A 144179-nucleotide genomic window follows, 5' to 3' on the forward strand; every position below is an offset into this window, starting at 1 on the left:
TGCATTGTGGAACCCACTGAGCTGTACTGAAATCCATTTTGTAAGAATCTGGAGAGTGTTTTTTTGGAGGATCAATGTATCAGTAGGCTCTATGGGCACAGTGTTAAGATCATTAAAAATGTTCAGACTTGAAAAGGTTATTGGCTCCAACATATGCAAACTTTTGTATAGTTATACATAAACCATATTTTATGTGGGATCTGTGTACATTTCGATAGTTAATATGAAATAGGATGGAGTGTCTAAAAGTAAAAATGAACAAGGTCTAGGAAGCTCCTGAAAAGCCCTGGTTTCTAAGACATAAAGTTTAAAATTAGAGATCTGTTGAATATTAGATGGGATAGACACCTCAGAAATCATCGAGTTCCACTCCATCCTTTCTAGTTTCAGAGTTTTGCTTGCTTATTGGCTCCCAGATGAGGACATAGAGTCCAAAGAGGGTGAATCTCCCAAATCTGCTCAGCCAGTTAAGGACACAGCCTGAGTGAGTGCACACGTGTATCTCCTGGCCCATCACACAACAGTTCATAGCTATATCTTGAAAAGGCCAACTATACTCCGAGTTGGAGCTAAGAATGCAATTTCGGCATTTAACCAAAGATCTCAAATGAAACGAGAAAATAAATTTTAATCTTTTAATTCCCATAAAATTAAGACCAACATTGCAAAATGAGGACTATTCTGGATCCTTCCTAACTGGCATATGTTAGACACTACGCTTAAGGGTGTACCTAACTGCAAAGAGCATCATTATAGAACTGAAGTACAGAAGTACAGAGAGCAGCAGTTAAAAGGCCAATAAATTACACCCAATGTTTAAGGATGTTGCTTTTTGGAGCAGTCAAAATAACTTCTGTGAAAGAGGCTGAGCACTTACGAATATTCATGAACTCCCTACATTTCCCAGTCTTGCATGTGATAAGTTCTGATCAATAAAATGCACGTGAAAATTTGGGTCCTCGCTTCTAGGTCCAGGCTCAAGGTGCTCTGTGTCTTCTCCAGGATCCCTCCTTACCGTCCTCCTCCATTGACGTGTTAGGAAGAAAATAATTTCAAGATGGTGAGTAAAAGTACTAGAAGGTGGGCACAGTGGCTCACGCCTGTAATCCCAGCACTCTGGGAGGCCAAGGCAGGAGGATTGTTTGAGCTTGGGAGTTCGAGACCAGCCTGGGTAACACAGGGAAAACTGTCTCTACAAAAAATTAAAAATTAGCCAGGTGTGGTGGCACACACCTGTAGTCCCAGCTATTTGGGGGCTGAGGTGGGAGGGCTGCTTGAGCCCTGGATGTCGAGGCGACAGTGAGCCATGATCATGACACTGCACTCCAGCCTGGGTAACAAAGTGAGATCCTGTTTTAAAAACAAAATAACTAGAAGGAGTCCAGATAGTGGAGTTACAGGTTAGAGAAGAGCCTTCCAAGAAACCTGCCCAGTTGCATAGGACTTTGTGTGAGGGAGAACAAAACTTTTATTTTGTTTTTAAATTTTGGGAGTATGTGTTTTAGTAGCCAGTATTAATCACTCCCAACAAATTCAACTACTTTAAAAATTTAACTCATTCATTCATTTTACTATGATTGGCTGGGAGGTCATATGAGAGAAGTGGCTACAGAGGACATGATTAGAAAATGTCTTTAACGTAATTATCTTTTGTCTTTAAATCCTGAATGGGATAGATTTCCAGACTGCCATGCAGCTTTTAATGGCTAACATCTAAAGTTTCAGCCTGCAGTTTTTCCTCCAAACAGACATTATTTCCATGTTGACTACACAGTCCCTGGAGTTCTATCAGGCATTTCTCTGGTCATTCATGTACACAAATTTAAACGTTTGTTTCTTTCTTCCAGAGACTGATAGCTTCTTGTATTTGTCAGCACACACATTAAGTTGCTGTAACGAAGAGACAGTCCTCTTCCACCAAAAATTAAATAAACCAAAACAAAAAACAAAAAAACCCAAAGTTAACAAGTCAAACTCATACAAGATGGGAGTTTATTTCTCTTTCAACAATCCAGAATAGGTCCACAGTGAGGGTGACCAGTGACCCAGGTTTTTTCTGTCTTGTTACTTTATCATCCCAGCTTGAGGCTGGCTTATTAGCACCACATTTGTCAAGCCCAGGCTGCACCTTGGAGTGCAAGCAACCTCATTCCTAAATGATGTGACCCAGATGGTATATATAGCTTCATCTCACATTCTATTCTAATTACATGTCCACTCTTGGCTGGAAAATGTAGTCTCTAGCCAGGTTGGCTATGTGCTCAGATAAAATTCAGGAATTCTGTGACCCCAAAAAAAAAAAAAAAAAAAAAAAGATGAGAGTGGATGCTGAGACACAATTAGTAGTTTTTACCTGACAAACCACTTCCAACTTCAGTATCAAAAGGAATCAGTTTTGTCATATTCTGAACTATACTGCAGTGTATTTATCTGTAAGTGACCAGCACTGACATCTCTTCAAATAACAGTCAATACCTTTAATATGATGTAGCAAACTTATATTTTCCCCACTATTAAGAAATGTAGGCATGGAAAACACTTTCCTTTGATATTTTTTAAAGTAGCATTCTGTAAGCCTCCACTGTGTTTACCCTAGGGTTGAGGGAGACATGGAGATTGGGGACTAGACAGAATATTTAACACCAATCAATCAGAATGGGTGCCAGCTGTGGATGGATGGCACACCTACCTAGGCACATACCAGCTGAGTATCAGCCCTGTCTAGGGGATGAGGCATCTCAATAGGAATTTCAGAATGAAGTGAGGAGCCTCATTGGAGATAATTCAACCTAAGGGAAGTGAGTTGAAATTCAAAAGTTTGGTTTGGGAAGGAAAAGATTCTAAACTCACTGCATTGTCTGTCACTTGGGATGTCACCATAAGTTCAAATTTGAGTCCTATGTGAAAAAATCAGCAAAAAGTCAAATAAATATGATAGGCAGAGATATGTTCCCCTCCCCCCATAAAAATCTGTCAGATGTAGGAACATGAGATTTCAATAATCTCATAGTTGATGCAATGGAAAGATTCTATGCTGGAATCATTGGCAGTAACAAGAGATTGTGTCCTTGGGTCAGATGACAATGCCATCAATGTCTGTCATCAGCATGCTCAGAGATATATTACTAGGGACAGGTAGCTGTGGCTGTCCCTTTGGTGTGGATTGGCAGCAGTAGCTGCCCTTGTGGTCACTGGAGCATAGCTGCTGCATCAGGAATTGGCATCAACAGAGGAAATCTTTGCAGAAGACTGGAGTTGGAGAGAAAGGAGTTTAGTGGTCAAGGATCCTAAACTTGGTTTGATATGGGACTTATGTGTGGACCATGTAGGACTCTCAGAAATATTTGAGAGGAGCTTAAGAGGGCCTGGAATTTGTCTCTACATGATGATGTAAGACAGATTGTTTGACATTTACTGTGACACTTTCTCTGCCATCTCTCTCTGTTGATTATTTTATAAATAGAGACATCACAGTTTGTGCTCTTGATCTGTTTCATCTAGTGCTCGGGTCCTCATCAGGTAGAGATTCAAGCCAGTTATCCTTGCTGCCCCACCACACTTGTCCTCTCATTGATTTGCCAGGATTCCCAGAAGAGGGAAGGGCGCCAGTGAGTGAGCACCCTTTCTATTCAGGGACACTCAATCTTGAGGCTGAAATAAAATGGGCCTCTTCACTAAAACATCTCATTTCATTCAACTTCTGTTTCTTTTCTGCCTTGGTCTCATTTTGAGTACCATTTTCTGCTTCTGATTCACAGCTTTGTGACAGAATGAGAACCACACTATTAAGCAAGTTTCTCATGTTCTAGCCTTTTGTCAACAATTTTTCTAATTATGTTCTTCTCATCAATTTTGTTTCTTAGCCTTTTAATCTGGCAAGATGTTTTACCAGAGGAAAGGATACAAAAATTGTTTTATAAAATGACTCAAGAGATGGTTGAGGCATCGGCTTAGTTGTGTGTGCTGAAGATATTTCAACAGGCGTGTTTTGTGGTAGCATAATTAAGGACAATGGCATAAACTCAGCTTCTAGTTCCCAAACAGAAAAGCAAATGTGTGCTAAAATGTGCTTGGTGCTGTAACAAGCCCTGAAGTTCAATGGTGAAAAAAACAGACATGAACTCTGCTCTTGTGTTGTCTACCAGGTCTCTATTTTCATGTGAGCACAATCCTCTTTTTGGCAGAAAATATGGCTTTAAAATTTCAAACGCACTTCCAAAACTAAAACTTCTTAGTTTGAAATTCTAGATGCCCCCCATTTGGCTCTGAATTACCTTGAAAAAAATTTTTTTTGTCTGGTTAGTTTGAGGTAACTCAACTGACTTGAAGAACTGTCCCAATTACAAATGTTGATTCAGGTTGTATTCTTCTCTTGGAATTCCCATCCTACCATTTACTCTTGGGAAAAAAAATCTGTCCATCTTTAAAACCTACCTCAATGACATATTTCACTAAAGCCTTTGCAAATATTCACAGGTAAATGTAATTTCTTCATTTGATTCTTCCATCACTTCCATCATTATTAAATCCTGTATCATATTCTAGTTATTCTGATAATCTTAAGTCAGTACAGTCTACTACTACAGAAAATTATAGATTAAGTGGCATAGAAATAACATAAATTTTTTACAGTTCTGGAGGCTGGAAAGTCCAAGATCACAGCACCAGTAGATTCAGTGTCTGGTGAGGGCCTTCATCTTGATTCATGGATGGCTGTCTTTTCACTGTTTCTTCACATGGCAGAAAGAGCCAGGGATCTCTCTCGGGTCGTTTTTATAAGGGCACTAATCTCAAACATGGAGGTTCCACTCTCTTGATCTAATCACCCCCAAAGGTGCCACCTTATAATATTGCCTCATTAGGAATTAGGTTTCACATCAATATAGGGGACATAAACATTCAGTCTCTAACACTGACTTAGGTTAACCCCTCAGGTTAGCATTAGCCCACATATGGCCATTGTGTGTAGAAAAAGGCACCTCTTCCTCAAGATACTTGACTTTCATCTGTTGGAAAATATTTTCAGCATATCAATTCTGTAAGAATAAGAAAATTATAGCCATCTGTCACAAATATGCACGTCTACTCTGAGATAAGAAGTATGCTAGATTGTACATGCATTAGATGATGACCCTGGTTTCATTTCCTGGACTGTAAATTGTAAAATGCTGAACAGCTGATTCTCTGGGAAAAATAAGCCAACTGAGCCTGACTTATAGTGTTGGCTGATTTCAAGCTACTGGTACAACATCAACTAGCTCACAGGATTCCTGAAAAATCTAACAAATCGGCTCTCATGAACTGTTGAGGCTGGCTCCAGCACACCGTGGGCTGGGCTTTATACGTTTATTTTTGCTATCTACAGAACTCAAATGTTGAGGAAGCCCTGAGCAATGTAAATAAAGAACTTATAGATGCTGTACACTTAAAAACCAGCAACATTCTTTTTGTTGTTACCAAGGACAGCACACACTTGCCAGTATGACCATCCTTCTTTATTCATAATGTTTAAGCATTTGGAATATATCTTTTTAATGACATTCTCTTTAAAGCTGAAGTGCTGAAGTTCCCTAGAACAGAGAAGTTCATTATTAGCTTGCCTAAGGTAAAAATAATACACATAAATAACTTTCAGGAAAATGCAGTGTGCCAAGTGCAGTAAAATCTGAAGGGTGCCTTATGATTAGTATTTCTATGGTCCTGGGTTTCTATTTTCTCAAAGCTTTGCCTAAACAATTTATATTTTATGTACTTTAGTGGATAAAGCCATAAATATTTTCTTGACATATTAGTGCTTATACAGGGAAGGTCCTCCCAGTGGTTAATTAGTTTGCATGCTGGGATGAAAGGTAGGTGACAGGCAAGGCTTGTTAACTGCCAAATACCTAACCTCTGTATGACGAATTATGTTTATTGTATAAAGGCCAATGTTTTAGTCTTTACATGAGTGAATCAATTATGACTACTAATTTTAGCTTAAAATAATACCAACTCATCTCTAGTTATCTCAAATTAATGTTGTATCTCTATAGTCACCATTTAAAAACAGGTAAGTGAAGAACAGTAAGTAGTTTGAGATGAAATTTTTATAGTTGCGTGTACTTCACCATTAGAAGATCATATCTGAGATTAGAATTCTTTTCAAAAGGTTTAAATAATTCTGAAGTATTATTTGCTGAAAGATATACTATGTGTTTTCTGTAGCTGCTATATGAGTGGACCCCAAACCACGCAAACTTATCTTACAGTTCCACAGGTCAGAAATCTGTCATGGTCTTACTGACCCAAAACAACGGTACCAGAAGGACTGTGGTCCTTTCTGTGGGCTCCAGAAGAGAATCTATTTCATTGCCTTTTCCAGCCTCTAGAAGCTGCCTTTATTCCTTGACCTATGGCCGGCCCTTCTTCTCTATCCTCAAAGTCAGAAAGAGCAAGTCAAGCCCTCTTCACATCACATCACTCTGACTTTCTCTTCTGCCTACCTCTTCCACTTTTAAGAACCCTTATTGCATTGGGTTATTATCCACCTGCATAATCCAGGCTACTCTCATTTTCTTAATGCCAACTGATTAGCAACCTTTATTCCACCTGCATCCTTTAGTGCCACATGCAGTATACTCTGACATATATACTCTGACATATTCATAGGTTTTGGGAGTTAGCACATGAACATCTTTGGAGGACTGTTATTCTGCCTACTACATGCCTAAACGGCAAAAATGTGTTTAACATTTTCATAGTTCCTTTCTGAGCAAACTAAGTTTCAAAGGAGTTATATAGCTTTCCCAAGATCTCTGGGCCAATGACATTTTTTGAGCAAAGTGAAGATATCTCATAATGCTATAAACAGTTTTCTCCCAGATTGTCATCTTGCTCAAAACTTCATTTTTGGGCTGGGCACTTGACTTACACCTGTAATCCCAGCACTTTGAGAGGCCAAGGTGAGCAGATCACTTGAGGTCAGGAGTTTGAGAACAGCCTGGCCAACATGGTGAAACCCTGTCTCTACTAAAAATGCAAAAATTAGCCTGGCATGATGGTGCACACCTGTAATCCCAGCTGAGGGTGAGGCAGAAGAATTGCTTGAACCTGGGAGGTGTAGGTTGCGGTGGGCCCAGATTGCAACACTGTACTCCAGCCTGGGTGACAGAGCAAGACTCCATCTCAAAAACAAAAACAAACCAAAACAAACAAACAAACAAACTTCAATTTTGTTTTGAGTATGTTCCTGCTTTTGCTCTTACTATTTAAAGGATTGAACTTTTTGTGCCTTTTCTGTTTCAAGAGTGTCTAGTGAGAAAAATGATTCAAAAGGGATCACGCAAGTGATTCACTGTGAGCAATTTGAAAGATAGCAAGGTAAAAAGACAAAAAATAAAATTCTGGTCTTTTAGCCAAAAGCCCTGATTTTTAAAGATCCATAGGGCTTAATTAATGCCAGGGAAAAGTCATAGGTAAGAGTTAAGGTCTTAAATTTTAATGCAGTTCCAAATATTATTTGTTGGCAACAGGTACAGTATCCTTCCAAGAGAGGTGAAGGTAATTATGGCCATTTTGCAGAGGAGGAAATTGAGGCTTAGAGGAGCCAAATGCTTATAGACATTTGGAGGTTCTTTGCTTTGACCATCTGTGTCCTTAAGTCTATCTGACTCTCTCTGGATTCAGATTGTTTCACAACACTAGTTCCTGTGCACTCTGATATCTCTCGCCACTCTCAAGGAGTGTGATTTGCAAAATTCTACCTGCCTGCCTTCTGATTTTTGACAAGGCTTTGATCCTAACTATGATTTTAATTCTGAGGCAATAGAAATGCCGAAAGGTTTGTTATTTGCTCCGTGCAACGAATTGGCAACAGGGCTAAAATAAAAGCAGAGCTCTACATTCTCAGGAAACGAATGAAATGTTATCGTATCACACTTCTAGCAAAATGCTAAGAATTCCTCAATACATCTTTCGCAGTAGAATGATCATGAATAAACTTTGAGAGCAGCATATGATGTTCAAATACATAAGGAAGGCTTTTCTTGGTACAGGCATCAAAAAGGCAACTGTAAATAATGAATAACTGTGTCAACAGAGTTTATACTTCCTATACTTCCCTTTGCTATGTTCCTCTAGAGTTAGCATTGCTACAGAGTACTTGTGGGGTTCTTACTATTTTGTTGTCTAATTTTGCATGTGAGATAGACTTAGACCAAAATATTTCCTTACCTCCTGCTTTAATTGCCAAAATCCCAGCCATACTGTCAAATGCAAGTTACGTTCTATCCCATCCAGGATGTCTTCGCCATGGTAGGAAAGAAAATTCTCCTCCATTTAAAAATTTTGTTTTCTCTATCTCTTGGCATATTATATATTTAGTTATGTAATATGTTCGTGTACATTTTTAGTGTCTCTACTATATTAAAAGGACAGCTGCTTTCATTTATCTTCTAATGACTATGGTATAGTGAACCACACATAAATAGTGTTCAATGTTTCATCAATGAATAAGTAAACACATGTAGTAGAGAAGCACAGTGCTGGCTAAACAATATTGCTTTATCTTCCTTTTCTTTTCTACTTTTATTTGTGTTTCCAATATAGTAACATGAACATACAGATGTTTAATAAATGTTTATTGGTAGAATTATTTAAAATACTTAATAATACATATTTCTTTTAAAATAGGAAAATATAAGTAATAAAGAAATTTAAAAGTATACTACTTTTTGGCTGGGAGCAGTGGCTCACACCTGTAATTGCAGCACTTTGGGAGGCCAAGGTGGGCGGATCATGAAGTCAAGAGATTGAGACCATCCTGGCCAACATCGTGAAACCCATCTCTATGGAAAATACAAAAATTAGCGTGGTGTGGTGGTACACATCTGTAGTTTTAGCTACTCAGGAGGCTGAGGCAGGAAAATTGCTTGAACCTGGGAGGTGGAGGTGGCAGTGAGCCAAGATCGTGCCACTGCACTCCAGCCTGGTGACAGAGCAAGGCTCTGTCTCAAAAAAAGAAAAAAACAAAAACAAAACAAAACTACTTTTCATTCATTTTTCTTAAGAAAGATATGCCTTTTGGGAATTATTAGCTATAAATAATGAATTGATTTGGTGAGACTAAGTGCATTTTACAGTGAGGTACAGATTCGATAGTAAATTTACTTAGACTTTGCACTTCAATAACTTGGTTTAGTCCCTGGTCTTCTCATTTACTGTGTGAATCTGGATAAATCAGTTAAACTTTCTCAAACTTAAATTTACCATTCATGAAACAGAGGTTTTAACATTAACCTTACGGGTTAGCTATATTAAATAAACACTTTATACAAACAACCTAAATTGTGTGCCCAGCTCACAATAAAATGTCACTGCTCTTCCTTCCCACCCTATTAATGACTTCATTTTCTTAAATATTAAATCTAACTAAACTGTAAAATGTCTTATTTTTGATCAAACAAAATGAAATTTAATACAACATTTACTCTAAGTGTAACATGCACAATATAATCCAACTTGAAATGTTTTGTGAAGCTTTCGAGAATTATCTGGTTATTACTGGTGTTTTGAATGTCTTTTTCTTTTCCTTCTTCTTCTAGGAATGGTGTTTTTCTTCTTTTGAGAAATCGTCCTTCTTTGACTCCACAGCAGTTGAAAGATCATTATTTCTACAACCTCCCCAATTCCCCATGCATTATCCACAGGGGTAGGCATGTTTCCAAAATAAGCCAATCGGTTTTTCTCTAGGATTCGTCAAATGTGTACTGTGATAAGAAATCTGTCCTTCTCTTGGAGAGGAGATAGAGAATCTCTGAGCCTGAGTGTGGTTGACCACCATGGCTGAACTTTAGAGAGAGCAAGTCTGCAACAATAAACCAGACACAGGGAAAGAAGGCCCAGGTACTCACACTTACCCCATAATTTGGTAAGGCGGGTCAACAAAATCTCCTGTTTTGCCTTACATAGCCTGAGTTTGGCTTTCACATTTGCAACTAAAGTCTTAACAAATTTAAACATATAAGCAGTGAGGCTGTATTCTACTGTTTTCTTCCTATTCAATCCCTAAATTTTAGCATCTGACCACCACGTAAATTGTGGTGCCTACCAGGTGAAGCATTTAGATCAAATTACTGCATAATCTACTAGCTTGTGTTTCACAGCCATAGACTCTATCCTCAACCTGGCTCAGGGTTTGGCAAACGCCGGGGTTTTGTGGGTGGGTGGGGGAGGTGCGGAGGACTAAGTGGAGGTGGGACAGTGTGGCTGGATCAGTCAACCTTTTAGCATTTTCAGGAAAAAGCCCAAAACCTCCTCTAGATTACATGCTTTGTTCTCACAGAAGCACTTTAAGTATCAGAAGAAGGTCCAGCAACTTCCTCCATTCTGTGTTATGCCGTGTGTGTCAAAGTCGCTCTATAAACAGATCTGGCCTGTCCTGGGCAGGGGCAAGCTCTTGACCAAAAGCTACTTCCTTCAATCTAAGTTGCCTGAGAAAAGAATTAACAACCCTTTTATTCAGGGAAATTATACTTTCTCTTTTTGGGTCAATTTCCCCTCACTCCCCTCCTCATATTCCTTTTCTTTTTCCTTCCAAATAACATTTTAAAAGTGACTTTTTAAGAGGAATATTTTCCTATTGCAGAAAACCTTAAAATGTAGAAAACCAAAAAAGGAAAATAAGAGCCACTTATAACACCTGAGAGAGCCCAGGTTAATTTTTGGCACATATTCTTCCAACTCTTTTTTTTAATGGGACAATATTTTAACATAGTTGGTAGGATATTGCATATTGAACGTTGTGTCCTTTTTGTATTTTCATTAAGTAAATCTAAATATTTTCTGCTGGTTAGGTTTTCTGTTTTTTGAGACCATATTGCTCTCTTGCCTAGGCTGGAGGGCAGTGGGGTAATCACAGCTCGTTGCGGCTTTGACCTCCCCGGCTTAAGCGATCCTCTCACCTCAGCCTCTTGAGTAGCTGGGGCTACAGGCATGTGCCACTAAGCCTGGCTAATTTTGTATTTTACTTTTTGTAGAGATGGGGTCTCTTTGTGTTGCCCAGGCTGGTTTTGAACTCCTGGGCTCAAGCAATCTTCCTGCACCAGACTCCCAAAGTGCTAGGATTACAGGCATGAGCCATTGTATCCAGTGTTAGTAAGTGTGTTAGTTCCTATTTATTTGGCATTGTAAAGCTGCCATACATCTTAGCATTACATCTTTGATGCTGTATGTCAGAGGACATAGAGCATTCATGGCATATATGAAGGACTTACACCAAGGTAAAATGATAACCCAGATACTTGACTCCATTTGTGTCTTCCTGGATATAGAATAGATGTCAGATTGGAGATTCTATCAAGTGTATTTATAAGAGTGAAATGAGATGTTAATATGCCTAATACTTGGAAAATTGATAGTTTCACGGTGATCTTTGATAAGGGGTAGGAAAAACAAAGACATATTAGATACAAAGTTTATATTATTCATTTTTTAAAAATTCAATTTGAAGCTAGTGGGAAGTGCAAGATTACAGAGATAAAAGCTCCATTTGGTCTTCACATTTTTCAAGAAGTAAGTGGATAGAGATTTACATAGGAGCTGGCAGTTTGGAACAGAGTTGACTAGGCATAAAAGTAACAGTATCAAAAATGTTGTTTTTATTTTGTATTTTTGAGACTGGAAACTAATAAAAATTTCGATTAGCAAAATTTGAGAATAGAGTCTTTCTTCTTTCCAAAATAACAAATATCTTCTATGTTGAGAGCTCCATCTGTGGCAACAGGAATGATAAATGCTTTTGAGAAAGTTAGCAAGATTTTGCCCCACTTAAATGCTTAATAGTAACATCAGCACAGACCCAAACTTGATAAAACTTTGGTACTTGTTATTTGGATTAAAATATTTTAAAATTTGACTCAGACAATTAATGGGAGTTTTCAGATTATCCTGCCCACTGATTTGTAACTAGGAGACAGAATAACGGTAAGGCAGCACTGGACACATACTCCTTCTCTTGCTGAGAACCATGGATATAATCGAATTCTCTTTTATTTAGGTGAGAGAAGCAGACACCCAAAAGAATATAGCAAATACTCAAGGTTACCCTGGCAAGAGTGGCAGAAAAGGACTAGAACAAGAACTGTTCTCCCTGGACAGCATCCTTTCCACTCTGCATCTGGCATCCACTCAAACACTGTAGCATGGAGGCTCCTTGCCAACAGGTATTGCCAAGAGCTTCTTCCTACCTCATTCCTGAGTTTCATCAGCCCCCAACCCTTTGTGTCTCAGCTTCTAGACTTTCTTTAACCAGAACTCAGCCATGAGAGAATGGTATTTATGTGTGGGATTACAGATAATGTCTTATCTGATGTGACAACTCCAAAGAATTGGTAGTGTTTTAGCGATATCCAAAGGCTCTATATAACTCAGAAAGAGTACCATGTAAAATTCATGACATCTGGATGTGTGAGGGATAGGGAGGAATTGTTATTTTGTCTTATCTATCATTTAGGCCCAGAAAATCTTATATTTATAGACAGAAGGGATCCAGGCACCAGAGACTTGTTCCAACATAGGGATGGGAGCCTAATGTTTCAAAAAGCTAGCAGTGAGGAGTCTAGTGGCTTTTTATAATTTGTACTAGTCACTCATCACTTCTAGGTCTTTACCTGCTCTGACATGATGGAAATAAAATAAGCTAGAGAGAGCTGTTTTATTAGAGTTGGAAGTTCCTACTACTCCAGCTACAAATATCACTTAGGTAGGTTTTAAATTTATTTTGGAAATATAGATATAAGTATACTTGAAATTGCCTATTATGTTGTGATAAAGGAGGAAAGGGTAAGGCTATCCATAGTTGGCCTGAAACTATAATTTCAACGCTTATGATAGTTTTTGGAAGGACTTGAGGAAATATGTACATTAAAGACTCAGTAAGATGAAAACATGCAGTACGTTCATAGTTGCACTATTTGCAATAGTGCCACACCGGAAAGTTCTCCAGTGCCCATGAACAATAGGATGAACTAATTGTAGTAAGTCCCACAAGAGAACAATATTCTGCAGTGAAAATAAAAGATCCACAATCAGCACAACAATATAGAGGAATCTCACAAATGTAAGGCTGAGAGAAAGAAGCCAGACACAAAAGAATACATACTGATTGATTCTATCTATATAAAAGACAAGACCAGGCAAAGCTAGTGAATGATATTAGGAGTCAGGATAGTCGTTGTCTTGGGAGAAATCAAGTGACAAGAGAGGTGCTTCTAGAGTGCTAGTACTGCTTTGCTTCTCACAGGTGCTGGCCACAGGGCCATTCAGAGTAAGTTGATTGAACTGTATACTTATGCTTTATGCAATTTATGTACATATGTTATGATATTTCTGTAACTATTTTTAAAAAGGCAAATGGGCATTTTCAAGAGACAAGAAATTAATACTCATTATTTAAATAGAAATTCCCTTGCTTTCATCTTCTTTAGGAAAAATAAGAATTTTGGAAGTGCACCTCTTTTGTAAACTCTTAATCAGGCAATGAACTAAAATAGTCAATAAACAGGAAAAGAGAAAATAGAAGCCTCTAAAGATGAATTCCTATCAAGTGCTTTTCCAGAACTCATCATGATTTAGAATTCTAGGAGGTCCATCAGAGGCCTCCCATTTCTATTCAGAAATCTACTTTCTAAAGTTAGACAGCTGTCACAAAGCCTTAGGGAGTAATGAGTTCACAATTTCAGTTTATTATCAAAATATTTCCATCTGATGATAAACCTGAAAAGACGGGAGACGCAGAGCTACATAGATGCAGATTTGTCCTTTTATCAGAGACACTCTCAGGGACAGATTTAACTTTCAAAGTCCAATTAGAAAACCACAAGTATATGTATCTGTAGACAATTGTTCAATGGCAATTTTTCCTCTAAAGTTGGTGCTTAAAGTTTTTCATCAATATGATTTATAAGTTTAAAAAGTCTCAAATTTTCATCTGTATATCACTTTACAGATCTTGGTTCACAACTGCTTATTTTGGGCTGAAACTTCAATATTCATTGGTTACCTATAATAATAGTTACTCATAAATGTAGTTAATAATTAAATATAAAAATTATTTTTACATTTATATAAATCTCTTAAAAAGACCAAGTTTTGAGAGATAGCGCAAGAAATTGCTTAGAAAATTGCAGGAAGCCTTAAGAATCTCAGTATCAGTCAAAGCAGGTACAACAAAAAATGATTTTAGACATTCATTTTTTGCTCTAAGAATGCTTAAAATAAATGATCACAGAATGAATGACTGATGTATGGCAAAATGAGTTTAAAACTATATAAGCTCCAAGGCCCCAATGTGTGTAAGAGTTCTTTGGAAGGGTTTTGAAGGACTGTAAATGTTGCAAATAAAAGTAAAAACTGGTAGTTAGGCAATGTGTTTTAAACTATAGTGTCACCACTGTTCTTCTGGTGCCTAACTGTATTCTTCAACATCTTCTTTTCCCTTTTAATTAGAAATCCTAGTCTACCTCAAAGGTTTAGCATTGCTTTCTAGGGACATCAGCAACTGGTAGGCCATATGAGAAACAAAATAAACAGTAATATTATCTTTAGAAATTAAGCATTATTTACACAGTGAGAAGTGATTGACTTGATAGACCTTAGACCCCCTTCCTCCCTCCACACCCTTTCTAGAACAACCTAATGTTATTTGTATTGTGATGCTCTCCTCTCTGTTAGTTACCCCCAAGTCATTACAGTGACCCCTAGGGCCCATTTTCTCTCAATAGGAGAGTTCCCCATTTCTGTGGTGTTGGCAAGTCTAGCCAAGGACAGCACTGCTTCTTTTGTAGATCACCAAACCCGGCATTTCTTTTCTGGATTCATGTATGAATTCTTGCGGCAGTTAAAGGCTTCTGAAAACTCTGCAGAGTTCTGCAAAGTCCCAATAATCCTTTGAAGCAAACAAAAAAGTCACCATCATTATTTGATACTCATGTCCATACCACACTGGAGCCCTGTAGCATTTCCCACTGCAGGTCAAGTGAATGAATTTGGAATTTAAAGCTAAACTTAAAATAACCTGGTACAATGAGTCAGTTCCTTCTCATGAACAGAATTTTTAAAATGGAGAGGTAACCAAGTACAGGAGTTAACAGCACGGATGTGGGAGATAGACCACATGGCTTGAATCCTGCTTATGAAGCCTTTTTGTGCCTCGGTTTCTGCACAATAGAACATGCATCTTAAGGTTGTCGTGGAGAGTTAATAATTTGTAAGCATTATATGTGTTTGTAAAACAAATGAATAATTCACATTTGAAAATGCAGTTATTTGGAGTTGTATTATTATAACACTTTGGTCAAAAAATATAATCATGATTTCTTACAATGTCATGAAAGGGCTCACATAACAACTTACATATAATAGGCTTTAAATAGATATTCTTTGTTGATTTGACAGAGGATTATTTTCCATTTTTCAAAAAGGACTCCTTAAATATCAGAAACTGGATTCAGCCCAAATAACTGGAAAGGGCTGGCAAAATGCCACTTTCCTCTTATCTCTGACCCCAGTGGGCAAAAACAACACAGTCCAGCTCACTATCTGCACCTAGCAGCATTTGAGGGGAGACATGGGTCAGTGCGCTGATGCAGAGGTGATGTTTTCACACCCACCCTGTACCCTGAACCAGCTCCTTTCCTTCTCTTGCTGTTAAGGCCAGCCCATCACGCTTGCTTAGGTTGGGAGGAGGGGCCCAGTGACAAGGGGAGACTGAAGTGGTGGAAATATGAGGCGCAAGTGACAGGTGAGTCCATTTTGATTTACAGAACTCTCCCTACATGGCAGGTGTCCTACCGTGTGTACATCTTAGCCTTTCTCTCCTCTCCAACCATGCTCCACACCATGATCTCTAAAATTTAAACCAGGTGCCATAATCTCTTATTTAAAACCTTCCATGGACTTGAAAGAAATGTGAACTCCTGCCCATGGCCTGCAGTGTCCTCCTGAAGGCCCCAGTCTACCTCTCTATCTTCCTCATGGTGCATTTCTCTTCCTGTTCTTCCTTAGGCTCAAACTATGCTGACCTACCTTCAGTTTCTCAAACTAGCCAAACCCTGTCCCTCTTCAGGGCCTGCTGCTACCTGCAGACCCCAATCCCTGAAAGTACTCACCAGTCAGTGCATGGCTAACTCATGCCTTTGCTTAAATATCCCCTTCTTGGCCGTCTTAGAATACCATCTAAACTAACTCCTCTCACTGGGACTATCCCTATCAAAGCACTTACCACATTTACAATGATTTGTTCTCCCTTTTCACTTCCAGATACACCCACTAGACTAATGTCTATAAGGGCAAAATACAGCCTTTGTATCCTTTCGTTCCACATCTGTGGATTCAACCAAATGCAGCTGAACATATGTGGGGGAAATATTGTGTCTGTACCGAACATGTAAAGGACTTATTTTCCTTATCATTAATCTCTAAACAATATAGTATAACAACTATTTACATAGTATGTACATTGTATTAGGTATTATAAGTAATCTAGAGGTGACAAAGTACAGGAGGGAGAAGGTGTATAGGTTATATGCAAATACTACACCATTTATATCAAGGACTTGAGAATCCACAAATTTTGGTATCTGCAGGGAGCCTGAAACCAATCCCCCACAGATGCTGAGAGAAGACTGTACTGTGTAAGTCTTGCTCCCTGCTGCACCCCCAAAGCCCAGCACAGGACTCGGTACATACTGAATGAATGAACCTGTGACCTGGGTGGTCACAGTGATTACCTGTAGAGAAGCAATAGGGCATTATGAAGAAAACACTACTTAGTGTTTCTGTTGTTTGTTTGATACTATGGATCAACTAGAAGGAAAGAAAAGCATTTCCTTCCCTTTCTTCATTCCAGAAAAGAGAGATTCATATGGATTTTTTGTAAGTCTGACTTTCTAATATGTTACCCATCAACTAACTTTTCTATCCCTCTCCACCACAACTCCCCTATCTTTCATGGAGGATGTAACCTTTTTTAGTTGTTGGTTTTTAAGGACTCCTAGAGGAGTCTTAGAGATGAAAATAATCTCCTGGTGTGAGAGGGTTAAAGTGAAGTGAAGCCAGGAGCTGGGGAATTTATATGTTAGTCCACTTGACAGGGAGATGACTGGCCTTCCCAAGAATGGGGTAGGTTCCAGTAATGGCAGGTTGTGTGAATGACAAGGAGATGCTTCCCACTCTGAGCAAGGCCATGAGAAGTTCTCTGTTAGCATGGCGCATGGTTGCTGGGAGAACCTGGACATGAAGAGTAGAGGCTCTGAAACTCATGAGCATTGGAAGGAAATGGAACCACTGACTCCAGCTGGAGCATTTGGAATGTACGGATCTCAGCAGTGACCATGGTGGACTGAAGATGGAGGCTATAGTCTAATTTCTGTGCCTGTGTGATGATTTTGGATTCCTGAATAACCCTGAAAGAGTACGTTGAAAAACCACTGAAAGTAAATGGCTCATCTCCTATCTTAGTCTATGAGCTTAGAGTTTGGCTTAATTTGATTAAAACAAATTCACTCTTTGGACCATATGAGAGTACAAGGAGAAGTCTGTAGTCTGCAAATCAGAAAACAGCGCTTACCAGAACCTGACTATGCTGGCACCCTGATCTTAGACTTCCAGTCTCCAGAACTGTGAGAAATAAATTTCCATTGTTCATAAGCCAAAACAAAAAACAAAAAAAACCCCACTTCTATAATGTAGTCAAAAGTGACTGTTTATGCAGGAATCAAAAGATCTTAGAAATTAGAAATTTGCTTGGTCTTTAGTCTTTCAGATTGTGGGGCTCAAGTATTCTTTATGTTAGAGAGGAGCTTTGATTCATTAATGTAACCTTCTTCCCAATTCAGGTACTAAATGGGGAAGGTACCAGGTACTGGCTAAAACTAGGTACTGAAATGCCTAGGTACTCGTTAAAGACAGTTATCCTGTCATCCTGAGCATTCCTCACACTAGGGAGCAAGCTCCCTGGTTGACAGGGTAGCTATGAGAGTCACTGACTGGAAGAGCTGCATGTTTTTGTTTTTATTTTATTAATTTTTTTTCTCCAAAGGATTGTGTCAGATTTAATCAGATAGGGACAAGTACTTCAGTAAAAATGTCCAAACCCAGGACTTAATTCTATATTTCTCTTAAAAAGCATTTTTAAGATTTATATTTATAAATCTCAAAATTAAAACAAACAAAAAACACCTCAAAGAAAGAAAAGTCTTCAGATAACACTGTGGAAAGTAAGCACTGCAGAAACACTCAGCCTGGTATGCACTCAGCTCTCCACGTACACTCCACCCGTCTTCTTTCCATTCAAGGAATCTACTTAATTTGATCCTGAATAGTTTAACAACACACCAGGGCTTCACTTACTTTCCTAGTTAACCTTTGATGTTTATGACATCAAATCTTTGAATAGATCATCTATTTTTTTCTGAGACAGGGTCTCGTTCTGTCACCCAGGCTGGAGTGTAGTGGCGTGATCACGACTCACTGCAGCCGTGACCTGGGTTCAAGTGATCCTATTGCCCTAGCCTCCCAAGTAGCTGGGCTGACAGGCCTGCGCCACCATGCCTGGCCAATTTTTTTGTTTTTAATAGAGATGAGGTCCCACTATGTCACCCAGGCTGGTTTTCAATTCCTGAGCTCCAGTGATCCTCCCTCCCTGGCCTCCCAAAGTGCAGGGATTAATAGGCGTGAGTGACTGTGCCTGGCTTAGATAATCTATTTTGAAAAGCGAAACATTATTAATAAAATACATCTTTTTTCTAAGAGTGAGATCATATTACATGAATTATCTTCTGTTATTAGAAGATATGTACCTGAATTTCATGCCACATAGAATGATTTGCCTGTGTCTGTGTTTCTAATAACAGAAGATAATAAAGCTTTTATTGATGATTGCTTAAGGTGATTTACTTGAAATTTTTAATTTGTTATATAAAATAACTTATTGTACTGCATATGTTTATTCCCTGGGCAAACAGTTACTTGTGTTAAAAACATCTAAGAGATTTGGCATTGTGACCAAGAATGGACTTTATATCCTATCTGACTATTCTTGCGTTCAACAACTGAACTTCTGAATTACTCTTTGCAATTAATGGGTCCTCGGACAACCTTTTGTTAATTCTTGTAAATGAATGACTTGGCTACAAAGTTAATTGGCTTCATTCAGGAATACACTATCCAATCTTTAACTAATTTATACTATTCTTTCAAAGCAAAGACATATTAATGAGTGTATGTTCTGCTATACATTCATGAAGAAATAAATGCCACAATAGATTTCTGGTTATCAGCTAAAGATTAGAGATGCTGATAGAAATTCTACAAAGCTCACCAAAATCTATACTGATATCTATAAAATATCAGGAACCAACGCTAATATTGAAAGTAAATGGAGGAAACAGAAGAATTTCAGAGAGGGCTTATTAGCATGCTAAGTTACAGAGTTATGAAGGAACAAAATAGCCATACTAGTTGAACATAACTACATAATACACTAGAAAAAATATTCCTTCAAAAATATTAGAAATTAAGCTTTGAAAAACATTTCTTGCTTTGCTAGTGGTGTCAGTTCTATAAAGTGCCCTTTCTTCCTGACTGGAAGACAATGTTGAATAATCTAAGCACCTAAATCATTTTGTCTATTTGGACTTGCCTTACAAAATTATCAGACCCTTATATATTATATGGAAATATTATATCTAAATAATTAAAAAGCATATTTATAGATTACATATAAATATTATAACCATTCCCTGAAATGACTATAGATGGCTAACAAAAAACTGAATTTCCAAAATGAAGTCAATATTTAAATTGTAGATTCAATTTCTAGACTATTAAAAGAAAAATTTTTTTGGCTTAAATACCATTTAACAACATGTTTTCTGAGCTAATAATAGTTGAGGAACTAGGGAACTAAAGGCAGGCAATACAATAATAGGAAAGAAAACTAGGAAAGGAACAAACACACAGAAAAACTCTAATAAAAAGCCAAAATAAGTCAAATAGCATCACAATTAGTATAAGAATGTGGCTTCACACACTAAATTAATAAACAGTAGAACCATAACTAATGATCATAAAGTAGTCTGTGTCATTAAAATTTTAAAAAAGTTTAGGTTGTTCTTTTCAGGATATTGTTTTAAGGCAGGAAGGTAGAAATGTATTTTTAACAGAGAAATTTTAATCCAGTGGTTAAAATAAAACTGTTAATACTTAAAAGAGACAAATTTTACCTATTAAAATTTAATTTGCAGCCTCTCATTCTCTGAGGATGGTAGACACACTAGGTATTACAATAATATTACTGAAATTCACCTAGGTTTTTATAGACATATGTTTTAGTTCATGGAGATATGCAGGGCAAACCCTTGACAAATTAGGTTGTATGGTGATTTTTTAATAAGCTTATAAATGCTAGCTGCTATCCTCAGAATTAAATTCTTATACCTTAACTTCTAAAGTTTATTTTAAGTACATAAATAAGGCTTTAGTTAGGAAGAATAAAACGACGATAGGTTGGACATAGCAAATATGGTTTTGTGGATTCAGCTTTGTGTAAGTATCTTGCCTTTTGTTATAATACTATGGCTATGTAAGCATAAGGTTACAAATCTCTCTCTAATTCAGAAAAATTTCTATATAATCACCAAGCACAGTTCTTAAATAGCAACTTGATATCTACTAGTTTTTAAAGTTCTTTAAAAATATGTTTTACTTTGTACAGCCAGGAAGTGGCCTGTTTCCAAAACTAAATGTAAGCTCAATTTTTTGCCAAGAAAATCTCCTTACCGCCAGAGAAAATAATAATTTCCTTGATAAAAGGTTGCCATTCCCTTTACCCTTAAAACACACACACACAAACACACACACTCTCTCTCTCTCTCTCTCTCTCTGTCTCTGTCTCTGTCTCTGTCTCTGTCTCTGTCTCTCTGTCTCTCTCTCTCCCTTCTCTTATTATGAATGAAAAATAGTCAGTGAGGGATCTTTGGAGCCGAAATAACAACAAAAACTTAAAGATACAAATAATTTAACTTGTTTATAGCAAAATATTGTTTGCAGTTTAAAATTGAAGCTACAAAAGTTATATACTTATCCACATTTTACTTAATCGCCGATCAGTTACTAACATTCTGAACTGTGCAGAAAATAAGAAAAAGGCCTTGACTGATAGGGGACTATTGCAAAATATATAAGAACTCTTATTCTGTTCATACCTCTTATCTACACACGGCTCTTCATTTATATTAACATTAATCCTCTAGCAACTCTCATGATAATTTAATCCTCATTTTACATATCAAGAAACTGAGGCACAGAGGTTACAGTAACAGCCAGTAAGTGGTAAAGCCATGGTTGCAACTCAAGTGTTTCTTACTTCAAAGTTTAAGTTCACTTTAGTAAGGAAAAAGACCATGTGTAAAAAATTAAAAATAAAAGTTTCTTGAATAAACCACAATGGGAATTAATCCAGTGACTTTTGTTGCTCATTATCTGTCAAGTAGTTAATTTGAATAACTTAGCAGAACTAAATTTAGCTTGGATTACAGAGATAATAGGCATACCATAAGCAGTTATTGAGTGAGTGAATATTGAAAGAAATGTTCAGGCAAATACTAGATGATGATGATGATGATGACGATGATGACACTAGAACAAGCTGAGTAAATTCTTTCATTTTAAATGTGCTACTTTATTGCTTCATAATTGGATGTGTTTTGCTCTATAATTGAATGTGTTTTTTCCCCAGGATTAAATGATCTGGGAAGTATGTTCACATTCATTTTACGTACAGCTTTTGAAATTTAGCCTATTAGTTCTCTTTTGTTCTCAAATTTCATTTTCCAACCACCCTATAAAATTTTTAGGTTTTTTTTTTTTCAAACTTTCTGGCCTGAGAGGTGTTGTTGATCAACAAATGAGTGACTGAGTGTCCTAGTACATGGGAAAGGAGGAGCATTAGGAATTCTGTTCTAAAACAAATACATAGGATCTACGATTAACATTCAAATGTTGGTTAGAATGACTCTCTTAGATTTTCTAATTTGGGAGGGACTTTAACTTCTTCTACCTCAATTTTCCACTCCATAGAGCATTTTTCTCTAGCATCCTTAATGGGCTGTTCTCTGACCTCTGCTTCAATGTACTTTTTCCTGAAGCTTTGGGAATGATGTTATTCCATATTGAAGAACCTCTAATTAGTAGAAAGTTTCCTTTATGTTGGAATTGTTCTTTGCAATTTGGAGCTCCTTTGTCTGTACCTAAACCATTCACAGCCTCTTAGAAATGTCTTTGTGCTAGCTTTAAATTGAACCACTGTTCTGAGGTGACATATTTATTGGAATTGATCAAGCCTTGAGACTCGGACATGTAGATTCTAAGGAAAAGAGTGGCCAAGGGTATGTTTATGTAAAATGCTCTGATGTGTTCTGCTGATCCTATCGGAGTTAGAAAAGGCTAAATTCCAACTGAGGAAGCAATGGACCCAATATTGCTGTTCATACCCACGCACCTGAAATTGCCTGGACTGTGCACATCTGTTTTAATGGAGTTGACCGCATACTCTGGTCTATAAGTTCCACACCACACCTAGAGATAGGAATAGAAAAAGCAAAGAATGTACTCAGGTTCAATCCAGGATTATTTGTTTGAGCAAGTTGAGGGGAGGGAGAAAAATTAAACTGGAATTCTGTATGCCTCAACCATTAGCTCTTAAATAATGTTCAATGAAAGGCAACCAGGAACATAGTTATTTATTATTAATATGATCCAACAGTCTATTATAAACAATGAAAGTGAATCAAGTCAAATGCTCTGCCACAAATGATTAAAACAAGAGAACTCAGCATGTGATATCTAACTTACAGTGAAATTATAACTCAAAATGGCTTTCATATCTATCAATCAAGAAAGATACAATACCTGTGCAAAATTCAAGAAGAACAGTTGTTTGTGATTTAGGTCAAGTCCAGGAAGTAATTTTTCTTCACCATTCTTTTTAACATAATTCTGATAGGCCTAGGCAGTTGATAAAATAGAAAAACAATAATTATAATTTCTAAGGTTATATATAAATCTATGTAAAAGATTATGTTACCAAGTAATTTTTTACATTAAAATCACCCTAATAGTACATTTAGATATGGTTACTTACAACTATTTCATGAATTAGAAAGACAAATCAAATTTATTTACAAATGCTCTGAAAAGAACAAGATATAATTAGCAGATGACAAGAGGCTGGCACATGTCAGATGATCAATAAATGTCAATGGAATGAATGGATGACTTAAGTAATGAAAAGCTTATCTAAATGTTGTTTTATAAATTGACAAGGCTAGTCAGGACAAATGAATTGCCAAGGAATATTACAATTAGCTTAGTTACTACTCTCTTACCAAAATACTCACCAGGCTTAGAGTGATTCTTGCCAAGTCAAAGGATTCTCTTGAGATCCCTTAGAGGCCTAGTCTCCTATGAGTCTGAGGATAATAAAATGCAACTATTCTGGTCTTTTGAAGACAGGACAAAATGGACTGAGCCTCAGTTACATTCAAGGAAAATATTTAGGTAATCTGAATGTCAGAAAGTACTCTTAGTTCTTAAGGATTTATGTGCACTACTGAAAAAATTGAGTTTTCCTCTACTAAATATACTTTCAAAAGGAATTGATAATAAACTTTCTGAGATGTGCCATTTCCAATTTAATACACCTTTAGAAGGTGACCAACTAGATGAATAGAAGATATGTTTCATTTCTTCCTACTTATCATCAACATATGTTTATTGAACCTCTTACTATGGTTTTTCTTTTTGGTGTTTTTTTTTGTTTGTTTGTTTTTGAGATGGAGTCTTGCTCTTGTTGCCCAGGTTGGAGTGCAATGGCACAATCTTGGCTCACTGTGACCTCCTCCTCCTGAATTAAAGTGATTTTGCTGTCTCAGCCTTCTGAGTAGCTGGGATTACAGGCGCTTACCACCACGCCCAGCTAATTTTTCTATTTTTAGTAGAGACGGAGTTTCACCATGTTGGCCAGGCTGGTCTCGAACTCCTTCCCACAGGTGAACCGCCTGCCTCGGCCTCCCAAAGTGCTGGGATTACAGGCATGAGCCACCACGCACTACCTGAACCTCTACTATGTAAAGATGCTGGGGATATGGGAAAGGCTTGCACCCACTCTCCTCTAGAGAGCTCGCAATCTAGTGGGGTGGTGGGGCGGGGTGCAGGCATTACATGTTAAGAATTTACATATTTTTAAAGTGTAATAAAATATTTGCACAATTGTAATTGGCATCATCGTTACAATTCTGTACTTGGTCTAGGTGAGGATCTCCATGGTAGTACTATCAATCCCAACTTTGGCTGGATTTTATAGCAGTGATTCTCAATCATTCCCATGTTAGAATCAACATGGGAATATTGAGTGCCAATGCCCTCTATTTCCAGCCAAGATGGAGTGATAGGGACTAGATTTAACTTCTTGCTGAAATAACCAAATGATGAGCAAAATATTTTAAACAATGGTTTGCATAACATTGAACATCAGACAAAAAGGAGAATGACCCCGGGAGATGGTAAAAAAATAAAGTGAGTCCTATGACTGCTGAGCTTTTCGTCCTGAGAGTTTTCAGGCTACATCATAGGAGAAAACCAGTCAGAGCCGGGGGGACTCCTTCAGTTGAGCAGAAGGAGCTGAGAGTTCAGGGACACCAAGAACAGGGTACTAAAGAGGAGAAAGCTATACAAAAAGGGAACCTCGGAGATTACAGATGGTCATCCTCAAGCATTTAGCTTAGTCTTGATCTGAAGATGTGTGTGAGCAAAACACCCAAAAGGATTAGACAGAACAATGTCTGGTACTTACACAAAACATGAAATGGAAACCCCCAAGATTCTCAGAGTAGATTCTTATCACAGCAGTCAGGAATAATGTCCCTAGACTGAACCCTGACTGCCTCCCAACTAACAAAGTTACAAAAGAAAGACCCAAAAGAATCAAACCATTTTCAAGGAATTTAACTGTATCCTAGAATGAAGTTCAAGAATATTTATAGGAACAAAGAACATCCAGCACCCAAAGAGGTAAATGCAGCCGGGTTCAGTGGCTCATGCCTGTATTCCCAGCACTTTAGGAAGCCAAGGCAGGCTGATTGCTTGATGTCATGAGTTCAAGACCAGCCTGGCAAAATCCCATCTCTACTAAAAATACAAAAATTAGCCAGGTGTGGTGGTGTGTGCCTATAATTCCAATTTCTTGGGAGGCTGAGGCTGGAGAATCACTTGAACCTGGGAGGTGGAGGTTGCAGTGAGCCAAGATCATGCCACTGTAATCCAGCCTGGGCAACAGACTGAGACTCAATCTCAAAAAAGAAAAAAAGAAAAGGTAAAAAATCACTAAGCATTCAAAGAGTCCCAATCAGTTCCAAACCCTGGAACTGGCTGGGATTCATTCTTTTGGAAATCTTGCAACAGACTTCATCTCCCAAGCTTCACACTCTGATCATCCTTGGTCACTGACAAATTGCAGGCCCCATCAGTCACCTCTTCCTACACTTCTCTGATGCTTCCTCTTCCCTGACCCAACCATCGATGTTCTCCTTCTCCGCTCTACACCAAACATTTCTATAATGAACAAATGATTCTACATCCTCATTCACTCCACTGATCATTCTATACATCCTTGTCTTAGCGAAGCCTAATTCTAGCCTAGGGACAACTTGTCCCTTGTGACATCTCAAGTAAACTCTGCTTGTTCTCCTACATATGGGCTACTTCATAGTTGAGAGAAACACTCAAAATCATCCTTACTCCTCTTTGTGGCTTCCTAGACCATCAATCCTCCACCCTTTTATGAAATTCCCTGCTTTTCTTATGTACATGGCATCCATTAGATTATTTTTTAACCATTGCTCAGATTCTCAAATAATGACCTTTTATAAAGCATTCATTGATTTATCTCTAGTTCTTAGAATAATGCCAAACCTATTAAGTCTCAATGAATGTGTGTTGAATGCAAGAATAAATGGAGGGCTAAATGGGATTCTAAGGGATGCCCCAATGATAATACTCCTCTGTGTATAATAGTGTGGTTGACTACAAGGCCATGTACTGGAATCGTATCACTTTAGTCCCTTAATGTGTTATATACGATCTATGGTTTAATAGTCCCATGTTTTACACTGATTTTTGTTCCCAAATGCTACTTCACCTGCTACAAAACTGAAGGTCTGTTTCCTCTATTGGTCAATGACCCTGAAATAATCCTTCTTATGGGACATCTTTTCCAAAAAGAAATTATTTCAGAGATTATGTCTTAGAAAAACGTTGCCTCCTTTGTGAACTTGCATATCTTCTCACTTTGGCTGATATAATATTCCATGTTTTCTCTTCTTTTTAGCTCTTTGCAAACTTAAGTGTTCAGCTCTGTCACATCAATGTATTGGCCCTTATGGCTGGCATATTCACAACTCTTTCTCCTCACATTTTTTCCATTTTCTATTCATCATTTACTACTTACATTATATGAGCTTCTTTTTTTGCAAAAGGTTTTAAATGAATTATTAAATATGAGAAATGCTCCAAATCACTAATATGGAAAGAAAATCTTTTAACTTACTCTGTATGCTTGACCAATACCTCCATTATCGGCAATATTTTCTCCCAGTGTATTAATTCCATTGAGCTGTTTAAAAAGACACTTTATTGAGATTGTTTTTAAAAAACACCAATAATACATTTAAGATTGAACATGTTTAAAACTTTTCAAGAGAATGTTAATGACATACGTGCTGTCCACCTGCCAGGTCCCAGGAAAAGTTTCCATACTGATACACCATGCACTGGGATTGCTCTTTAAAGTTACTTGCAGACTGTTGAGTCCACCAGTCAACGAGGTCTCCATCTTTGTTGAAGTTTCTGCCTGTAATATATTTATTTAAGTAACATGGGGACTCATTGCAACAAGAATTATCATAAGATATCTTTAATTCAAAGTGCAAGGACTGAAATACTGCTGTGTGACAGAACAATAAATTAAGACAGATGATGAGAGAAACTGTCATCCTTCCTCATCACAGAGCTGGCAAAGCCTGGACTGCCAGAGCTCTCTTTGCAGATGTGCCTCAGTATTGACACAGACATTTCACTCATTTGGCTCTTGATACCTTAGGTGAGGCCACCAGCCAAAATATTCCTGAAATTATGCCTTGTTCTGTTGAATGGTTTTTACCTGAGCCAAGTATGGTTAGTTTGATATTTCGAGATTTTAAACAGTCAACATTTTTATTCTGGCATGAATTTCATATTCCTGAATCCTTCATTGGACACTGTGGGCTCACAGTTTCCCTCAACTTCAAGCACACACACAAAAAGTCTTTCTCTCCTGTAGCTTCCCTGCCAACCATAAACTACATGGATCTTTCCCCCTTTTAAACTCCAGTTGTATTTATCATGTGTTTTGACACCTAATATTACCATTGTTTTCAGGTTTATCTATGATGTAGTGATTAAGAAAAGGGCTATGTAGCCATCCTACTTGAACTCACCTCCTGGTTTCACCAGTTCCTAGCTTTGTATCTTTGGGCAAATCTTTCATGAGCTTTGATCTTTTTCCACTTGAAAAACAGAAACAGCATTAGCACCTACCTGTTAAGACTGTTGCATAGTTTGAGTTAATAGATACTTAGTAAGTCTTTTCAAGAATTCTAACATTCCTGTTTCCTTTTCTTTCTCTGGCTCTCTAAAATGGGGATTGATTATTCTCTATTTTCACTTTCTACTTTCTTTCCATTTGTGAACAAACCTTGTCATAAATTTAACTATCACCTCTTTACATATTTCATGTCTTTATTCCTCTCAGGAATTCAGCTTTGATTGAAACTCTAAATTGATTTTGCCATTTAGGGTAGCATTTAAGTGCCTAACTGTTCGCAAACACTTGAACTGGATAGTAGGTACAAGATGGGAAAAAAAAAAAAAAAAAATCCTGGTCCTTAACCAAAAAAAAAATAAGAGTCTTATGAGTACTTGGAGAGGCAATATTTTCTAATTTTACATCTGATTTTAAGACATAGTCATGCAGCCTGTCCTTTAAGAGTATGACAAGATAAGTCATACATAATCAGGAAAATAAGACCAACCATTTTTGCTGCTGCTGACAAATACCATAGTATTTTCTCAGTAAGAATATTTGCTTCATTCTGTCAGAGTGTAAAGCACACATTGCTTCACTCACTATAAGAAATTTTTTATCTTCTTAAGCAACAACTTGAAGGAAAAATTGAAAGTGTGGTGAAAAATAGAGAAATGATACCTGTTTGAATAAATGTGGTTTTGTATTCATAAATTATAATAACTATTAATGCAATTTATGAGCGTATGCCTCAGCCAAAGGAAAATGTCAACTGCACCTACCATTGTCATCGAAGCCATGGGTGATTTCGTGTCCTATGACCATGCCGATGCCCCCATAGTTCAATGAGTTGGACTGCTGGGCACTGAAGAAGGGGGGCTGCAAAATGCCAGCTGGGAAAACTTACAAGGAGAGAAGATAGGGATTATTTGTGGCCTATTTTTTTTTTTAATTTTTATTTTTTTAGAGACAATCCTCCCTCCTCAGCCTCCTCAGTAGCCGGGACTACAGGCGCATGCCACCATGACATTATTCAGTGACAGCAGGCATGGGGTTGGCTTTGTGCTTGCTAATCTGCTGTTCACTATGTCAGTTTCACTTAGTTATATACAAAAACCTTCTGTAATAGAAACCAATGCAGACATTTTCTTATGGATGACAACAGAGTTCATCCTGGAGTGGTGCAATAATCTAGGATTTATTATTACCATTCACTTTACAATGGCTTTTAAGACTGTTTTGTGCTGTTAGGAGTCTGGAGCAAAGGGAAGTTATAACCTTCATTCGGAAGGTCTTTTCTCTCATAAATATTTGGAAGAAATAGTTACTTAATAGTACAAGTATTATTTTTAATGTTATTGTAGAAATTGAATCCATCTACAATAATATCTTAAATAAACATTGCCACTCAATTGAAGGTATAGCTCAATCACATAACCTTACCTTATTTTCATCAAGGCACTTATGACTACCTCATATTCTATGTATTTCTTTTTTTATGACCAGAGTCCTTCCTTTTCCTGTCTGCCCCAATCCCCTCCACCTCCTCAAATATTAGCCCTTTGAGAGCAGATTTGTGTGTCTGTGTACACATGCGTTTATTTTTTATTTCATACTTTTTTCTAGTTTATTATCTAAATGCCTAAAATTGAACAATACGTAAAACTAGAACAGCACCTGGAACAAAATCAGTGCTCGGAAAATGTATTGCATCCATGAATAATCAATGATAAATAAATGAATGATCACTGTAACTTACTAATGTGTCCTAAAGTGTTTAGTAAATAAATAAGTGAATTGTAGTTTTCAATATGTCTTCCCTGACATCTGCATTAACTTGCTAACTTCCTTCATTCAGATGTCTCACAAACATGTTACATTTAATGCATCAAACACCAAATTCATTTTCCCCTCTAGACGCTCGGTCTTTGTATTATGTCTGCTAATGGCACTTGAAAGGTCTCTATCAGCAGAAATAAATGTGTCTATTTATCTTAGATGCCTCCTTTCTTTTACAGTCTTTTACAAGTCTGCTTAGGCAGAGGCCAGGTGAGGTAGCTTGCAGAAGCATCTTTGGTTTATCGCCTCCTGTCACTGTTCTGTTCACACATTCTCTCATTCCTTGTCTCAAGAATGACTTAATTTCCTAATCAGTCTCCTACTTCCTGTCTCACCCAACTATAATCTATTCTAAATCTCATCTACTCTCTGAATCTATCCTGCAGCCAGATTAAAGACAACTCCGGGCATCATCACTCTCCTGCTAAAAATCTTTGGAAGACTTACTTACCATTGCTCTCTAGCTAAACACATCTTTCTGGCCTGTGGCTCCAGGGTCCTCAACCCACCTCTCCATCTCCGTCATACCTCCCCTCCCCGCCCCATTCCAGTATTCTCCTGTAATATATACTCTGACCAAGTATATTTCATTATTTCTGAAATACGCTAATAATGTGTCTCATATATAAATATATTCCAAGGAAAGATAATCTATATCTTTTGTATTTATCTCCCTTGTTTAATAAAATTTTCAGTCATGTTATTTAGAGATCATTAATCTTTGATTTTAGAAAGAAATTAAAATTAATTAAATGTTCATTGTTTAGTAATTCTATCATTAATGGCTTAAAACTCTAGTATCCACTGAATAACTGAAACATTATTTTCTGTAATTTAAAAAAAAACCTTCAGTATCAACACATATTAAGTGCAAAGCCCCTATGCAGGACATTAAGAATACAAAAGAAGGGCTCTGACCTTCAGAAATTTAAGATTTAGGCAACACAGAGTAGCAAATGTTATTTCTTTGTCTTTCAGTTGGGCTGAATACAATATAACCTAGCATGGGCTTCAGTGATAAATATTAGATATTTACAGAGAAGATTTTAAAAATTAGCTGAGCAATTTAATTGCTCTCCAGACCTCTCCAAAAATTTGGAAAGTTGCCATAACATTCAAATGACACAACAAAAAAGTACTTTTGTTCTTAGGGAATTTTGATGAAAATTATACCTCACATGTAGCAGCCTGAGCTAAATGGAGCCAGGAAATTATTTTTAGCTTAAAGTATAAAAATTATGTGCAGCACTTTATTAACTTAAAGTGAATACTATCTCCCACACTATGTACTTTGACTAAAATCCACCCATTATATAAAATGCTGTTATGAAACGTGCTATCAAGACTAAATATTAACTATAAAGATCCTGCTGCTTTAATTATACCCTGATATGCCATTCTTTAGGCAAGTGATAAGACTTTTATGGTTCTTATTAAATATTAGTCTTCAAGTTCAGCTTTGTTAATTATGACCTCCCCTTTTCCTTTGTCAGCTAAATCTCTGTAAGGAGGATTTTCCCCATTAGCCTTATTGCTGTTACTACTAGGTGTCACACTGTTGTTTATAACCAACTGCTTAGTTGTGCATTTTTTATGTTCATGACTGTCAACAAGTTAGTTAATTAAGTAAGTCACTGGTCTATGAAGCAACAGATTGTGTCTCCTCTTCTCCCTTTTTCCCCTCCCCATCACAACTTCTGTGGTTTGTTTTTTGAAGGCTACTAGCAATTCAATATTAGAATATTTCATATAAAGCCTAAGGCAGCAATTAAGCAATTTTTTTTAGTGGAAAATAATTAAACATCCTTTTTTGGCGGGGGGGGGGGAACAGGATCTTACTCTGTCACCCAGGCTGGAGTGCAGTGGCGTGGGCTCAGCTCACTGCAACCTCTACCTTCCAGGCTCAAGAAATCCTCCCACCTCAGCCTCTCAAGTAGCTGGGACCACAGGTGCACACCAACAGGCCCAGTTAATTTTTTGTAGTTTTTGGTAGAGATGGGGTTTTACCATGTTGCCCAGGCTGGTATCAACTCCTGAGCTCAAGTAATCAGCCCCCTCAGCTTTCCAAAGTACTGGGATCACAGGCATGAGCCACCATGCACAGCCTAAACATTCTTTTTATATTAAATGGAGTAACAATGTGTTTGGAAATAGTCTTAATTTTCAAGTCTGAAAATAAAACTCCTAAGAATGAATAAGACAATTTAGAAAATTTATCTCACGGTATTTATATTCCACACAGGCTGAACACACTAAAGAACTTATACATTTGAGAAACTGAAAAAAATTATTTAAAAAATTCTTTCTGCAATTTTAATGAAAAAGGAGAATACATTCAATTATTTCCTTGACTGAGATTTTAAGGTTTAATATGATGACAGAAGAGTGCCTAGAACTTACAGAGAACCATGTGACAGAACAGTCAAGTGCAGCTTTCCTAATGTTATGGCATGGAGGCCTTCTAGAGCGCCATGAAATAAACATGCAAGGAAGATTAAGCACTTTTAGTTTGCCCTCTTTCTTGGAAATTGACTTTTTTATTGCTATGAAGAGGTAGGAATGCATACAAATTGGAATGTCGCCTACATATGTGAGTTCTAACGAAATGGCGAAAACTGAATTGAGAAGCAGAAATTATTGATATGTCTCTATATGACAAAACAATTTTTTTTAACATAACATAAAATGACCAGTCCCAAGAGAAAGTATATGCAATCAAATCTGGAGTATTTATATGTCTATGTGTGTGCGTAGGGGGGAGAGAGGGTCATTTATGTGGCACATGCTATTCTATACCAACCCTAATTTTGTAATGGACATTATCCCAAATTCGTTAAGACAGTGTTGCAGAAGACACGTATATAGGTATGTCTGTGTGTATTCATATACACATACACATTTTTTTTGAGACAGAGTCTCACTCTGTCACTCAGACTGGAGTGTAGTGGCATGATCTCAGCTCATTAAAACCCCTGCCTCATGGATTCAAGCAATTCTCCTGCCTCAGCTTCCCGAGTAGCTGGGACTACAGGCACCACCACCATGCCAGGCTAATTTTTGTATTTTTAGTAGAGATGGGGTTTCACCAAGTTGGGTCAGGCTGGTCTCGAACTCCTGACTTCAGTTGATCCACCCACCTTAGCCTCCCAAAATGCTGGGATTACAGAATGAGCCACCGAGCCCAACCCACATACACATTTCTATCAAGAAAAAAGATGGAGATTTGACTCTTCAACTATTTTTAGTTAAGACAATCCTCACTTTGAAGATTTAAATTTTCAAAGAGAAAAAGTGTACATTTCCAGGATTTCCCCTCTTTACTGTTCAAGAAGCCGACAATCATATAAAAAGAGGTTAACAATTTTTCTTATTTTATATTTCCATTGGATCTTTAAGGATCTTTGAAAACATCTTTTTTTTTTTTTTTTTTGAGACGGAGTTTTGCTCTTGTTACCCAGGCTGGAGTGCAATGGCGCGATCTCGGCTCACCGCAACCTCCGTCTCCTGGGTTCAGGCAATTCTCCTGCCTCAGCCTCCTGAGTAGCTGGGATTACAGGCACGCGCCACCATGCCCAGCTAATTTTTTGTATTTTTAGTAGAGACGGGGTTTCACCATGTTGACCAGGATGGTCTCGATCTCTTGACCTTGTGATCCACCCACCTCGGCCTCCCAAAGTGCTGGGATTGCAGGCTTGAGCCACCGCGCCCGGCTGAAAACATCTTTTTTAAATAGTCAGAATTGTTATTATAGCTAATTCTTGATTTGCCAGAGGATTCTGTTTATTTTGTGAAATGTTGGGCCACTTTTACCTTCTTTTTCCTTTTTCTGTGTGCTTCTTTGGTTTCAGGACATTAAACTCAAAATGAAAATATTTTCATCTCTTCTCTGATTGGGGAATCTCTGAATTGGGCCCATTTTGAGCCACCTCCAGGGACTTGGGGTAATTCAGAATCAAACAAGGTCCTGTCTTGGCATAAATGCCTAAGCCTGCTCTAAAGAAGGGCTGAAGGACTGAACATGCCAGAGTGGTCCTACTGAGGATGCATCAGCACCAGGTCTGATAGGATCCAGGGTCCTCCCTGGGCTGGACTGAAATGAAGCTGCATCCCTTAGTCTGCCCTAATGCAGGGCTAAGGGGTCTAAGTTACCTCACTTTGACTTGAAATTCCATTGAAAGTTAATTATTCCATTTGTCTCAGTATCAAATGAACTAGATCTTACACTGACAGAACTACCAAATATTAAAAAGAGGGCTTCAAAGTGAAGACCCTCTAGAGATAAAGGCATTTTAAAACAAGACCTGAATGGTTTCAAAGACTATATTATAAAGGACTGACTGCACAGGTTCTGAAGAGTTGATCATTAAGCAGGTTCTGGTCTGGCTTTTAGCAATCATTTCCCTAGCAGAAAACATTAGCTTAGACTTTGAGCTAAGTAATTTTAACCTGAGTAAACATATCTTACGTATTATTTATATGTTATATAAAACAATCTTTTCTGGGTACTTTATATAATTCATTTTCAGGTCATATACCAAAGTAAATTCCAAATGGATTAAGGTTTTACTCCAAAAATAGAAATAATAAAAATACTAGAGAAAAATGTAGATAACTTCTTAACCTAACTCTTGACTTGAAAGCAATAGGGAGAGGTATAATCAAACTTTAACATAAAAATATATAATTTATTTAAGGGTTAGTTTTTTTTAACCAATGATAAATATCTTGTAAGATTTTTTTTATAATTTCTAATCTAATTGGTAATAGAATTAAATAAAAATGAGGCTTACAACAGACTCTGAGATATAAGAAGAATGGTTTAGAATAATGCTGAGGTTATTATCTCTCTTAATTCTAGTGCACCCGAAGAACTGAGTGCACTGGTAGAAGTCTGCTCTACTATTTGTTTAGATTATTTCTGGCAGTACTGAATTAGCTGAGTACTTTCTAATGCTAAAATCCCCTTGGAAAAAAAAATGGCCAATGTATGTGATAAGTGATATGAAGTTCAAAGATGTCCAGGCCTTCCAAGGAAGAGAAAACTATTTTTGTCATATTATGTCATTCAGTTATTCATCATATATGATAATTTATTCATGTATTAATTTATGCATATATATTTAATAATACTATTAGTGAACATATGAATTTTTTTCTTTTCTATTCAATGTGGTTAGGTAAATACAATTTCAAATAGCTCAATCTAATCTAATTGAGCTTCCGACTTTCTAAACCCGTTGGAACCTTCCTGAAGGAAGATGACATAGAATAGGACCATCTCTCACAGAGCCAGCATACAGAATTGCCAAAATTGGATCTGTGAAGAGCTGGCTCCTGAAACCTTAAACCACTTTAAGAAGCTAATGCTTAATGAGTCTTAAAGTAAATATAACTTTATATAGCTATATTTAAGGGACTTAAAAATACTTAAAAATAAAACTATTCAGAAACACAATAAATTATTTTAGATATAAGTAGAAATATTGAAAAAGAAACAAAACTACTTAATGTGATTTGTACTAATTTGAATTTTCCTATTATAGTGAAAAAAGTTAATGGATTCATTTATTTTCAAGAAATGTATTCAATAGATCAATAACTAAGCCTCAGCAGTGCTTGTTTAGAGGTATTATAATTGGTCATACAATGTGCTGCAGGTTGGGAACAATAGAGAAATATTAAATAATTATTTAAGAATACATCTTACCTATCTGATTTCTTCCTGAAGAGTAAAATGCATTGACTACAGCTGCTCCGCTTATCCACCTGCAGAAAGCATAAGAACTCATTGAACTCATTACAAATGATACTGCATTATCTGATTCAATCCACTCATACAATTAAAGCTTTATTACTATTCCGAGATTAATCTTACCTATCTGTTTGAAATATGATCAACAAATAAAAATTGGTGAGAGCTCTTTTGAAAGTATTTCTATTTCTTGAAAAACATCAGCATGTATTCAAGTCCGTAATCTTTTATTTGCATGAATTTTTATGGAGGCATCTGATGTTGCAAAACCTATTAAAATGTATCACTTCAGAAATTGCAATGGGTTAAGATTGCATTAAAATTTATTTAGCTTTATGTTCCTGATACTAGGTAACTATGACAACGATTGTGGAGCAGTTGACAGAATACTGAAGTGTGGATCATTAAAACTTCAGATTCAAGTATATTAAAAATAATTAATTCCCGGTTTACAGAGAACCTTTTTGGGAACTAAGATATCTCAAGTAGTTGTCTCAGAGTAATATGTCTCTGATTATTGCCACTTACAAGTATTTTCAAAAAACACAACATTCCAGCTAATTGAGCAAAGAAATCTTTTTGTACGCCTTTAAAACACAACCCAGGTCATTTTTAAGTAGAGTTGTCTGTCTGTCTGTCTATACCATATCTTAGGCTCTGTATAGAATCTAGAGATGTTATAAAATACAGCTCCTAACTTCAGGAAACGATAGTTCAGTTGAGGAGATGGGTAAAATGCATAAATAACTATGGGATGAATGAGAAAATGGAAAAAAATGGCTCCTGCATGATAATTTGAGGGATGAGGCTAGGAATCAAAGTTCCCATGGCTTTCTGCTCAGATGTTATGAAGACTGCATATTAATAATCATGTGTTAAAAAATTTTGTGCAACAGAATTAAAGTTCTCATCTTATAAGACTATTACATATATCATTATTTACTCACTGGAAAAATGGACACTGCTTGACGTCAAATAACCTTTTAAATGTCAGTTCTCATGCATGCACTTAAGATAATCATATATCATCCACTAATGGCTTCACTGCAGTTGTTCTACTTTCATGGCAACAGTTAGTAAGACTATTATTATCCTACTCACAGAAAAAATGTACAGTAATTAGTACAATGAGGTTATATCAGAACTCTTTCTAGACCCTGCTTTGCAGAGGAGCTGTACAAAGTCAGCTGCCCAAATCAGCACTTTAGTTACAATGTCATTAACTATTGTGGGGTGTTAGAGGTAAATTTTATTTTGATCTCTTAAAAATAACTAGCAGAGGGCAATAAATAGCAACTGACTGATAAATTCTAAGAATGGGTTTTCTCTCCAACAACTCAATAAGACATTTTATATAAAGGATGTGGGACTTTTAAAAAACAATCTAGTTAACATTTCTGTCAAGTTTTCTTAGGGAAGAAAATAAGCTTGGAGATGGGGAGGAATGATTGATCAATGTGTTTCTTCCTTAGTTTGTGACTGCTGTTGTTTTAAATTGAGAAAGCATTTTTAAACAGGATGGGGGGACTGATATATCAGTCCTCCTTAATTTCCTCACAGCTGAGTAATCAGCAGTATTTTAATATTTCTTGCAGGTTGATGATTACAACAATATAATTGTATTTATTTTAATTAAACTCTATTTGCTTCCCACATAATTTGTGGTAACTCACAAGAAAAACATGTAAACCCAGGGATATTAGACTAGAACTGAGAGATCAGAAACTATGTAGAACAAGTAGATTTCATTTATGTGACTAAGAAATATAAAAGAAAATATTTATATAAACAAAAATCATGATTAGAAAATATATTATGACTATGTTTATATATATTCAACCAGTTACTATAATTCAGGTTCAGATATGATATGAAGCTGCCTGGCAAGAAAGTCAAAATGGAAAATATGCTCTTAGTACTCCTAGGGGGAAACATTGTTCCTCGCATAATTTGAAAAAGGTAATTCTGATGTGTCCTCAACATTTTCATAGCAAACATGGCAGCAAATTTTACATGTAAATAGCTTATAGTTTTTAATTGCTGTAAAAGTTAATTTAAAAGATACCTAGATCCCAGTGGTTTTAGGGTTCAGTTTCTCAGTTGTGAACTTCTGGTTTAGTGACAGTAAATTCTACATGGGCTTTTACAGGTCCTTACAAATAATGGTTGCAGATTGAGTCTGGACTAGTCAAAAATCTGAATATTGAAATAGAAAAGATGCCAATCCAAATTGTTTAAATTGTTATTACAGAGGGGAGGAACTAGATATATGAAACTAATGTTTCAGGTAACAGTAGATCAGAAAAATAGGACACAAATGAATGAGGTTTATATATTATCCATCTTGTGTCTATTGCTTTTGTAAAAACATTTGTTTTTACAAAAAAAATGTAAAAAAAAATGTAAAAAAAAAAAACAACTTTTTTTTTTTAGTGTTTTTCTGCTCTTCTGTTACATTACTGTGAGGGCTTTAAGACTGCATTTTGATTTATGTTTTTAACTTTCCAGCAGGGAGAGTTTTGCATATTAAAATGTCCTCTGTGAATTATACCTTCAAGAAAATAGATAGCTATTTATGACCATCAAACATTCAAATAAAATTAGAATTATGGCAGTTGGGCTTACACAGCATGAATGTATAGGTATTTGCCTTTTCTTCTTTGAGATCTTTCTTGATGTGTCCTCAAACCACTCTGGGGAATTACCAAAAGCACAGGACATTTCGTCCCTGCTAATGATCAGAACTAGAATTATCGTGATTAGACCATCACATCTTAAATAGGGTAATGATAACAGCTATAGACTGAATGTCTAATATTTGTGGTCAACCACGAAATATCTCACAATGTTGATGTAAAAGCTAAATTAACAAGGCCAACTAAACAGTGATGTAACAAAAACTGTAAGTTCTTTTGATTTGAATGCGGTCCAAAGTTGACCCTGACTGGCAACAGAGAGAGGATAAAATTCACACAGAAGAGAAAGTGAAATGGTGGTGATTCTTGCCGTAAAATAATAGATAGTGTAGGCTACCTGAAGGTGTCTTTGAAGTGTAGAGGCCAAATGCTAACAGCCTCCACAGAGCACTATCAGACTTGAGAGATGAAGCACTGTGTTCTTCCATTTCTCAACCTTTCTCCAGTGGTCTGTATGTATATGAACGTGGGGTATATGTGGTATGAAGTGAAGAGTTGGGAAGCAGGAAGAAAGAAACTGTATTTTTAATTCTGAGATGTAATTTTGTCAGGTAAGCTTATTTTTGTTTGGGAGCATTCGGCAGTAAAGCAAAGAGGGGCCACTAGAAGCAGCATGGCTCCTCAAAGCTGAGCTAACAATGTGGGTGGGGAATAGAACTGAAATATACTTGACAGAGGAGCCAGGTGTTCCTTTTCTAACTCTTATTACCCCGAAGAAGCTTAGTGCTGATGAATTTCACACACACATAGTAGTGTGCAGAAATCATTTTAATAGCTGGGAAGAAAAGCAGAAGACAACAGACTGATCCTATAGCCTTTTGGATATAATAAACGCACTAGATTGCAAAAGCACCTAGAATAATTTTTTTTTCACCTACTCTTGTGTAACTTAAAAATTTAAAACAACAAAATTGTTAATGCGCCTTTACTGCAAGTGTTCAATTTCTCAGCATTTAGTAGTCTCAAAGCAACTCATTTGAAATCAGCAGTGCAATATGATAGTTTTTCTCTGTCTTCCTCCAGTCCCCTGGGTGGAAAGAATTCTTATCTTAAAATCACAACATCACTGCAATCCTTTACATTTATCAGTATTCTCTCATCAAGACTTCAAAGTTTTCCATATACTTTCATTCATCTTTGAAACCATCCATATAATATGTTTGCAGGTACAGAAATTGAGGCACAATATGGTTATTAAACTCTTTCCTAATATATATACAAACTAAGTTATATAATTGGGAAAATAATGTTTAAACTAAGAAAAACAGGCACCTGCTCACCTTCCAATCAAATCTACTCCTAAGCTGTGGATCTGCATCATACACAAAATTTCATTACAGGGATTAATGCCATTTTCTTGCCATCCTCTTCAAAAATGAAGGTGATCATTTCTTGCTACTATGTCACACTGGGTTACTATTTAACAAGCACCTAAGTTATGTGCCAGGTGTGTGACACAACATACAACACAACCATGCAAGACAAAAGTGAAGTGATTATCACCAGATTATAAAGAAAATATCTAGGTTCAGAGGTAGGAGGCAAAGCAGGAATTCTGACTCAGGTCTACTCCCCTCATTCCCTGACTCCACAGTACAGGCCCTTCCCAGTGATCTGTAAGTGTAACTTTTTACACAAAGGCAAAAGCACAGTAGGATCAAAGAACTTCTAGTGTTGTGTAATGGTTGTTAACACAACTGAAATACTCCCAGTGACTTGCCTGAATCTGTCTGAGGCTAAGACTCTCATTCTGACACTAACCTGGGAGAAGCCACTTCTCTTTCAACAAAAGGTAATGGAAAATTACCACTTCTTTCTTAGATGTTACCAGTTGTTTGCGTATAGTTCTGCTTGGCAATAAGGCATAATATTTTTAGTCTTTGCTAGCCTTATATGTGTACATGCACATATGTGTGCACACACTCTTGGTATGCTAAATTCAGAGAAATTCCCAATTTCAGAGACACATGAATAGATGGATTGTTTCTGTCAGAATTTTCTCGGGTGACCTTTCTCCTGAGTTAAAGTAATTCTGAGAACTTCCAGGAACTGACCGATTCCATACTATATAACACTCAGTACTTATGTAACTTGACATAAGACTATTGTCTACCTAGCTCATGAGAAGGTAACTCCATGAAGGCAGGAATATTCCATGTTTTGTTCTTAATTGAATCCCTAGGGCTAAGACCCAGTGGTGGGAGCATAGTGGGCACTCAGCTCTTTGGGCCTTGGTATATCATTTGGTCCTCCAAGCTCCCGGAGGGCTGACCCATTTTATGCGGTGACTCTAAGAAGGCAGAGGGCACCGTTGCAATGCACATTGTAGCAGAAGCTGTGCACCACTGAATGTTGTCCTTTCAAGAGATTATACTGAAATAAACGTATCAGAATTCTTTTGGAAAGTTCGTTCGGTTTAAATGGAAGTTTAGGACCTTTTAATTGTGTTGTTTGAAGATATACTTTTTGTTTTGTTTTGTTTTTAAAAAGAACTACCTGAAACTTCAACCTTTAAATTATTCAGCTTCCTTTTCTAATTCCCCTTCCCCCTCTGGAAAACAAAGCTAAACTAAAATAAACAGAATCCCTCATCAAATGCTAACTAAAAATCAGAAATCTTTTTGCCAATAAAACATATTTTGCTTACAACCCTAAAACACATGGAAAATCTGCAGACTTTGTCGGCTTAATGGAAGCATAAATGGCAAAAATCTAAAATTTTCATCTGTTACAACATGTGCAGAACACGAAGATGCCATGGCAGATACTGCCTTGGGAAATTAAAGTGATTTGTTCACGTTTAGTCTATCCCTTCTTTCTGGCTAATACTTGCTGAGTCAAATAATCTTTTTTACAAATCATCTCCATCTACATTTATGGAGATTCATTTGTCTCAAGTGTCCGATCTCTGCCTGTGCACCCTGCATAGACTCAACTTTCCACTGCTGGGCCATCATATTCACCCATATAGTTCTGCATAATTATTTTTCCTTTGATACCCAAGTTGAACTACAAAGAACTTAACTAGAAAGGAGATTCGTTCTAGAAACATCAGTGAAGTGGAAAAATCAGAAAAGATATTTTAGAAAGAAGCGAGGTACTTCTTTGTCACTCAAGAAGGTGTTTTTTTTTTTTTCTCTTGGGTCATTTGATATGGAGAAGCCAAAGAGGAAAACTTCTCGGCTTCTATCAAAGCTTCACAGTAAGGTCCACAGAACTTTAATGCCAGAAAGAACCTTAAACATACTCTACAGTCTAGCACAGCCTACTCGTTGTATAAATAAGGAAACCGCAGGGCTTTTAAAAGGCCACAGGTTGTGAATGGCAGAACTGGGACACTAAAAGAGTATTGGGCACTCATCTCAGTGGCAAAACTAGTGCCACTTCCCAGGGTGCCAACTGCTCTGCCATTTTTGCGAGTGCTGGCCTTTCAGGAAATTTCTATATGCACCATGGAATCACAGATGTTGAGCTGCCAGTCTTAGGGGTTCCACTTATTTCAGGGATGTGCCACCATCCAACTGGACAAGATTAGAAAAAAAACATCATGTTTGAAGCAACCAAGGGGAAGACAGATATGAGCTCATTTTTGTTTTGTCTTTAGTGAATCCTCTGTTCGCCTCAATATTAATTTAAATGCTGACATATTGATTCCAGAGGATATTTTATTAATAAGTAAAGTTTGAATTGTGGTTTGAAAAAAGTGTTGTTCTAGCACTTTGTTTCCTGGTAACAGCACCAACCAAACCCTGCCTTTCATCAGATTTGATTTTTAATCACCTGCTCCTTAAGATCATAGCCTCGAGTAAAGGGCAACATCTTATTCACCTCTTTTATCTTCTATTGTGTTTAGCACTGTGCTCTACACAGAGCAGTTGCTCAATAAATGTTTATTGACCTGGCTCCTGTCAATGTTAGTGTGCTTTCATTTTGATGCAGAACAGCCAGAGAGACGCAGAAATGAAATTCCTTTTTGTATTTTATAAAAAGTTAACTCCAGGGCTCAACAGTCATGATTCACAAACACTAGCAACAATTACATCACAGAAAGTTCTGTCCTGAGAAACTAACAAAATAACATCGTCTAAAAACACTTTGTTTTGTTTCGTTCTTGTACTTCTTTTTCTTTAGAGATTTATGTTTGCTCTATGAACTTTAAATGAAGATTCATGTTACTAAAAGTAAATATTTTAGAAATATTACTAAGTAACCAATGGATATTATATTCCTGACCCAGCACTACTTCTATGTTATAATGATATGTTTAAAATTCTTTACAAACTGGCGCCAAATCCTTAAAAGACATAATGTTTGAGATGGTTTTGGAAACACATATCAAGCAACAGAAACCACACGAACTAATATCTTTTGAAATTTAAACCCCTGTCCTTTGCAGCTGCCAGCCACTCATAAGAGCAGAGGGAGGCCATTTTAGCCAAATGATTAACTTGGGTGTCTCACGTGCAACTTCCTGACTTTTTCCTTGAATTTGTTAAAGATGATGTGCATCTTCACCAGCCATGATGGTGAAATGTTTAGATGTGACCATTCTTATTTTAGCAGCTGAGTTAGTTTTATCATCATTATCACAAATTGGCAATTTTATCATTTATTCTCCCGATAAACATTTATGAAGAGCTACATTATATTCACCAGTGTTTAAGCTCAGGTGACACAAATATCTGGTTTCTGCTTTCAACAGGGGCTACTCCAACTAAATGTAGTAAAATGTACTGGAACTTTGACCAAAATGTGCAAAGTGTAGTGCAGCCCAAGGTGAAGAGAAATATGCAGTGGGGTGCTATGAGGAAGGAGGTGATACTTAACATTTAATCGAACCATGTGTAGGTTTCTGTTAGGTGAACCAGGGCATAAAGCATGGTCCAGGGAAAGAGAGCAAGACGCGGGAAAGACAGAGAACAGATATGGAAATAATTCATATGGCTGGAACTTCGGGAAATGGTGAGATGTAGGATGAATGTGAAGGAGGTATGGAGAGCTAGTGTGGGGTATGAAGAGCCTTGGTTCTCCTTTATGATGTCACACACATAAGACAGGCAACAGGGACACACTGAAGTGTTTTCATGAGGAAATAACATGCCAATTTGTGACTTCAAAAAAAAAATATCTAAGGTAGCAATGTGGAGGATAAACTGAAGGTATATAAGATGATTAGTAATAAAAATTAGGATAATAGCTTAGATGAGTCGATGAACAATGAGAAATGTCTGAATTACAGAAGTGACCATGGGAATGGTGAGCTGGAGATCCCCTCTCCCCATTCCTACATCATATTTAATTAACAGCTGATGGATGCAGACTTTTTAAAATGGAGATTTGAATTAACTATCACTGTATATGTCAGGAATAACAGAAAGATATCAGTCTAGGATGATTAAAATGAGTCCCTGGTTTCTCTCTTGGTAGCAGTAAAATGGAGGTTGTTAGAAAATTGGCAGATATGAATTTTTGCCTAAATGACAAATGCTGTGTTTGTAGATTCAGTAAGACATCTACATGGAGATGTTTCATAAGCATCTAGACATTTGGATTTGAACCTCAGCAAATGGATCGGAGTCAGATACAAATATTCAGCTAACATGATGATGATAGAAGATATTAAGAAGTATATGAGTTTGCCCAGTGAGGGCATGTGAACTGGGGAAAAAAGTGTCTAGAGGTTTACTGTTTGGCGAATTGAACTCATATTAGTTGCTGCCTTGAAAATTTAATGCATCATCATTTCTCTAAAGTACCCTACAATATAACCCTACAAAAGTCTAAACTCTGTACCCTCAATTTTGGGTATGCACACATATTTCTCTTTCGAGACTTTGGGAGTGAGGATCTTGAGCATCTGAAAATGTAATTCTCTGAGCTGTAACTACAGGCTATGTGAACAAGTAGAAGCAATAGGAATTATCTCTCTAAACATACATAGCAAGGACTTGAACTTGGTGCCCCATAAAAAAGAAAAGAAAAAGGAGTAATGACTTTATTGCTATTTAAGCAGGTTCAAAATAAATCAGTAATTTTTCCTGCAAGAAACCTTAATAAAATAAGAGGAGCTTTGATCATGTTGTATCCTAGAAGGCTCAGTCTTAATGGTTTGATGCAATTACTATCAGAGGGTTTCTGATTATTTTGGAAGATAAAAATAAATTTTAAACCTAAACTGCCAAGTGAAAGGCATCATCTTGTGAAAATTCCATAAATTGAATATGAATAGGAATGATGTCATACAAAAAGGAACTAACACTAACTCAGGGTTTCTCACTTGGTGGGTGGTACTTAAAAAGAATACCAGTAACTGGGTTCCAGCTACAGAGCAATTACATCACAATCTAGGGTGCTTGAGTTGGGGAATCAGTATTTTTTTAAATGTTCCCCAGGTGATTATAATATGGAGCTAGAGTTTTGAAGCTTTGTATCTGGTAAACAGGCAGAATATAGTAAAGGAAGAAAAACTGGCTCTGTATAGCAAAGAAGACCTTAGAATTCATATTGCATTTGTGATCATCAGAAGCCCAAGGGGAGGACCCAAAAAGTACTACTGAAGTATGCATGCTATTGACCAAATGTTCATTAAAATATTGTATACACTTTTGGCTTCTGATTATCTATCTTAAAAAGAGAAGAATGCAGAGAAAATCAGCCCATATGATAGAAGGAAATGAACAGTGTAAATTATATGAAAAAATGATTATGAAACTGGTACTACTTAACTTCAAAAGAAAACATCAAGCAATAATTCGGCAACTATTTTTAGAATTATGAAGAAATTTCCTGATGTCCTATGGGTACTTATTAATTTGGCCATTTCAGAAATACTATTTGACAGTATTTGTAGATATTTTATAGTGCTAACAATTATTAAATCTTAGTATGTGTATTTTCAAGGAAATACAAATATACAGACTTCTAAGAAATTTCTCAGATTATAAATTCACCCAGATAATTATTTTGCATAACTTTTTGTGTGTTCTGAGTGATAGGATATGGTAACTTGATTATAATGCCAAGCATGTGTATCCACACACCTTCTTTCCCAGATGGGACACTAAACATCGTATAATATTTGCAATCCCATTTTTAGCATCAGACAACACACTATTTGTTCCAACATAAACTTAGAAGTCAGCAAAAGAGTTGCTCTCTCTTTCAGGACACCTCAGTGTTGCAAGAGTTCAACATGTTGAGTAAGGATTGAAATGTACTGGCATTTCCATTAGCAGCTTTGTCCAACCTGTACTTGGTTTACTGAGAACAGAACAGTCTTATCATCAAATGAGCCCACAGCACTTTGTACTTTTCTTGGCATGACATTTCCCTCCTGGTGGTGCAGTTTATTACATCATGTCCTGTCTACCTTCTGCTCTTGTCATGTAATCAAAGTTCACCTTTGATTCTCCCAGTACCCAATGACACCTGGACTTCGTGTTTCAAAATATTAAATAAACAAACACATGAATGAATAAATGAATGCATGAATGAACCAAGCACCTCTTTGGCATATTATTGTGTTAGTTACCACACAAATTAAGTTAGTATATTTATTTTTCACTTGCTCACTCACTCATTAATTTAGTTTTAACTGATATTTTTCAGTGTGCTAGATGCTGAGGCTTTATGGTCAAAAGGAATAGCCCCTGTTCTCTAGGGGCTAAGAGCCTAAGGAGAAAAAGTCAATATAAGTGGTTCTAGAAATTTAAGTGCATAAACACATATGCTGATAAATATGTTAGATATATCTATTCAATAGAAAAAATAAACTCTAAACTAATAGTTATTTATGAAGTACTGATGTCACTAATAAGCAGAGATTTAGAGTATATGAAGACTATGAATAGGAATAGTTCTTGGTATCTCCTATTTAACTACCACTGGGCTTAGAAAAGTCTTACATTAACTATCTCTGAAGGGGATGGAGTTGTGGAATTGACTGATAGAAAAAAGGTGGGGCTGTCAGCAGAAGAAAATCCTGGATACAGAGTAAGGCTAAGAGGAGGCTTAAAGGAGCCATGGATTGGCTTACTTAAGCTAAGGTGTTTTTGAGAATGTTGTTTACAAATAAATTGAGCTGATAGACAATAATGTAAGAAGAAACTAAAGAAATGAGATAAATTTTAGGATACCTTAATGAAAAAGATATTTTAATTTGGTTAAATTCTTGATCTATATCTTTAGTATACCATAATTAGATGCTTTTAGAAGTTCTTAATAAAAAGAGGATGTTGTACTTTTTAATATTTTTCTAACTGAGGCTCTTTCACTTAATCTAACAAAAAAGAGAGGGAACGAATGCTTCTAAATGAGCACATTAGAAACAAGAATATACGCACTCGTCTTTGTCCACCTTTTCTCGGAGCTTCTTTAGTTGTTTACTTTGGCTGAATTTCAAATTTTGAATTATGTTCTCGAAGTATTCATCTTCTTTGTAGTTCAGCTAGATTACATAAAAGATTTCGGGGAAAATATTAAAACCAATTATCTTCTAAATTTTTACTTTAAACATAGGGGATATTTTCTTAAATTAGTCAATAAAGTTAACAGAGAGCATTAAAAAACTTACCAATAAAGGATGTAGTTCCAATTAACCTAGTTCTGTTAGTATATCACAGGTCAGTACTCTAACCAAATCATGAATTCGGTCTATTATTTTATAATAATCAAAGGAAACCAAGTGTCAAACAAACCTCACATTAATCCTCACATAACACAGGCAGATAATAGTACATTCTTATTTAGTACTTACCATGTGCCAAGTACTGTTTTAAGTACTTGAAATTATATATTATACTCATTTAATTCTGTTATACTAATAGAATCTAACATTATGCTCATTTAGTACAGATGAACTAAGGGCTCCTATCCCCATTTTAAAGTCAAGGAACCTGAGAAACAATTTAATCACTTTCCCAAGTTTAAATAAGTGGTGGAACTGAGATCTGGAACAAAGGAGCTTGGCTTTGAATTGTTCCTAGCCACTACACTCCTGCTATAAGGACCCCTGGGGCTTACAAGCTGTAACCAGCTCATTTAAAAGAGAAAGTCGTTTCTTCTGCAAATGGAAAGAGAAGAAGGCAGTATGGTTTGCAAATCCCCAACCTAAACTAGTAATCAATGAATGAGAAATCACTGTCATCCCAGGACCTGGGAAAGGATCACCTCGCTGTCACCAGGGTATCATGTAGTGTGGTGACCACAAAGTTAGCAACAGGACTTTCAGTTTAGTCTGAAATCAGCACCGTAGTGACTTTAAGCAACTCTCTGCTTTTTAACTGTTATATTACCAGGGCAGAACAAAATAGTTTTTCGTTCTCAAAATCAGAGTTTGTTGTGTTTAGTGTGCTTTTAAAATAGAGTAAGCATGAACTGGTTTATCCAGTACAGGAAAACTTAGAAGGTGGAGGGAAACTTGAAGCCTGTGTAAAACGTGATAAGGAGCCTGAGAGTCTGCCTCTTGTTCACCACCTTGATGTCTATCCCTTGATACTCTTTAAAGGACACCAGATTTTACTTACTGTTCTTAAAATGGAATATATGGAAACCAAATGAACAATAACCAAATATAATCCTGGCTAAGGAAAACAAAAAGGCTAAAATAAATATCATTCTGGCACTAGCGTTGAAGGTTTTATATAATAAGACCTGGGGTTTTAGGCTACTTCACATAATTTCAGGCACCTCATAGCTAAAAATGACACTACCACCAGTCTCAGGTATCAGTGGCCCAGGCTCTTTATAGAGACTTACCTCCAGGTACTCGTTATTCAGTTTGTTGTCATCTGAAATAATGTCATCAGGATAGCCGATTCTTTCTTTAATTGCTAAGGCCTATGGAAATTAAAATATTGAATGTGAAGATTATTATATAACTTTCAGATACAAACTTGTAATCTGCCCATAACTAGCAACTGAATAACTTGATCCATACTGTTCATAAAATGAGTGTCTGACATACTTAAACAGATATCATAGCAATGGCTTTTTTTGGGGAGGTTCAAGAATAAATGAAAAACGGGTCTGAAATTTAGTTTCTAATGCCTTATCCTTATAGGCTGCAGCTTTCTCAAGAAAACCAACATGAAAACTGACAAAACTCATTATTCCACATATTTTGTACTTTTATAAACTTTTTCTCTCAAAGGCTTTTTTTGTTTTTCTTTCAATTTCTCAGAAGGAGTAATATAGTAAAATAGCTTCCATTCTAGCAGGTTAAAATTATCTTTCCACTTCATTGATTTGGCTGAGAAAACAGATATGGGCTTACAGGTTTGCTGCTAATATTATTCCTAAATATTGGTTCCTAGGGTTTTTATGTTCTCCTTTATTCTCTAAAGTCAGTGTACCTATCTTCTCAAGTTCAATAAATGACATTAGAAAAGTGGAAAACAGAATTTTCCTTGTTATTCCAGCTCATATTTATCATGTATTTACTACTATCTTTTTTCTTTTTTTTTTTCTTTTGAGACAAGGTGTTGCTCTGCTGCCCAGGCTGAAGTGCAGTAGAGCAATCAGGGCTCACTGCAACCTCCGCCTCCCAGGCTCAAGTGATCTTCCCATCTCAGCCTCCCAAACAGCTGGGACTACAGGCATGCACCACCACACCCAGATAATTTTTGTATTTTTTATAGAGACAGCATTTTGCCATGTTGCCCAGGCTAGTCTCGAACTCTTGGGCTCAAGCAATCTGTCTGCCTCAGCCTCCCAAAATGCTGGGATTACACCAGTGAGTCATTGCACCTGGCCTATTAACCACTATTTCTAATATTCGTTTTTAATTATTTTAAAAGTTACAACTATTTCTAATGTTCGTTTTTAATTATTTTAAAAGTTTATTTTACTTATTTTATTATTTCACTATCACTTGTTTACTACTTCCTATTTCTATTTTTATTTTATTTCTCTCTTGATTTTATCAATGACATCTGACTTTTGATTCTACCACTTCATATCACTCTTAAATAATTTAATTAATTTAAATTTTTCATGGGGAGTTTAGCCTCTATCTCTGAGTTGCATGGTTTGCCATCAAATGGATGTGGTTTTATTACAAATCTTTTACATGAGCCCAGGGTTTCTCCAGTCAGTGGATCAGGCCTCATATGTATCACTGAAGTCACTAAGGCCAAGCCCATTTCCTTGTAAGTTTCCACACCATCAGTCATTACAAACCAGCCCCCGCTCAATGAAACTTTATTTCCTGTAAGACATTTCCCTAGAGAGTGTCCTAAAGGACACAAATTCTACAGTAAGTATAAGGTAGTACATACAAAAAAAATTATTGTCAATTGCTTTGGGTAAAAACACTGTAGCAAAAACATTAAGCAAGTTTCTTTATTGCAGGACTTCTTACAATTAAAAATAGGTTAGATTCTAAGGTTAGAAATGTAGGTTATTATAAATGTCCAAGATGGGAAATTAATTTATCAATTTATTCATTTGACATATTTCAGTGGTCTACCAAGAGCCAGGTATGTCTTAAAGGGCTGAGGATATAATGCTAAGCGGTATTTTCTGCCCTCCCCTGCCAATAAATAGCTTATTGTAAACAGCAATGATAAGCAGTGAAATAAACATTAACTCCAAAGTATGATGATAAAATCGCACCCTAGGAGCATGTAACCTAGCCTAGGGTGAGATGAGGGAAGACATCCTACAGGAAGTGTTCACCAAACTCTTTTGACCATGAGCCTCTTGTGGAACAACTTGCATGTCCAGTATTTTGTGACACAACTCTGGAAATGCTGATCTAGAAAAATCCAACTGGCTTTACCAAGCAGAACCATGTCGTGCACAGCTGCAACATGAAAGGAGCAAATCCAACCTGAGTATCTGAAGAGCTGGCCAGAGTGTTGAAAAGATAGCAATACTGGGGGCCTAGGTTTTAGGCCTAACCCACTCAGGGCTCTTTGAGAGCTGAAAAAAGATTGTTCTTCCATGTGATTTAATTCTAAAATAAAACTAGACCAGAGGCTGATTACCTTATTAAAATAAATTTATTATGGTCTCCTCTATCAATCCAAATAGTCTGCTTTTTCTGCCATCCTAACTACAGAGATTAGTCAGGATGCATGTGAATGCTGCTCATAAAGCACGTTCAGAGTTCTCACAGGACATGTTCTAAAGACAAATGATCATGGTAAATTTAAGCCTAAGATTTCCTGAGATATCTTAGACTTATTCTTAAGCAAGACAGTAAAAGTCTCAATAATAGCTGTACATTATGGGTAGGCAGGAAGAGTTATAAAAAAGCTTATTCAACATCTCCTTAATTATTGATCTTATGATGCACCAATAATGCACATTTGCTTGAACAGAAACCTAATATTTTCACCTTGCTAGAGTATTGGTTGCAGAGATAAAAGATTAAAATCATAGAAATACATCTTTATTCAAAAAAACTCTTCCTGGAAACACTGCATCTTGAAGGAGCTTAAAAGATTTTATGCAATCTTTGATTATATTTTTTTCTAAATGTTTTAAAAGTTAATCTTTTCTAGTTAGCTGCCTGCTCTTTACCTTTTCTTCAGCTCTCTTTTTTGTCTCAGCATCCATCCAAGTGAGGTCATCTAAAGTCTGAATAAAAACTTCTCGGATCTGTGCAATCAGGTCCTCAACCTCAAATCAGAACAAAAGACAAATATAGGCCATTAATTCATTCTTTGTAACACAGATTTTTAAAAATAGAGCAACATGCTGTCTTCGTATGACTTAATAATATGTTAATAAGTGTAAATTTATAGATAAACTGTGACCTAACTAACAGATATAAGGGATCATTATATTTTTAAAGAAACATTGCTGCTATCAACACTCTTGATTAAATAGGTCTTAATATATGGATTAATGTAAAAATCATTTTCAGAATGTAATGGTTTCACTATCATACTGGAAGAACTAACAAAAAATATTAGTGCTGTCATTTCTATTAGTGGTTTAGCTAAGGATAAATTGACATTTCAATAAATTCTTTCATTAAATTCCATACTATTAAATTCCATTGTCTTCATTTCTATAACAACAAAAAATAAGGCACATTTCTTATACTCCAAATAAATCCTGTGTTCCTTTCTATGTTTTTAAGAAAATGCTAATAATTTGGGGGAAATTTTGATAATAGAAGAGTTTGTAAATGACTATATAATCCAAACATGTGGCTGGGCACTCTGAATATACTGCTTCTGGAAAATGGTGAGTTGGTTTTGGACTATTAGGAGCAGAAACATAACTAGACTCTTGAGGAAGGCAAGGGAAGATTTATCGGGAAACAATGGCATATTATGATTCAGAAGTCCTCTGCCTAAATTAATAAAATTTTAGCCAAATGATGGAGAACTGTAATTACCCATCAGCATGAACAAACTGATAGTGTCATGTATAACAAACTGACAGTGTATTATTCTGAAAACATTACCACGTGTTTACTCTCTCCAGCAAATGCTGCTTCCACATAAAGCCTCCCCACGGCATTTTCCATATTCCCATTGACATAGTTTGCACAACGTCTCCAAGTTGCTGTTTCTGAGGTTGTACCATAAAGGGCCTACAGAAGAGAAAAAAGGAAATGGCGTTTGACCAGAAGTACATGTCTGGAGCATATTAACAGTACACATTTCAAAAATGTCTCATCTAAGTTCTTAAAATATTCATCACTTTTCCTTACAAGGCACATGTCCCTAGCCTGTAATGAAATGTGATCCAAATGGACTGTTTACTTATATATGATCTGAAAACAGGCATATTTTCAGTAGATGCCCCAGTAGAACTTTTGGCTATTACAAGTTAATATTGTTGTAGAAAGCATTAGAAAAAAAAATACAACATTGTAACCACTACACAAACCTAAACGTGAAGTCATATTCAATAAATGCAATGGGGGAAATATGGTATACAAGAAAACACATTCCTGCTTTTCAAGGTTTTAGCTGAACTCTGAGTACTTAGAAAACCTGTATGTGTATAAATCTAAGAATAATGGGATAACCTAAGTAAGGGAGCTTTAACACAGTACCATTTTTGCATTCTTCAGTTTTAAAAATATGTCTACAGTTTCTTTTCAAGGATAAAACCTGGAAATTTCAATAAATCAAAGTTATTTTCTTTCCAAGACACCAATTAATATGTTTGCTAGAGTCTCTCCTTCCTCAATCCCTACTGTCTACTCCCCTCACCATAGTACCAAAACGATGACTGTTTACATAACACAGTATAGGCTAAGAAAAGGTCTTAAATTTAACTCCAGGTAGGTGTACTTTGAATAGACTGTCTGCATCAATATAGTCCATCTCTGTATAAGTCCAGGGTGCAATGAGCACCTGAAAATCAGGTTAATTGAGATAGATAACCCTGAAATTATTTTTATTTAAAAAATCAAGACAGTATTCTTTCATGAACTGCTTAGATAACCAAATGCAACTCCTTACAGGACAATGCAATCATGGTGCCATGTAGACTATCATAAGATGGCAAAGCCCAAGAAGACTTATCTTTCTTGGCAACATATCCCAAATATGTGAAAGATAACCAATTTTGGCATTTTGTCCCTTCGCAAAGTTCACCACACCCTAGCAGTGTACATGGCAAGCCTTCATTACCATGTATCACTTTATGCTTAAGTCTTAAGAAAATAGAGATTTTTTCTTCACCTTGCGGAAAGCATTTCTGGACTCCTTGTAGGTTCGGCTGAGGCTGCTTACAAGATCCATTATGAATCTCCAGGACATTAAATTTTGAAGATCTCTGTGTAAAAAAAACCACCACCCAGCAACAGAAAAGATGAGGCTGCAAAGTTTCTGAAGAGTGATATGAAATGCAAACTTTGAGGACATGGGCACTATGACATACCTACCTGGCAGAATATTTGGTAAGAATGGGCTTAAGTTTGGTTAAATATTCTGGAGCATAAACAACCACATCTTCTTCATTTGGAATATTAATATTCACACTTGACATGATTTCATTTGTGAAATTTGACCAGCTGAATGGCTGGAAAAAAGCAGGCATGAAAGATTCAGAAACTAGGGATTTCTCTTCCTGGTACCAAGATTCAGTTACAGTTACAGGGTTGGACATTAAAGGGTGTCAGTTGCATCACATAATTATCACAATGATCAGTTTGATATTCACTTAGGATTCTTCCTCAATTGTTTCAATCAGTTTTAAAATAAAACCTAGCTCTGCAACGTGATTATTTACATAGCTTAATTAAGCCAACCATTTGAGGGCAAAAACAAAGCCTCTAAGCTTAGCGAACATGTAACTAGACATTAGGCTTACTGTCATCTTCTTGCTCTAACCAATATAGAAAATAAAAATAGAAACATTTCAAAATAAAGCTTTTTCAGTTTATGCAAAAGTGGAAATGTGTATAAAGTGTTTATCTTTTTGTGTGTGTGTGTGTGAGATGAAGTCTCATTCTGTCACCCAGGCTGCAGTGCAGTGGTACGATCTTGGCTCACTGCAATCTTCACCTCCTTGATTCAAGCAATTCCTCTGCCTCAGCCTCCTGAGTAGCTGGGATTACAGGTGCATGCCACCATGGCCAGCTAATTTTTTTTTTTGTATTTTTAGTAAAGTGAGGTTTCATCAAAAATATTTATCTTTTAAAAGTGGATATTAATAAACAATTCATTCAAACACAGTAACACCTATCAATGGAAATCCTACTATAGATGAAAACATACTGTTATAGTGGTGGTACAGTGATGTTATGAAGTCAAAGAACACAGCATCTTTTCAATTATCAACATTGGGTCTACAGGCATGCCATTTTTATAGTTCAGAAGCTAAGTTTGGAGTTACCAAAAGATGAAATCTTATCTTTCTAAATGGGAATTGAGAATGTTTAAGACTATCACTATCTTAGGTTGTATTTTACACACACAAATACACACACAAACAAACACAATTACACATCATTTATTGAGTATGGGGTGCCATGCTATACACCTTTCCTCATTTCTTTTGATGGTTTAAAAACATATTTATTAAAACATATTTATGAAACACTTACTATATTAAAAAGTTCTGTGTAAGATGCCTAATCCAATAATTAACGCCTTTGGAAAAATCCTTGTTAACTAGAATTAGTGTTAAAGATAATGCCATCGCTGAATGTGGTAGTTTGTATATTTTCCCATGGATGTTGCTTCATTTCCTGGCTGTATGCATCAAGCAATATACAAGAATAAATGCATAGCCACAAAAAGAGATTATTGGATACTAGGTAAGAAAAAAGAAGTCAGTTTCTGTTTATAAATGGAATCTATGAGATAGATTTTCTTTTTATTTGTGTTCTATTTCTGAATTATTGTTCTGAACACCTCTATAGATGGCCTTGATGAGAACATGGGAAGTTTTATGAATAAGTTATCCTTTTTAGGAGTTAAAAGGAAATCTAGTGCTTTTTGTGTGTGACTGTCCACGTTTAATGACTATATAATGGCCTCTCAGAAAGATTTTCAGTTTTAGTATTTTCCAAACCCTTTTCTATGGGAGTTTCTAGTATTATTCTATAGCTGCCTTAAAAGGAATTTTACCAGCTGGGAACAGTGGCTCACACCTATAATCTTAACACTGGGAGGCTGAGGTGGGCAGATCACTTGAGCACAGGAGTTCGAGACCCGACTGGACAAACTTCATCTCTACTAAAAATACAAATATTAGCCAGTTGTGGTGGTGCATGTCTGTAGCCCCAGCTACTTGGGAGGTGGAGGCAGGAGAATTGCTTGAGCCTGTGAGGCAGAAGTTGAAGTAAGCTGAGATTGCGTCACTGTACTCCAGCCTGGGTAACAGAGTGAGACTCTGTCAAAAAGAAAGGAGAGGGGAGCAGAGGGGAGGAGAGGGGAGAGGAGAAAGAAAAGAAATTTTACCATTGAAATTTACTCTGATGTACATGTAATAATTTCAAATAGTTTTTTTAGGGCTTGTCATGAAGTCAAATGGTTGGTGTCTTCTAAATTCTTATTGAAGTTCCATTTATTTCAATAAATAAAAACTTGATGAATTTTAGAAACAGTGTTTCAATGTTATAATTTAGAACATGGCACAGTAAGACAGCACATAAAACTTACCACTTACCTTCCCATTGATCTCTAGTGAAAAGTTGCTTTGGAGCTGGGCCAATGTCATCTTGTTATAAAGCAGCATTGGATCATTGCGATCTTCAGGTTTAGCTGTAGCCTATGGATTTAATTTTTGATCAGAATTTTAGAATTAAGAATTCTTTAGAAAAACAGAACTATATATGGGGACAAAAATATAGAATAGGTATAACATGATTTAAGTCCTAGTCTGTACTTGTTTTTGTAATTTCTTTTGTCATTTCAAAAAAAAAGGGGAAATGTAAGAGATTTTTGGAGTAAATCTATTAAGTAACAATTATTGAGATTTGGCTGTGGTGTCAAGTTAAAAATTTTTCAAAAATCTTTTTATATTTTGACAACTGCCAAGCCATATAGTCAATATTTATGGGCTTTGGCTAATGGCCAGTTCAGTTGTGTCTGTGGCTGTTTCATATTCTAACTTTCTTTGATATAGTCATCTCCAATTTCTCTCTTAAATATTCTCTCTCCCACCTTCACCATTACCATTCAGTGTCCTAGTTAAAATTCAGCCAGGAAAAAAAAGTGTAACAGTTTCCACAAGAATTTATGACAAGTAACACAGAAAATTCCTAGTACAGAGCACAATTGGGTTGCAAGTTATCTGAGAATGGGAACATAATGGACCTTCGTGACTGTTTTCCCATCTTGCCTGACCAGCTCAGTGCTCTACATGCAGCAGCATCCAATTTTATTTCTTTCACTGAATTAAAAGAAAATTACAATAAAAACTCCCCAACTAGTGGCTGAAACGAGTTTAAACCAATTTTAAGTGAGAAGAGACAAAAGGTAAAGGCTTAAAATTGGAATTATTTCTCAGTGACAATAGCTCCAGTTTCCCCTATAGGTCACTTACCTATTTATTTACTGAAAATGATTATTTATTGAGCATGTCCTGTTTGAAATATTATGCTGGATTTTGTTAGAGATGCATAAATGATTAAAAAATAACTAAGACTTCATGCCAATCTAATACAAGGGTCTAATACAAGACTGTAAATATAGACACGTAATGCTGAGGTAAGACACAACTACTCCAGAGACAGCGCTGGTCAAAGGAAAGCATGGTCTGGGAAGGTGCAAGTGGCAAAACCCAGAGCAGAAAACAGTTCTCTAGCAAGTCTGTTTCCAAAACAGAACCACATGTAACTCATCCAAATGCCATTCATCCAGCGGCAGCTCCAAAAACAGCCTGACTCTGATAGGAGATTTTTGGTTTCCGGTAGCCCCAGGAAAGCTAAAATTGCCCTTCAAGATATTGACTCTTCAAGATTCTGATGAGATTAGATGGCAGAGCCAAGCACACAAGGAGTCTGGGTTGCATGTTGTTGCTTGCAATGACAAAGAGAGTTCTGTGGGTCCTAGACTGACTCTGACTGTGGGTTTAATCAATAACCTGGATGCTGCTTAGACTCAGAGTTCACTCGCTTGAGACTGCAATGCTGTATCAAAGAAAAATGAGGGAAGAAAGTGCCAACTCAGACTCCAAGTGTTCATCTAGAGCCAGAAGAAATTCAGGCATACACATCTTGGGCTTTGTTGCGAAATTATTGTTTTATCCTCTGTCAGCTCAGCAGCCTGACAGTTTGAACTCAGTGGTTTCACAGTGCCACATGGTTATGTTCAGGGGTTAATACTTCTTAGCAAAGAAATAGAGACAATCTCTGTGACTTAAACTTTAAAATAAAGTAACTATATATCTATATATCTATGTATATATATAGATACACACACACACACACACACACACACAGACACACACACACACACACAAACACTAAAACAGCTTTGCATTTGCCCTTAGTCTGAAGGGCATGCAACAATAGTTGGACTGTAAATAGTAGAATTCTGATGGAATCCACTTATAATAGGCAATTAAGTGTTCCTAGTTTAATACTTGTCCAATTTAGTGTGTCTTTTAAATGTCAGGAAACCAGTTTACTATAAAATTCTTTAGTTTCAAACGTCCTTTTAGTTTCAAAGTTCCTTTTCAATGATCTATTACCAAGCCATGTATTTTTATTACTTGGTTAAAGTGCTATACCTTTTACTCTTAAAATATGATAGGGGAAAAAAAAGCAGTTGACATTATTCAGTGTATCAGAAAAAAAAATATGTTTTACATTGGCAATTTCTTTTTCCAATTCCATAACTTTATTCATTTCCAAAGCAAGCTGGTTTTCATCGATGGGCAATTTTTCTTCCTGACGAATCAACCTGGCCACAGAAATCATAAAATCCACATACGCTGTACAAGCCTAGAAGAAATAAATAGCATAAACTGTTGAAGAACCTTCTAAACATTCATCATAGTATTTAAAATTTATTTTCAATTCAATATTAATTTTTGGTAATAGTTAACCCTTAATAAAAGAAAAATCCTTTTCTAAATACTTAAAGAAATGACCTGTACAGATTCTTAGACAGTCAATATATCTTTGAATTACAGCTTAAAGGAGAGCAATAAAGTATCACTGTGAAAGTACTAAGTAATGTATAAACACTTGGTTATGGCGGCTTCCTAATTTTCAATTTTCAATCGAGTTATTTTGCCGTAATTAGAATGGAGTAGCAAAACACTTGATAAGCAATAACATACTAATTTTTTTCCATAAATAATAATGCATTTCTTTACCATATCTCTTTTTCTCAGATTTTCTGTGCTCATATATAATTATTTTCTCAACTATTCATGGAAAAGTGACCACAAACTCATATAATATAATTAGACTCCTTTTTATCTGTCTCCTCGAGTCAAGCAGTTTCTTTTCTATGAGGCTGTGTTGTCAGGAGCTCCACCAACACACACCTGTAGGTTTTAGTTAATTCCACAAATGGCTCCTGTTACTGTAAGATTTCACTATAAGATACCATAGATTTAGATATTAGCTTTCTTCTAGAAACTCAAATTCTTTATATTTTATCCTCACATACATTTTAATTTGCAAAAGTAAACTATAGAATAGTTGTATTACTAACATTTTACAGAATATATAAATGGTTTATTCAAGTTCAGAATGGTAAGAACTCTAGGAAATAGAGTACCACTTTTGTTAGGTCTGAACCAATTGCTATTAATTAGCCATTATTACTTATTGGCAATTAAAATACATTACAATTCCACCTCACATTAAATTTTAGTAAAGCAGTCAATTGTGATTAGGAATAGGTGAGATTTCCATGCTTCAAAGACTTGTTTGCAGGGTAAATACAAAGAATGGCCATAAAGTGTGCTATAATGTGCTTTAACATTTTCTAAGAGTATTTTACATCAGTTATAAGAGTTATAACAGTTCTAAGAGTATTTTACATCCTTAATGATCAATTAGAAGTGAAAGAGACATCCATATTATATTCACTTTGAGAGCAAAGGTACATCTGAATTTACAATGACCCATTAATCAAATCTAAAACTAATAGGAAAATAGAAATATGCAATCAAGCAAGAACTTAAGGGAAATGTATAAAATTATTATCAATTTGTAAGTCCAGAGGTTTATATGCTGATATTCCATGACTTTCACTAAATGCTAAGTAAACAGTTTTTTCGTGGATATTCTACCAATGCTGTGACTATCTGTCTAGGATCTCTATCCATGAATTTCCTACTCAGTAGAACAAACAATTTTCCATCTGTGAATCTGCATTAAGAACCTAATTGATTTCACCACATCAACAAGAATTAAAAACAGAAACCACAAGATTATCTCAATAGATGTGGGAAATGCCTTCAATAAAATCTAATTTCCTCTCATGATAAAAGCCCTTAAGAACCTAGGTATTGCATAAACATATCTCAAAATTATAATAATCATCTCTAAAAAAACCCATAGCCAACATCATACTGAATAGGCAAAATCTGGAACCATTCCCCTTGAGAACTGAAACAAGACAAAGATGTTCATTCTCTCCACTCCTATTCAACACATACTGGAAGTCCTAGCCAGAACAGTTGGGCAAAAGAAAGAAATAGAAATCATGCAAATAGAAAAAGGAGTCAAACTATCTCTTTTCACTGATGATATGATTCAATACCTAGAAAAACCTAAAAACTCTGCCAAAGGGCTCCTGGAACTCATAAACAACTTCAGAAAAATTTCAGGATACAAAATCAATGCACAAAAATCGGTAGCATATCTATTTACCAATAATGTTCAAGCTGAGAGCCAAATCAAGAACATAATCTCATTTGCAATAGGCGCATACATACACATTACAAAAATAATTAAGAGTATATGTGACTAATGAGATGAAATATTTCTACAAGGAGGACTACAAAACAGTGCTGAAAGAAATCATAGAGGAAGCAAACAAATAGCAAAATATTTCATGCTCATGGATTGGAAGAATCAATATCATCAAAATAGCTATACTGCCCAAAGTAATACACAGATTCAACACACTTTTTTTTTTTTTTACAGATTCAACACTCTTTTTATCAAACTACCAATGTCATTTTTCCCAGAGTTAGAAAAAACAATTCTAAAATTCATATGAAACCAAAAAGAACCCAAATAGCCAAAGTAATCCTAAGCAACAAGAACAGGACTGGAGGTATCACATTACCTGATGTCAAAAACTATACTATAATGCTACAGTAGTCAAAACAGCATTGTCTACACAAATAGACACATAGACCGATGGAATGGGATAGAGAACAAACACAGAAGTAAAGCAGCACACCTACAGCCATCTAATCTTTGGCAAAGTTGACAAAAATAAGCAACAGGGAAAGGACTCCTTATTCAGAAATGGTGCTAGGGTAGCTGACTAGTCATAGACAGAAGGATAAAACTGGACCCCTATCTTTCACCCTATACAAAAATTACCCCAAGATGGATTAAAGATTTAAATGTAAGACTTCAAACTCTAAGCGTCCAAGAACAAAAGAGGAAATACCTTTCTGGATGCCAGCCTTGGGAAAGAATTTATCACTAAGTCCTCAAAAGCAACTGCAACAAAAACAAATATTGACAAGTGGGACCTAATTAAACTATACAGCTTCTGCCACAGCAAAAGAAACTATGAACATAGTCAACAGACAACCTACAGAATGGGAGAAAACATTTTCAAACTAGGCATCCAAGAGAAGTCTAATATTCAGAATCTATAAGAAACTTAAACAATTCAACAAGCAAAAAACAAATAGCCCCATTAATAAGCAGGAAAAGACATGAACAGACACTTAAAGGAAGACATACATATGGCCAAGAAACATATGAGAAAATGTTAAACAAAGCTAATCATCAGAGAAATACAAACCTAAACCACAATGAGGTACCATCTCACACTGGCCAGAATGGCCATTATCAAAAGTCAAAAAGAACAGATGCTGGCAAGGCTTCAGAGAAAAGGGAACACTTATATACTATTGGTAAGAATACAAACTAGTTCAGCCACTACAGAAAGCAGTTTTGGAGATTGCTCAAAGAACTTAAAGTAGAACTACCATTTGATCCAGAAATCTCATTATTAGATATATACCCAAAAGAAAATAAATCATTCTACCAAAGACATATGCACTGATATGTTAATCACAGTACTACTCACAATAGCAACAACATAGAATCAACCTAGATAACTATCAATGGTAGACTGGATAAAGAAAATGTGGTACATATACACCCTGGAATACTATGTAGCAATAAAAAACAATGAAATCATGTCCTTTGCAGCAATATGGATGCAGCTAGAGGTCATTATCCTAAGTGAATTAATGCAGGAAGAGAAAACCAAATACCACATGTTGTAATTTATAAGTAGGACCTAAATGTTGGGTAAGTATGCACATAGAGATGGCAATAAGAGATGCTGAGGATTACCAGAGGGTGGAGGGAAAGAGTGGAGTAAGGGCTGAAAAACTAACTATTGGGTACTATGCTCATTATCTCAGTGATAGGGTCATTCATGTAATATATCCATGTAACAAACCTAAAAATGTACCCTCTGAATCTAAAATAAAACTTGAAATTATATTTTTATAAAACCCTAATCACTAAGATAACAGAAATGAAAAGATAAATTTTACATATATTCTCAGTAACCCAATTTTTTTCTTTTTAAAGGTAATCAGAATTTTGTTTCACTTTGAAGTAAATAAATGGTCTGAGTTCATACCTCATGGGACCAACTATTTCAAAGTATAAGCATACAGTGTTTTGAATTAACTATATTCCCAAAGAGTATAAATCAATTGACCTTCAGCAGGGAATTACTACTGACTATAAACAAAATGGTAGTTTTAATTTTCCAATATCAATCTACTGAGATTTTTCTGTATATGGGATGCTTTTCTGTTGAGGAGGTGAGAAAACAGTAACAGTAATCATCTTGGGCACTTTGCTGATTCAACCAACTGATTCTGCTCCAGTCTCTTTATCCTTACCAATGTATTTAAAGACTATATAACTTTGGTGTAAGGCAAGCACAGAACTTTGGATGATGCTTCTAGTCTGCTAAACTGGTCAAATTTCTTAGGAAACTAGAAGCATACAGTATCACTAGCTTCTGGGATGCTCAAATATTTAATAATATAGCTACATGGAATATACTATTTCCTTTAATGAATTTCGTTACCTGGTAGCTACTCCAATATAATGGATTAAAACATATGTCTTAGTATCATGATTATATTACCTGACTTCCAGATTTATCTAGTGTCAGACTCTAAGGTTACTGCCATGCTAAATCCCTTGTACGAGATGTGATTCTACCCTAAGATTTTAATTTTCTTTCTTATGATACTTCCAGATATGAAAAATGCCAAATGATTATAATTGTCATGATTTGGGAAGAAATTAATCAACATATATAGATTGGCCAAGATACTTTTTAAATTGAAATTCAATTTTGTGTGTGTGGGACTGAAAGAGGAATTAGTTATTACAACAGAGGTCAGAGTCAGCTCTCATTTTTGACAGTCATAAGGTAGCTTTCTTGAAGCTTTGATATAGCAAATCAATGATTCCTTATGTGAAAAAGAATCCACTAAAACATTTCTGTAGCCTTTTTCTTTAAAAAACAAAAATTGTAAATCCTAGTACTTATAACAGTAGTTTCAAAGATGATGATCGATTTTAAACAGTTAGGTAAAATCCATTTAATAGCAGTTTTGTGGATTTTAAAATCACACACTACCAATGAGACGATATTTACTAACACCCAACATCATGGATACTCTAATAAGGACTACCTTCATTTTGTTGAATCAGGTAATGATATGTATAATTACCTCTTTAGATATGAGGCTCTTCCTGCCTGGAAAAAACCTGATGTTTGTCAGATTTGTCAAAGAAGAAGAGAGCAATGAATGCCATTTGACTACTGTCCTTCAAACTTTAATATCATTCCTAATGAATGACAATCAAGACCCAAGGAGGAACAGAAAGTTCTCCTGTCAGATTGATAGCTGGGTAACACAGCAAGCCAACTATCTATGGATCAGGGATTTTATTTCAAAAGATTCCGAGATACCCAGCTCTTACCAATGTTCTATCTTCCTACATAATGTGGAGCAGGAAGTGACTGAGTAATCACAGAACTGTGGCACTCTTGGCCACTCATGTTGGGGAATATTTAATAGTGCTACACAAGAAGTTAGGGGAAAACACAGGGAGAATAAGCAGGAAAGACATATTTCCTATCAAAAAAGCTTAGAAACATTTCTCAATTTAAGCAGCATGTCAGCTGGTGTGCAGTTGCCAGCAGAGAGATACCTGCTTCCCTCCAACAGACTGCAAACATACAGTCACACAGCCATTCCTGGGCACTGGAAATAAAAAATAGCTTCCAGCTGAATAGGACGCTAAAGCAGGAGAAACATGGGACCCAAGAGGACCCAAACTTGGACTAGCATAGGGACTGCTTGGGGCTTTCATCAGGTTATCAATAAGAACCTGAAGATTTGTACAACTTCTTTTATAAATTATAAGGTTTATTCCATGCTTGCGGGACTGCATCTAGTTCTTTTTACAAACCAAGTTCAGTTGATATCAAAAATTCTCATTATATTCACTAAGTCTCATATTTGAAAGAGCCCTTTTGTTTTCTTAAGCACAGATCACTGGACTGAGGGAAACCTTCTGCCTATTAGTCACCTGGTGTCCAAAAAGGACAAAGCAAGGTCAGCAGTTTCCCTTGCAGAGTCTGTCTTATCATGTCATAGCTGTGTTATGCAGTGAGACTAGCTCTGCCACATATCGCCCTAGTACATATTGGCCGAGCAGTTTAAAGTACACAAACTGTTTCCCTATAATGATAGAGCCACCTACACAAGATTATCTTAGGTCTGCTCAAATTTCTCTATCTGACTTGCTATCATTATCTTTCACATGAATCACCACATAGCCTTCTCTGATCTCTCTGGTTCCATTACAACGCATTCTACAAACAGCAGCCAGAGATGCTTTAAACAAGCCAAACTGAATCACCCATGCCTTACCCCAGTCACTTGTTATTCTATCACCTTGATTTATTTTCTTTATAACACTCACAATTTGTCTTATTTCCTTATTCACCTGGTTATTTATTGTCTATCTCTTCCTATTAGAACATGAATTTCATGAGAACAAGCACCTTGTTTCCTTGGAATCTTTATTGCCTAGAAAAGTATCCATCACATAGCATAAGCTCAATGAAGATCTGTTGAATTTTTTTTTAATGAAGTTAAATTTTAAATATATTAAGTTTCTCTCACATTATATTTCCTCGGAACTTCTATCTGTAGCTCAAGTTCTGAACAGATTCTCTCAGCTTGTACACTGTGTAAGTGGACAAAGAATATCCCCTCTTTTTAAATTTCATTTCTGGCTTGCACCTGCTCATCTACAGGATGGCAAATCTCAGCTTATGCTCTTTCCCAGGTACAGACAGTGTAGAGACTTCTCCTGGTTTTTCTGATCTGATCAAGGCACACAGACTCTGGGTCATCGCTTTCTGGCTTCAGTCCATTGTGCCCATATTCCAAGTCCTCTATCCTCATCCCTAAAATGTCTCCATTTTTATGATCACCCAGATTTTGTGAAGGCTCTAAACTTCTTCATAACTCTGGCCTCCTCTTGTGCCATGCCCTGCAGCAGTATACCCTGTAGCTTCTACTCTCCAATTCCTTCCCCACCTCCTTATGCTCTCCAACTCTAGCCCCAGCGGTTTTCTCTCTTTTCTTTTAGCACTAAAATGTTCTACTCAAAGAAATATTTTGTTGATATATAAACATACAAGTAAAATAAATCACAATGGTTTTTGAAGTGTGTGTATATGTGAGGTGTTTCTGCACAGAACCCTGTAATTGGCACAAAATAAAGTAATCCTCAGGGTTGGAAACCACTAGCCTAGCTTATTCCTTCTTTTCAGACAAACATCAGTGCAGAGCATAAACATATCTATTATCTAATTATGCTCAATTATTTTGGATTCCTAACCTTCAGACTTCCCTATAAAGGAGATCAAAGTAAGATAACAATTACCCTTGAGAAGCTAAGAAGGTAGAGAAAGGGAAGCTCTGAGATCAATTCCAACTCACTCCCAACAGAGAGCTCAGACTCTTCTGATGATGGGTGATTTCTTAAGAAAATTAAGGTCCTCAGTGCTCTCAGTGAATCAACATATAAAAACTTTCTCACATAAAATGGCTGGATGGTTTCATTTAAACATTTTGTGAATGGGAATGGTTATGTTTTTGGGCCATGCATATCTTTCGTATTGTTTTCCTAGCATAGAAATTTGTATCCCTGTAAGGAATAGAATTGTTTTGAATCTCACTACTTCTGTACTTTGAGTTAGCAGTGTGTCATTAAGTAATCTCTTCAGATAATCAGAATACCTCAGAACTCAGGTTCCATTTCTTTAACAAAAGATACAGCACAGAGGCTCCTTGACGAGAACAGTTTGAGAACAGCTTGTTAGGAAGAGCAGACATGGTGAATGTGGGCCCCTTAGTGACATGACGGAGCAGTTCTGTATCACTTTTCCTTTCTAGATTGTAATAATAATAAAATATTACAACACAAAAATTCCATTATGAGGGTATCAAAATAAAAAAAGGACTTCTGTAAAGCGAAATGATCTTTCTTAGTAATTGTAGGGTCTATTTTCATAGTTGATAAGAAGTTTGGTTGTAAGATTATGGAATATGATTCCTCTGGATGACCTGGGTATCCCAGAAGGAAGGATCAAAGACCTGGGGAAATGGGCTGAGTTAATAATTTGATCAAGGAGGTCCACGATTAGGGTACTTCTGACTGAAGAGGAGGTGTGACCCTCTCTCATACTCAGCCTCTGAGGCATATCTGCAGAAGCCGACCCCACAATAAAGTTTAAAAATTATAGGCTAACACCAAAGCTTGGCAAGGAAGCCTGCCTTCTATGGTCTAAGGACACTTTTCTTTGGCAAAAACGTTGGTGACCCTATGCCAATTCTCAAAACTTCTCTTGGTTATTTTCCATGAAATAATATAAATTGCAAATGTATGATACCAATTGAATGTATAAATATACCTTGGGCAAACTGAGTTTAGCAAAGAAATAACTGGGGATTGAAAAGAAACAAGAGGACACATAGTTCGTAAAATGCTCAAGAAATGCATGCTATTAGCTGTTGATGCTCTAGAGCCCATATTTCCCAATATCAAGGGAAGGAAACAGGTAGGGCTTCCAAAGATTGAGTCCTTTCTTTTCTCCCCTCTTGTCCCTACCATCTTCCCCATCAATCATTCATTCACTGATTCTGTAGCATTTAAGGGCCAGAAACTGAGGTAAGTATCAGAAAAAAAGCAAAGGACAATTAGTAATTGTAGGGGTTATTTTCATAGTTGATAAGAAGTGGAAGCATTGCTTCCACTTAATTTATAGTTTTGTAGAAAAAAATGACATTAAATACAAAGTATATAGAAATCTGGATACTAGGCAAACCATAATAGAGAAAAGAGTGTGGGCAGGTGGTGTGTGTGGGGGGCAAGTTTTAGGCAAAGGGAGAAACAGATAAAAGCCTATAAGAGAGAAAATCACTGAAGGCCAATGATACACTGATACTAAGATTTCTTCCGGATTCGTTACTCCTCTACTGAAGGTTATCTTTTTATTCCACACTTCTCATCATTTTTTGTTCATGAAGCATTAAGACACAAAACAGAAATACTTAAGGTGGCTGACATTTTTCAAAGATGGCAGAGTAGTGGAAAAACTAGAATTAATTTTTATTTGATAGCTTGCCAGAGATGCAGGGGAAACCAAAGGATTGCAAGTGGTAGTGATTAGGAGAGAATAGCAAATATCATAGGAAGAATAAGGATAACATTGGAATTCTTACTGTACCTACACACACTCTCACCCCCATGCCCAAAAGAATGCATTCAAAAAGAGGGAGAGGGTGAAGAAATATTCAGATAATTACCCATTTCTAGGATGACACATAGACTTTATTTTATATGCAGCTCCCTTCCACTGAAAGGAGGTTGTTTACAGCTTGGAGCACTGCCTTAATAAGGATTCTGAGATCTCAGGCTAGCAGGAAAGAAGGATGTCACCCAAAGTACATAGTTATGGAAGGGGGAGGAAAGCAGGAAGCATGCTGTGTTTGCTAGTCTGATTCAGATCGCTGAAGGGCACCTAATTTAAGCTGAGAATAACTTCCAGGCTGTAAGTGCCAGTACAAGTGAGTTTTCTCTATCATTTGCTCATTTAAAGGACTCTACTAAGTACCAACTCTTAAGAAGTTGTAGCTGGGTGAGGTGGCTCACGCCTGTAATCCTAGCACTTTGGAAGTCCAAGGTGGGCAAATCATGAGATTAGGGGTTCAAGACTAGCCCAAGCAACATGATGAAACCCCATCTCTACTAAAAATACAAAAATTACCCTGCTACTCAGGAGGCCAAGGCAGGAGACTCGCTTGAACCCAAAAGGTGGAGGCTGCAGTGAGCCGAGATCATGCCACTGCACTCCAGCCGCCTGGGTGACAAAGCAAGACTCCACTTCAAAAAAAAAAAAAAAAAAAGGAAAAGAAGAAGAAGAAGAAGTTGTAATAATGTAATAGAATGGAAAAGAGAGAAGGACCAAAGTTTGCCACTATACTACTGTTCTGCTGAATGTTGAGGGCAAACTTCTGAGCCTCAGATTTCTCACTCATAACTCTATAAACACATTACTAATTCTAGATTTGATCACCACTGTGTTACTTGATCACAAATACAGTATTCCCTAGATCAGGGAATGTAAACTGCGGCAGAGCCTGCTAAATGACATCAGTATATGTGCTCCTCTTTTAAAAGATACAACCTTCCTCTCTGCCAATCAAGTTTTAACAAGGCACAGACATGGCCACTCTGCTCAAGGCTACATTTTCCTGCCTCCTTTATATTTAGTTGTGACCACATGACAACAGTTTGATCAATGGAATGTAAGCAAGTTCTGCACCATTTACACAAAAGTTAACCATCAGTCTACCACTTTTCCTCTTTTATTTTTCCTGTGGCCTGGCATGTGAACAGGGCAGCGGTGAAACAACTTTGACCAAACAGACTAAGAGAAACACTAGAAGAGGTTGACATTAGACCAATGGCATAAAAGGAAGCTGGCTGCCAGACATTCCCCTGGAGCAGAGCTTCCTGCCTCACCTGGACAGCTTCCCTACTTCCAGACTGACATGAGAGACAGAAGTGAACTTCTCTCTTGTTTGAGCTCCTATATTTGTGAGTGTTTTTATTGCTGTGGCTTAGCTAAGACCAGACTAATATGCAAAATCAAGTGCCTACAGGAGCCAAGAAGTCAATATAAATCAATGAATCATATTGAAGAGGACTGTTCAAAGTTGGAGAACAAATGCCCTTTCTAAAAGGAGCAACCACAACACCACTCTGCTCAATTGCTGCCATATAAGAATGCAAGCTAGGGGCTCAAATTCTACTGATTTACTAAGAAATCTGGATTCTCGAGTGAAATCTTTCAATTTTGTAAAATATTGGCAACTAATTCAAAATTTTAAAAAAACCTACAGGTTAAACAAAAATGCTTCTATATCAGATTCGAGCCAAAGACTGCCAGTTTGTGACCTGTCCTAGATTATGGGACAGCACTGAGTATAAAATGCACAAATACAACATCTTAACAACTTAAAAAAAAAAAAAAAAAAAAAAACCTTTTACTGCCTTAAATATCTACATTGACTGCCAGGCAAACCTTGATATCAGAAACATTAAAATGTAACAAAATTATGTATCCTAAGATTTGAAAAATACAATGTAATAACACAATCCTAAATATGAAAAGCATCCCAGTTGATGGTGATAAAAATGTATAGTAGTGAACCACATACCTCAATTATTTTCAAATCTGTAACAAAATGCAGCTGCATAGCTCTTAAAGCCAGTAACTGGACCCCACACAGTAACTAGATTGCACTGAATTCAAATATCCCACACCAATGTAATTATCTGTGCTATTAACTGTGGCCTTTGATAATATATCTTTTTCTTCATTTTGGTGTTATGCAGTCACTCAAAAAGATACCTTACAGTGAATTCATTCCATGTTATTTGAACTTCATAATTACGTAAAATAAATGCCAATCATAAACATATTTATATACTAATTTTACTTATGTCACTACACTGTGAGCCATTAGGATCATCAAAGATAACTTACTTTTCAGCTACAAAATAATTATAAGAAAAACCTTTGTAGAACCAACACCTTTCCCCAATATCTAACGATGTGTAAGATTACTAGTTTTGTCTCCTGTTGTTCCTTAGTTCTGTAAGAAGAGCACGAGAACGTCAGCTCAAGAAAGGCAAGGTTGTGAGACGATAAGAACACATTCCAGAACATCCAAACGTCCACTATGGGGTATGATGCCCACTGGCTACCTGGCCAATGTTAGAGTCACAAGGTAACTGCAAAGATTTGTCTGAGTCCGCTATCTCTACCTGCATTGTTCTCTGAAAGTCAAATCAGAAGTTTCCATAAGGATGCTGCAGACTATATCTCTCACTGACCCACTCTGGTTCTCACTGGCACCACCCTAGTCCATGATAAATCTGTTCATTTTTTAAATAATCCAGTTTACAGGTGGATTAAAATATTTTAAATTAATTTTTCCAAAATAGGTCATATGTTTTAAATACTAAAAACCAAGATACAAATAAGGAATTTCAAGTTTCCTAGTTTTGTAAAATTCCTTAATTCATTCTACTGAGAATGCTCATTCTATCAAAGACCGCTCACTATTATGTGTGATTTTAAGGGCCTATCCTGAATGAAGAACATAAGAGGGCTAAATTTAAATTTGGCTTCATCTTTTTCATTACATATAAGTTTATACCAGATGGGTCTGTGGTTTGGTTTTGGTTATTGTCTTTTTTTTTTTTACCTCTTTATAGATTCCAGTGCATTCATAGTAATCTCTAGAAGGGAGGCCAAGTCGAGGCTGGTCAACCTATAAAAAATATACATAAAATAAATCGTTCAGCAAATATAGAAAAGTTAGAAAAATACAAGCATGGCTATTTATGTATGTGAAAGATCCTAGTCTGCTGTTTATAGGGGTAACTATCAGACACTGAGTTAATACAAAATTAGGAAATGGTTTCTACACTACTTACAAGTGTTATACTAATGGGCAGTTAGATAATCTGGAGGACTATGCTGCAGATATTTAAGGAAAACCAAAGAAAATGAACAAACGATTTACTGGGAGAGATTTTTAATGCAGAGCAGAAGGTGCAAGTGAACAAAAACATGTTAGATTCTAGGACGTGGGAATTTCTAAATTACATATTCACAGGACTTCCCAGCTTCCTGAGATTCTAATGTGCTCCCCTGGGAACATTCTCATCTGCTTTCACCCTGAGCTGGGATCCACTCTCATTGGTGGGAGCAGGTCAATATTCTTCAAGTTGATGTGGGTGGATGGGGAGAAGGGGAGGAGGAGTGGAAAACCTCTATGGTAACTCCAGAACCTTTTCACTAATGCAACTCTTGCCAGAAAATGTTTAAGATTCTCTACCTTAAGGGAATGGAGGCACCTTCTCCTTGGTTCTCCCCAAAGCTGCTCTGCTCAGAAGAACTTCAGCAGACCCAGATAGCAGTTAAGTATGTAAAAGATGAAACTCAGTTCTGCACTAATGTGTCTGGTCCATCTTTAATACCCAAGTGAGAGCTGCCTGGGCATACTTGCAGCTTTGTGAGATTGTTTCCTACTCACTGCATGGCAACATGAGTGTGGAGGCCAAACCGAGCATTTCTGGGTTAAAGACAGAATCCTAGCAGCAGTGGAGAGCCTAGGCCAATACAAAAGAAACATAACCCAAAGAACTGGGATGGTAAGAGCCAGAAGATATCTCCATATGAAGAGCCCTGATCCTTCCCTACCCCCTGACCCTCAAGGTGATCCTGCAAGGAGAAAGTTTCAGAAGAGAGAGAGTCCACTGCAGGAGATTTTGGTTCAATTCCTTTCAAAATTTTATATAAAAATGACCATAAAGATTTACGCAATAGGGGCACAGATATAATTTGGTAACCTGCAACTTTTGGTATAATTCCTTTTACAGGAAAGAAGAAAGAAATAAAAAGAGAGAGAAAGAAAGAGAGAGAGAGAGAGAGAGAGAGAGAGAAAGAGAGAGAGGTAAAGGGAGAAAGAGAGAAAGAAAGAGAAACAAAAAGAAAGGAAGGAAGGAAGGAAGGAAGGAAGGAAGGAAGGAAGGAAGGAAGGAAGGAAGGAAAGAAAAGAAAAGAAAGAAAAAGAAAGAAAGGCTCATTAAAATTTTCAGTACATTCCAAACATATTCATTAATCTAGTCTTAGGTGACATCTAAATCAAATTGTTTGCATTTTTAAAAATAAAATAAATCCATTTTAAAAGAAAGGCATTTTGTTTCTTTTAATTGAGGAGAAAAGTACAGATATTCTTTAGTGAGAAAAAAAATTATGTTTAAAATCCCTTTTCTATGTTATTTTCAAAAGCAATTATTGTTTTTTGGTTTCCAGGCCTGCATTACTTCTATAAACCAAAGTATACTCCTTTCAAGTAATATACAAAGAAATCAGAGACTTTTTCTGAATAGGAGGGGCCTGGAGCCCTTCTTAACATTTGTTTTGTGAAGGGAGAGGTATCTAAAATAGAGGTAGCAGAAGCAAGAGGAGAATGTCTAAAACACAGCATTAAGAAAATACTTTCAAAATTGAGACTCTAGGTATTAGGGACAGAGCATGAATATACCACCTCCTTGCTTAATTCAATTGAAAACAGCATTATTTCTAAGTATCAATAACAACAATGTGTGTGGAAGTTTTATTACAATTTAAAGATAACTTTAGTTATTTGCCACACAAACTTACATGAATTACATGATTCACAGAATTCTTATCATCGGTGCCAACAAACAAATTAAAAAGGACTTTTTTCCCATATTTAGAATTCAGTTGTGCAATAGCTTTTTCAGCTGTCCAAGAAGCACCTAAAGCAATAAAAGATAAAATATATCTTTAGAAGCTTTAATTCATTAATGATATTATAATAACATAAATTTTACATGGATTTTTTAAGTAGGAAAATTGCCTTACCATATTTTTGCTCCCAGTTTTCTGTTGCTACTGGCCACCCATATATGTCTGGTAACAGTTTGAGTAGAGGTTCTCCACCTCTGCTATCAATAGCAGCTTTTGAAAACAATAAACATAAATTCAATTAGAAGTCTAGACATAGTTTGGCACCAATATATGCGTACTCCTAATGAAATCAAATGAAGAGCACTTACATTCATTTATACAAGACCTGTACAATGTTTTTGCTTTCTGCACTGCTACTATATCTTCAGTTTTGGGTTCTTGAAGCACATCTGAAATATGACATTTAATAAAATACATGAACATAATTGCTCATTTGCACTATGCACACATAATTGCTCATTTGCAGTAATTAACATTTGCAAGGTGGGTTCAGTTAAAGTACTTTGCTTTTCTGGAGGTACATTCATTCCCTCCCCCCAGTTCCAAAACCTTATAGGAAAAACCAAACCCCTTACCAGATTAGCATTCCTAGCACAGAACTGGGAGTCAGTTTAATCAGCCAACTTAGATGAAAGTCCTTTTGAATAGATTATCTTTTTTTTTTTTTTTTTTTAATGAACAGTGATGCATACTGCTCTACCATAGGTAACAGTTACTTTTCTTGAAATTGAGATTAAAAAAATAAACAATAATACAGGGAATTTGGAATTTAATATGAATAGTCTTTTTGATAGCTGGAAAATAATTATCTGTGTGATTGTACTTTTAATGCTCCAAATGAATGAATTGAATTGTCTTACTTGTTTGGATGTTAAAAAGTAGTAAAAATTGGTTTTCTACAAAACAAATTCTAGGAGAGTTGTTTTGTTTCTACAAAACAACTTCTAGGAGAACAGGGAACAGAGGATAGGAGCGACTTGTCTAGACTTTGCTAACTTCCCAGGGAGAGCGTCTTAGCCAGGTTAGAATATGCCTACGCTGGGAAGGTAAATCTTTGTAACATCTTACAGTGACTTTAACACAGGGCTTGGGTAGGGAGACTACAGAAGTAGTTTTTTGTGGCAATCATTTAAACTTTTTTCTTCTGTAAAATGGCATAAAACTATCATCTTTGTTGGGCATGGTGGCTCACGTCTGTAACTCCACACTTTGACAGGCTGAGGCAGGTGGATCACCTGAGATCAGGAGTTCGAGACTAGCCTGGCCAACATGGCGAAACACCATCTCTACTAAAAATACAAAAATTAGCTGGGCATGGTAGTGGGTGCTATAATCCCAGCTACTTGAGAGGCTGAGGCAGGAGAATCACTTGAACCTGGGAGGCGGAGGTTGCAGTGAGCCAGGATAGCACCATTGCACCTTAGCCTGGGTGACAAGAGTGAAACTCCATCTCAAAACAAAATAAAACAAAGCAAAACAAAAACAAAAACCTGCCATTTCTAGGGATGATACAGCTTTATCATTTGCATACCTACAAATGAAAGCAGGAATGCTAAGAGATGTCAACATATTAATTTTGGTGTCTGCCATTATCAGGGTGACTTGGTAGTGGTATACAAATCCTGGAAGGATTATTAATGTTTTAATCTTTTGTGACATTCCTTGTAATGGCTAACAATTGCATATTAAAAAATGAATATATGAAGAGAGAAATCTTTGATGCACAGATACAATCTCTACTAACCTTTCAAAATGACTTCTAGTTCATCTCTTAAAATGTCAAAGTTGCCGTAACGGGAGCTGGTCTCGGGAATGACATTGCGTTTCAACCAGCCTCCGCATGCATATTTGAAAAAGTCTGTACAAGGCTCAGCGGTGGCATCCATGTTTTGGATCAGTCGAGCAGCTGCAAGAACAGAGAAAAGACTAGATAAAATGATGGGTGTGTTTCTTATGTAGCTTAAAAGGAGAAAAAGGCATGTTGCTCCCTTTTGATTGTTATCAATTTGTCAGAAGCTCCATTTTCTTTTTTATGTAAGTCAATTCAGATGGATGACGAATGCTATCTGTGTATAGTTCTTTTTCCTTTACTATAGTTGGTTCATTTTATTTTGGACTGTGTGAATCCCTCCACCCTGGGTCCACAGCCTTCCCACCCCACCACCGAATAATTTTCTGGCTAGTTCCTATTTCAGAAGAACAAAGAATAGAGGTCTACTTTGAGTTGGCCATCTTGGGCCTGAGGTTAGCATGTCATTCTTCACTCTGATAACATTAGTTGCCAACTCTCTCTTCAAAGTGCTGTGACTTTTGAATGTCTCTGAGACTCTAAGCCATGGAAGATTGTTAATTAATTTTTATCATTTTAGAAAGGATCTGAAGCCACAGTTATTACTTCCTGGACCTTGCTCAAATAAATTTTATAATTCAAATTTGACATCCAATTTGCATTTGTTTATATAGAGTCTGTCATTATAAAACTGGCTGTAAGCTTATTAGTTTTTCTCAGGTCCACTTTTCTCTTTGAGGACTATGATGAAAATGCAAATCAACAAAGACTGAGTATTTATAATCAGTACGCTGACTCTGCTAAAAGCTGCAATTGATAGAAAGATGTGTAAAATAGGAACTATTTCCAGTGAAGAGGAGAATATGGCCCAATGCCCATAACGTCTATACCTGGAACCAAAAAAATTCTGCTACTGCCCTCCCCACTTTCCATCTCATACAAGCTGAACTGTTTTGCAATAAAAACAAAAGAGCAATTGAGAATTCATCTGTATCAAGAGAATATAAGTTCTCAGATGAGCTTCTGAAAACACCTCATTTTCTGAATTAATTAATTAAAAACTTCAAACAATTGCTGAGCTGTATGGGTTTTTTTTCCCCATTTATTTATTTTATTGCATTTTAGGTTTTGGGGTACATGTGAAGAACATGCAAAATTGTTGCATAGGAACACACATGGCAGTGTGATTTGCTGCCTTCCTCCCCATCACCTACATCTGACATTTCTCCCCTTGCTATCTCTCCCCAGCTTCCCACCCCCCACCATCCCTCCCCTATTTCCCCTCAACTGACCCCAGTGTGTAGTGCTCCCCTCCCTGTGTCCATGTGTTCTCATTGTTCAACACCCGCCTACGAGTGAGAACATGCTGTGTTTGATTTTCTGCTCTTCTATCAGTTTGCTGAGAATGATGGTTTCCAGGTTCATCCATGTCCCTACAAAGGACCCAAACTCATCGTTTTTGATGGCTGCATAATATTCCATGTTTGGTACGATAAATATGTTTTCCAGCTAAGCCTCAAGCCCCCACTCTGAACCACCTTTTGGGCATGTTTGCTTGTCTGCCACCTCAGGGCCCAGCTCTTTAATACAAAACTCTCAGCATTGTTTCCAGAGCAGTCTTCTCATGATTTTTATGCTTTTGTATACAGCACAATTGTTATCATAGCCTCCTGGGTTTGAAACCTTGGACAAAACTGTATTTCTCTTTCCCTTTGGTTTACTGGTAATTCCTTTGCCTCTTTTCCATACCTCTTATTCTGATTGGTACCTGGTTTACATCTTCATTCATTTTTGACTAGAAGTTATCCAGTTCTTCATCTTGATATATTCTACACATCTTTCACAGACCAAACTTTGCAAAAGACTCTTTGACACTGGCCACAACCTTGCCAAAAAATATCAGTGGCTTGACATTTCCCAGGTTAAATTACAAACTCTTGGCCAGGCACAGTGGCTCACGCCTGCAATTCCAGCACTTTGGGAGTCCGAGACCATCCCGGCCAACATGTGGTGAAACCTCAACTCTACTAAAAATACAAAAATTAGCTGGCCATAGTGGCAGGCACCTGTTGTCCCAGCTACTTGAGAGGCTGAAGCAGGAGAATCACTTGAACTCAAGAGGCGAAGGTTGCAGTGAGCCAAGATCGCACCACTGCACTCCATCGTGGGTGACAGAGAGAGAAACTGTCTCAAAAATAAAAATAAAAACAAAATCTTTAACTTGGCTGCTAAACCATTACCAGATTAAATGTGTGTCTCTACCTTTCCCTTTTCCCCTTTTGGTGTTTTATGCAAACTCTATTCCAACCATGGGCCTCTTCAATATGTCACAAACATTCCTTGTGTTTTCTTAGTCCTGTGCCTTCACTTTAATCCTCCTCATCCCACAGCTTTGATTACTCCTGCTATTCTTTACAAATTCTACCTATCATTCAATGTTCAGCTCATGTTCCATCTCTTCCCTGATGCTTCTGTGACTCCAAACTTCAAGGAATATTTCATTCTCCCAACTCCTGAGAGCTCATTGCCTCACTATGTTCAATGTTTAGATGAGATTACTTTGAGTTTTTCATTGTGAATACCTACCCTGTCTATCTAGCTATTTTGTTGATGTGATTAATCTCTTTGTATTCCCATCACCTAGCACCTGGGTAGTAGGGGTGCAATTATGTTTATGTGTGACTGAATCATCTATGAGTCTTCTTACCACCTTCTCTTACAGCCCATCACTCTGCTCCCCTCCCCTCACTACAGAAGTCAAATCAGTTCTCAGTTCATTGCCTCCAGAATCCATTCTATCCTTCCCATTGTTTCCATTCTGTCTCAAGCTCTCTTTCTCTCAGACTCTATTTGTGCCCTTTTGACCAAGCTGTGGCTCCAGGCCTCTTTTTACCGGGTCCATTCTGCACTCCACAGGCACATTAATGTTCTCAAAATACTTCAGAATATCATTTTCCACTCCAAAGTGTTCAATACCATCCTTTTGCATTCATAATAAAATGCAGATTCCATAGCACATTTGAACACTAATAGAACTAATGAAGCTTCTCCTTTGCTACTTTCTCACATGAGCCATCTGCCACAGTTAAGTGAGTATACTCAGTTTCTATGAGACACCTTATGGTTTTCTGCCTCTGCAACTTTGACTGTGTTACCTGGCCCCAACACGTACTCATAAATATTCCTTCATATTATTGCACGTTTTGAAATTTCAGGCATTTTCAAAGCCCAATCCAAATACTCCTTCTTTATAAAAGACTGGCCTGACAAAAGTCTGTATCAGCTTGCAACATATTCGGTTTTTGCATGCAAACTCGTTATCTTCTCACCTGGACTGTGGCTCCATGAAAATAGAAAATGCATTTTCTCTCTCACAGAGCCTAACACTGTGCTCACTCAAGACTTGCCAGTAAAAACTCCAACTTTAACACCTCAGTTAAAGACTAGAAAACTGATCTAAAAAAGGTAGAGGGAAAAAGAAATTCCCTTGAACTTTTTTTTCGTTTATTTTTTTGTTTTTGAGACAGAGTCTTGCTCTGTTGCCCAGGCTGGAGTGCGGCAGCACAATCTCGGCTCAATGCAGCCTCTACCTGCTGGGTTCAAGCGATTCTCATGCCTTAGCCTCCTGAGTAGCTGAGGCTACAAGCCCACACCACCATGCCCAGCTAATTTTTTGTATTTTTAGTAGATATGGGGTTTCTCCCATATGGTAATGGGGAAGGTGAAAACAAAGATCCTAAATACATAGGATTATTACTTAAAGTAAAAAACCAGAAAACTAGAGGCTGAAAGAAGTGCTAACTACAGACATTCTAAGAACACACTCAGCAGCACATAACTCTTCTCTTTTAAGACACTTAAAAACATTTAAACTGAATATTGTAAAGGCTGTGCCATTTGGAGGGGGACTTCTGTTTTCTTCCCCTTTCTGGGGAGATGAATGGCTTCTGTCACAACATCACAGAGCTATAAACTCGACTCATAAAAGTAATGAACAAGTATGAACAAGCAGAATGAACACGAATAGTCATGAACAAGTCTTACTGCCTATTTGGAAATGCCACTTGCCCTTAAACACTGAACCCAAAGGATGGCTAGTGGTTGCAGTTCTCTGATCATGAGTGCAAATTCTCTGTCCTGCAAATGCAACTGTACTTCCCACATCTTCCAGGAGGCAAAAAGTTTAGCCTTTCCCTCTTCTACGTTGAATTTCCTCACCAAATACCCAGTACAGGTTAAACTACTTGCATCTGCACAACAAATCAAAGAAACAGTATTCAGTTTGTGAGGGTTGTACAGAGCAAAGAAAGGAAGAGGCAACTTTGCTAACTCCTTCCAGGGCCACTCTTTAAATTTCCCTTTGACCAGAGAGCTTGTCTAAGCATGGATGTATTCAATCACTTCAAAGAAAGCTCTCTGTTCTGATGAATATTTTGGGGCCACGGGCCAAGGCAAGTCATAGGCTAGCACTTTTATGCTGGGTCTTTGATCAACCTTCCTTTAATCTCTTATCGTGGGTTTGATTCTCGTTTTGCACCTTATCCTCTGGACCTCCTCTGTGCTGATTTTTCTTTGAAGTCAGTGTAGACTTGTGGGTAGGAGGCCATAGGAAACAGACGTGCAACTGTCAAACTGGTTGTAATTGTTTTTATGTTTTGTACTTTGTTTTGAATTACTCAACCTCTCCACATAGCCAACCTGGGCTCTTCAGATGTTTCCTTATCTGTGGGTCTCTGACATCTGAGTAAACAAATGTGGTTTAAAATCAGACAAAATTGTTCACCTTAATAAGTAAATATAAAAAAATAATGTAGTAAAGTCAAATGTATTGACATGGAATATTGTTGGCCAGATGTTGTAAAGTGAAAGATTTTATACAGATTAAAAATCTGCATAAAAGCACAGAAAATCTAGAAGGATATATACTAACATATTCATAGCAGTTAGATCTGGGAGGAGGGATTATGAGTGTGTTTAATTTTGTATTATTTGCATATCTTTATTTTCCAATTTGTATTAGATGTACATGCATCGCTTTTGCAATGAGGGGAAAAAAGTTTATTTTTAATTTAAGAAAATGGTCACACAAAGTCAAGAAAAGTAATCTTCTATTAATAATGAGCTTATTTCTTACAAATGACAACTCTGAATGTTTCGAGCTGATAATAAATGACACTATTTTCTTTTTAACTAATCTTCTTGTAACATTCTCCCAACTTATTTGACTATTGGAATTTAAAAACAAGTTCAACTAGCATCTGGGAAATTATTAATTGCTGTATTCCTCACTGAAAGATGTATTGTGTGCATATGGATTGGAAGATATTGTATACATACTGGGAAAATGTTTGGGCTCTTAAGCCAGACAGACCTGTTTTGAATCCCAGAGTTCCACCACTTTTTAGTTGTACAAGATTAAGTAATTTTCCCAAGATCAAGCAGCTAGTAAATTATGGCGCCCCAGGACTTGCACTTAAGCATATATGGCTCTGAGCCCACAACCTTCCCTCCCTGCTTCGGATGCAGAAGGCTGGTGGGGAGCATGAGAGAAGCAGCGCCTTGCACAGCCTTCTTTTCTACTCCTTCCCAAGTACGCTTTTAGTCTTCCTTTGCCTTGCCTTCTTTACTTCCTCTCCTTCCTGCCACTCTGAAGTCACGGCCGCCTTCCTTCCCTACTGTCAGACTTATCACCAGCAACTTGTGCTGGGACAAAGGCAGGACAAAGTACAGCATCAAGACTTGGAGAGTCCGCAGATGAATTCTTCACAGTGGAGCAAGCAGACAGGAAGCAGCATGGAGGTCACTCTAGGTGGGTACACTCAAAGGCCCATGCAGGGGTGTATCTTTTTGAAGTGTACATGTAACAGGATCTTGCCTAAGTTGTCTTTGGAGCACATTGGAAAATGAAGCGTGAAAAATCTCAGCAATATGTTTTAGGGCAGTACTTGTCAACCCTGGCTAAACATGTGAATCATCTAAGAATTCATTCAGAGTCTTTGGGATGGGTACAGACATTTTTTAAGGTTTTCTAGAGTGGGTCTAATGTGCAGTCAGGGGGAACCACCACATTAGACAATAGAGAAACATGGAAATGAGGACCAACAGATCCACTATCAGAAAAGTATAGTCCCATACTTACATGAAGTAGGAATATTTCCTTTTGCCTTTTCAGGCTGCAAATGCAAATGGGCTCACATCATGGCAACCTATGTTTTGCAGTGACTTCAGCCTAATTGGCTGGCAGAGTGTTGCAGGGAACCTCACATGTGTCTCATGCACAAGCCCACGACCTCAAGGCTTCCTTCCACTCTGCTCCACTGACTTTAGCCTCCACAGCCTCCTACCCAAACCCTGTCCATGATCCAGTCCCCGCTGGGTGCTGAAGCTGGATAATGCAGGGAAAATGCCTCCCTTCCTCATCTTTCACTGTCTCCAGTCTTGAGCAGAGCTATTGTGCCTACAGGTAAATAAGTCTCTTGAATTTTACCCCCTCTCTCAAGAACACAAGCACCAAGAGGCCTGGTTCTGGAGAAATTATAATAGCAAAAACTGTACTACATTCAAAATCACTTCTCTCCTCTGATGATCAAAGAACATTTTTGTTGATATCTCAGGAGGCTCATAGGCCTCTCAGAAGAAACGTGAGGCATAGCATTCCATCATTCTGTTAGACACTATTAGACATGGTGAAATTCCAGTTACATGGGACCCCATTACAGGTCTCCCTTAAAAAGAAGCAACCTTAAGTCTGCCTTTGAATGACCTCCAAGCCACAAGATCTCCCCTTTCTTATCTGCATCCCTTGCTTTCCAACATTACCAACAGTTTGCTAACTGAAAATAAGACTTTGGCACTATACACAACAACTATTTTGATATTTATATATGCACAATCCCTGGAACCTTGTTTTCTGGTGAGGGGGTGAGGGAGGGCTTAAAGAAATTTATGCATTGTCCAGTGCTCCTGGGGAAATAGTCAATAAACACGAGAGAGTTGAAATAAATATGATAGTCACAAACAGCAAATGAATACTCTAGATAGCATAAAGTTTCGTGCTGTAGTACACTTTTATGGGTTTAACTTTTTTAATGTTAGTCATTACTTAGCAGGTCATTGAGAGTTTCCCGTATGAATGATTTCACAGGAATTACAAAACAAGTATGGTTTATTCTTGTTATTTGTATGAGTTTTGTTCTATATAAAGTCACTACTATACTGAATTAGTGAATATTGAATTATTGACCCTAGGGGAAATACAAGGTTAGGTTCCCGTGAGCTTCTGGTCACAGATGATTAACACATAGCCTTGTTTTATGTGTGTTTCTGTTTAAAAACACCTTATTTAATATATTTGTTGATTCAGTAACATCTGACTCATTCCAACAGCACTGTAACTGATGCCTGAATGATGTTTATCTATTGCAGTATTTCTCTGTAAGGCGTATCACAGCCTTCTTGTGCTTTAAGACACTAGAGAGCATTTCCACATTATGGTTGTGGAAGCATTTTAACAGTGAAATAATCAGCAAAAAGCACAAAAATGCAAAAAATGCTGAGTAAATAGACTACAAAAAGCATCCTTGTCTATGGTTCCCTTGTTCAACCTCAGCTGAGTACATGTATGTAGAAAGACTCAAAGATTTTTCACCAGTCTGTGCATGTCTGTAAATGACTGTGAAAAAGCTGCAAGTAGTGATTTGGGGGTAATAAATACATTTTAAGGAGTAGGTGAATTAGAAAACACAGAATCCAGAAATAATGAGTAATGAGTATGCTTATATTCCTTTTTTCTTTGAGGCTTTTTGAAGTGTCTAGAAAAATGTACAAAACAGGAAAGAAAATTAAGTGGGAATACGGTACAAATATTTTCTTTCTCAATTACTACTCTATTTTAAAAACTCTTGGTCACTATAAATTCGCCATGTTTTAAATAGGTTAGGCATCTATTTACAACATACATACTACATATATACCCCGGTGGCATGACAAAATTCCTACATTGACTATTCTTCATCTGCATTGAATTAAGGTTTAGGAAATGGTATATAAATGAAACTGTTTTCAGCTTGTTGAGGTCTGCAAATTGCCTAAGTTCTCAGCTTCCTAACCCCAAACACACAACACCAGTATTGTAACATCATTAGAATTAGCCTGACTTATAATTGTTCTAGAAGTGTCCAAAAGAGGTCAGGAAAATGTTGGGGCACCCAGAAGCAAATGCTCTTTGTAAAGACCTTAGGACACCCATTCTGACCCAACCTTCTGTTGTAAATGCTTGCTTATTAACAGACACTAAACTTGATATTACTTTTAGCCTATTTTTGACAATTTAAAAATCTCTTTTGACAACATTCTTCAAGTACAGCTGACCCCATTCCCCTGCTGCCACCCTCCTCCCACCATCCCCCCAATCAAAATTCAGACAAAGTCAGAACTTTTTAAAAGAACACAAGGAAAATGCAATGTAATCACAACGGGTCACAAAGGATTCAATTCAAAAGGCAGCAATGTGAAAACTGGAATCAGGGGGACCATTCTTGAAGAGAAAATGACTGAAAACTAGCAGGCACATAGACTCTAATGCTAATAAAAACCAAATGGCTTTCATTACCAATACTCAGGATACTTCCACAATCTACTCTTCCATTTTTAAATGAAAATCCCTGCCCCCAAATTGCTTTTGTGATGCCTTGGCTGAAGAAAGATGGAGAGTGGGGGATGCCAGATGCTGAGTGTAATCTGGACTGCTAGTTTATCATTTAACTCAAACACTCCCTGTCAACCAGTGGTTATGTTCCAAGAAAGCCAAGGTCACGACTTATACTTGTCTAATTGGTGAGTACCAAGAAACCATCCTGTTCAGACTTATATAAGTAGATGTGAAGGAAGTTTCCAAGCATAGTGAATTTCCTCTGTACGGCTGCACTCTTAAGTAAGGAGACCTATTTTTGCTGTTCTAGTTTGAGGAGTAATTAGTTTATAACAATCTGTCATATATACATGTGACTAATTTACATTAAATGCATAGGTCTTATACATACAACACAAATATGCGTATACACACATAGGCACAAGCATGTGAATAACCAACCTGGATCCATTTGCTATCAGATAAATTCACTATCATATTTAAATATACAATGTAAATTATAGGATTTTCATTTGGGTTTAGCCAAAGATGCTTAAATGTAATAATAATAACAATAGAAGCCAACACTTGGCATACATCAAACACCAAGTGCCTACTTCATGCTAGCAATTTTTAAAATGCTTTCTTTAATATTTGTTTTCTTTTTACCCTATATGGTAACTATATTTTTCCCCCATTTTACAAGTACGGAAATTGAGGGTAAGTAATTTGTGCCCAAGTTCACATAGTTGGCAAAGGATATTGCTGTGGTTTTAATTCAAGTAGCCCAATGGCCAGCGTCTGGGCTCTTATACTATGTGAAACTTCCTTGGGTTTTAATCATTTTTCTTCCTTAGAAGTGCTTTATAAAGTAGGACATAATACTCCTATTTTAAGGAAATCTAGGTATGAGGTGGTTACAAACTCAAGGTCACCAATATACATTTAAGGAGTTTATCTAAAGCTGATCCTAGGTCTAATTTTATGCTGATGCTTTTTCCACAGTATCATTCTCCCTTAACTCTAAATAACATTAAAATTTTTTCAGAAAGTCTACAGAGAGGGAGAGAGAACGCAAATTAAGTTATAGAGCAACTACTGTTTTTCTTGACACCCAATTAAAATTTTAATTGCTCCATAACATGTATATAGTTATATAAATTTTCTCACCTCATTTGGCCCTGGATTTTAGAACTTGTTGAGATAATAACAGAAATCTCATGGCTAATGGATTCACAATAATAATCTTTAGTTGGCACTCCCTAAATTGGTGAAATTCTTCAGTCTTATCTCATAGCCCATTTCAATGAATGGCTCAGAGCCAAGGGAGGACTGGCAATTATTTTCCAGTAGGGATTCCTCCAGAATTCACAACAGAAACATATTCTGTTAGTAATAATACAAAAAAGTACTCTGGGTTACAGTTAAGTTAAAGTGCCATAAGTCTAAAAATAATGTTTCTTCTTCAGGTGCAATTTGCATTTTGAATCCTGAAAGACTCTGCTGGCAAAAAGCTATTAGGGATTATACTGTAATTTAAATACAGTATATCACTTAAAATGAATTATCAGATCTGCTGTTGATTATAATGTTAGCAAATGATGATAATGTTCCTTTTTTAAACTAAAGCTATAGAAGGTCATGAAAAGGCTACATTGTTCCCTTGGTAACACTCTTCAGATAGATCTCAAGTTCCCTGGACCCTGGCAGACAACTCTGAAGAGGGTGCAACAAGGATCCACACCCATGTTCCTCCTGTTTAAACATTGTGTTATTTTGGATCATATTGTTGGTCGAGAATAACCAGCCAACTTCTATAATATGTAATTACTGAGAGTAACTCAAAGCAGCCTGCCTTTGCATCAATTTTGGTTAGGGAGTGGTAAAAAAAGACAACAGCGAGAGGACAAACTGAGCCAACAGTGCTTCCTGAATGCTGCCTAAAATGATGTCAAGTTCTAAAAAGGCTCTTCTCTAGAGAGCACTAATAAATTTAGTAACTATTAATAAACCAAACATTTGATTGGCACAATGCCGTGTTTGGCTCCATATGTTTATATTTTTACTGAGTGAATAGCTATTTTCTATCATAGAAGATTCAGAAGATTATGTTAATTGTTTGCTTTCTCCAAAGAATTTTCTTCTTGTGAAGCATGAAAAGAGTGAAACTTTTCATTTAATTTCAACAAATATTGAGGGCCTCTATATATCCAACACTGTTAGGAACTGAGCATACCATGGTGTGATAAACAGACGTAATCTCTGCTCTCACAGAACTTGCAGGGTTTCATCTCAAACAAGACCGTTTATTTTCTAAGGCACGTGAGCTCCTACATTGTAACTATATCTAGATAGGAAAGATTGTTTTGCAATGCTCAGATCTTATTTTCAATTCTCAAACTTACTCAGTGTTCAGTTGACAACTAAAGCTCATACTTTATTCAGCTGAGGTAAGGAGTCACTTGTAATGTCCTTCCATAAATGAGTTTATGCATGTATGTGTGAGCTGGCTAGGAGTTTGAATTGATGTGTTAGGAATGAAGTAAGCAGAGATAGAGGAGTCTTACAGGATGGTAGTTGTTGAAGAACAGCAACACTTAGCTGAACAATGGTGTTCAAGAGAAGGAGAGCACAGAGGGTTAAAGGAGAGAAGAAATGAATTATTGAGAAGGGAGGAATTCAGAACAAACTGGAGTTGGAAAAGAAAAACCATTCTGATAGAGACTTTGCCTTTAGAGAGCTGGAAATGCTTACCCAAGTAGAAAATTAGTTGAAATTTTCCCTTAAACAGGAAAATGGTGGGAAAGAGAAACACATCCCAAAACTGTTTCCTCATTAACCTAGTTCTAGCTTAGGAGGGTAGAATTAGCAGGGTGAATTAGACAACTGAGAAGAGAGTAATTGACTTTATTGCTAGCAAAGAAGATGGATCAGACAGAAAGGGGCTAAACCAAGGAGGCTTGATAGAGAAATACTGAACTGAGAAGTCTGAACTTGCATAAGCAGGACCTAGCTAGACTGAAAACGTTTCTTTGCTACTGCTATATTTGTGTATCAGGTGTGCTTATAAATCACCTTGCATAGGCATCAATAACTTTGTGACTTCAAAATAAGGATCCTGAGAGTATATTTATTCAATCAATATTGATTGATAACTTACACATTGCTGGGTGCTAGAAATAGAATAATGAATAAGATAGAAACAGTAAAAACTTATATTTTAGTGGACAAAACCCAGACATTGAGCAAGTAATACCAAGTGAGATATGGGTTATAGGTAAAGTGTATAGGATGCTCTGGGAATGAAGGAGGAGCTACCAGTCAAAGGTAGAGGAGAGAGGAGCAATTCATTCATTCCTTTGACCATTCAACAAATATTTGAGTCAGGTTCTGAGCTATATCCCAGACGGAGAAAGTAGGTGACATTTTTTGACAAAAGAAGCAACCAAAAGAAGCCTGGTATGCAGAGTGACTCTCTGCAGGTGTGGACAGGTAGGCCACCCTCTGAAGAAGGGATAAAGGAGGAAGAGGTGGGTCTCAAGGTTTCGACATGCCAGGAACCCTGCCTGTTGTTGACTGGTCTTTGTCACCCTGCCCAGTGAACAGGGGGGATATGATCATGGGAAAGAGACCTCACTCTTGCTGAGGTTGTAAGAAACAGTAGCCTTGCCCTAGAAGCCCTCATGGGAACAGCTTTACTTTTATTCCAAGCTGTCTTTATGGTTATGGCTGGTTGCAAAGCTCTAAATCATTTTGTTAACACATGTCCTGCCAAGTTTACTTATGCTTTCTCAAGCCCAAGTGTGAGCAAGTTCTTTCCATGAATCCAGACAGGGCTCTTGTGAACTGCAAATATGTATGACCATATGATTAGGTGGGGGGATAGAGCCTTAGATCAACAATGCAATGAGTTAACAGATCAGTATGGTATGCACAATTTTTGAGAAATGACTCAAAGTATATTTCAAGGTAATCCATAGAATACAAAAGCAATAATTTTAAGTATACCTCCACCCAGGGAAAGAATTCTAATTCCTACCTCTAGCACAATGACTAGCCCATAATGGACACTCCAAAAGTATCCTTCATTCTCAATTAATTACATCTTCTTGTAGTAAATCATCACCATCTGCTATTTGTAAACTAAAACCCACACATGCACTTTATCAGAATCTTAAAATATTCTGATACTAGCTTCTTTTTCTTGTTACTATCCCTGAATAAAAAATTACTTTCAATGCTCATTTTAAAGTCAGATAGGCAGGATCTACAATTTTTTGAACTTCATATAATTAGATTTTCTTTTGCTAAATAAACAAAACAAAAAAACAATTCTCCCCTCCTAGGTTTTGAAAATGAATAGGTGTGATGGCTGATAGGTGAAGGGCAAGCAGGCTCCTTGGCTGTCTGTGTTGGCATACAAAATCAGTGAAGCTGTTCCTTCCTCAGTAAATGAAGAAACCTTCTTTTTTGATATAAAGCATTCATCATTCACATAAACTGGGCTCTGGTAGAAGTGGTTAGACGAGACCAGTGAGACTGAATCCTGGTTTAGTCAGACTATAAAGGACCATCAACAGAAGACGTGTATCCAGCTACAAGCAACAGAAAGAAGCCACACAGGGAGGGCACCCACAGGCAGCATGAGGAGGGAGCTATAACCAGCAGATGGTGTGCGCTGACCCAGGAAACTTCAGTTCTCCACTGTCTGGCGAAAGGTCATGAGGTTAGGAGCTAAGCTAGATTTCAGTCCCAGAAGACAGAAAAAAAAAAAGAAACGAATTTTCCAGAAGTGGAGAATGAGCCAGGAGTGAGATCCCCAAGGGAGAAGAAAGAAACCTATTTACTAGAGCTGGTGTCAGAGACAGATCACCAGGAGTGGGGGGCTGACTGGATGTGGGACATTTGAGCTACTGACCTTGGCCCCAGTGAGTACCTGGCCCTGGAATGGGACTGACCCTTGGAGTCCCATATGGAGCTCAACCAATCTGTCAACTTCCCAGAGCTTCCCATTTCTTTGTTTTCATTTTGTTACCATAGTTGATATGCACTATACAAAGTGTATTAGGCTGTTCTTGCAATGCTATAAAGAAGTACCTGAGACTGAGCAATTTATAAAGGAAAGAGGTTACATTGGGTCTTGGCTCTGCAGGTTTTACAGGAAGCATAACACCAGCATCTGCTTTTCAGGAGGCCTCAGGGAACGTTTACTTATGACAGAAGGTAAAGGAGGAGCAGGTATCTCACATGGCGAGAAACGAAGCGAGAGAGTGGATGGGAAGGTGCCACACGCCTATAAGCAACCAGATCTCATGAAAACTTATTCTCTATTGCAAAAACAGCACCAAGTCATTAGAGATCTGCCTCCATGATCCAAATACCTCCCACCAGGCCCCACCTCCAACACTGAGGATTAATTCAACATGAGATTTGGGCGAGGACAAATATCCAAACTACATCACAAAATTTCATAGCACCTCTTGCTATGAACTTATTGATTTATTTGTGGGACATGGGGTCTTGCAACGTTGTCCAGACTAATCTCCAACTCCTGGGCTCAGGTGATCCTGCTGCCTCAGTCTCCTGAGTAGCTAAGACTACACGTGTGTGCCACAGCATTCAGCTCTACTCTTTTACAGGAGCTGTTAAAAGATTCATAGTTGCATGATGCGAGTTTCTTTAAGGTGACTTTCAAGGTTTCACTTGAATCATTTCTTCTCAACATATTGTCAGATCCTTGCTAGAGTATTATGTACAGTGCTTTGAGTAATTTATAGTTAATGACTGTGTGTATATTTTATCATAATATTATTTGTATATCTGATTCACTCAAACATGATTAAAATTTATTTCTCTGTCACAAACACAATTATTACTATTTTGCTTCTTGGCTTCTAAGTTAGTAATATCATTAATTACTATATACATGTATTTTGAAAATAATTCATTTAGTGTCAAACTGGCAGAAGTATCAGAAACATCCTAACATTCATTCAGCTAATTTCATTATTCTGTAAAATTAAGCCAAAGAATGTAACAAAAGCTTTCTTTTCTGGAAGTATTTTTAAGTAATTACCAAATCTTCAAGCATATCTTGTTAGAAGTCTTTAATGATTTGGGAGTTCTTTAAATAAGAATTTCCTTGAAGTTCAGAAAAGCCTTGATTACCAAAAAAAAAGCCTTAGAAGGTATGGCCTGGGACATATTCATCTTTTTATACTTGGCTTGTTTGTTTTTGCTTAAGCATCAAACACAGAGAAACAAATTCACTGCTGGCTATTGGATACTTGCTCAGTGGCTTCAATTTAACTTCGAAATCACCTGGTCTAGTCTATGAGGTGGACCAACCCCCATTTCATTAGCTTCACAGTTAAGGCACTACAGTTGGACTCCTCTGGATTGAAGAAATGGAAGATGAAAGGAAGATTATACCTCTGAGAACTGTTTAAACAAAACATTTTAAGATAAAAACTCATTGATTCATTTTGAGTTTTTATCTAGGATAGCAGAAAGATAAAAATGAATAGAAATGAATTCATTAATAATTCTATCAAATGGAATCCCAACACCGTATGCCAGACAGGTGGCCCTCCAGCACCTCTGCTTACCCTTTTGTGTGATAATTACATGTGACAACCCATGTACTGAAAATCCTAATCCATATGAACTAATCTCATCAGGTGGCATATCCCTCCACTTTGCCCCAACATGGAAAAGCCAAACTTGTTTTCTGTTATCACTCTGCAATAGCCAAATCTATACTCTCCACTCAGCTTATTTAAGCTTCTGTCAGTCGACCATCCCAGCCTCACCTACTTTATCTCTGTCTTCTACTTACTCCAAAAGCATTAATCTCCACTTCTTTAAGACTCTGATATGACACGGTGGCTCACGCCTGTAATCCCAGCACTTTGAGAGGCCGAGGTATGCAGATCACCTGAAGTGAGGCGTTTGAGACCAGCCTGATCAACATGGAGAAACCCTGTCTCTACTAAAAATACAAAAAATTAGCTGGGCGCGGTGGCACATGCCTGTAATCCCAGCTACCCAGGAGGCTGAGGCAGGAAAATTGCTTGAACCCGGGAGGCGGAGGTTGCGGTGAGCTGAGATTGTGCCATTGCACCGTAGCCTGGGCAACAAGAGTGAAACTCCATCTCGAAAAAAAAAAAAAAAAGACTCTGGCACCTTTTGCAGTCTGCCCATCCATGGATAAGTTCTACCATCTTGCTATGTAATATCAGAGACCCTGTGGACAACCTCTGGTATACTCTAGCTTAAGAGTTTCTTAACCATCTGAACTCTCCTGACTTTCATCTTCACTTCACATTGGTGAATACATTTTCACAATGACATCTTAATGTTCTCAGATCTTAATGTTCTCACAACACAGAACAGCTGTACCTCTGAAATATTCATCTCGAGTAACCCCCTTTCCAATAAAAATTTGCTGATCCTTAGAATTTTTTGTTTCATTTCTTTATTCCCTCTACACCTGCTCTTCGTCTTTACTAACAACTCTCACCCTATGGCCACTCTATTTTTACCTTACCTTTCATTTATATCCTCTATCCAGCGTACATCCTGTGCCATCCCTGAAACCATCATCTCACCAAAGTATTTCATTCCCTTGCCCCTGTGAATGAGCCTACCCTGAATTGATTCAGCTGCCTTCCTTTTCCCTTCCAACTCTAGGCTAAGACATCTAATAATGTTTTTTATATGTGTGTTTGTTTGCTTACTTACTGTCTCCTTTACTATTGTAAGCTCCTGTGAGCAGGGACTTTGTGTTGCTCACTCTGTGTTTAGGTGCTGGGTAACCTTAGCATCTAAAACAGTGCCCAACAATATCTGTTGAAGCTATTACTGGTGATGCTGGAGAAACCCCACAACTGCCTGGTTTAATGCCATTTCAAGTTACAGCCCTCCACTTCAACAGAGCCATCAATTCTGTGTGCATGGCCCACTCCTCACATGGACCCTTTCTAGTCTTCATACTCTCCTTATTTACTTTCTATACCAGCTCACTCCCAGGGGGAGATTTTTGCTTGTTACTTCATAGAGGCCAACTGGATGATGACCCATTCAACCCCCCGGCCTTTCCAGCCTCCAAACATATTTGCCTTTTGGCCATCTTTGCTTCTTTCACCCTGGTATTAAATAAAAGGAGAAGGCAGCCATTCTCTATCTCAGAATAATCCTACATTCTTTTCCTTGGATACATATCCTCTTTTACTTCCATGGACAAGCTTCATCAATTTTCCAGTCTTCCACCTGAATCTTCAATGTCTTCCTCTCTGCCTTCAACATTTATCCTAGTCAATCTCTCAGCTGTGTTTAATTCCAACGATCATGCTCTAATTTTTGACATCTGCTCTTCCATTTGCTTTGGTGATTTTATACTTTGCTGATTTTCCTTCTGTCTCTCTGAATACTACGTCTCGGTTTCTTTTGGAGTTTCTTCCTCTTTTCATTTTTAAATGTTGCTTTATGTGATGCCGTTCTGGATTCCCGTCTCCATTTCCCTAGGAAATCTCAACCATATCATCCACATGCTGATGACCCTTGAGTCTTTATTTCCAACGCCATCTTCCCTGAAGTCTACCAAATCAAATATGTACCAGTATCTCAAATTTAAACTGTCTCAAAGTGAACTCTTCACTGCATTGGTCCCAGCCTATTACCCAATAAGCTGTGCTTCAGTGTTCCTTAGCTTGGTGAACGGCCAAGCTTACCACCCAATTTACCAAGCCAGAAACTTGAGTTACCTTTCCCTCACTTCTTTTTCACAACCTCGCCTATTTTTTCACAACCTCACATATTTACAGAAACATTATGTCTTATGAATTCTACTTCCCAGTAAATACTTCACAAATCTATCCATTTCTCAGCCTGGGCAATATGAGGAAACCCTATCTCTAAAGAAAGTTACAAAACTTAATGGAGTATAGTGGCACATGCCTGTAGCCCCAGCTACTCAGAAGGCTGAAGTGGGAGGATTGCTTGAGTCTGGGGAAGTCGAGGCTGTAGTGAACCATGATTGTGCCACTGAACTCCAGCCTGGGAGACAGAGTGAGACTCTGTCTCCAAATAAACTAACAACAGCAACAACAACAAAAACTGTTGCTATTCAAATCCAGGCAAAAACAACATTCATCCAGATAAGTGCAGTAGCCCAATTTCCTGCCTGCAGCCATTCTTTAGTTCTAGTCAGTGATCTTTCTCAACAATTCTGACAAAGTCATGCATCCTTTAAAACCCTTCCTTCTGTGACTTCTCACTGCTACTAGAAGGAACTGCATTCACTTTAACAAAGACTACAAAATCCAACTCCTGCTTATTTATTTTGCCAGCAATGAACAATTCTCCTTCTTGCCTCCACTCTCCTATCTTCATACACACCCTCTATGACAGCCTTACAGAAATTCTTTCAGTTTCCCAATCTCGCCAAGCTCTCTCACATACAAGGAGCACTGAAATATTATTCCCTCATTTGGGTGAATCTTTGCCTCCACTTTACCAGGCCTGAGTTAGACAGCAGCCAATCTCGACAATGCCACACACTGTTTAATCCCTTAGATGCTCCCTGTGGCATTTTAATTTTGTTCATTTTCTGTAGACTTCAGGAGATATTGCAACCTGTTTATCATGGCATTTAAGACCCTTTGTGACCTGGGCCCTGGTTACTTCTCCAGCATCACATCTTGCTAGCCTCTACACCCCAGCCATCATGAACCACTTCCAGGTCCTAAACTCATCGAGCTCTCGCCTCCATCTTGCATACAGCCTATGCCTAGGCTCTTCCCGCTCCCATTGGTTGGGCAATCCAATTACCCTTCAGAACTTAGCAGGTGAGGTGGGACTGGCTTCCTGGCCTCGTTGCCATCACTTTGGCTGCCCACTCCCAGAGTTTAGCTATGGTTTAGCTGCTCCTCTCTCAGAGCATCTGTAGCACACACAATCTTCTTGTCACTATCATAGCACTTATCAAACCATTTTGTTTATGTCTCTCACACTGACCAGGTTATCATTTTCCCGAGGGTAGGAGGTATTTTAGTTCATATTTCCAATGTCTAATGTTCAGTGTTTAGAAGGTGCTTGATTAATGCTTTTGTGAAGAAAAAAAAAAATGAATGCCAGCTATGGAGGGATGTGCCTGTAGTCCCTGCTGCTTGGGAGGTTGAGGTGTGTGGATTGCTTGAGCCCAGGAGCTTGAGGGCAGCCTGGGCAACATAGGGAGACCCTGCCTCTAAAAAAGTAAAAAATAAAATTTAAAAGATAAAATTAGTTAACTAATGAATAGATACATGAATAAATGAATGAATGGATGAGGGAAAAAGTTGTTCTAAAGTCTCTACAGAAACATTATACCTGCATTACACTGGGGAAATTTAGGAAGACATTCCAGGTTCGGCTTCTCCATGATTAGCAGAAAATCAGGCTCAGTGTCTCTCCTCTCTAACTTAAAGTCTTCACTGGGCACACAGTCTGAAATTGAACTTGTTAAAGCAATCAGTTGGTCAATATGTACCTTCCCTTAAAAATGCAAACGTCCAGGCAATTCCTATAGTGCTTAACATCTATTCATCTACTTAAATTACTTTTCCTCCTAACACATAACAGAAACTACTCTACTGAAGAAATGGAAATTCTGTGTGCCCAGGAAGAATAGAAAGTTTAGTAGCATAGGTATATTTCAAAAGCTTCCCAAACCATTGTAATAAGCAGCCATATTTGAACATCACTATTATTTAGTGCTTTTCAACCTTACTGTGCAGACAGATCACCGGAAAGGGCTACTGAAAGTGCAGCTGCCGATTCAGTAGGTCTGAGGTGGGGCCCAAGACTGCATTTTTGCATGCTCTCAGCTGTTGCTGCTGCTGCTGTTGTTGGTCCATAGACCACACATTGAATACCAAGGATCTAGTCATTCTCCTGATGCAGGCCTCTAACTTATTTACTTTTAGGGATTAATCAGTGGTAAGAAAAGGGATAATGGCAAAGGTCTGCAAGGGTGAGCACAGAGTAACTACGTTGGTAAATTAAGGTGTACCTGTTGGTTTTTCTTCACAGGAAACACAGATTCAAGTGTTCATTTCTGATTGTGCTCATTCTAATTGATTCAAAGCCTGAACTGTCACCTCCATGCTAAGAGCACAGCAATCAAAGAAAATGTTAATAAAGGATGATACATTTTTATTTGAGAATATCTAAAATATACTACATTCTGTCTCTTTCTCTTTCTTTTTTTCTCTCTCTCTGGCTATAACTTCCTCTTTAAAAATATAATGTTTGCTCTCCTTCATCTCTCTCCAGAAGAGGAGAAGAGGAAACACAAGAAGAAACGCCTGGTGTAGGGCCCCAATTCCTACTTCCTGGGTGTGAAATGCCCAGGATGCTATAAAATCACCACGGTCTTTAGCCATGCACAAATGATAGTTTTGTGCGTTGGCTGCTCCACTGTCCTCTGCCAGCCTACAAGAGGAAAAGCAAACTTACAGAAGGATGTTCTTTCAGGAGGAAGCAGCACTAAAAGCACTTTGAATCAAGATGAGTGGGAAACCACCTCAATAAACACATTTTGGATCATATATATATATATATACACACACACGTATATATATACATATAGTTTGCCTTTTGATTTGATTTTTATTTGATTCTCAAAAAAGAAAAAAAATGTTAAATACTGCATTTGAAGGCCGGGTGTGTTGGCTCACGCCTGTAATCCCAGCACCTTGGGAGGCTGAGGTGGGCGGATCACAAGGTCAGGAGTTTGAGACCAGCCTGGCCAACACAGTGAAACCCAGTCTCTACTAAAGATACAAAAAATTAGCTGGGACTGGTGACACGCACCTGTAATCCCAGCTACTCAGGAGGCTGAGGCAGGAGAATAACTTGAACCTGGGAGGGAGACGGAGGTTGCAGTGAGCCAAGATTGTGCCATTGCACTCCAGGCTGGGTGACAGGGCTAGACTCCGTCACAAAAATAAACAAACAAATAGTGCATTTGTGATTTTCATGAAATAAGATGTTAAATGAATCAGAGCTGTACATTATACCTACGGTGCATCTTCCTGAAGGATGCGTAACATGAAATAGGCTGTCATTAGTCTTTGCTGTTTCTCTGTAAAATGAGGCACTTTTAATTCCAATTTTGTAGATAAGGAAAATGAAATGCAGAAAGCTGAACTGACTTAATTAGGAACACATACTAATAACACAGGATGTGGCTAAAACTTACATCCTAGATCTCCCATGCTAAAAGTTGGCTTAGTGGAAAAAGAAGCAGTAAGCTTCCAAAAATTGTGTCTCTGTTACCCATAACACTTGCATCTCTTTGAAACAAACTATATAATTTAACAGCCCTTCTCCTGCACGAATCTCTTGCTGGAATTTATATTTTATTCATCTAATTATTAACCTACATTCTTCCTAAAAGAATTCAAAGTGGCCTTAGAGGGCTACATAAAATAAAGCAATATACATTGCATGAGAAAGAAAAGAGGAACAGGAATAAAGCTGATGAAGCAAGTTTATACAAAGAGGTCCTATAATTTCAAGTTAAATTCAAATTTGGCTCTTGACTTTCTACCAGTCAAGGTGAAAAGGGAAACATCTCACAGCACTCGTGTAAAAAACCAACACATTTTTCCAGAAGCAGGAACTGCTAACTGCTCTATGGTAGACCAAGTAGTCTGGCTTTGATCCAGACGGCTGGTACACCTGGGCACATATGTCTTTCACTTCCTCTGCAAGTGAGACCCCAGGGAGTCAAAAACAGGGCTTCCAACACCTAATCCTGAAATAATTTTAACTTCCCAGTTGATTTACTATTTCCAGAGACTTTTCATCAATATAATGCTAATACAATTAAATAATAGAGGCTCACTCAAACTAAAAAGCTTGTGTTTATTTAGGGAAGATTTCATAGATGGTGAAAACTACAAATAATCATTTAAATTGCAAAAATGGAACTCAATAGACTCAACATACAATAGCAAGCCTAAGATCAAAGCATAAGATAATTATGTAAAAATAGACATTGGAAAGATGGAGGAAAGGATGCGGGTGATTTTTCTTTTTCTTTTTCTTTTTTTTTTAGCATCTTTGGGTTATCAATTTGAACACCATAAAATTCACCCAATAATATTTGGCAAACTTATACAGTTGTACAACCATCACCGCAATCCAATTTACACTTGATCTTTAGCCAAAAGGCTGAGAATCTGTCACAGTCCAATTTTAGAACACTTCTATTATCCCAAGAAGTTCCCTTATGCCCATTTGCAGCCAATCCCTGCTTCGTCTCCAGCCTCAGGCAATCAATATTCTCTCTTCTGCCCCTATTGTTTTGCCTCTTCTAGAAGTTTCATATAAATTGAATTTTACAATAGGCAGTTTTTTTGTGTGTGTCTGGCTTATTTCACTTAGCATAATATTTTTGACATTCATCTACACTGTTGCACATAATAGTAGTCTGCTCCTTTTTATTGCTGTGTGGTTGTAGTTCATAGCTATATGACATTTTGTTGATTCACCTGTTGATACACACTTGGGATGTTTCCATGTTTCGGCTTTTATATATAACACTGTAATGAACAATCACAAAAAAGTTCTTGCGAGGATACGTGTTTTCGTTTCTTTTAAGTAATACCTAGGAGTAGAATTGCTGGGTTGTAGGGAAGGTATATATTTAACATTTTGCAAAAACTGTCTGTTTTCCAAAATGTTTCTAACATTTTGATCCAGATGTACTAAAATTTACATTCCCACCATTAATGTTTGATGGTTCAGTTTCTCCACATCCTCACTCACAGTTGAGACTATCCTTTTCATTGTAGCCTACAGTGATTAATTTTAGGTGTCAGCTTGACCAGGTTAAGAGATACCCAGATAGCTGATAAAGCATTATTTCTAAAGCATTATTTCTGGGTGTTTCCATGAGGGTGTTTATGGAAAAGAGTGGCATTTGAATCAGTGGACTAGGTAGAGAAGATCCACACTCAGCATTGTGGTTGAGCATCATCTAAATTGAGGACCCAGATAAAACAAAAGGCAGAGGGAGGGGAAATTCTCTCCTTCTTCTGGAACTGGGGCATCCCCCTTCTCCTATTCTCAGACATCAGAACTCCAGGTCCTTGGTTCTTTGGTAACTGATACTTTATATGCATATACCATTGGTTCTGTTCTCTGGAGAAGACCTGACTAATATGTGGCCCTTCTAGGATGTTTTGAACAAAAATAATGTATGCTAGTTTTCAGTCAGTTCAGAAATAGGATCAAAACAAGCCACCACCAGCCCCTGACAAAATCCCCTTTTCTAAATGGTCTTAAAGAATGGAAATTTACAGGATTGAAAAGCTTGTGCAACGTTCTCCTTATGGTTTTTTAAATTCTGTATTTTTCAATTTCCTTCAAGTAATCTATCTATTTTAACAACTTGAGCCTCATATCATATCAAAGGCTTACCAGAAAGCACCTTGCTACCTCGTGGATTTGCTTATGAGTAGGACAAAATGGGATCCTTCAACTAAAGAGGAATCTTTCTACATCTCTTATTCTAAAATGTTAAATATCAAACCAGGATCCTCACTCCAACCTAAGTAAGTTTGTATCCACCCCCTCTACATGTAGATAATTTCTGTAGCTGTAAAATAAACTTTTGGAGTACTACTTAGCTTACCAGGCATTGCTAATTTTCTTTCTCTTTAACTGCTTAATTCAACTTTTTATGTTTTCAATTTCTTGACCATTCATTAAAAAATGATGGTGTACTACTTGCTTAAAATTTCCCTGGAGGGTAAAAAAACACGTTATATATTTGTATATTTATCACATAATTGATTCCTTTTCTTGGAAAGGATTTGATTGATACATGCTAATTTTGACTAGAGAAATGTAAGGTAATATCCCTACACAATTTTCATGAGATTGTGCCAGGGATGCCACCCAAAGCAAATTGCCACATGCCACAGTCAAATTAACAAAGGTGTACTTCTATGGTCTTCCCACTAAGATATCTGCTGCGTTCTCATTCCATGAAGGATTTTTTCCAAACTTAATTACATAACGAAATAGCCTCATTTCCTACACTGAAAAGCTGCTACAGGGCCAGCAGCCCCTATGAGGTAGCCATCAGTCCTTCCTGTATTTACCTAATTGTGCTATTTTTCTTCATGGAGGTTTCAAGGTGATAACAGACAAGAAGGTAGAGACCATGGTTCACAATAAGGCAGAGATGCCTTGTTGTAGCCAGGCAAAGGTCAGCTGTTGCCAAGATACGTCACCAAGGGTATCACCATGATCGAGCCCTTGCAGACATTTGCAAGCTTCGTTTCAGTTCAAGGGTCATAGCTCAAGGCACACAAAACTGACAATTAAATCAGCATGTGCGTACAGTAGTCTCCTCCTTAGCTGTGGTTTCACTTTCCATGGTTTCAGGTACCCATGATCAACTACAGTCCAATATATTAAATAGAAAATTCCAGAAACAGAAAACTCATATGTCTTAAGTCATGCACCATTCTGAGTAGCATGATGAAAGTCACTGAGGAGCCTTCTCCATTATCATCATATCCACTGATTCAGGATGACAAGTAGCCCTTATTTTACTTAATGATGGTCCCAAAGCACAAGAGCAGCAATGCTGGAATATTGTTATAATTGTTCTATTTTCTTATTAGTTATTGTTATTACTCTCTTACTGTGTCTAATTTATAAATTAAATTTTATGGTAGGTATGTATATATAGGAAAAAATACAGCACATATAGGGTTCAGTACTGGTTCAGTCCAGTATCAGGCATCCACTGGGGTCTTGGGGGAATCCTCAGAGGACAGGAGGGGGACTGCTGTGCATTATCTCACCATGCTGAAAATATCTCTCAAGTAACAGAACATCACCTCTCTTTGCATTAATAATTAAATAATCATAAAAAATTTTCTTGGTATGTGCAGAATTAAAACAAAAGGAGTGGATAGTTCGGAGAGGTGTTTCATCCAGGTCTTAATGTTCCACAAGCCTGTCTCTCAGGGCTGCCATCCACAAATGTGTAGTGTCCAACCTGCATGACTATACAGGTGGTCCACTCTCTCTTGTAAACTCTATTGATTATGTCTTAACTTGGCCTTTCTGGCATCTGGATAATTTAGGACCACACTTCTAACTTCTAACATATGCTTCTGCAGACCCTCAATTCTCTGTCTTTTTTTTTTTTTTTTTTTTTTTTGAGATAGAGTCTTGCTCTGTCACCCAGGCTGGAGTGCAGTGGGGCCATCTTGGCTCACTGCAACCTCTGCCTCCCAGGTTCAAGCAATTCTCCTGACTCAGCCTCCTGAGTAACTTGGATTATAGGTGCGTGCCACCACACTGGCTAATTTTTGTATTTTTTTGTAGACAAATTTCACCATATTGAACAGGCTGGTCTTGAACTCCTGACCTCAAGCGATCTGCCCACCAGAGCCTCCTAAAGTGCTGGAATTACAGGCATGTTGCCATGTAAGGTAACATGTTCAGAGGCTCTGGGAATTGGATGTGAATATCTTTGAAAGGCCATTATTCTGCTTACCATTAAGAAGGAACCACTGATAACATCTTGAGACCATTTAAACCAGTTGTACCCAGTCACAAGTGACTTTGCTGCCCCCAGGGGACATTTGGTAATGGCTAGAGACATTTTTTGGTTGTCATAACTAGGAGAGGACTGCTAGTTGTCATAACTAGGGGAGGACTGGACATCTAGTTGGTAGAGGCCAGGGATGCTGCTAAATATCCTATAATACACAGAATAGCACCCACAACAAAAAATTATACAGCACAAAAATATCAATAGTGATTGAGTCAAGGAACCTGGATTTAAAGCATAAGATTCCTTGAAATCTAAGTTAGGAAGGTTACAATGCAATGGAAGTCAGTTTCAAGATATAGACTTACATAGAAAAGTCTGCAAAATCACATACAAGCTCTATAACTCTAAGTTTTTGACAATCTTATAGGGCAAATAAGTGCTGAATAATACTTTGTAGCATTTTGATCCCTTCCTTAAGTTGTTATTTCTTAAGTGGTATTTGTTTTATTTTAGGTCTGGTGTAATATTTCATACTGACACATTACACATATGGGCAAGTTAATTTAAAGTATACATAAACATCATTTTATGTACATCATAAATATTTAAATCCTAGATGCTCAGATTTAAAATATGTAATACCAAACAGATTTGAAACAGCCTTCTGCAACATTTTACTTCTGTCTTTGTATAGCTTGACTTCTATTCGTTGACTTCAAAGGATCAAAGAGAAAATTACATTTGCTGTGACATTCCCTTCCACTGGGAGAAAGGTTCGAGTTGGGGCCATCTTTCACTTAATGGAAGCACCATGAGTATCAATACTTACTTTTCCCATTCTCAAGAATTTCTGAGCTCAGGTTTGAACCCACCCAGTCTCTTAAAGTGCCCTATAGACTTGCTGATAAGATATTTTATATTTTTTCAACATCTTTCTATTCATATTTTTCTTTCGTTTCTTTCTTTTCTTTCTTTTTTATTTTTTATTTTATTTTTTTTTTTAGATGGATTCTTGGTCTGTTGCCCAGGGTGGAGCGCAGTGGCATGATCCCAGCCCATGGCAATCTCCGCCTCCCAGACTCAAGAAATTCTCCTGCCTCAGCCTCCCTAGCAACTGGGATTATAGATGTGCGCCACCAAATCCAGCTAATTTTTGTATTTTTAGTAGAGATGAGGTTTCACTATGCTGGCCAGGCTGGTCTCCAACTCCTGACCTCAAGTGAGCCACCCACCTCTGCCTCCCAAAGTGCTAGGATTACAGGTGTGAGCCACCGTGCTCGGCCTTCATATTTCCTTTTCTTTCCATCTGCTCTACTCTTGTCATTCTACTTTAATATTTGCTTTTGTCCAAGATTTCCTCTAGGGTTTTCCTAGTTTGCAACAACTTCTAAAAGAAATAGTTGTATTTTCTGTGGCAGAAAAGATCTCCTAACCAGCAAAAGACTGTGTGTGTGTGTGTGTGTGTGTGTGTGTGTGTGTGTGTGTGTGTCTGTGTGTATGAAGAGTGTATACATGAGGGTGTGTGTCATCTTATTTACTCTCCTAGGAAGAATAGTAACTACCAATGTGAACAAGCATTCTAATGGCTTGTGAACCAACAGAATGAAGAAAAATACACAGCTGTACAGCAACCTTGTTTACCACAGAAGTTATTTCTATTGTATACATTCCTCTGCCAAGATACAGTTATGCAAGGTGTTTTACATTTGGTTTGATTCCTAAGCCACAATTAAAGGATACAGGTTAAATACATTTTAAAGAGTTGAGACTTGCCAAACATTATTTAAAAACCGTATCTCTAAACATTAAGTCACATTTAAGATTCCAGATTCTGAACGTCACATTGCTCCTTGGGAGGAGAAACCTGCCTAGATCTCAGAGGCAAAATCACTTGTCATTTATAAAAATACACCTACCTAGTCAAAAAATCCAGTTTCTTTGGAAGTAAAATTCAAGGAAAAGAAGACAAAAAGGACAAAATAGTGACAGAAGAGAGAATCTATAGATTAACATACTGAAGAGACATGTCAAGTGCATTAGAGACAGAGGAATTAACCCTTAGTAGTCAATATGTAAGTGGAAGTTTCTCAAAGCAGGACAGCCTGAGCATTTAATAGGGTAGCTGGTAGGGAGAGAAAGCATAGGAGGACTTGGGGAGGAAGTAAACGTTAACTTTTAAAACTCGAGCATATGCTGACTTTTGCACACGACCATGGACATCTTCCAGCCAAGGTACCAACCTGTGCAGCCATTTCCCTGGGAATAAAGCAGCTTTGTTTTTGAGACAAACTTTGAAGGAGAAAGTACATCTTATGTTGAGCAGCAAATGGCTAACATCTAAATCAAGTCTCCCTCAAGCTCCCCACATCACATCTCAAGATGTCTGGCCATTGCACTTGTGACCCAGAGCAAAAAAACACCAAACCAAAACAAAACAAAAAAACCCATCAAAAAGCAATACAAAAAAAGCAAAGGGCACAGATACAGAATATTAGACTACAACCTAGAATTGTCAGACATTTTCCCATCATTCTTTTGCAAAGTTCAGTGAATAACAAAAATCCATATAAAGAATATCCAAGCCTGGGTGCAGTGGCTCATTCCTGTAATCTCAACACTTAGGGAAGACAAGTTGGAGGATCGCTTGATCTCAGCAGTTCAAGACCAAGCCTGGGCAACATAGTGACACCCCTCCTCTACAAAAAAATTGTTAAAAACCTAGCCAGAAGTGGTGGCAGATGCCTATAGTCCCAGCTACCCAGGAGGCTCAGGCGGGAGGATGCCTTGAGCCTAGGAGATCAAGGCTACAGTGAGCTGTGATCACACAACTACACTCCAACCTGGATGAGAGAGCAAGACCTGGCCAAAAAAAAAAAAAAAAAAAAGAGACTATCCAGCAGAAAATGCTTAAAATTATTTGGGACAGTTTATTTCTTATAAGACACATAGACGTTAGAAAGGAGGTTTAGAATCTCTTGTTAAAGGGCATAAGCATTGTGTTCATATCCCAGGTTGCTGCCCTTAGCTACCACCTTTCTTCTTCTTGAAGAAAGAACAAATACTCCCATTTTCAACACACTCTAATTGATAGGATTTCTATAGCTCCATACACTTTCCTGTTTTCCGTTCTTATATTTTTTCTCTTCTAATCACTTATGTCTTAAGTTCAGCCCTTAAACTTCTTCTCTTCTTTTGAGAACTCAAATACTCCCGAGGCTTCCGCTATCACTCCTAAACTGACAGATCCCAAATCCAAATTCCAGCTTTTTAAACCTCATCTCTACCTCCCTGCTGTCTATCCTCATGTGGCTGTTACCCACGGCTTAGACCAAACACATCCACATCCACCTCATAACCTCTCTATTTCTGTGTGGGCTGCCACCATTCTTCTTAGTCCCTTGGGTTTTAAAACTTGGCATCATTCTCGACTCATTCATTTTATTTAGCAAGTCAGTTCTATTGAGTCACCCAATTCTCCCTTCCATTATCACAATAGCCCTCTTATCTCACCACAGGCCAACCTTTTTTGCTAACACCTAGAGTACAGCAGCAGCCCCCACCTGCCTGTCCTCCTTTTCACTCAATCCATCCAACTTCACATTCCCAGAATCACCTTTCACCTTTGGCCTGATCACTCCCCTGTTCAAAATATCCGTTTCTCCTGTATTACAATATCAAGGATAAACATGGAGTTTCAAGGGTCTCCATAATGCACTCTTCCAACAAGCATACATTTTTACTACTTCTCAATAACATAGTTTATTTCTGTTGTTTTTGGAATTCCTTCTTCTGTACCTCCACATCTCAATTCTAGCCCCACTTCAAGGTTCTCCCCAAATGTTAATTTCTCTGCCTAGATTTACAGACCTACATCTCACTCCCTTCTTCTCACTCACCTAGTGATGTGCATTGAGAAATTTAACACAATATACGATGCTTACCGTTTCATATGTGTTCATTTTCTTTCTCCAACTACATGGCAAGCTCCATACAAATAGAGATACAGTTTTCTATTGCCCTGCCATACAGCCCAGGGCTGAAAACAGTGATATATTTTTCAGAGTAGACAAGTTAATTAATCTACTACTTAAATACATTTTTATTTTCCTTGATTATAGAGCCAGACACATAAATAAAAGAGCCAGACCCATAAATAAAATGAATAAAAGTATAAACAAAGCAAATGAAGATTAGCACTTAATTTTAAATGTTATATATCAGCTGCATAAGTATTACATGTAAAAACCATTTCTTACCTGATTTTATGCAGTCTGATGACTTGCAAATACCATCTAGGAAAAGGAGGAAATATGCATAAATATTGGCAACACATTTTTAATTTTCTACTTATCTTTTGTTCTTTCAAAAACTGCCAATTAAATAAGCAGTTCCTTAAAACAAGAACTAAAAACTGAGTATTGTATGTCATTGTCAGTGGTTAGAGAAAACATAAGAAAATAAAGTAAGTAAAATCTAAATTTAAAACTTTGATTATGAAGAAAAATGTGTTATTATATCTTCTCTACCAACTAAGTCCTAGGCATATTAAATTTGAAATAATCAGTTGTTTTTGCTTGGTAATCATTTTTTTTTTTTGCCATTAAACAACCAATGTTTTTAAATCCTTATTGTGAAAAACTTCCAAGACTCGAATTAAATTTATTAAATTCCTGTGAAGACCTTTAGAATTCCAACAACACAACAAAAATTGACTAATGACTATTACAAAAGCTGGCCACAAAATTGTGTATATTTTAATCAAATAAAAACTATACATCAGATTCCTCATAAGTAAGCATGAGTGCACTAAATATACTTGCAACTAATAACTTAGCTCAACATAAAAGGTATTGTACTTCAGAGTTAATTGGTTTGACATACTGATGTTACATTCTATAAATGAATCTCTTTGTCAGTCTTTAAATGCCTCTATCCTTAACACATTTATTAGATAGATGGTAAAAGCATGGAGGAAGATTTCCTTTTCTTTTGCATTTATGGATGCACAGGTGTGGGAGTAACTTACCATCGTAGGTTGCATAGAGCGCGATCATTGTCACAGCTATGATGGTGAGGAGCAGGACAAGGACCGAGAGGCTGATCTCCAGTGGGGTCCATCGCTGTTTCTTCTTTGGCTTTGGAGTGTTGATGTCAGTTATATCCATCTGACTTTCTGATCTGCCCATCACCTAAAATCTGCAAAAAATTAAAATACTGATAATTAAAAACATATAGATAAAAACGAAAATGTTCAAATGCCTCATATGGCTGGATAAAAGTAAAAGGTTCAGTTATTTTAAATTAGAAATACATTTTTGCTGTTGAGAAGTCAAAATTGTGTTGCTGAAAGCGAAGAATATAGAGCCAAATGAATTTGACAGGTCTCAGTCACAACCTTTTGGGTTTGTTTTTTTTTCGGTATATCACTGGAAATCTCAGCAAAATTAGACAGCGAGACTTGGTTGAATACTCAAGTAGGATTGCTTCAGCAGTTTATAAGCAAATAATTGCTCTACCATCATTAAGAAAGTTTTAAACTCACCCTTTTGAACTCTGGACTAACAACAAAGGTTAATTTTATATCTTGCTCCAGTGGCTTTTTTTATGAGCTCAAAAATCAATGACTAATATCTTGAGGTTTTGACTAAGTAATAATTTGAAATACTAATATACATAAACAGCAAAAGGAATGAAAACATGAGGTAGTTTATTTTAGTCATAAAAACAACTTTTATTTTTACAGTTCAAAATTACTGATATAGGTATCTATTAACTGGTTAGATAACATGCTGAAAATGGTCACACATCCTGAATATCCAACTTAACCACACCCAATCCCATTTAAGAGGGGAGTAAGGGGGGGCAAGTAAACAAAAGAATGCAAAAAATTACCAAGTTGATACTTGTCATCCTGTATAAAGCAGGGTGTGCAAAACATACCTGTGTTCTTTTTTTTTTTTTTTTTTTTTTTTTTTTGAGATGGAGTGTAGCCCTGTCACCCAGGCTGGAGTACAGTGGCATGATCTTGGCTCACTGCAGCCCCCGCCTCCCAGGTTCAAGTGATTCTCCTGCCTCAGCCTCCCAAGTAGCTGGGACTACAGGCACTACCACGCCTGGCTATTTTTTGTATTTTTAGGAGTGACAGGGTGTTGGCCAGGATCATCTCTATCTCCTGACCTCGTGATACGCCCACTTAGGCCTCCTAAAGAGCTGGGATTACAGGCATGAGCCACTGCGTCAAGCAACGTACCTGGATTCTTAAAAATCTTTCATCTCAACTAGAGATGTGTTAAAAAGTTGTAGCCTAAACGTGGAAACTGACACAGAATAGAATAATTAGGAAACTGGGGCAGAGAGAAGTCAGGCAACATGCTCAAGGCTACACAACTAGTCAATATTCTTTGCAAAGAACACATTTGGTCACTGTTCAAAATAAAGCTGTATCATCATGCAGTAAAAGCTAATTTAGATCTTATTGTAGAAATTTAGGGGGAAAACTGAGGAGATATAAGCCTAAATATTAAATTTCATCAGGGGCCTAGTGATATTTTATCAGTCAGTCCCCAAGGATTAGAGCACAGAATTTCCATTATTCTGCATGACTATATAAAAGAACATCTTAAACTAACAGATTAGCTGTTTATAGCTCAATACAAACTACTCTTAGAATTTGGTTCTTAGATGAAGTTACGGCTCAGAAATGCTCTTATAGTTAAAGATCTTTATTGAATACACACAATTCCCTAAGGGTGTGTTTTATGGAAACTGAGGCATAGGAGAAAGAAGAAACATTTTACATTTGAAGTGTGTTCTGGGAGACCCAGCAGAAAACCAGGAAATTAATCTTCCCAGTGAATTATTAATAAGTGAACAACAATTAGACTTTAAAGTTCTGGATACAAAGTCTCAAATATGCTGTCTGCTTGATTACATGACACTAGAAGCAAGGACAGACTATCAAATAAAAATATTTTATTAGACAATGAAAGCGGTGTCTGCTCAATAAAAATGGAATGTAATGTACCTGAATGTTAAAATGTCTTACTTAATGGTTATGTAAGCCATGCTGGCTTAGTCTCGCCACCCCTGGGGTTATGATACGGAATTGCATTGATTGCAGTCCTATTTTAATAGTGTATTGGTTGGGCAAAGAAAAGATGGGAACAAATTAAATAATACTCTGGACACCTTACAGAGAGGTAAACGATAATAATTCTCTTAGTCTCCCCATGTTTCTTGATTGCCCTAAAGAACATCTGAATGTTAAACACATTTGCTCAAGTATTTCCCTTTCCTGAATATTCTTCCCCCCTGCTTTAATAATATTTCAGAAGACAATGTAGAGAAATGTTTATTGGTAGAAGATGCCTTTTCTTTAAGTTTTTCCTTAGAAATGGCAGTCAGTGTCTCTGTAAAGTAAAGCGAAGAGGTGAACCAAGCAGCCTCAGGGTTAAATTACAGGTGCTTTGTGGCAACTCCATGCCTTGTGGCGAAGTAAAGCTAGTGAGTAGGCATTTCCTTCTCTCTTGTGAGTTTATCTTCCCTTGGCTTCTCCTTTCTGCCCTTGAGACGGGGGTACTGAAACAGCTGGGCTCTTAATGATTCAGCACCTAAGTCTGCAGAATCAGTTCCAGAGAAATGAAGACAGTGACATGAGCTGCATCAAAACAATATAATCTTTGAATCACCTGCAAAGTCTTCCTCCATCTCCCCCTCTTGTAAACACTCTGTAAATTCTTCAAGGAAGTCTTTTGCTCCTAAGTAGCATTTTTTCAAAAGCATTGAACAAAAGCAGAAAAGATGCAAGTTTAATCTCCAAATTAACTTTGTCATTCATTTCCAGTTAATTCTGGAAGGTTCACTATTTTTCTTTAAGAAATCAGGGGACAGTATCTGGAATCTCACTGTGGAACATATCACTAACACTCAGATACCTGAATATACAACTTAACCACACCCAGTCCCATTTAAGAGGGAAGTAAGGGGGACAAGTAAACAAAAGAATAATAATAAAAAAAAGTTGATACTGGTAGTCCCGTATAAAGCAGAGTATGCAAAAACATACCTGTATTCTTAAAATATTTCGACTCAACTGAAGATGTGTTAAAAAGTTTAAAAGGAAAAGTGGACACTGCCACAGAAGAGAATAGAGAATTAGAAGGTCTAAGATAACAAGAACCCTGCGAACTTCAGCTTGACAACATTATAAACAGATTAAATTACTATTTTGTTTAAGTATAAGCTGAATTTCAAAGCAATGTAAAGCAGCAATTCTTACACCAGTTGAGCATAGGCATAACTATATCAGATAGTCAAAGCAGGAAACCTGGATAACTGATGTGTTAAAAAGGAAGTCTACTTACAGACTTACAGACTTAGTCTTAGCTAAGCAATTTTCATCTTCACAGCACATTACAACATTAACTTATGACTGTAGGTCCCTAAAGCTGCGCTTTGCAATTACAGTTTGCATTATGGAAACTGAGGCACGAGAAGACGGAGAAACTGTTTCCATATTTAGACTGTGTCTGTAGAAGCTGAGGACAGAAGTACTCAGAATCAATCATCTTCTTGTTTCCCAGACATTAATTAGGTGTTTCCCGGCCTGAAATACCAAGTTCTGGTTACAAAGTGCAAACCACATTACTCCCCTGGATAGTGCTGCTCTACAACCGAAGACACAGCTTTAAGTCCAAGAAACTACCAGGCAATATTTGAAAGTGCTGGAACCCACAAAAATGCCAGGGAATGAAGCTATCCCCCTTCATACAGTCGATTTGCCGATGAGCAGGGTCCAAATGCTGACGCTACAAATCAGGTACTAGTTTTCAGTTTAACAAAATTGCCATTTGAATCACATATGGGGAAGGAATCGACTTGATCAAGAGGCTAAAGAAGGATATTTGGTTGTAATTACCCTTATTTTCAAACAGTACTAAGTAGGAAGTCTTAAACTTTCATCTACAAAAGAACACCTCCACCCGCACCGACCAACCCTTGTGAGATTTAAGCATAAATTATATAATAGGAAATCAGGTTTAAAGCAAGATGAAGAGGTGGGATAATGAAAAGATCTTCCAGTTAAGAAAAGTAAAAATAGAAAAGTGAGTTACAAATGAGAAAATCCTACATAAACCAAAATGAAAACAAACCTTGCTTTTTAAAAAGAAAAAAAAAAAATCAGTGTCTGTACAGCAGAACGGCAAATTCCCAGCCCCCAAATCAGTCCCGGTGCAATCTGGTAGCGCGGATCTCGGTAACAAAACAAAACTCCCCGAGGCAGAGGCCGCAGGGAACTATGGAAATGAACCTTAAGAGCCAATCTGACCTGACTCCCAGAGCACTCCTCGGGTCACCCCCCGGCCCCTCTCCCTCCCTTCACTCCTCAGGTCCCAGCAGCCGCTCTTTCCCAGGGCACGCCTCCTACGCCCGCAGCCGCAGGGTCTAGGGCGCTCGGCTGGCGCCGGACCTCAGCGGCGGACCCTGCTCCGCGCACCTCGCGGCGGCCGCTCCACTCGGCCGGGGCTGCCTTCCCCCTGCCCGTCCCACGGGCTCCCAGCGCCCTGGGCGCTCGCGCCCTTTGGACCCTTGTCCCTCAGCTCGCTCTCCCGGGACTCACCAGAGGGATTCGGGAGAAGTTGGAGGCTGCGGAGCCGACACATCCCGACCAATGAGCGCGCGGGGCCGGGTGGCCGCGGCCGGTGGGCGGGCGGCTGGGAAGCCCAGCCGAGCGCTGCTCGGTCCGTGCATCAGCCCCACGCGCCCGGAGCGGTGCGGGCTCCAGGCTGAGGCCGGACTTGGGGGAGGTTCTGGACCCGCCTCCGCCCGGGCATCCCTCCGACCCGCACCCGCAGAGACTCACCGTGACCTCTCAGCAGATCCCGCACCAGGAGTTGGGCGGCCGCTCCAGCCGGCGCTCGGTCCAGCTTCGCCACTTGCTCATCTCCGCGTCCCGCGCGTCTCGGCGCTCTCACCACCCCGCCCGCCTCGCCGCTGCAGGACCAGCGAGAGGAGCAGTTCCCTGGGTGACCTGAAGGCTTCCGCTAGGTCTCCCAAATCCAGTCACTTCGCGTGAGGGGGCCGGGGCGACGGGGGGCGGGCGGTGGCAATGAGACTGTCCTATCCTCCCCACACCCCACCTCACCATTCCCAAAAGGGCTTTGCTACACATTCTTGGAATTGCTTAGCTTCGGGGCTTTCAAGAAAACAATACACTGGGATTCTCTGTGCTGAGGAGGGCTCCATCTCTCCCCTGCGGACCGGAGACTGTATTGCGTGCCTCTACTTTCACTCTTTCTTGCTCCCTTTCTTCCCGGAATCCAAGCATCCTTCCTTCTTCATTTAAATTTCCTCTCTCCCTCCCCACCTCATTTTCTTTTTTCTTACTCTCTCTCTTTTCCCTTTTCCTTCTTTCCTTCCTTGCTCCTGCTTTCTTCAACCCTCTTCCCTCCTTTCCTTTCATTTTCTTGGTCGTAGCACTCTGATGTGAAGGTCTGTACTGAAACTCTCCGCTCCCACCTCCTGACTCCAGAGAATCTTATAACGTTTGTACCTGGGAGGTTGAGGGTGGGGAGTGAGAAAGAGAGAAATAAACTGAAGTGTGCCTGCTCTACCTACTGAAATCAACTGTAACGCGCCCGGGCCCTCATCAGTTTCATGCAGGCAAGCAGCACACCACTTTCACTCAAGCGATTACCTCCTCAAAGGGGCAAATACGAACTAGGAAATACTTCTGGCACAAAGGCAGTTTCTTTGTAAAAGCTACCTTTAGCAGCTATAATTGCCAAGGAGCTCAGAGGAACTTTTTTTTTTTTTTTTTTTTTGCTTCCAGTATACAAGTATCTTTAACACTGATCCCTTTACTCTCTTGAATCACATGTAATTACACACACACACACACACACTCCCCTGCGGAATTCATACTGAAATAAAACTGGGTTTGTAATAATCTGTTTTTAATATCAAAATGATTTACTGCTTGAGGGGAGTCCCCTTGCACTAAAAAAATTTACATCTTTTTCATAGCAGAGAAAGCTGGAAAGCAAGGAGAAAAGGTAGTTTACGCTAATAAGTGGAATACAATGGAGAGACATTTCCCTCAAAAGCGAACCAATCTTTAAATAATTAGGTTAATTATAGAGAAAAATGTAGTGTGTAGACTTAACAAGTGCTATTCATGTCTGTATAATTTACTCTTTCTCTGCGCATCGCACAGACACTACTTAGTCCTCAAAACAATCCCAAAATATTGGTGTTTTTACTCCCGCAAATGAGCATAGGGAGCTTGACTAGCGCCTTGGAAAGCATCTCAACTGGAATTTTTTTTTTTTTTTTTTTTTTTTTTTTTTTCCTCAGCAGTCTCTCTCTGTCACCCAGGTCAGAGTGCAGTGATCTTGGCTTACTGCAACCTCTGCCTCCCAGGTTCAAGCGATTCTCTTGCCTCAGCCTCCCGAGGAACTGAAACTACAGGCACGCACCAACACGCCAGGCTAATTTTTGTATTTTTAGTAGAGACAGAGTTTCACCATGTTGGCCAGGATTCTCTTGAACTCCTGACCTCCAGTGACCAACCTGCCTCGGCCTCCCAAAGTGCGCCCCACCTCCACTGTAATTTGAACCCAGTTCATTTTACTCAAATGCTGAGATACCATTATCCTCATCTTACAGAGATGATTGATGTCTAAAAAGGGCATTTACTCACATTCATTTGGTGAGAAATCTAGATCTTCTAACACTTTAATGCTTAGTTTTTATTACTCTTCAGCTAAATTAGTAAAATGTTATTTCAGTCTTACAAGATCATCAATAAATAAAACTGAGTTTAAAAAAATCTTTCCTCTTTTTTACTGTAGTTCTCAGTTTCTTCATATGGAGTCATGTTCATTTACAGTTTAATACATTTCTTCTGATTAACATAATTATTGTTGATGGGGATGTGTCTTGGACAAAGGCAGTTAAATTTACATATCAGCAGAATATGCAAATTAAGTTTACATGCCTAGTCTTAACCTTTTCATTTAAACTTTTCAAGCTAAGTTCTGTTTTCCAATTTGCACAAAAATTTTAAGTGTAATAGAAAAGTTTCCTTTGCCAGGTAACAGTTATACCCTTGCAGCTCAGGAATACCTTCATATTAGTACAAATAGGACAGTTTGATTTATTTATAATGCCTCTAAACATAGAGCTGAAAACTGAAAATATAATTGATTTAATTTTCTTAATTAAAGAGCTGTTGATGAAAACGTTTCAAACTTTTCGGTTATGAACATACATCATAGATTTATTTCAATCTTGTTGCAAAAGGAAAAAAAAGTCTCATGGGAAGCCATTCAAAGATTCACTCTTAGTGAGGGCTTTCTTTTTGTTTTTTTGAGACAGAGTCTCACTCTGTCACCCAGTCGAGAGTGCAGTGGTGCAATCTTGGCTCACTGCTAAAACCTCCGGGTCCCAGTTCAAGCAATTCTCCTGCCTCAGCCTCCCAAGTAGCTGGGATTACAGGAACGAGCCACCATGCCCAGCTAATTTTTGTAATTTTAGTTTCACCATGTTGGCCAGGCTGGTCTTGAACTCCTGACCTTGTGATCCACCCGCTTTGGCCTCTCAAAGTGCTGGGATTACAGGTGTGGGCCACCGTGCCTGGTGGTGAGGGCATTTTAAAGGAAAAAAGGGATTTACTTACAATGTACCAAAAGAGACAAATGCCTACTTAAAGTTATTTTTAGACTCTGACTTTCAGCTGATAGTCGACAGTATAGGTTAGTAACTGGTTTCCCTGAACAAATCATTTTTTCGTTTTCTTTTTTCTTTTCTTTCTTTTTTTTAGATGTGTTGCCCAGACTGGTCTCTAACTCTGGGCTCAAGCAATCCTTCCACTTCAGCTTCTTGATAGCTTGAATTACAGGCTTGTACACCTGCCTTACAATATCTTGATTTCATCCAAGTTCATTAGAAACTTGGGCTTTTTTTTTTTTTTTTTTTTTAATCAAGAACACTAAATCTCCTCCCAGAAAGTTATGCAAGCTTGAAATAATTTTTAAGGGATCTAATTAAGAGCCCCAAGTACTTACAGTAATTAAATCTAGAAAAGGGAGGCTTACCGAGGTGGTCCAAGATCACTCAGTTTGGCTACTTTTAGGAATGGAGGAGAAAGTAGTCCTTCTGGTGGTTATACAAAATTTATTAAGAGTGGAATACATTGGTTCTAGCAATATGCAGAATAGATCCTTAAAAACCGCCACTGTATGTGACACAAATGCTTGATAAATTATTTTTTAAGTCCTTTAAAAATGTAATAGTGCATTTTTATATGCACCATTGAGCCAGCATGCAAGTAAAAGAAAACCTTAGAAGCCAAAAACAAGGACAGCTGTCAGAGGCATTTGGACCAGAGCAACTCCATCTTGAGTAGGAGATAGGTAAAATAAGACTAAGACTTGCTGGGCTGAATTCCCAGGAGGTAAGACATTCTTAATTGTAGGATGAGACAGGAGGTCAGTTTGTACAAGACAATTAAATTAGGTCACAAATAGGTGGACACTGTCAAGAAGCCAGCCAAAACCCACCAAAACCAAGATGACCATAAATACGACCACTGGTGGTCCTCACTGCTCATTATTTGTGAATTATAATGTATTAGCATGATAAAAGACACTACCACCAGTGTCATGACAGCTACAAATGCCTTAGCAACATCCAAAAGTTACCCTGTATAGTCTAAAAAGGGGAGGGACCCTCAGTTCAAGGAAATCTCTGCCCCTTTCCCTGAAAACTCATGAATAATCTACCCCTTGTTTGGCATATAATCAAGAAATAATTGTAAGTATATTCAGTCAAGCCGCCTATGCTCCTACTCTGCCTATAGAGTAGCCATTCTTTATTCCTTTACTTTCCTAATAAACTTTCTTTCACTTTATGGATTCATCTTGAATTCTTTCTTGCAAGAGATTCAAGAACCCTCTCTTGGGGTCTGGATTAGGATCTCGTTTGCTGTAACACAGCCAAAAAAATTCAAGAAAGAAATGTTAGTACCAAAAACAGTAGCTGCCCTGGGGGTATCTAGCCATTTCCAGAGGCCTCACCAGACTTAAGTGACCTAGAGCTTTCACTTTAACAGGACTTGCAAGTGCCAAGGGACTTCATGCAAAGCCTAGTCCAGAGCAAAGTGAAAAGGTGAGCTAACAAATAGTGAAACTCAGCCCCAACTCCCACTCCTCACCCCTGCTCTCCCCTAAGAAACATAAATATATTTGCTTTTTTCAGTCATGACTCAGTTTGGTAAATTTACAACAAAATCTTTCTGTAAGAGTTCATGATTGGGTCAGACTTTAAATGGATGTAGGGCTAGCATTTATACTAATTGCATAGCCTGAGTATTTCCAAGTTAAAGATTTATGGTAAAGTAGTCACAGTTAGACTATCCCAAATAAAAATCGAAAAACTTACCACCACTGACTCTAACCAAAGGAACTTCTTGAAAATGAATTTATGAAGCAAAATAACAGTTTATGGAAGATCTGATATGCAAGAAATAATGATAAGCAAATAATATAGTAACATCAATAAATCTAAGCAAACATTAACAAAAATAAAATTATGGTGATAAAAAATATCAACTAAAAAACCAGACAACAGGCGAGTATAAGTCAGGAAAGTTTAATTAGAATTAAAGCAATCGAAAGTCTTTACTCAATCAAGCTTGGTGGTGTGCGCCTGTAGCCCCAGCTACTCAAGAAGCTGAGGCAGGAAAATCACTTGAGCCCAAGAGTTGGAGAACAGCCTGAGTAACATAGTGAGACCCTGGCTAAATAAATAAAATGAAGTCCTTCCTTATGTTGTTGGAAAGGAAAATGATATTGATTAATTATATGCTTTAGACTTTATTGGGTTAATTATGTATGTAAAAAGTACTACCAAAACCACTGAAAAGATAAAAATAGCATAAGGTCAAGTTTTGCAGAAAAAAAAAGAATTAAACACAAGTCAATCTAAAGGAGGACAAAAGGGAAAAAGTATTAAAGGAGAAAACACAGGAAGTATAACATAAAATGCTAGAAATAAATCAAAATATATTAATTGCAATAAATATAATTGGACTAAATTCTCCAGTTAGAAGACACAGATTGGCATAAAACAAACAAATAAACAAAATCCAGCTGTCTTCTGTATAAAAGAGACACACCTAAAACATAAGGCTATAGAATAGTTGAAAGTAAAATAATGGAAAAAATATATCAAATGAATATAACAAGGATTGCTGTTATAGTAAGGTTGTAATAAGACTAAAATTTTACCAAAAAAAAGAAAGTAATCAATTCAGCAGCATGATACAATTATAAGCTTGATTACATCTAGTAGTACAAATTTTAAGCATATACTACAAAAAATAAGAATTAAAAGGGTTAACTGATATTTCATCATGTTAATGGGTGATTTTAATACACCTTTCACAATATTTGATAAATCAAGTGCACAAATCAGGAAAGATATAAAAGATCTGGACAACAATATTAAAAGATAATCTAATAGAATTATATAGAACATTTCACCCAAGAATTGGAGACTATACAAACAAATAATGGAATATTTACAAACATTGATTATAAGCCAAACTATTAAATAAGCCTCAGTGAATCTCAAAGACTTTTCATAACACATTTTTAGGAACTTAATATGATTAAATAAAAATAAATTAAAACCACATATACATCTAGAAATTGTTAGACAATGTACACAAACACCTTAAAATAACATGTAAATTGGCTAGGCATGGTGGTTCATGCCTGTAATCCCAGTTCTTTGGGAGGCCAAGGTGGGCAAATCACCCAAGGTCAGGAGTTCAAGACCAGCCTGGCCAACATGGAGAAACCCACCACCCTACTAAAAAGACAAAAATTTGACAGATATGGTGGTGCATGCCTGTAATCCCAGCTACTCAAGAGGCGGAGGCAGAAGAATTGCTTGAACCCAAGAAGTGGAGGTTGCAGTGAGCCAAAATCATGCCACTGCACTCCAGCCTGGGCAACAGAGTGAGACTCTGTCTCAAGCAAAAACAAAAATAAAACAGATAAAGAGCAAATCATAATTGAAGTGAAAAAACCTATAACTGAATGACAATAAAAATATTTCTTGTCTATCATGTCAATTGACATCAATACATGTCAACTGAGGTATCTATCAATAGAAAGAAATTAGTAGCCTTAAATAATTTTATTTTAGGGAAAAACAGCTAAAATTTAATGAGGTGAGCATATAACTTAGGAAGTTAGAAAAAGATAAAAACAAATCCTAAGACAGTAAACTGAAGTAGTACATAAAAATAACCAAAAAGTTTTCTTTTACCCTATTAAAATTAAATATGAGTTCAATAGTAATTAATGTGTTAGAAAGCCTGGATAGTATAGTTAGAAAAGAGAGAGAGGTCCAGGAGTGGTGGCTCACACCTGTAATCCCAGCACTTTGGGAGGTCGAGGCTGGTGGATCACCTGAGATTGAGAATTCAAGACCAGTCTGACCAACACAGAGAGACCCGGTCTGTACTAAAAATACAAACTTAGCTGGACGTGGTAGCTCATACATACAATCCCAACTACTTGGGAGGCTGAGGCAGGAGAATCACTTGAACCCGAGAGGCAGAGGTTGTTGCGGGCTGAGACCATGCCATTGTTCTCCAGCCTGGGCAACAAGAGCAAGACTCCATCTCAAAAGAAAAAAGAAAAAAAAAGAGGAAAGGGAAAGAGAGATGAAGGGAAGTGAATAGAAAAGAAGAACTAATTAAATAATGACAAATTACCTAGTATGATCATCAATACTGAAAAACCAACATAAGTTGCAAAATATTACTCCTATTTATAAGAGTAATATGATTGTTTGATATAAGCTCAATATTAAAAAATTAATTGCGTTTTTATAAGAGAAAAAAATGAGAAAATGTAACCTTAAAAGACCCATCTACAGTCCAATAGATACACAGATAGATAGATAGTCATTGATATAAATATAAATATATAGATATATCCTAAAAAAGGGGTTGTAAAAAAAAGAAAGGGAAGAAAAGAATATGTAACAGATACTTAAATCATCCTTAAAGCCTAAAACATTTATTATCTGGCTTGATACAGAGCAAGTTTTGCTACCCTTATGCTAGCCAATGCCCATAGTTCTACTGAAAAGACAGCCAATAATTAGTTTTGCTCTTTACAAGGATGCTTTTTTTTTTTTTCTCTCTCTCTTCTGGCAGATTGTACAAATTGATACTTCTTAAAAAATTTATGCCATTGTGTTTTATTATCACCCACTACTATTGTTTAAAACATTCTATTTACAGCAAATTAATGTGATGTCAAGGCTTAATAGACTTCACCCACTGGCTAATGCCTAAATTGATATTCTCATTAGTGTTATATAAGAAGTCAGATGAGTAAGACTTGGTTTTATATTGGAGTTTTAACTGGCATTTACTTATTAATTAATGAGACTGTGCATCTCCTGTGCTGTGGTCATTTCTATTTATTCTTCATTTTAATGCCTGTTTGTTCTTAAAAATGTGAAATCATTTTTTAGCTTGTAGGGTCTGAAATGGGCCACTGACCACTATTAGATTTGGCTGACTGGCTGTAGTGTGCAGATCCCTGGCTAATAGATCCTCCAGAGACTATGTGATTCTGTTGGGATATGCGCCTTTGGTTGACTTTTCTTTGACCAAGCTATTCCACAACTCAGAAAAAGTTGCCCTTGTTGGAAACTGGTTGTGATGAAAATGGACTAATTTAGGAATTTATAGGAGACAACAATACAAATGATTCTTGCTTAAAACCACACAAATAAACTTTTTCCAGCAGAGATCCTATTGATTTCCATGGAAACGGTAACTCTAAACATTACATTTTATAGGCTAATAAAAGTTTTGATAGGCCAACATAGTTTTTAAAAAACTAAACTTTGGTAAACCATTTTGGAAAACATTTATATTATCCAGAATTGTTAAAGAAGCATATGACTTACAACCCAATAAATTTACATTTGGGTACACAATCTCAGAAAAAACCCTACAGATATGCACAAGATTCTGTACCAGCACAGTCTGTAATAATTTTCAAAAAAGTAGAAACAACACAAAAGTCCATTGATAGCATAATGGATAGATAATTGTAATACATTCATAAAATATAATACTACACAGAATACAAAATAACCAACTGCCCTAAACAAATCAACAAACCAGCCAACCAAACAAATCAACTGCAACTGAACTGCACAGAATACAAAATAACCAGTTGTAGCTAAACAAATGAGAAAAGTAATGTTGAATGAAAAAGCAAGCAAATTCTGTGCAGAATATGATAGATCGAAGAAAACAGAAGATGTAATGATTATGTAATCAGGCAATCCACAGTTTAGTGGGTAAGAAAAATGCAAACAAGTATTTACAATAGATTTGCATGTGATGGAAAAGTGTTTACTCTTTTATGCATGGTGGGTTTTTGTGCAATGGACCAATAAGGTCGGAGTGTCCTTTATGATGCCTATGTTGCATTGATGGGAATGAGGAGGATGGGAAAGGATTGAGGCAGGGAGGTCTGTTAAATGGCTGGGATGGTGATTCTTATGAGAGACGTTTTAAAAATAAGTAATTTAAGGCAATTGAAGAGATTTCTGAGGTCAAATCCATACAACTTAGGGACTTTTTCATATTGAAGGTAAAGAAGAAAGAATCTAGAATGACTCCTACAGTATCAGGCAACTGGATAGATCTGTTACTTCACTGAGATAGGGAACATTTGATAGTGGTGCTGGTGAGCTGTGGATAGGATGATGGATATCTTGTTGAAATTGCAGCATTACTATCATAACAATGGGATGTTTGCTGCTCCTGACAATTTGGTAAAACACCTATTTGTTACATGCCAAATGCAATAATTAACTGTGATAATGGGATACATAAGACTCAGAAATATTATACCTTCAAATTTCATTCAAGAAAAAAATACCCTCTAATTACCAAATGATTATTTCGAAAACAATCACTCACTAAGCAGTTTTTCAATTGACTATAGCAGAGTGACTGAAAATTAAATTTCAAAACACGGAATTGGGGTTATTCCTTGGCTAAACTGTTCCATGTGCTGATACTGTGGAGCAGGAAAGTCCCTCCCAGACACGCTGGATATGCCACTAGTATGAGGATGTGACTAATCTCTGTTACAGAGATACGCTCATCCCCTCATGTCCCCAAGATGATTGTGTGTTTCATCCCAGCAACACACTAAGATTCATTTATTGGCACTACATAGAGAAAGGGGAAAGGAGAGTAGTTTCACAGCACAACTTGTGTGGACGCTTTTCATAAGCCTGGAACCAATTCTGGCCTGGAGGGAGGGCTGATTTTGAGCCCTTGGTATGCCCATCACCACATACCAAGGAACATGTGCATCTGATTCACTCACATTAGACCTCTCTGATGCATTTCCTGTGGACAGCTGTGGCCCTGGCTGTGGGGGCGAGAGCGGGGTATTGAATACTACACAGCAGCAGCCACAGGAAAAAACTCAAACACTCCAGATTTTTCTCAGCTGTTCAGTTTTGGCATGATTTACCTTTAAATCCCTGGTTCTTTCTAACTCTGATGTTGAAGGCAGAGGTGCTGATTTCAAATAGTCAAAACTAGGACAAGCAAGAAATGAAGAAATGTAGCTCTAAGCAACTCCTGAGTGGGAAAGTTTGTGTCTTGAAATAATCATATTCCACATGTAATCAATTTCCAACTTCTCTTGGATCCATAATGTTTCCAGGAAAAGCACCAGGTGAAATAGAAATATCTACAATTTAGACTTTTATGTTCCATGCTTTATTTATTTATACTTTATACCATACCAATCCTTTTGCAAACATAAAGCTTATCTTGAACCCCATCATTCTTAATCCTTTTCATTAGGTGGTCATTCTTACCACTGGCATTCTTACCAATTCAGATTATTGCATTTACCTATATTCTGTAAGTCCAAGCAAAAAGAGCCCTTTAAAAAACTCATTCTGGTCTGTTTATGCAGATGTGTGTACATAGTGGCTTCTGGTGTATACTTTCACTATAATGTTTAAAATATCTCAATGCCAAGTCCTAAAGAAATGAGCTGCTCCTTGTTACAAGATGCTATTAATGTAAGAAATCTTTTCAGGTATAGTGATTTGGGATGTTATTTCACAAAAGCTTATTCAATGCACATTAATACACTGCAAAATTTAAAACTAGGCCAGAAAAAGAAATTAAAGCGTTAAGAGGGCCCATTTGACAAGTGCGATATTGTACACAGTTGAAAAACAGCTCCAAAAACATTAAACAATGCAGTCTGTCTTACTTTTGTCTCTATCACACTAACTATATTGTTATAGGAGAGTTGTCTGTTTGCCTCGTCCACCTGTCTTATCTAGTGGTTATTGGTAGAGGCGGCAGTTACATTCCCAAGGGAAAACAGTCTCTTCCTGTTCCCTGTGGTTATGCCCATTTCCTGTTGCTTCTGGAGCTGGGTAGGGAGGCAGTTCTCAATAAGGTCCTTCTGTTGATGTTGACCGACATCACATGGACAAAGGCGGGGGAGTCACATTCTTGTTGAGTACTAGGATATTAAAATAGCTGAAGGTTATGGAGCCTATTCATAGTCCATTAATCTGATGATTTTGCTTTCTATTCATTTAAAACCCAGTGAGTTTCTTTCTGCTAAGGAATTCAGGGTGATATTAATTTCTTCAGTCACTATTTAAGCAGGTATTAAAAGAAAGAAGGGTTCTCCATAAAGTACAATGTTTCTCTTCCTATAAATTGCTAAGGCAGAATTTCACATTATAGCAAAGAATGATACTAATTTGAATGTGTCTCAAAGAAAAAGGACCAGGTTAGTGCTCTTCAATTAACGAGATGTTCATTTTCCCTCCAAGCCAGTAGTGACTGGCTTGGAGGGAAAATGAACATCTCGTTAATAGTGAGCTCGGTCATCCTGGGCCTTAACACACCTCTTCTAACTCTGAGTTTCTCCAAGCTGATCAATTCTTTCATCCCTCTTACTGAAGGCATCTTTAATTTTCTCCTTTATTTCTAGCCTGGTGACCTTTCTTAATCTTTCATACATCTATTTATTTAATTTTCAGTTCTCTTAGCTTCTACAACACTGTGCTGATCTCTCCTTCCTCTTTGTCCTCCATTTGCTTACTAAATAAAGCATCTTTTGTTCTCCTTTCATCTCTCTCTACCATTTCTTGCTTGACTGTTTTTATCCATATTCATTATTTTAGCATTAATCTCATGGCAGACAACTTCCAAACCTACAACAATTAGTCTAACATATTTCCCACTTTTCCTTTCATTTGTAGAATGCTTCACAAACCCTTGCTCTCATGAACCCATATACTTTATAGGCTCAGCGTTGTTCCAGTTCATCTAGGCTTGACACATCCCAGTGGCCCTTGATGACTCCTTTATTACTCCCCAACAAACAATGAATTTCCAAATCTTAACGTTTGTATCTCCACAGGATCTCTTGAATCCTTTTCCCTGTATTTTATTTCCAAAGCCAACATTAGCCAGGAGAAATTCTATTCTCTTATTTTTCCTGCATTATTATACTAATGTTTTGAGCATTACCCTTAGAAAGACACTATTTCATTTTTTCCTTATCGCAATTCATTGTTCACATTATTTGCTGGTTGATTAAATAGAAACTCAGAATATTTTACTCACTCAGATGTTCAAAAACTTTCAATAACTCTCTAGGTCTGCAAAACTCTGTATTTTCAGATTTTATGCCTGCTAAGTCTAACTTAATAAAACTTGTGCTACTTTAACACGTGCTAGGCCTGTTAGAATGGGAAAAGCATAGAAACAAAAAAATGTAGCTGATGCCATGACAACAGTGACACCCTGTCAGACTAGCCTAAAATATTCAAGTTTTGGGGGGGAATGATTTTGGCTTCAGCAGCTTTATTAAGGCATAATTGATATAATAATAAACTGCACATGTTTAAGTATATAATTTAATAAAATGTGACATTTATTATGTATATGCCCATGAAAGAGTCATCCAATCAAGATAATTAACTTATCCATCACCTTCCAAAAGTACCTCTCGTACCTTGGTACTCACTCCCTGCTGCCCTTCCCCACATATCTCTTATCTCAGCCAACCATTGATTGCCTCTCTGTTACTATACTGTTTGTATACTAGTTTGCATTTCCTAGAATTTTAAATAGATGTAATTACACAGTATATATTCTTTTTCTGTTTGTTTTTTTTTTTTTGCCTTTTTACACTCAGCACAATTGTGCTGATATTCACCCACATAGTAGCTTTAGTTCATTCTTTTTTATTATTAAATAGTATTCCATTGAATGGATATACATTAGTTTGTTTATCAATTCACTTGTTAGAAATTTGTATAATTTATAGCTTGGGGCTGTTACAAGTAAAGCTGCTATGAAAATTCATTTTTAAGTATTTAAATGGACATATGCTTTATGCTTTCATTTTTCCTAGGTAAATATCTAGAAGTGCTATGGCTGAATCATATGGCATTAATGTTTAACTGTTGAACAAAGTACTAAACTATTTTCCAAAGTGGTTGTAGCATTTTTCTCACCAACATTGTATAAGCATTCCATTTGCCCCACATTCTTATTAATATTTGGTATGGTCAATCTTTTTAGTTTTAGCCATTATAATTGGTGTTATGATAGTGTCTCATGGTTTTAATTTGCATTTCCTTCATGACTAATGATGTTAAGCATCTTTTCATCTGTCTGTTTGTTATCCATATATCTCATTTGGTGAAGTGTTCAAAAAGTATTTTAAAAGGAAAATAAACGGCAAAGGCTAAGTCTGTTATATAAATTTTTTTTTTTTTTTTTTTTGAGACGGAGTTTCGCTCTTGTTACCCAGGCTGGAGTGCAATGGCGCGATCTCGGCTCACCGCAACCTCCGCCTCCTGGGTTCAGGCAATTCTCCTGCCTCAGCCTCCTGAGCAGCTGGGACTAGAGGCATGCGCCACCATGCCCGGCTAATTTTTTGTATTTTTAGTAGAGACGGGGTTTCACCATGTTGACCAGGATGGTCTTGATCTCTTGACCTCGTGATCCACCCGCCTCGGCCTCCCAAAGTGCTGGGATTACAGGCTTGAGCCACCGCGCCCGGCAAATTTTTTAAACTTACAAAAATCTCTCTATTTTATCTTTGAATGAGAGGTATTTTAAAATTATCTGTGTTTTCTTCCAAATAACTACAAATAAATTCTGGAAGACTCTTTCGGAAGCACAAGAAGAGCATAACTTTCTTCAATATTATCTACATCCAGAAAATGTATTATATGAGTCCAAACTAAATATTCTGCCTTATTACTTATGCTTCCTCTATCGTCTCTAAATCAGTGAATTCTAAAACATGCTATGAGTTCTACTGGTGGTAGGCGAGATGGTTGTAGGGGTATACAGAGTTATTATATAAGGATAAATCTCACTACCAGAATGGTATTCTATTTTGACTTCTCTTTAGATTCGTTTACTTATATCAAGAAAAAAAGTCTCAACTTAGAAATTATGTTTGTGTAACAACTCTGTAGTAGTAGCTGATCATATTTCTCAAGAGAGAGAGCAGTCCTTAGTCTCAGACCTTCAGCAGATGAGAGTACCAAACTAGAATTTTTTCTTTGTATTTTTTCATTGTATTTACTTTTATAGTAAGTGACTTAGATTTTCAATCAGTCAGCCAGTGACAGCAATACAACATGTCATTACAACATGTATTTTAGTTAAAGGAAATAAATTAATTGATAGAAAATACATTGCATAAGTAATATTCAATTGATAGTCAGATTCATCGAAGTTGTTACAATAATAACCAAATGGCTGAATTTGGACAAAAATTATTCGATGTTTAGCCCAATTACTTTTTTTTTTTTGTAAGATGGAGTTTTGCTCTTGCTGCCCAGGCTGAAATGCAATGGCATAAACTCAGCTCACCACAACCTCCGCCTCACGGTTCTAGCAATTCTCCTGCCTCAGCCTCCCCGGTAGCTGGGATCATGGGCTTCTGACACCATACCCAGCTAATTGTTTGTATTTTTAGTAGAGATGGGATTTCACTATGTTGGCCAGGCTGGTCTCAAATTCCTGGCCTCAGGTGATTAACCCGCCTCAGCCTCCCAAAATCCTGGGATTACAAGCATGAGCCACCATGCCCAGCTAGCCCAATTACTTTCAAATTATACTCATTCCATGGAAAACTAGGGTTTACAAGGAGGTGCCTCAACTATTGGGTTGAGGAGAGGGCAATGAGTAGGCAAGGAGAAAGTGAGCAAACAAGTTTCTGGAAACCAGCCCTGGAATCAACCAGAGCAACTCATATTACTTATTTGTAGAAAACAGGAAACTTCAAAAAAATACAAAGAGGGCAACAATCATGCATATTCACATCATATTATTTCTTTTTATTGTATATTCTTTCAATCTTTTTCAAAGCTCATACCCATCATTTTAAAAATTAGATTGTCATAATGTTACACACTTTAAAAAACTAACACTATAAAATGCTAATTTTCTGTCACTAAATGCTCCTTAAAAATTAATTTTGGGCTGCAGAATATTTATTTAAACTGTATTAGTTCACTTCTATATAAAATGAACGTTGGACTGACAACATCTAGATTATCTTCTTGGTCTAACAGTCCTTTGCTCTGTTATGTGAATAGCTAAACACTCCTGAATTACTTAAGTAATTAAATCCCTGTCTTATTCACCCTGAAAGACAGTTCATGGAATTCCCTGTGTGAGAAGCAGCTCCACTGCACAGCAACTATAACAACTTGGAACATCACTGTATATCTCTACAACTTGAGCCCGTATTTGAAACCACTGTCTTACATGGACACAGTGTCATATTATGTATGAAATGCTTCTCCTAATGAGTCGCCCGCCCTCTCACTTTACCTCAGGATGGCCTGCTCTGGAGGGTGACTGACTGCCTGTCTATTTAAGGCACCTCCCAGGGCTCCACATGAGCTTAAGTCATCTAACTCATGTTTGAAGTTAGGCAATCCAAAACCTAACCTTTGTGGTTGGTAAGACTCTATCATGCCACTTTTTCTTTGTTGTTATATATTAACAGATAAAGAGACAAAATTTCACTTTCTTTATATAGATTCCAAGAAAAGTTAAAGATAACTATAAGCTGCTCTTTGTTGAAGGCTGAGTGTGACTATATTCTGTTCCACTTTTCCATAGATGGTGCTGGGGGAGGTGTCTCCATTTGTCTTTATATCTGTAGGGTCTTCAGGACTTAAAAGAAGGGTAATTCATTCATTTTGTTTGATAAATATTTACTAAGTACACACCTATGCTAGCCTTTCTAGTAGGTCCTTAACACGTAGAGATAAATAGAATGTTCCATTTTCTTAAGTCTTAGCCTAGAAAGGGAGAGAGCAAGAGAAACACTAGCTACAGCTCTATGTGTCTTGATGAAAGAATGTTCAAAGTGGTGGTTTAACAGAAACACACACACACACTTCACAAATGAGACTGTCTTTAAGGAAACTGCCAAAGGATACTCTACTGGGTTAAATAGTGTCCTTGCACTCCAGCCCAGGCAACAGAGAGAGAGTCTGTCTCAAACAAGAAAACAAAACAAAACAAAAAAACAGAAAAAACAAAACCTGGCCGGGCGCAGTGGCTCACATCTGTAATCCCAGCACTTGGGAGGCTGAGGTAGATCATGAAGTCAGAAGATCGAGACCATCCTGGCCAATATGGTGAAACCCTGTCTCTACTAAAAACACAAAAATGACCCAGATGTGGTGGCACATGCCTGTAATCCCAGCTACTCGTAAGGCTGAGCCAAGAGAATTGCTTGAACTAGGGAGTCAGAGGTTGCAGTGAGCCGAGATCACGACACTACACTCCAGAGTGGCAACAGAGCAAGACTCTATCTCAAGGAAACAAAACGAAACAAAACAAAAAACCTACAGATAAATTGTTAGAGCAAGACTCCATCTCAAGAAAAAAAAAATAACCTACAGATAAATTGTTAGAATTAAGAAGTAAGTCTAGTAAGGTTGAGATATATAAAGTCACTATAAAAAATTCATTTTTAACAAATACAAGTTTGTAATGTGGTTGTTATAGTGTTAGAATTCCCTCTGTGACTTCTTGTCCCAGAATAAAGCTGTATAAAGAATGCTTGATACTTTTTATTTATACAGCTGCTTTAACTTGATACACTTTTTAAAAATATTACATGCAAATGATCATTTGATAATGCATATACTTCAAAGTTCTGAAAGATTCAGAATTTCTCTTTAGCCCTCTGATGCTTGTGTCCACTTATAATTAACACAGCGAAACAAAAACTCCAAAGGAATATTGTTAGGAGGTGGGTCTTAGGAAAGTAATTAGATGAGGTTGTGAGGGTGGAGTCTCCATGATGGGATTAGTGTCCTTACAAGAAGAGAAAGGGAATAAAGCTAAAGCTCTCTCTCTGTCTGTCTGCATGTACTCACCAAGGAAATCCAGGTGAGAACATAACCAGGAAAAAAGGGCCCTCACCAAGAACATAACCATGCTGGCATTATGATTGTAGACTTCCAGCCTCCAGAACTGTGAGGAATAAGTGTTTATTGTTTAACCCACAAAATAATTATTATGGCAATTCTTTGTGGTGAGAAATGGTATTCTGTTATTGCAGCCTAAAGTGACACACTTTCCCTGAATCTTGCCTTTATACTTCCCTGTTCTCAGGATTTGCTCCTTCTTGATATCATCAGGGGCTCAGGACTTCTGCTCCATCACAACAGTAAGCACCTGCTTTGTAGGAAGACTCTAGGATCAGGAAGTGAAAGAGTGGAAGACAATTTAAATTATGTTGTTCAAACTGCTTCATTTTACAAATGAGTAAACTAAGGACCACAGAAACCAATATATTCACCCTTAATTACCTGTCCTAAGGTAGAAATGCCATTTGAAAATTAATAAACCAAACCATCTTAACCATATGTATTTCATTTAACACAGTATGAAAACTTCCAGCCAGCAAGAAGGATCTTTAATAATGGGGTTTCAGCTTTCACCAAGCTCAAAGGGAGGACATTTGCAGATCAAAGAGGCTGTCTCATAGCTGCGAAATCATAATTTTGCAGGAACCTCTCGGCATGTCATTCTTGTCTCCAGTCTCCCAAAGGGCAGGTATGAAGATCTATTCCTAGAGTCAGTAATCTATGACTTAGTAGGCCAAAGTAATTTTAAGTGGCAAGTAAAGTATTTGTGGTTACCCTCTACTCTTATTGTTATTGTTCAAAACAGTAATCAACTGAATAACAACTCTTACTTTGAAACTCTGGGTTTAGTTGCCTGCCTAACAAAATCTACTCAGCAACCCCCGTACCAAATTCTTGCGTTGTTTAAAATACTTTTTCATTTTTGTGTTTATTAAGTTGTTTGTGAATAGTGATAATTTCTGTTCCATATGTGTGTGTGTGTGTGTGTGTGTGTGTGTGTGTGTGTGTGTGTGTATCTTTTGTGATTGATTAGACTACATAACATTCAAATTTACCTGGAATTTAAGAATTATATAGTTCTTATACTATTAGTCTATTATTAATTTTCTTAAATAAACCCTACTTTCATCACAATTTAGATGTGTTTTCTTTTTCTTTCATTTAATATGCTTTTGAAATAAACTTGCTAGCAAATTATCTCAGATGGTGGCATCATCATTAATAAATGAAATAGACCTGTAGTTTCTTGCAGTATAGTGGTTAATAGCTTGTCTCCTCGATGCAGATTACCTAGGTTCCATCTCTGTCCCACCATTTACTAACTGTGGAATCCTGGAGAAGTTATTTAACTTCCCTAAGTTTTCTGATCTACAAGATGAGAGAAATGCTCAATTTCATAAGTGTTTTGTGGAATAATTAGTTATATTTCTAGAACACTTACAATGTTCTTGGTATACAGAAAGCTCTTTATAAATACCAGCTATTTTGATGTCATTCTGGGCAGGTTTTGGTATCAATTTGCTAATCTTATAAAGTACACTTGGAAGTGATCCTTTCTTTTTTTGGTCCTTTATTTTTTTGAGACAGAGTTCTGCTCTATAGCCCAGGCTGGAGTTCACTGGTGTGATCTTGGCTCACTGCAACCTCTGACCCCCAGATTCAAGCGATTCTCAAGCCTCAGCCTCCTGAGTAGCTGGGATTACAGGTGCACATCACGATGCCTGAGTAATTTTTTGTATTTCTAGTAGAGAGGGGGTTTTGCCATGTTGGCCTGGCTGGTCTCAAACTCCTGACATCAAGTGATCTGCTCAACTTGGCCTCCCAAAGTGCTGGGATTATAGGCGTGAGCCACCACACCTGGCCAATCCTTCTTTTTCTATAATCTGGAAACAGTTAAGAGGAAGAAGAGTTTTTTATTCCTTAAGAATTTAAAATAACTCAGTTATGAAATTATTTGGAACCTGTGCCTTTTTTGAGAGAATACTTTGACAAGTTCACATATTCTTCTTCTTCACGGAGTAGTTTTGGAAATGGGTGTTTTACTAGGAAATTACATTTACTATTGGCAAAATATTAAGATTTTTCAAATGTATCAATGTAGAGCTTTAGTTTTCAATCCTTTCCTGGTAAGGCTTAAAATTTATTTCTTTGTTCATTTTGAGAGTGCCTTTATGGTTTTCTCAACTTATTTATTTATTATTCATTCAATTCCGATGTTGCATTTTTAATATTTTTTTCCTTAGGTTTTTCTTTTTCTAAATTATTAAGTTAAATGCCTATTTGTTCTTTGGCATGATGCCAGCAAATTGCTTTGAAAAGTATAAAGGAATAGTAAAGAGATGTTTCTTCTGTTTTTCTCTTTTTTCTAACATTAACATACCATGTTTATATTTTATTTGTTAAGATTACATTCTCATTCATCCATTCATTTATTCAGTCACAAATATTTATTTAGAGCTTGACTTTGTCCAGAGTCCTAGTGGTAGGGGTAGGGCAGTGAAGAGGAAGTAACACTCGGTGCTTAAACGTCTTTTGAGGAGAGGGAGATGTTCATTTTACTTCTGCATCCAAACTGATTGAATTCTACTACAGAACACCTTGGGTCAAATATTGTGTGAGTCTTCATTAACATTTTTGACTTGCTGTATGTATTTATTATTATTATCATTATTTAGAGGGGTTTATAAATGTTGTTTATTTATTTATTTATATGGACTCTCTACTAGTGTGCCTTAGAATATATAATAGCTCTTAGAGAAACTTGTCCTATGCTTTCTGGGGAAAGATGGTGGAAAAAAGTTGTATCATAGACCTTTCTCTTCCAAAATAAATAAATAATAAGTTGAAAACAACAACTATAGATATGTACAAAAGAATAAGTTAGTATGGCAGCAAGAATCAAATATATAGATATATAAGCAAGACAGGGAAAGAGAGGCAAAATATGACAGGCATAAAGATTTCCTTCTTCACTCATCCCCTAAGCAGTATGGGGAGAGGGGATGAATTAGATCCTAAAAAATATCATTGATCTCTATTCCTGTAATTCCTCTCTTCCCTCCCCAACAAAGTCAACACAATTAAAAAAAAAAAAAAAAAGAAAGAAAGAAAGAAAGAAAAATGAATGCCAGAAGTGCCTGGTCAGCTTGGGGAAAACATATCAAACACTTTGAGAGTATAAATTGTAAGTCACTTCCTTAATGCACCAGAGGCTGGCAAGTCTACCAGGGCTCACCACAGAGGGGCAAGCTGAGTAACGAAGTCCGAAAAATTACGGCAATCATCTAAATCAACTGATCTTTAAAACTGTTTAGAGATCTACTATAAAGAATGCTAGAAGAGAAAGTAAAACATTATCTGAGGGAAGAGGCATTTGGAATACTGCAGGTGGAATTCAATTTCCCTTTCTATGAACCAATGATTTGTACTTAAAAACAGAAAAGAAAAACTGGGTGGGATGGGGTTGAGAGTGGCAGTTGGTGAATGATGATAAGTGAATTGATGAACTGCATTCTAAGAACAGTCAAAGTAGAAACGAACAAACAATGCCTGACTAGAAGGAGTAAATTAAGGCACTGAATTTAAAAAAATACAAAAACCCTATAATTCAACCCTATAATGTTGAGTCACAGCATACAATTAGAAAAATGAATAAGTCATAAGTGTACTTCTCCATTAATTTTCACAAAGTTTAAACATTCATATAACTAGCAATGATATCAAGAAACAGAACATGGCTAGTACCTCAGGGAACTCTTTGGGCTCCTCTCTAGTCATTATCTACCTCTCCCAAGAGTAACAATTATCCTAACTTTTAATTTCACAGACTAATTTTGCCTGTTTTTGAAATTTATGCAAATGGAGGAATTATTATTATCATTATTTACAGGGGCTTATACAAGTTGTTTAACTTGTGTAATGAGAGAGAGAGAGAAAGAGACAGAGAGAGAGAGAGAGAGAGACAGAGAGAGTCTCCCTCTGTCTCCCAGGCTGGAGTGCAATGGCAGGATCTTGGCTCACTGCAACCTCTGACTCCTGGATTCAAGCAATTCTTCCCCCTCAGCCTCCTGAGTAGCTGGGATTACAGGCATACCCCACCACGCCTGGCTAATTTTTGTAGAGGTGGGATATCACCAAGTAGGCCAGGCTGGTCTTGAACTCCTCACCTTAAGTGATCTGCCCACCTTGGCCTCCCAAAGTGCTGGGATTACAGGCATGAGACACAGCACCAGCCAATACAATAGATTTTTAAAATCTCTTTTTTGCTTAATATTATGTTTGTGTGATTTAGCATCTTGTTGTTAGTAGTTTTAGTTTGTCCACTTATTACTGTATAGTAATAAGTGTAGTTTTATTTTTTATTTATTTTTATTTTTTGAGACAGTCCCCCTCTGTCACCCAGGCTGGAGTTTAGTGGCGCGATCGCTGCTCACTGCAACCTCTGCCTCCCGGGTTCAAGTGATTCTCCTGCCTCAGCCTCCCGAGTAGCTGGGATGACAGGCGCATGCCTCGATGCCTGGTTAATTTTTTATATTTTTAGCAGAGACAAGGTTTCGCTGTGTTAGCCAGGGTGGCTAGATCACATTGGTAAATATAGAAAAATCACCATTTGTAGATTATGAACACTTTTCCAGGATACTCACATTTTTTATTTTATTTCATTTTTTACAAAATAATACTTAAAGTCTTTTTATGGTATAATTTTCAACACTTTATACCTTTTTCTTTATGGCTTTGGTGTTTCCTGCCCTGCTTAGAACATTCTCCCTATAACTAAAATTATATATAAGTTTACCCAACTTTTCCTACAGTAATTTTATAGTTATTTAAAAATTTTTGATACAGGTAGATATTATTTTAAGGTTAATATTAGATAGGAATCAACTTTAGTTTTCCAAACTTCTGTGTTTGTTGCAACATATAACAAAAAGATTATATGTTATTATTATTTTATTTATTTATTTTTATTTATGCACATATGTATAAATGAGTGTGTACACAAATGCACCTATCTTTCCCCTACTCCCTGGTGGAGCTGTAAGAAACTCTTCTCAATTGCTTACCTTTCAGGAGAAAGACTGGGCATGACATAGGAAAATACATTTTCTTTTCATTATGTTTCTTACTAATTTTTTTAAAAACTGTAGGTCCATATCACTTAAAAGGTAATCAGCTAGACACACAGAAACAGTTGGCCCAGCTGATGGAAGAAATTCCATTATAAAAATTATCAGGAACTGGTTTGCATCAATTTTTCAGAATCTACACAATGGGAAAATTTGAAAGAGGCATTGGGGAAAACTCTCAGTTCCTGAGTGTTTATCCACATGATCTCAGTGTAAATGGAAGAAAACATGGTCATTAAGACAGTCAACTACATTTGGCTAATTTCTCTAAAACCCTAAATCGAAATATTCTTTTGTTAAAATAACCTTTAAAGACTAGAGTTCTTATAAAATGACAAAGTCCAATCTCAATAAAGTTTTTTTGTGATTCGATAAAAGCTTAGCAACATTTAGAATTTTCATCCCAGATTTGAGACACTACCATGGTATTGACAATCTCCCTTTCTGTCTCTAAATGACCATACCTTTCAGTAACTTAGGCTCATTTGCAGATCTTGGGTATTTGATATTTAAGGTATAGTACATAAGAATTTGAAGTTTTTATCTTTTCCCCTTCTCTCCACTGTAGCTTTTTGTCTTTTATTAAAATTGAACTCTTTATTGTTTTCATTAATTTCTCTAAGCTATTGTACTGTGTGCACTTCTATTTAAATGGAGACCCTAGAGTTTTATGACAATTTCCAGAAGGGATTTGGCTAAGATGCTATGCTTTAAATACCCTGCAAGACAATATGAACCACCATCTTCAAGATTAAAGTGGCAATTGCCTGTCTTGATTGTTCTTTCTTATTAGCTTTATTAACCTTATGAAAAAATATTTTTCTTTAAAAATTTATTTTAATAGATTTTTTGAAAGATATAAACCAGCTTTGTATTATAATAAATGCCGCATGATTTTTCTTTATTTTATTGTTGTAATAACACTTAACATGAAATCCACCCTTTTAACAAATTTTTAAGTGAACCATACATTATTGCTGACTAGATGCAACGTTGCAAAATTCTAGCGCATCTGATCATTTTAAGCTTTTAAACAAGAGTGATATTAAATAGATGACCTTAGTTGCTACATAGATGAATTGGGGGAAGGAGCAATAGTGAAAACAGGTCTCCAGGGGAGTAACATGGTGACATGGACCAGACTGATGATTACAGAGACAAAGAGAAGGGAAGGGTTCCGTGTTCAGTAGAGATATGAGGGATCAAATCAACAGCACTTCCTGATGGACTAGATGTAGAGAGTGAGGGAGAAGAATCAATGATGTGTCCTAGAATTTTGTGTTAGTAAGATGTTCTTCGTTGTGTGGCAGAGTCCTGAGGAAAATGCATATATAGAGAGAGTCTATATAACAACCAGTATAACCATGTTCTTCCTTTGTAATGGAAATTTATATCTCAATAACAGATTTCCCTTAACGCTTTAAGCCTCAAATTAAAAACAAACTAGCATCAGTCTTGCCTTAACTGTTCTCAGATATAAATTCTGAGTAATAATTTCTTAAAATTTCTGAATCATGACATTATAAGTCTTTATGGGAGAATCAAGATAATGCAATATAAGACTGTAGTAGCTTTCTAAATGCATTTCATTTCAAATACAGGCCAGTCTTTTTTTTTTTTTTTGACATTATTTTGAATTTATGGAAAATTTTCAAAAGTAGTTCAACAAATCCTGGATACTTTCAACCCATATTTTTCCAAATATTAACAATTATTAAATCTACTGTGTCCTGTTTCACTCTCTCTTAGTCTTGCTCTATCTCTCTTTCTATATACATAAATATACACACATACACATAAATGCAATATTATGCATACATAAATACATGTTTGTGTGTTGTATATATATATTTATGCATATATGTATATGTAAACATATATTTAATTCTAGCTTCTAATTCCAAATAAACAACTGTCTGTTCAGGCATCAGTTCTCACCAGGGGTGATATTGTTTCAAGGAATGTTTGAAAATGTCTGGGCACATGTTTGGTTGTCACAACTTGAGAAGGTTTGCTACTGGTGTGTAGCAGGTAGTGACCACAGATAATACTAACCATCTGACCTATAATGCACAGACAACCTTCACAACAGAGAATTATCTGGCAAGAAAATGTCAAGAGTGCTAAAGGTGAGAAATCTTGCATTAAGCTAATCAACCTCCCCTTCTACAACCCGCTATGTAGACTGATTACTCTGTACAAGAATTTATCCAAGTGGCCTTGGAAAAAACCCACTTTGTTCATCTACTTTGTTTTTAGTATGAGTGGTGTTACTTTGTTTCTCTCTGTATAGTAGGGTTTAAAGTATCCAATGACATAAGGGACATATTCCCCTGATTTTTATTTTTTATATGTGTATTTTGTTAAAAAGAAATCTTTATTTCAAAATTATGTTCATCAGTTTGATTTAGTCATTTCAAAATGTATACATATATCAAAACATTATTTTGTATACCATAAGTAGATACAATTTTTGTTAATTATATCTTAATAAAGCCAGGAAGGAAAAAATATACATATATTTCATTTTATACTTACTTTTTTTTCTAAATCATTTAAGAGTAAGCTGCTCACGATTATCTCTTTTTCCTCTAAATACCTAATTATTTTCTAAAATCCAGGAGTTCTCTTACATAGTTTAAGTGAATTAATAAAATCATAAAATTATCTTTGATAGGCTACTATGATTTAATTGGCAAATTTTATGGAGATTCCTTTGATCAGTTTTTAAAATTCAGAGATCTGTCTTATTATCCTTTTCCAACTATATTATTAGAAAAAAAAAAGTGGCCATTCAGAAAATCAAAGGTACTTAGTATCAACTGACTGAATTTCAGTTTAAAGTTGCAATTATTAACTTCGAACAGGTCTCTCGTGCTGCCACTGGGCAATTCTACAATATATCCCTGATCAGTTTACTTTCCAGTCTCCTAATTCATACCTTTTCCACTTTAGTTAAGCCTCCACAACTTTCTTGCTTCTCTTCGCTCTCAACTGATGATCTAACTTTTTATTTTCCCAAGAAAATAGAAGCCACTAGAGGAGGACTTTCACACCTTCCCACCACAACGTCTGTCAAACCACCTTGCTCCCATATCCTCTGCCTTATTCCGCCATTAGGAATGGGCTATTTTTCCTCCTCTTGCACTTGATTCTTCCTCTTGGCATTGGGTCTGGCCCCCTTCCTCATTTGTTGCTGCACGAATTTGGGTACTGCCAAACTTGGGATGTTTTGTGTGGTTAAAATAAGAAGATCACAGTGTGGTTTTATGAATCACTTGGTTTATTGCCATGCAATGAGGTTCTTTTTTTTCTTCCACACAATGCTCAAAGTAGGGGAGAATAATGAGAACAAATATCACAGGGAATACACTCAATAAATGAGGTGCCTGTATTTTACTTAATAATGCCCCAAAGCACCAGAGTAGTGATATAGGCAACCCAGATATTCGAAAGAGAGGTCATAAAGTGCTACCTTTAAGTGAAAAGGGGAAAGTTGTCAACTTAATAAGGAAAGAAAAAAAAGTATGCTGAGGTTGCTAAGATCTATAGTAAACATGAATCTTCTACCCACAAAAATTGTAAAGAAGAAATAAATTTTGTGCATGGTGTATATAGGGTTCAGTACTATCTGTAGTTTTAGGTATCCACTGGGAGTCTTGGAGCATATTCTCCAAAGGTAAAGGGAGACTACTGTATATTAACCACATCATGAGTGAGTTCTAATTTCATTTAGAATCCAATTATTAAAGTTTAGTTGCTCAATCAGGTTAGAAGCAAGCATCTGTAGATCTAAAGTCAAACAGAAGTTTGAGGTGGACCTTTCTATGAGAGATTCTTGGAAGAAACAGTTTGACAAACACAGTGTGCCTCCATAATGACCAGCAAGGTCCTAGACACTAGTGAACAGTGCCAGGGTTTGTGGGCAAGACTTCCGAGAGTAGCCTGAAGCTGACAGAGAGTAGCCCTGCCACAGCTTGCGCTCTTGGTCTTCAGAGAGGCAGCTGACAGAGTGTAGCCTTTTCAGGACCTAAGTTCTCGATATTTTTGTTCAAAACCTTGGATTTATAAGCGTTTTAGGGTCCAGTACTTGAGGCCAATAACTCACATATGTAGATCTGATATGGTGTGATGTAACGTTCTTGTGGGGAGGGGAATTACACTTCACATTCTTATCATTGAAAAACATACGGCACTATGTAGCAAGTTATGTGTTTGGAAACACTTCAACGTGTGTGGTTTCTGTCTCCGGCGTTTACATTATCAATATTTTCTCTTTCACTAGATCATCTGTTTCATTATACATACCTGACTTTATCTCTCCTGTCCCTACCCACAGCTCTCACCCATTCCCCAACACCCACACAGCTAAAGAGTGGTGTATAATTGTCTCCATTTCCTCTCCTCCTATTCACTCTTGAACCCATTCTAATTGGGCTAACTCTTCCCCCACAATTCTACCCAAACTGGTCCTATCAACAGCATCAATAACCCGTGTGGCCAATGGCCTTTTCCCAAGACTCACAAAACTTGACCTTCTAGCAACATTTGGCATAGTCGATTTTGCTTTTTCTCTTGAAACACTTTTTTCGCTGGTTTCTAGGACAATTCCTTCTCATGGTTGTCTTCCTTCACTCATTGTTTCTTTACAGCCTCCTTCGTTAGTTCTTCCTCATCTTTCTGAGACTTAAACAGTTGAGTTCCCCTGGACTCAGTCTACTGACCTCTTCCTACATCCATTCTCTGTGATTTTGCTCAGTTTGAATATCATCTGAACGATGATGCCTCCAGCAGCAGAGCAGAAGTTAGAGGCACAAGCTCTGGAGCAAGACTGACTGGCTTTGAATCTTGCTACCACCATTTTGTGCCTCTTTCAACAGGGGCAAATTACTTAATTTCTTTGTACTTCAATTTCCTCCTCTAAAGTGAGGATAATTAAAATGGCTAGTACTTACCTAGCAATTTTGTGAGAATTTCTATTGATCAGATTTAACCTAAGAAACATAACCCACTTCAAGTATTTAGAACAAAGAGAACTTAATGCCCTTAAATCGTAGAACTGAGAAGACAATCAACAGATGGTAAGGAAATCCAGGTATTAGCCATTTCCTGGAGGGTCAAAGCAAGTCTTGCTATAAAGGTATAGTCTTCAGGACAGTGTAGTACTGCATGACAAATACACATATAGATAAATTCAGCAGAATAGAGTCCAATAATAGACTTTGAAATCTATGGTCAATGGGATTTTTTAAGAGGTGCCAAGGTAATTCAATGGGAAAAGTAAATTATTTTCAACAAATTGTGCTGGAGAAGATATCCATTTGGAAAAACACAAGCTTCACCCATATATAGAAACTAACTCAAAATGAATCATAGACCTAAACTTAAAACTAAAACTGTAAAACTTCTAGAAAAAGGCATAGGGGAAAGTTTTTGCAACCTTAGGACAGGTAAAAAGATTTTTGGAAACAATATATGCAAACTATAGAAGAAATTTGATGAATTAAACTTTAACAAAATTAAAAGTTCTATTCAAAAGGAAAGACAAGCCACAGACTAGGAGAAAATATTTGTTATACATGTATTTGACAAGAGAGTAATATCCAGGATATAGAAAGAACTCTTAGAACTCAATAATAAAAAAACGAACAACAAAAGAAATGAAGTACTGACACACATAACATATATAAAATCATAAAAATATTACTCTGAGTGAAAGAAGTCAACCCAAAGAATTACATACTATATGATCACATGTATATGAAATGCTAGAAGAGACCAATTTAAGGTATAGGGACAAAAATCAGATCAACTGTTGCCTGGGGCCTGTGATGGCTGGGAATTGACTGGCATAGGACTCAAGACAGATTTTGAGGTTAAAAAAAAATTGTATATCTTGATTGCAGTGATGGTTACATAAAAACACACAACTGTCAAAACTTATCAAACCAAACATTTTAAATTGGTATATTTTATTGGGATTTGTGAATTATATCTAATGAAGTTGATTTAAAACATCTAAAAAATCTAACAGATTCCAAGATTAAGCAGTGATCTTCCTGAAAATGCCGCTCTCATAATTCTGCTTATCTCAACATATGACAAATCTAGTTTATCAGTTGCTCAGCCATAAATATGGGAGTCTTCCTGGACTCTTCTCTTCCTCTCATATCTCACCTCCAATCCATTAGCAAATTCCATCTGCTTTACCTTCAAAATATATTCTCAATGAGATCCCTTCTCATCACCTCCAACACAACTATACTGGTTCAAGGTACGATCATTTCTGCCTGGATTATTGCAGCAGCCTCCTGAGTGGTGTATTTTCTTCTATTTTTGGCCCTTTCCCATCTTTGCCACAGTTTTTCTCAACAGCAGCCAAGTCATCCATGTCACTGCTCTGCTCAGAATTCTCCACTGGTAACTTTCTGTTTCAGAATAAGGGACACCTCTCTTACAGTGGACAATAAAGCTAGGCCTCTCATTATCTGCTCCTGGCTGTAGCCCCTCCCCTCCACTTCTTCTCTCACCTTATATCCTCCACCCTCCTTAATGCTCTCTACAGGCCAGCTACACGGAACTTAAACATGTCAAGGATACTCTCCCATCACTCCTTCCTGAACTGGGTACCTGCCACCATATATCTACACATCTCTGCCACTCACTTCTTTCAGGCTCTCCTCAAATGCCACTTTCTTAGAGAAGTCTTCCCTAACCACTTCATATGAAATCACTCCCTCCATAATCTCTGTTTCCTTTCTTTGCTTTTTAAAAAAAATTCCCAGCCATTATAACTCCCAGAATATGTTAACTTGTTCAACTGCCTTCTTGATTTTTCCTCACATGGATTATAATAGTGTGGGAAGTTTGTCTCCTATCATATCTCTATCACCTTGGAATGCTGCATTCAATAAATATTTATTATATTATTTATATATAATTTATAATTCATATTATTTTATATTTAATGTGCTTTGTAAGTACATTAAATATGAAATATTTTATATTTACATTATGTATTATAGACATTACAGTATTATTAATATTAAATAAGCACTAAATAAATATGTAATTAATGAATATATGAATGACTTTACTATGGAAGCATTACATGGAAAACACACACACACACACACACACACACATAAATTTTACCTTTTCTCCCTTTTTGGTATGAAAGTTTTATTTTTTCTCCATTACGATTCTCTAAAACAAACATTTGATCTCCATGATTTCTTTGAATGTCTTTATCAGAGTTAGCAAAAGCATAGTATGAGTGCTGCTACTTCCCTTCCTGAGTCTATGACAAAATCCATCATGGCTTCTTTCTCACTGAACCAACGTACTTTACCATTCTACTCAACACAGAACTCCAGGCACCACCACTAATTGAATTTGTCAGGAATATGAAACCCGTTTATTATCCCAGATGTAAATTCAAACTTTCTCTGGTTATTGTTTTAGGCTTTATTTTCAAACTGACCAACAGATGTGGACCCATGGGGTAAAATAAAGTTAAGTTTCTTTAAAGTTCTTCCAGTTTTGGTTAGGAAGGGGCAGAAGAGGCAGTGAGTATATCAAGTAATGACTGCTGCATATTTTATTAAGACCCTAGCGGGGTTATTTTAAAATAAAACTCCCAGTTCTTTTTCATTTGTCCTTTATACAAATCTCAAATTGTGTCATATTCCTTCTTAACCTTCTGAAGTCTAATCAATCACAGGTCTCGAAGGCATATTCAAAAACCTCTATAAATTGTTTTTTTCCTTGTTAATAATAAGGCTCTGTACCTCTTCTAAAGTGAGACAGACTGCACAAGGCCAGGAAAACATGACTTCCAATCTCTTGCTCCTAAAATCAAGTTGATAACCATGGCCTGTATTTCTAATGAGGTTTTTAGGCATAAAGTAAATTATTTATAATTGCCAGGGAATCTCCACTTGGGCAGGAAAAGCATACTTGGACAGAAAATAAACGTCAGAAAACAACCAAAGCACATTCTGGGACTCAGAAATTTACTGGTGATAAGTTTCTTAGATAGTCAGAGAACACACTCACCCAAATCCTCTTTATGAACTGTGGCTAAAGTGCTCTGGTACTTGCTATATAGGTAAAGGGTTTCTATTTAAACTTGTCCAAAGATCGGACCTTCAAAACTTACATCTTATTGTTAAGTTGAAGAGAAAGTCATGCTTCTTAGAAAGGGCTTTGGAGGTAGTCTTTTTTCTTTTGTACATTTAAAAAATCTGTGGTCTAATTCCTTAAGGCAATTGGCCTAGTGTGCTGCATATATTAATTGAGATAATACTCTAATTTTGAATCTACTGGTATCTTAGGTTAAAGGAATGTCTCCCAGTATAGGTGTGATTAAATTCCATTTCACCTCAAGTTTATTCTGGTCCAAGGAAAGAAAGTTACATAGGATTTTTCATTAACATTTTAATTAGGCTTTTGGTGGTTACTGACCCCTGATGGACTAAATCGTTTTAAATAAAACAAAGGTGTATCTGTTCATTGTATTCACTACAAACTGCCTGCTCTTTCCACATTCCCTCAATTGCTTGGTGACTGCATTTTCTTATTTGTTTAATCTGCTAGTTCAGCCTTGAAGAATTGATAGAAAGTTTTAACATCAAGTAGAAAACAATGTTTACCCAGCAAATGTTGCCTTTTAACATTGAAGCCTCTTATTTTATCTTTAAACTGTAAAAAAAAATTCAAGTAGTTTATACTCTCAATTAACTAAGAGTTTTAATTTTATTAAATTTAATTTACCAATAAGTATTTTCATTTGATCTATTAAAATTCCATTATAATGAAGCTTGTTGTTGTATAGTTTCTACCATAGTTTTGAATGATAGAAAACAATTTTTGAAACATATAACTTGCAAATAAAGAAAAGCTTAATATAATAGATTTGAACTTGAACAGGGGCAATATTGTCTATTCTAATATCAGCAATATGTTAAGGGATTTTACTGTATTTGCTTCTTATCATGTTCACAGCAGTTTATTGTGAAATAAAATAAAATTTCAGGACACCCTAAATTTATTGTGCCAAAGAGGAAGTTAAGCCCTGGAGCCTGAGTCACATAGCATGTTTGCGATTCTGCTTCTTAGAATATAGCTTAACTCCCTTCTTTAATGTTCTTGTTCTGTAAATGACTAAAAGAGACAGAAGCCAGACCTCCCCTCTTCCAATCATGGATCTTCGTTATAGATTAACCTTCTCCTTTATTGTCCTGTACCTAACTCAGACCAGATGCCACACAAAATTCCATGACAGTTACATCTTCAGTGTGGAATGTTAAATATGCCTTTCCCGAAAGAAAAAGACCACCTCAGCTAATTAGATTATCGTAACTATGCATTAAGCCTTACACAGAAAGATGCTGAAATTCTGTTAAGCTTCTCTAACTTTGTCTATATAACTGATTACAAACTGCTGTGCTTCAAAACATAGACTTCCATTTTTTGAAATCTGTTCTTGTATGGTCTATCCTCAAACTTCGTGTTTGAATAAATTCTCTTTAAACTAGATTCTGACCCTTTTGATTATTTCAGGTTGACATTTTGGTGACCCAGGGGGACCAGAAGCAACCCTCCAGTGATCCCTGTCATTTTGCCCACAATTGGAGACTTGGTACCAGCATGAATGGTTTTTGTTCATTTGACCTTATCAGAGCCAGTGGGCATCTGTTGAGGCTCCTTTCGGATTTCAAATCTCCCTGATTTGGGTTTGAGATTCAGACTGTATTCAAGCAACCTAATCCACAATCAATGGAGCTGGAATTGAAGCTCTGCTTTTAAGGTAGGAGTTTCATTGGCTGTTATCTAGAGATTTTGCTGACTGCATATTTGGAATTTTCACTTTTTACTGAGGTTAAGGTTTTGAATGTCTTTCTTGTTAGAGTTTGCAAACTTTTTTGTTGTATGAAATTTGGTTAAGGAGAAACAACTTCTTTTTATAAACAAAAAGTGAAATAATTGTGGCTTAAGGGAAAATTTGTAATCTTTAAAACTGGTCAGATTATTGGTGAATCTACACTTTCTCCTTGAATGACCAAAATTTCTCCTACAACGTCTTTTTTGTCATTCAAAAGGAAAATCTAAATTATGAGCTATCATACTTCTAAAGGAGAGATCTATCTTTAAAAACAACAGTCAGATTTATATACAATATTTACGGTGTTATCGCCCATCATTATCTAGAAGAATGGTTTTACTTAAGCCATAGCAAAAATGGGGTATCTTTGAAATACCTACATTCGTTTATATGCATGTTTAATTAAAAACAAAAATGGCTATAAAATAAAAACAAAATAATTGAGAGATCTATTTTTCAATGGTACTTAGAAGCTTCTAAAAGACGTTCTGATAAAGTCATTTCTTTACAAGAGATTGCCTAAAACTATTTCTAAGTTTAAAAAGACATTGAAAGCTTTCTCCCTTTTACTTCCAACTGCTCCTTCTTCTACCTCTATGATCTGAACTTATCTCCTTTTGCTTGTTCCCTTAACTCCCACACATCTCTTAGGCAAATTTTTGGAATTCCATATTGCACACATTTCTTTCTCTCAAAAGGGAAAAATGTATTTAAATTTGGACCAGAGGGAACAAACAGAGTTGCTACACAATGAAAATGAAACTACTGAAATTATAAAATATAGATCCAACTTTTTTTTTCTACACTGGAATTAATAAATGGCACTGATGATTTATTGACCCAATATCAGATAATACCCTTTAAATGCCCTGCTGAACTTTGCAGTCCCTTAAAGATAAAAGCTTACCATGTCTGTAAAATGTTAACATCCAGGGGATTAGCTAAGCAACATTACAGCTGAACTCTGATCTGAAACAAGTTAAAATCCCTTATATCTCAAAATGTCCTTTTTGGATCCCCTGTAGGACTTAAAGGAAAGCTTTCCACACAGCAGTCTGTGGCTAAGATTCTGTGCTGCAGTGGCTGTGGCCCAGGATCAATTCCCTGTTAGGGAACCAGTCTCATGTGTTTTAAATTACTCATATAACTTTCGTTCTTTTGGAGTACCCATTGGTTATTGATTTTTTTTCTCTTCCATGGACAGATTTTGATATCTGGTCTTTCCATTTCTGGGGTATACAAGGCTTTTGGACCTTCATGCCTAGGCACTTAGCTGACAAGCTGAGATGGTAGAAATATAGCCAGACAGAAATGTGAGGTGTACTTCATTTGCAGCTAGCAAAACTTTTCTTCTTTGAGCTGTCTTTGGTGTGGTTCTATATCTTGTGAGGATTGCTTTGCACTTCTTTAGTGATGCCTAGTTTATTATCAGTTAAGTCATAACCTTTGTTAAGACTTACTGGTTTGTGTGGCACTTGAAAAGATACTCTTGGTTTAAACTAGGGAAAAAAGCTGGATAAAATGTTTATAAAAGATTCAGGAAATCTTCAGGAAAAGTATTCTTGTTTCTTTTCAGAGCCATACATACTGAGTCCAGATACAGAAAATGCTTTCTGCTGGGCATGGTGGCTCACACCTGTAATACCAGCACTTTGAGAAGCCAAGGCAGGCGGATAACCTGAGGTCAGAAGTTCACGACCAGCCTGACCAAAATGGTGAAACTCTGTCTCTACTAAAAATACAAAATTAGCAGGGCATGGTGGTGCATACCTGTAATCTCAGCTACTAGGGAGGCTGAGGCAGGAGAATTCCTTGAACCCACCCAGGAGGCAGAGGTTGCGGTGAGCCGAGATCGCACCGTTGCATTCCAGTTTGGGAAACAAGAGTGAAACTTCATTTCAAAAAAAAAAAAAAAAAAAAAGAGAAAAAGAAAAAAAAAATGCTTTCCTTGCCCCACTCATTAAAGGGCTACTCCTGAAGTCAATAATCTAACAAAGAAAAAACAAGCAAAGTTGAAAAGGCCACCTATGTGTAGATTGGTCTGTAAAATATGACTTTCTGGTATTTATTGAGCTGTTTTGAAATTCTATATAAAAGAAAAAATTACACTTATAAAGAAAATCTCCATTTGTTAGGGCATCCCCCTCTTGTACCTAAACCACTAGAGCCCTTTATGGTGGGGAAGACATTGACTTAAAGTTTAGGTAATTTACCTTTCTTAAGACACTCTTTTCAGCAATTTTGTCTTGATTGAATCTTTACCTATTCCCTTCTTTATCTGAACAAATAATGTGTTTAGATCTACTTTCTGTGTCTTTGGTATGCAAATGTTCATCCAAAAGTCATGCCTTTGGGCATACAAATTGAGGATTGCCTAACTAACAATTGCTTAGGCCTTGATAGCCAAAAGGGAGAAAAACGCTATTTAAAAATTGGCAAATGAAGACTATTCTAAAGCTATAAGATCTACTTCTGTCTGTATGTCTACATATCTATATATTTATATGTGTCATGAGTATGTGATATTTCACTATCAAAATATGGAAAAGAACATTAATTAATTGGCTTAAAGAAAAAGTAAGTACTTAAATATTTTATCAGAGAAATAGAAACTAACTCAAATGCCTTTTAGTTCACATGATTTTAGTAATCCTTAGCAAGTAGGACTGGTTTTAAAATTGTTGCCAAAATAACATAAAAATGTTTTCAGAATTGTTAGTATTAAAAATAATTCAGACATTTTGCCAGGATCTACCAGTTAGACAGGGTTACACTGTTTCTAATAGATATTTAAGGTCATAGATTGTTCCTTTTGTTATATTTTTGATACTTGCTTGGCTTGGCTGTGAGCCAAATTAACTATATATGTAATTAAATACTAGATATGGGAAAAACAATCTTGTACGAAAATATAAAAATGATGTATTTTTAGAAAAAACTAAAACATAAAATTGTGGTTTTTTAGTAAAAAAGTGATTTGTCTAGTTAAGAGGTTGTTTAAAAATTATTTTAAATTAAAGGAGAATGATATAAATAAAACTAAAAAGTTCTAAAATGTTAGGGAAATGAATAAATAGAAAAAAAATTTTAAGAAGTAATATAAGGTTTTGAATGGATTTGTTCTAAAGGTTTTATTGGCTGGGTGCCGGTGCGGTGGCTTCCGCCTGTAATCCCAGCACTTTGGGAGGCTGAGGCAGGCAGATTATGAGGTAAAGAGATTGTGCCCATCCTGGCCAACAGGGTGAAACCCCACCTCTACTAAAAATACAAAAATTAGCTGGGTGTGGTGGTGCATGTCTGCAGTCTCAGCTACTTGGGAGGCTGAGGCAGGAGAATTGCTTGAATCCAGGAGGCGGATGTTGTAGTGAGCTGAGATCATGCCACTGAACTCCAGTCTGATGACAGAGTGAGACTCTGTCTCAAAAAAAAGGGGGTTTTGTTAAAGCTGGCTTTGGTATTGATAATACACTAATACAAAAGTAAAAGTTGGTTTCCTCCTTTGAACAGGATTTTCATGTAATATTAAAAAATACTAAGAAAAATTGTGCTTACCTTTTGCATAAACTGTAAAAAATCGGACAGAGGAAGAGACAGATTCTGTTGGTCTCATGTTGTATTTATTAGGCCTTTGTTTAAAAACTTTGGTCTCCTCTCTATCAAAGATTAAAAGTTTTTGCTTTTTGTGAAACCTTTAAATGATCACTTTTACAAAATGACTGACTTATTTTACTGTAACTTGTAACTATTTTGATACGAAGTGTTTTAAACTTTTGATATTTGCCATACTTCCCCAAATCAAATTTAAAACACTAAAATTAAGTCTTCGTAACTCTAACTTGTAAGTAACAAATAGAAACCCCTAGAAGTACAAGAAAGGCACCTTTAGACTTGAATGAATTCTCTTTAAAAATAAATTCTGACCCTTTTGATTACTTCAGGTTAACATTTCAATAGACAATAAAGATGTAATGCTATCTAAAATCATTTTACTTTAGCCTGACATTTGATCCTAAACTTTTGAGACAGTCAGAATCCTTTAGAATAATTACACCTTTCATTTCCAAGATACAAGACCTGGAGAAGTCTGCTATCTTGCTCTAAGGATCTGTTCCACATCTATCAAGTGTGCATAGCCTTCTGAAGATATAATCAGACATAAATGTAGAACCATG

The 144179-nt window shown here is 37.0% G+C and overlaps 1 protein-coding gene and 1 long non-coding RNA gene across 8 annotated transcripts; one reads left to right on the forward strand and one right to left on the reverse strand.

Moving 5' to 3' along the window:
* Positions 1–11617: 11617 nt before the first annotated feature.
* MME (membrane metalloendopeptidase) lies at positions 11618–108535 on the reverse strand. Of its 7 annotated transcripts, XM_032262789.1 has the most exons (24): positions 107855–107974; positions 106161–106229; positions 103499–103668; positions 102729–102764; positions 73232–73393; positions 71796–71876; positions 71602–71697; positions 71377–71495; positions 69410–69475; positions 57174–57308; positions 55028–55129; positions 52797–52933; positions 52594–52687; positions 51363–51491; positions 50468–50566; positions 47699–47779; positions 46285–46388; positions 35202–35260; positions 28438–28557; positions 26811–26944; positions 26642–26707; positions 22948–23043; positions 22538–22614; positions 11618–14923 (listed from the first exon to the last, which is right to left on the reverse strand). In XM_032262789.1, exons 3-24 carry the CDS (start codon positions 103656–103658, stop codon positions 14824–14826), a joined length of 2253 nt encoding a protein of 750 aa, XP_032118680.1. In that variant the 5' UTR covers positions 103659–103668; positions 106161–106229; positions 107855–107974; the 3' UTR covers positions 11618–14823. The 7 variants fall into 7 exon arrangements, with proteins under 7 accessions (XP_032118680.1, XP_032118660.1, XP_032118696.1 ...); XM_032262769.1 differs by lacking the exons at positions 106161–106229; positions 107855–107974 and adding an exon at positions 108335–108535; XM_032262805.1 differs by lacking the exons at positions 106161–106229; positions 107855–107974 and adding an exon at positions 108092–108260.
* On the forward strand, positions 39489–74349 carry LOC116539673. Its single transcript, XR_004264138.1, has 2 exons — positions 39489–39734; positions 73997–74349. It is a non-coding gene; the product is annotated as an uncharacterized LOC116539673 (long non-coding RNA).
* Positions 108536–144179: the final 35644 nt, after the last annotated feature.

This window comes from Sapajus apella, unplaced genomic scaffold (assembly GCF_009761245.1).
Source record: "Sapajus apella isolate SASKATOON/1434 unplaced genomic scaffold, GSC_monkey_1.0 scaffold4, whole genome shotgun sequence".
Taxonomy (NCBI): Eukaryota; Metazoa; Chordata; class Mammalia; order Primates; family Cebidae; genus Sapajus; species Sapajus apella.

Excerpts from the sequence above, each read along its gene's own strand:
- MME (XM_032262769.1), bottom strand. The coding sequence starts at position 103,658 with ATGGGCAGATCAGAAAGTCAGATGGATATAACTGACATCAACACTCCA. Across the intron at positions 71,698-71,795 it reads CAGGTCTTGTATAAATGAAT|CTGCTATTGATAGCAGAGGT; the intron begins GTAAGTGCTCTT and ends TGTTTTCAAAAG. Across the intron at positions 46,389-47,698 it reads TGAATAACGAGTACCTGGAG|CTGAACTACAAAGAAGATGA; the intron begins GTAAGTCTCTAT and ends TATGTAATCTAG.